Source organism: Dermacentor andersoni, chromosome 1 (genome assembly GCF_023375885.2).
Source record: "Dermacentor andersoni chromosome 1, qqDerAnde1_hic_scaffold, whole genome shotgun sequence".
In the NCBI taxonomy this organism is placed as follows: domain Eukaryota; kingdom Metazoa; phylum Arthropoda; class Arachnida; order Ixodida; family Ixodidae; genus Dermacentor; species Dermacentor andersoni.
The window spans coordinates 47,780,245-47,919,728 of NC_092814.1; the positions used below are offsets into that span (position 1 = coordinate 47,780,245).

Sequence of the window (139,484 nt, forward strand, 5' to 3'; positions counted from 1 at the left end):
GCCATATTCCCCCACTGACTTGTCTCCGGCCTGCTTCTTGCCTACCCTGGCATTGAAATCGCCCATCAGTATACTGTATTTTGTTTTGACTTTACCCATCGCCGATTCCACGTCTTCATAGAAGCTTTCGACTTCCTGGTCATCATGACTAGATGTAGGGGCGTATACCTGTACAACCTTCATTTTGTACCTCTTATTAAGTTTCACAACAAGACATGCCACCCTCTCGTTAATGCTATAGAATTCCTGTATGTTACCAGCTATGTTCTTATTAATCAGGAATCCGACTCCTAGTTCTCGTCTCTCTGCTAAGCCCCGGTAGCACAAGACGTGCCCGCTTTTTAGCACTGTATATGCTTCTTTTGGCCTCCTAACTTCACTGAGCCCTATTATATCCCATTTACTTCCCTCTAATTCCTCCAATAGCACTGCTAGACTCGCCTCACTAGATAACGTTCTAGCGTTAAACGTTGCCAGGTTCATATTCCAATGGCGGCCTGTCCGGAGCCAGGCATTCTTAGCACCCTCTGCAGCGTCGCAGGTCTGACCGCCGCCGTGGTCAGTTGCTTCGCAGCTGCTGGGGACTGAGGGCCGGGGTTTGATTGTTGTGTTCATATAGGAGGTTGTGGCCAAGTACTGCACCAAGGTGGCCAATCCTGCTCTGGTGAGAGAGTGCGTTACCGGTTCTGGTCGCCGGGATCAGGCCGCACTCCAGGCCTGTTTGTGCAATTTTCTCAACACACGGTTGTTGTTTTTTTTCTGGAATTTTCCGGTGGGAAATGTGCTTTCGGCTTTAGGTGTGACCTTGCACGCCCGCTATTCTGTTACGTTGATGGCGACCGTTGTCGTCAGGCTGCCGCCTCATATTGAGCTTCGCAGTCACCAGAGAGCACAGAAAGCTGTCTTCACAAACAGACCACCGGGATTCGAGCCCATCTCCCAAATGCACCATCTTGCATTTGGGAGATGGCCACGCTAACCATTACGCCACCACCTGCCTCCACCAATTTCTGTTTATCTGCCTTCCCACTTCACGTTTTTGCCGCAGACGCAGCCAGAACGGATGCAGAAACGAAAAAAAAAGTAAAGATTGCTTGAGCCGCTAGCTGATACATGACCTTGACTTTGGCAGGTTATTCTCATTGGAGGGCATATAGGCTTGCGGCTGCGTGCAGATTGTGGGTCGCCTTAGCTCTATTGTAAATTTGCTTTCACCGACTCTTTTCAGCTAGAACTGAAACGCCGGACAAAAATGACACCTACCGTTGAATATATTTTTTTCTTGTTTTCTAGGTTTTAACCAAAAACGCTCATTTACACAAACATTGATTTTTTAAAGAAATGGCATAAGGATACTATATTTCGAGGTCCTGTCGTTGTGTCAATACGGGCCGGCACCACGTATCGACGAAAGGGCATCACAGTGCCGATGCACGCAGCAGGTTACTGAATGAAGAAAACAGGAAACGACTGTTTTTCAGTTCTCGCAACATATTGTACACAGAACACAAGGCACCCACCACCATGACATCTTATTTTTGCCAACAGCGACACACAATGGCGGACTGATATACTTCCTAAAGGGGTTTCATTTTATTTTTTCATCGCAGAACCGCAAGCACAGGTTGCAGAGCGCGTATACCGAAGCCACGTGCTGTGGCCCCGCTCCTTTTCCTCTAACAATGTGGCCCCCGGTGGCTTCACACGCTCCCGTAGGTGGCGGATTGGACTGTCACTCCAGAAGTTTAAATACAAAACCTCTTTGCATAGAAACGACGGCATGGTTGTTAACATATTGTTGGCTTGGATATGTTTGGCACGAGGCCCAAGACCCTGTCTTCTAACGCGTTCTTATGTTTGCGTTCGCGTCTCTGTCTTGAAGGGACGCGCACCGTGTTAAGAACGGCCTGCTGAGGTGCAAGTTTTGCCAGCCAGGTGCGAGAGCGGCGTCGACTTTTCCTGGAAAGCCACCGTCACCCTCTAGTCACACGGCGTCACTAAGTCTACTGTGTGAAGAGAACTATACGCCGCGTCCTCGACCCTCCGTCGCGGGATTGCCGAGATGAGTTCGACGAACCAGGCTTTGTCACTGAACACGCCACCCGGTCTGCCGTGAGCAAGGGCGTTCCCGAGGGAACGTATTTGGAGGACCCTTCCCACGCACCGTTCCTGACGTAAGCCCCGAGTTCTGCGAAGACCGTCTGACCTAGGTGGGGTCCGTGAAACCGGTGCGGAAGCGTGTTCCGGACCGTGAAACCGGTGCGGAAACCCTGCCGCTCAAAGGTGGCTCGTCTACGATCGAACGGTTCTCTCACCTAGGGAAAGAGGGAGGACCGAGTGTTTATAAACCGCTGTTGTGCGGCTGCTCAGTGTACTTTCTCTCGCAGTCATGCTAGACTGATGAACTGCAACGTCCTTATGTAGATACTGTAAATAAACCCATATTCTTCGTTCTCGATGAGAAGCAGTCCGTCCCTTCAACAACGTCCTCAGCGTGGATAAGTTGGACGACGGCATGGGCCAGCTACCATCTAATTCATGCCCGACTCCAATCTTGACAACTGGTTACGAGCGGTGGGATTGACCTCCCGATCCTTACCACTGGCTGACAGCGGTGAGACGGACTTTGCGACGTGGTGCTGTAACTGCGGTGAGTGCTTGGTTCTTGCTTTGACTCTCTAGGCTCCATTTGGTGGTTGTTCTGTTTAGAACAGAAGGGAAGCTAGAATGTTGATTGTTAGCTAGGTTGTGTTTTCCTAGGTAGGTTTAGCGAGCGGGACGAAAGGCAGTAAAGCAGCAATCATGGAGTTAAGGACACTGCTGAGAGACGAATTGTTGGTGGGCCTAGATGTACGCAAGGAAATGCTAAAATCGGAATTATTGAAGCTAATTTCCGAACAGGCCGGTGAGGAAGAAATTGAAATGGGGTTGGCACTTCTGAAAAAGAGAGAAGAACGAGAGAGAGAGGAACGCGATAAAGATCGTGAGTTAAGAAAAATGCAACTTGAACTTGAAAGCAAACGTTTGGAGTTGTCTCAAGGAAGTGAAGGGGCTCTGGGATGATCAAGTGACGCAGAATCACACCGCATGGACAGGCTATTAAAGCCATTTGAGGTCGGGACCGACATAGGCTTGTTTCTAAGCAATTTCGAAAGGACCTGCGAGAAGATGAACTTCGGTCCGAGTACATGGCCACAGCGGTTGCTGTCTATGTTGCCGTGTGAGGCTGCAGAAGTAATCGCCAGACTCAGTGCACAGGATGCATATGATTATGCGAAAGTTAAGGCTAGTCTCCTGGAGAAATACCGCCTTTCAGCCGAAGCTTTTCGGCAAAGGTTTAGGAGCACAGGCAAGAAAGATAGCGAGGGGTATCCGGAGTTTGCATATAGCTTAAAGGCAAACCTGTTCGAGTGGCTAAAAAGCGCGGAAGCGTACGAGAGCAGAGACAGGATCATTGAATGCATGTGTCTAGAGCAGTTCTACAAGAGCATCCCACCATCTGTGAAGCTGTGGGTGCAAAACAGAGAAAATGTACACACTGTAAAAAGGGCGGCGGAATTAGCCGAAGAGTACACCCCGCGTAGAAAGATGAACGCCGAGGACGGTAATTGAAACAGTCGAAATGGACCGCGGAAACCATTTCCGTTCAAAAGGGGTTCGCAGACTAGACGATCGGGGCCTGTAGACGTGGAGAAAAAGCCCGCAGAAAAGAGCGAGGAGAAACCTAACGGGGAAACCGTACAAAAAGAGCAGAAACGAAAATTCGAATCTTTTAGACCGATCCGCTGCTATAAGTGCCACAAACTGGGACATATCGCTGTGAACTGCGTAAAGCGTAGCGTAGTTTTTTCCTACGTAGATGAAAAAGACGAGAATATGGAACTTTTAAGCCCATATCTTAACGACCTGCAAGTTAATGGCAAACCATGCCGGGTGCTAAGAGACGGTGCCGCCACGATGGACATTGTCCATCCGTCTTACGTGACGGTAGATTACTTCACTGGAGAAGTAGCATGGATCAAACAGGTTGTAGAAGAACACAGCGTGTGTCTGCCCATGGCTAAAGTCAAAATCAGTGGATCATTCGGGGAGCTAGTGACCGAGGCTGCAGTTTCCAAATTTTTGTCAGTGCAGTACCCTTACATTTTTTCAAATCGTTCGAATCGGTTACTGCGTGACAAAGGGCTTAAACTGGGAGAGGGCGTAGTACAGGCGTTGACGCGAGGCCATGCTCGTAAAATCGCGTCGCTTTCGGCTGAAAATGCACAAGCTGCTCCAGCGGAAGCAGCAAAAGAGATAACTTCAATACCCGAATCCGAGCTAAGCCCAAGGGGAAAAAACAGTTGAGGAAAGCCTGCCAGCTGACCAGCTCAATGAGAGCGTATCGCTAGGGTGTCAAAGTTCACCCCTGCAGGAAGAGCCCGCTGATGCACTCGCAAGCGAGACAGGGTCATTACTGTCACCGGCCTCAAAGAATATTGATCAGCTCTTACGTGTGGACAGAGAGTAACTGGCAGCCGAGCAAAATAATTATGACAGCTTAGCTAAATTACACCACACAGCTAAAGAAGGCATTGCTAGGCGCAACGTGACGATACAAGAGAGAGGAGGATTGTTGTATCGGCACTACAGTGATCGAAAGGGTAGGATTCTAGATCAGTTAGTCGTACCTACTAAGTACCGGGAGGACCTTTTGAGTCTCTGTCATGGAAATGGGTGGTCCGGCCACCTAGGTATAAACAAATCAATGGAAAGATTGCTTATGGAATACTACTGGCCTGGCTGTTTCAAAGACATAGAAAACGTTATAAGATCATGCGACGCCTGCCAGCGCTCCGGTAAACCAGGAGAGACATGGAAAGCTCCACCAAAGGTAGTGCCCTTAATAACAGAACCTTTCAGACGACTTGTGATAGACGCGGTAGGGCAGCTGCCAAAAACAAAATCTGGTTACAGGTACTTGTTTACCATGCTGTGTCCAGCTACAAAGTTTCCAGAAGCAATCCCTCTGAAAGAGCTCAGCTCCATCGAAGTAGTAGACGCGCTTTTGACAGTATTTGCACGAGTTGGGTTTCCAGCCGAAATTCAGGCGGATCAAGGGTCAGTATTCACCAGCGCACTGACTTTCACATTCTTGCAAAAGTGCGGGGTAAAGTTGATACACAGTTCCGTCTATCACCCTCAGTCAAACATTGTAGAAAGGTGGCATTCAGTGCTTAAGCGAGTTTTGCGTGCGCTCTGTTACGAGCACAAGGAGTAGTGGGAGAACTGTCTGCCGGCAACTTTGTTTGCTTTGCGAACGGTTCCACATGAAGCGACAGGGTTCTCGCCAGCAGAACTAGTGTGTGGGAGGACACTCCGTTCTCCACTGAGAATGTTAAGAGAGATGTGGGAGGAAAGAGGAGAGAGTCCAACAGTGGTTGAATACGTGCTAAATCTGTTGGAACAGCTAGCGCAACCCAAGAACTAGTCGAAAAGAACATGGGAGTAGCTCAAAAGAACGCCAAATTCTATTACGACAAGAATGCGAGGCTTCGTACGTTTAACGCCGGAGACCAGGTAATAATCCTCAAATCTTCAAGAAAGAACAAGCCTGAAGTTCACTGGGAAGGGCCCGTTAAAGTGTTGCACAAACTTTCAGATACTAACTATGCTCTGAAAATGCCCGGTCGCAGGAAGGAGGTGAGGATATATCACTGCAATTTGATGAAGCCGTATATAGAGCGGAATGGAGTCGTTAGCTATACCATCAAAGAGTAGGATGACACGAGTACCAAGTTTAAGGAGTGTAAGGCGACTTCCAACTCTGAAATCGGCCTAGAAGAAGTAGTAAAACATTCGGTAAGCTCGCACGCTCTTAGACCCGAGCAGCTAAATGAGCTAAAAGGGGTGTTAGGGGAATATCTCGACGGATTCAGCGATCGACCACGTAGAACCGAACTAATAACGCATGAACTAGAGCTGACATCAACCGAACCCGTAAGATCAACGCCTTACAGGGCGTCTCCAAGACAGAGAGAAATTATGGAGGCAGAGATACAGCGCATGCTAGAGTTCGGAGTTATTGAGCCCGCTGAGAGTGACTACACGTCACTGCTAATACTGGTAGAAACCCCTAACAAGGACCCTCGTCCGTGTGTTGACTACAGGAAGTTAAATGCCATCACTAGGGATCAGCTGTACCCGATACCCAACATTGAGGGACGAATTGAAAGAGTTAGCGCTGCTAAATACATTTCAACGATAGATCTCGTGCGCGGGTACTGGCAAGTTCCCCTTTCAGAAAGGTCAAGCGCTTATGCCGCATTCATCTCACCTGTAGGCACTTTTCGCCCTCTCGCACTCACCTTCGGGCTGAAGAACGCGCCGTTTAGCTTCTCTAAATTAATGGATATTGTCCTAAAAGACTTGCAGGAGTTCGCCTTGCCATATCTTGATGATGTAGCAATTTTGTCGGACAGCTGGGTACAACACGTATCGCACCTCAAACAGGTGTTCTCACGGTTGAGGGAAGCCGGCTTAACGATGAAAGCGGAAAAGTGTAGGTTTGGTTGTTCGCAGGTTACTTATCTGGGCCATGTTGTCGGCCAGGGCACGAGACGGCCGGCCGAGCTGAAAATAGCTACGATTGGAGAATTTTCCCTGCCGCGCACGAAAACAGACCTTCGTTCATTTTTGGGACTTGTGGGGTACTATCAACGGTACATTGCGAATTACTTGCAAATGGCAAGTCCATTAACGGACGCCCTCTGAAAGGGAGCACCGAGTAGCGTACACTGGGATAAGGACAAAGAGAACCCTTTCCAAAGTTTGAAAACGCTATTGGTTTCTCGCCCTGTGCTTTGCGCGCCAGACTACACAAAGGAATTCATAGTTATATGCGACGCAAGCGACAGAGGTATGGGCGTGGTACTTAGTCAGGTCGGCGATGATAACGAGGAGTATCCTATCCTCTATGCCAGCCGTAAACTAACTGTAAGAGAGGAAGCATACGGCGCTTCGGAGAAGGAATGCGCTTGTTTAGTTTGGGCCGCCCAGAAGTTGTCGTGTTACTTGTACGGAGCGAAGTTTGTCTTCGAGACCGACCACTGTCCTCTGACGTGGCTCAATCAAATGTCACACAAAAATGGCCGCTTGCTCCGATGGAGTCTCACTCTCCAAGAGTACAACTTCTTCGTTAGATATGAGAAGGGAAAGTTGCATAGCAATGCGGATGGTTTGAGCAGGCTAATTTGAATTCTGCGTTTAAAGGTCCCGCCTAAATTTTAGGATTATTATTGTTAATTTTGTTAAGCCAAGAAGATCCCCTCTCATTTAGCAGGATTCCCTCCATGATTGCTGAATTTGTCAGCACGAAATTGCTTCAAAAATTGGCATAGCGAAATGCAGCATTTTTTGTTTCTGCACTTATGTTTTCTTTGAAGCCTAGCAGGTCTAAAGTGAGATCCAAGGTACGTCCTCTCGGCGCAGAGCCGTGTTGTGGGGTTCATTTTGCAGTTGCCTGTCCTTGTTGAATGTTTTGGGGCGGTGACATCATTACACAAGGGGTTGCTGCGAGCCAAGGCATCACCCCTGGCCACCAGCCGTTCTCTTCCTGCCCAGCGGTTGTCAGCGCTGGACAGTCGAGATTTTCCGGGCCATGGCGGCGCTGTTAAGAACGGCCTGCTGAGGTTCAAGTTTTGCCAGCCAGGTGCGAGAGCGGCGTCAACTTTTCCTGGAGAGCCACCGTCACCCTCTAGCCACACGGCGTCACTAAGTCTGCTGTGTGCGGAGAACAATACGCCGTGTCCTCGACCCTTCGTCGCGGGATTGCCGAGATGAGTTCGACGAACCAGGTTTTGTGACTGAACACGCCACCGCCAACCCGGTCTGCCGTGAGCAAGGGCGTTCCCGAGGGAACGTATTTGGAGGCCCCTTCCCACGCACCGTTCCTTACGTAAGCCCCGAGTTCTGCGAAGACCGTCTGACCTCGGTGGGGACCGTGAAACCGGTGCGGAAGCGTGTTCCGGACCGTGAAACCGGTGCGGAAACCCTGCCGCTCAAAGGTGGCTCGTCTACGATCGAACGGTTCTCTCACCTAGGGATCGAGGGTGGACCGAGTGTTTAAAAAGCGCTGTTGTGCGGCTGCTCAGTGTACTTTCTCTCGCAGTCATGCTAGACTGATGAACTGCAACGTCCTTATGTAGATACTGTAAGTAAACCCATATTCCTCGTTCTCAATGAGAAGCAGTCCTTCCCTTCAACAACGTCCTCAGCGTGGATAAGTTGGACGACGGCATGGGCCAGCTACCATCTAATTCATGCGCGACTCCAATCTTGACAACTGGTTACGAACGGTGTGAATTGACCTCCCAATCCTTACAACCGTAACATGCTGCAATGGTGCTTGCGTTGAGCGTATGTAAGGCGAAAAACGCGGTTCTAAAATGTCTGTTCACTAACTTATGCAGTAAACCCATGTTTGTAGTATTCGCGCAGTACAGTAGTAGTATAGTAAGAGTCACGAGTATTACATCCGTAACCGCAAGCGTCACGTTAAGCTCGTAACTTGTCGGGACAGCGTAGTTGTAATTCACAGACCCTGCCACTAAGGAATACGTGGCTAGGCATGGCTGATGAATAAGTAATTGCGAAGATTGGTTTTCAGTAAAGGTTTGTTACCAAGAACGGAGGGAGCTTATACTGCCGCAAAGGACGGATGCTGGGCGGTGACCCCAATCATTTACTCGGCACATCAGACATCTACACTGGAATTCAAGAGGTTTCGCCAACTCTTGCTTATATTCTCTCGCCCCTAAGCTTCGACTTCGCCTGCCACCCGGGCCCCAGCTTTTCCTCTTTGTCCCCCGCTTCTTTCCCAATCTGCTGAGACGTGCTTCCACTGATGCTTGCTCCTCCTTTTTCTCAATAAATGAAGGCATTCATTCATGCATTCCTAAGTTACTGCAGAAAATAGCGTGTCTTTATCTCCATAACCAACCTGCCTCTCACCTGGACTCTCCCAATCGCAAAACAATGTTGCTGTGTTGCAAATGGCTGGGCGTCACATATACAATTTTCTTGGAATGGCACGGCGAGCAATTTTCGGTGGGTGACGAGACAGTGTATAGAACACCTTCTCAGCCATATCCACACTCAGTACTCTGCTTCGTGAGCTACTACTAGACGCTACGACGAAGTACAAAATGAAAGAAACCTAGCTGGGCTGGTCGCGGGCAGCTCTTTTTGGATTCGTGATGCGTCGCTTTAAAATATATATATTTCTTATCTAAGCCTAAATGACAGCGATATAGGCGAGGTGAGTTACGGTAGCTCGTTGGTTTGGACTAACGACGCTCTTCACGCAGCACTTTCGTCTTATGCGTGTTTGCGAACGGGAATGAAAGACAGGAGGGTAACACGCCTTCCTGAAATGAAACATTCGGAATAACCCTTTGTTTGGCGGTTGGACATATGTCGAGGGTCCCCGATACGAACCACCTGCAAGTCTGTATCACCTTGCAAAGGGGAATTCAGATGAAACGTTGTCAAACGGATAGGCTTTTAATTATCATTAGTATATCTTTATTGAAATTCCTTACCATGAGGTGAAAGCCAACTAATAAGCATTTAAATTTTCTGTGTTATTAAAGCATCCTGTTAATAAACGGTTACTGTGCTTTACAGCCCCCTAAATTAAAAAGTAAGTTATGAAAAATAAATTGGTGCGTTAAATGTGTAAACACAGACGCAAGAAAAGGCCTAGTCCGTTTCCCAGTATTCACTCAATGAAGATAGAGCACCTCTATACTCTCACGTTGTAGTAATGTCAAGAACAAAACACTTCCAAAAGAGTCAGTCACGAATGTAACTCATTATAAGGTGAGCTCGCGCTGGAAAAGAAAATTACACTCAAACATAACGATGGCTGCGCACAAAGTGCTTCCTCTGAGAAGAAGAAGAAGACGGACGAACCTGCTGCTGGCCTGTCTGAGTAGCTCTGCCTACATTTATCGTTACTTTCGTTATTTTCTGGTAATATTACTGGTCAGAACGGTTCAAGACGTCTGTCGACTCGAAAAGGTACCTTCCGTATCGGAGACCGACGGGTGCTGCGCCACCCACCACCTCACAAGGTGCTAGAAGGAACCAAGCTGGCACCGACCAGCACCCCGCCATGACCTCCCAAGGGCTGACACCGGGTCAGAAACGCCAGCTGGTTTGTACAAGCCAGCCTGACTGCAAGCTACAAGACACTGGTGCATCTGAAGACGAGTCAACTATCATCGAGGACGACAGCGTGGCGAACCCTTCAGACCTAGACATGGACGAGGGTGGTTTCCGAATTGTGCGCCATCGTAAAGACAGGGCGGAGGGCATTCCAGTGTTAATCACTGCAGCATCCGAAATAGATGATTTAAGGCAAGTAAACCCTATTGTCCTGTATTCTGAGCTTGAAATGATTCTCGGTGGAGCACCAGTGAAGAGCCACTTCACAGCACAGGGAGCATTGCTCTTAGATGTAGAGACAGAAGGACAAGCCAACGTCCTTCTAGAGACCAAGAATATCGGCGGCATAGACATATCTGCCCGTGTCCCACACAGATATATGAAAAACACGTGCATTGTTGGAGGAATCCCTAAATGGTACTCGGATGAAGAGCTGCTCACCTACCTGAGACCTCAGGGAGTATTCCATGCAAGAAGAATCATCCGTCCGGTCCAAACCTCGTCATCTGAATGGGAGTCAATGCGCACTAACTCGATGGTTCTCACATTTGCTCCAAATTCTGAACGCCCGGAGAAGATCAACCTTGGTTTCACCAGACACGAGCTTGTCGACTACGTGGAGACACCACCACGCTGTTTTAAGTGTCAGCGCTTCGGACATATCGCTAAGTACTGTCGTGGGGAACAGAGGTGCAAGCGCTGTGGGGGACCTCATGACTTTAAGACGTGTGCAAGTAAAGACAACTTTGTGTGTGCAAATTGCTGCGGTGAACATCCTGCTAGCTACGGTCGATGTCCTGCGCGGACAGCTGCTCAGCGAAGAAATAAGTTGTGTGTTCTGGGTCCAAAGAGTGCAAGCGCACCATCGAACACGAAGAAGACGTCCAGAGCGCCACAACTAACTGGTTTGGAAACAGAGTACGCATCTCATTTCCCGCGGCTCACACCGATAAACGAAGTTATTGAGCCAACGCAAACGGTCACAGCCGCTGAGAAACCTTTTCGAAAAGAGTCCGAAAAACGCACCTATGCGGCCGCAGTAAACCGACCTCAAGTACCACTTGGAAACAGTCAGCAGGAAAACTGCCAGCATGTGATACGCGCTTTGTTCACGGCACTACCTTCCCACGTCGCGAAGATGCCTGCTAGTTCAACGAAGGATATGCTGGAAGCAGTGCTGGCTCTTGAGTCAGTAATACTCTGCTCTACTTCCACATACCCTCAGTAGCATAATGGCAATTTCTCGCCCACTTGGTCCATTCCGTCGTCCAAAAGTGCCCTTAATAATGCAATGGAACTGCGCCGGTATTCTACAGCGTCTTTCTGAACTCAGCCTTTTCCTTCGAGACATACCTATAGCAATTCTAGCCCTCTTGGAGGCCGGTCTCCCAAATGGAAGGACGATCCCAGGGTACATCAGACATGGAAATCTGAGTACACCGTCATTTGCAAATGGAAGTGCGATGATATACATCAGTCGAGAAATACCTCACGTCACCTTACCAGTGCAAGACCTTTGTTCTACCTTCTTGGAAGTCGCCGCTGTGCAAGTGTGCCTAGGAAAACGAAAACTCAGTGTGGTATCGGTGTATATAAGTCCGCGCAGGAAGGTCTCCATGGAGGCGTTTATAAAGGACCTTTGCATTCCTTGCCCCTCTCCTAGAATAATCTGTGGCGACTTTAACGCACATCATTCGCTTTGGGGAGATAAGACTGCAGATTCCCGAGGCAAGGAACTTGTCGCAGCCGCGGATGCTGCTGACTTATGTATCGCGAACGATGGCAAACCGACTTTCTTCAGACCACCAGATTCATGGAGTGCCATAGACCTCGTGATCCATTCTACAGACCTTGTCATATCGTCAACAACGGCCCCAGACAGGATAGGCAGTGACCACTTTCCGATCTTCACCAACATCACCGGATTTCACACTGCTGGGCGACAATTCTGTGCTGTGACACGCTGGGACACATACAGAGAAACGTTGGATGAATCCCCTGGCGAGCTGTTCGCAGATATGCTGCGGAGAAAAAGAGTGGCTACCTCAATGTTTAAACCGCGCGATCATTTCCCTACTCCTGATTTGAAACTAAAGAACCTCTGCGCAGCGCGTAGGAGAGCGGAGCGAAAAACTAATGAGAAAAACGGGAAATTCATCTGCGAAAACTGAATACAACAGGATAAACGCTGTCATCCGTCGTCACACAAAAAGGTTAAGACGAGTTCAATGGGCTGCTTTCTGTGAGAGTTTATCGGCGTTTACTCCCATGACAAGAATATGGGGAGTAATGAATAGAGTATCCGGAAAGATTCGCCTACAGAGGCCGTTCGAAGCACTTGCTTTAAAGCAAGGAAAAGATTTGCAAACCCTTGCAGAAGATTTATACGTATACACATCTGACAGATCAGCAGGAGTATCGAACCCTCTGTTGTCTGAAGCATTCCATACCATGGATACGCCGTTCACCTTTCGTGAGTTGGATTTGGCGCTTAGCAAATTAAGAAGACGCTGAGCTGTGGGTCCCGATTCGATCAGCAATCAGATGCTGACAAATCCGCCATATGAACGAAAACGAGCCCTTCTGGACATATTTAATCACGTCTGGAGCACAGGAGAGATCCCAGAAGCGTGGAAGACAGCATGGGTGGTGCCAGTGCTGAAGTCCGGAAAGGATTCTGCAAACCTCACCTCATATCGGCCAGTATCGCTAACATCATGCGTATCAAAGTTGATGGAAAGACTAATATGTACGAGGTTAACATGGTATCTTGAGCAAGGAAATAGACTGCCATCATGTATGACCGGATTTCGTCCACGGTTGAATGCCCAGGACAGTGTCTTGGATCTACTAAGCCATATCGAGCACCATCGCGTAGACGGCCTTTCCACACTCGCCATCTTTATGGGCGTTACCAAGGCATACGACTGTGTGCTTCATACAGGCATCATCAACGGACTCCGAGCCATGGGCGTCTCGGGAAATGCTCTTCGATTCTTCCATGAATTTCTCAGTGATCGATGTGTCCAAGTTAAGCTCGGAAGTATAATGAGTGACAAGCGACGAATTTCCCTCGGCGTCCCACAAGGAAGTGTCCGATCTCCCTTGCTTTTTAACGTTGCCATGGCCAGCCTTCCAGATGCCCTGAAAGTAGGTCGGACGGCAGTTAAAATGTCCATCTACGAAGATGACATCTGCATTTGGATCTCGGGGTACCAACACAAACGTTTGGCCCGGATAGCCCAGGCCGCAATCTCCACTATCGATCGCCACATATCGACGCTTGGCCTATCTTTATCAGCAGAAAAATCTGCCTTCATGCTTTTCCCGGGAGTGAGACGCAAGTCAACACGTCTGACGCTGAATATCAGAGGGCACTCAATTCTTCGTGCAACTCATGTTCGATTCCTGGGCGTCACCATCGACAACAAGCTACTATGGCGTGGTGCGGTCGAAAGTGTTGTGGCTGCATCAGTGCAAAGAGTCAACGCACTTCGTCGATTGGCAGGTGTACGTTGGGGAAACAATCCTATATCTATGCTTAAACTGAACGCTGCACTGATAACAAGCCGCATTCTCTATCAGCTCCCTCTGATATCACCGTCATCGAGTGAATTCGAGCGCTTGGAGGCAGTGCACAGAAAGGGACTTCGCTTGGCGATGGGAGTTCCAACGGCGGCTTCAAACAAGAAAGTCACTAATGAGGCAGAGTCTCTTCCACTCCGCCTCTTGGCATCTCAGGCCTTGCTGACGCAGCTAATAAGGCTGGGCGAGTCACGCGCAGACACGGCGCTTCTCCGGCGGCTAAGAGCAAGAATTCGCTCACATTTCCATGCGGCGCTGAACACCTTCCGATCTTTAGGATTGGAATGGCCTAAACGAAGTCGCCTTGACCCGCCATGGTCTTTTTCGGACGTTACCTGCAGCCTCAATGTACCCCACCTACCGACGAAACGCACCATTTCAACTGCCGAAGCAAAGTTTATTGTGCTGGACCACTTAAGCACTGTGTTTCAAAGCCATCTACAAGTGTACACAGACGGTTCGGTGTGCGCACAAACAGATAGCTGTGCAGCGGCATTCTGCACACCATCCCTTGATATGTCATGGTCTGGCCGACTGGATCGCGTAGTTTCCTCTACAACAGTATAAAGCGCCGCAATCACCGCGGCTTTGCGGAAACTACGGGCCTTTTCTGCACGAGATGTCGTGGTGCTGACGGATTCCAAGTCAGCATTACAGAGATTACACCGGGGCCTACCTCTAGAGAAATTTACAAGGCAGTCTCTGGCACTGATTGACGACCTAACGAGCAAAGGATTTAACATAAGGTTTCAGTGGATTCCATCACACGTAGGAATTGATGGAAACAAGGAAGCTGACGCCCTTGCACGCCTAGCGCTGACAGGTGTCCCAAAAGTGAAAGCTCCAAAAGCTTTTCAAAACCCTAAGGGTGCAATCCGCCTTCACTTTAGAGAGATGCACAAGAATCCACACGAATCCTGTGTGACTCATGGATTTACACGCGAACAAGCGACGCTTTTATACCGCATCAGGACCGACTCCGCGTACACCCAGCTTGGTTATTCAAGACTGGGCTTCGCGCTTCCCGACTCTGTCTTTTCTGTGGTGACATTGGCAACATCGAACATTTCATTTGGCTATGCCCGCAGTTTGACACAGAAAGAAAAGCGATGGTCGACAACCTACAAAAGAGCGGTCTTACGCACAGGAGCTTTGAAGACGTTGTTTTCCCCGGAGGGCCCGCGGCATTCAGGAAGAGAGCGCAACGACTGCTGATAGCCTTCCTGCGAGACACAGGGCTCATCGACACCTGCTGACACACCCCTGATCTCAACTCGAAGGAGGATCAGGCGGAACAATTGCCGGCTATGTATGCCAGGCTAACCCCACCTGCTTCAACATCACCACCGCCACCACCTGCTTCCTCTGATTCCGATCTATGGATCAAGGCGTCGGTTCGTCAGATTGGAATGCTCGCACATTGCAGCGCAATCTCGGGTCGTCAAATGTGATGGAGAATGTACGCCAGTATTCGCTTCACGCGCGCAATCTGATAAGATAACGCTATTTTGCTATTGAATCCGTGACAACATACTGGATATTAGAAACACATGCAGGCGCATCTTGAGCTAACTGATAACACTGTAACTGTGGTTAGACGCTAAAAAAAGCCCCCCCCCCCCTAAAGAAAGGAATACAGTTGCTTTCAATATTAGCTGAAACATAGTGCTTGTGGTTTAAAAAGGGTCCCCAACACTGCACAGTGGCGCCCACATACAGGAAATTCACGAGCGAACCACTTTCCAATTACTGGTATTTATCAAACCAGCATATCGTGGTTCAATGTAGCCCTGTAGTCCAGGGGCCAGTTCCACCACGGGTGCTGTGTCGGAGCTGATATTTCATGTCAGCATTAATTGTCACAAAATCACAGTATTTTTTTCTTTAGATCTTATCATTAGACAGCTAAAATACATCCAGCGAAACCCTCACCTTAATATTTCAGTACTTTTCCTTCTAACGTACATATCCGTGCTGATCCATATGTTACAAAATAGTGAAAATGTACCCAATGCTTTCCTCCAGGAAGCTGTTTTTATTCCTTATGATGCCAGGAAACCGAGCCTGATGCCAACAACGCTCAGAAACCTAATCGGGAGCGCGCACAATGTTCCCACACACCTTGTGGGATGTAACGTGGCGCTGAGGTGCTTCTTGTATAATGTATGAGAATCGGTTGTAAAGACAGACGTGCAAGGTTGGGCCATGTGCTTAAGCTCATGAAGTTGATTTGTGCCAAGATAACCTATCCAAGTTTTCACACTTACTTTATAAGAAGTCTACAGCACCATCAATATGCCGGCTGCTTTTAACTGCACGAAACAAAACTATTGAAACGATACGAACAATGTTAACATCATTTTATCATTCGAGTGTTCAGATTGGTAACCTCTAGATGCGGAGTAAGTTGAGAAGTTGTTTGCGTAATTAACAAAGCTACGTTAATTAAATTTTCAGTAATGGCTCTTACGTGGCTAAAGAAAATGAGCAGTTTGGAGCCCGTCCTCGAGATTATGCAGCCAAGCGAAAAAATTTCGACTAAACATGCTTCTGTAAGAGCCATGCGAAGAAAAATTTTCCAAGTAAACACTCTTGGAAGACGTAACTGACGCAGAAAAAGAACATCTGTAAAGTCACAGAAAGAACAGCACTTCACGACGGGACACAAAGGAGGAACCACACACAAACTGCGCAAACTTTAAGCGCTGTTCTTTATGTGATAATGAAGCAATTAGCCGGTCAGTCATTCCTTCCAAACCTGTAAAGTCAACCTGACCACATCTAGCCTTTTGTGATGCTATCATCAATAGTATGACCCCGTGAACATGTTCCCCATGACCACATAGTCGCCTTCCATTTTTATTCATGCCGCTTTCTCGAAGGCAAGCATTTTAAAGTTTTAGTGTCAATACGGCAGTGAACGTGTGCCGCCGAAAGCTTGCTTGGTGGTAGAAGCGATGCGTGACGGAATGATGGTGGTGGTGGTAACAACTTTATTGAGACTCTGCTCAGTTGTGATCTGGCAGGCCCGAGTCCTAGAATGGCCCCTCACGAGGAGCGACCCTTTCGGCCCAGGCAACGAGGGCTTTTTGTACTTTTTCTTCCGGCGTTCTCAGCAGCTCTTCCCACGTCTGTTGTGAGGGAGCTGGCAGGAGCGACCTGGGAGGGGGTAAGCCCTCGCACCCCCAAAGAATGTGATTTTGGGTAGCCAATGTTTGATTTGTGCAGTTTTGACATATTGGGTTCCATTGCCCGTTGGTAATTATGGCTAGCCAATGTGGGCTGGGGAACGATTTAGTTTGGATTCGACGCAGGATCGACGCTTGCGCTCGCGTGAGGCTTGCGTTTGGAGGCGGGTAGATTCGCCTTTTTTGCTTGTAATAGTTTGTTATTTCGTGGTATGTCGTCGGTGCCTCATCCATGGGATCCGAGTCTGAGGGGCGCACCTCCCGGTTGATTAGACCTCGGGCTACCCAGTGCGCCTCCTCATTCCCTTGATTCCCCGAATGGGCAGGGACCCATACGAGTTCAACAGTGTTTTCATTATTAAAGTCCCGTAGGACTCGCGCTGCACAGACGCCTATGCTGCCTCTCGAAAAGTTGACTATTGCCCTTTTGGAGTCGCTTGTGATAGTTCGCACGGAGGGATTCATGATGGCCAAAGCAATGGCAGTCTCTTCCGCTTCCACGGTGGACGCTGTTTTTATGGTCGCGGCGTTGAGGATACTTCCCTCTCCGGTCACGACGCTCACTACGTAAGTTTAGTGATTTTGCTTTGCTGCATCGACATAAGCGGTGTGCTGGTTGCTTTGGTACCTTTCTTGAAGGGCCTTGGCTCTGGCAGACCGCCTCTTATCGTGTCTCCCAGAGAGCATGTTCTTAGGTAACGGTTTTATAACCAAACGGCATTTGACCGCACCGAGTAATGTTGTTCTTCCTGCTGAATTCATAACGGGATTCAGCCCGAGTTTGCTTAGAATAACCCTGCCAGTTGCGGTGTGGGAGAGTCGTTCACGTTGGGCTGTTTTATGGGCCTCCACGAGTTCGTCTAGGGTATTGTATATACCTAGCTCAAGTAATCGTTCAGTGTTCGCATACCTCGGGAGACCAAGGGCAGCTTTATGAGCTGTGCGAATGACGCTGTTAACCTTTTCTTTGTCAGAAAGGCGTAGGTGGTAGTAAGGGAAGGAATACACGACGCGACTGATCAGGAAAGCCTGCGTCAAATGGCAGATATCAGCCTCCTTCATACCGCGGTGTCGTGTGGCTACTCGTCGGATTAGGCCACATATTTGGCGGGCTGTCGTCCGTAATCGGACAATCGCCTCAGAATTATGGGTGTTATGTTGAATTAGCATGCCCAGGACTCTTATAGTCAGTACGGGCGGAACTGGGCCGTCTTCCATACTGACTCGTATAGGGGAGGTGGCGTCCCTTTCGGTGGCGTGTTTCGTTGATTTATCACGGATGACGAGAAGCTCCGATTTTGTCGGCGAGCACGCTAGACCATTCTGTCGCACAAAATTTTGTACGGTATCCGCGGCCGCTTGTAATGCTTTCGTGATTTCTCCATCGGAACCGCTATTTGTCCAGATGGTGATATCATCGGCATAGATGGAGTGTTTGATATGCGGGATCCGTTCCAGTAATGGAGGCAGGTTTCGCATGGTCACATTGAAAAGGAAGGGGGAGAGGACCGCACCCTGAGGGGTGCCCCTTGTACCTAATTGAAATTGTCCGCTTTTAATGTCCCCAAAATGTATTTCTGCAGTGCGATCCTTGAGAAAGCTTGTAATATAGCTATAAGTGCGCTTCCCGACATTCATTTGGGCTAGATTTGTGAGTATTGAAGCATGTGACACATTGTCGAACGCTTTACTCACGTCCAGCCCTAGAATTGTACGAGTGGCTCTTATAGGGCCCGGATGTAGGATACCTTGCTGAATTTGCCACATAATGTCTTGAGTGGACAGATTTGATATGAAGCCTATCAACGTATGGGGCAGCAGCCCATTGCTTTCAGTGTACTCGTTTAGCCTGTTAAGAATGACGTGTTCCATAACCTTCCCCAGGCAAGAGGTTAAGGAGATAGGGCGGAGATTCTCTAGCTCCAGCTTCTTGCCTGGTTTGGGTATGAAAATTACGTTTGCATGTTTCCAGCTGGTGGGTATAGTTCCCTCTTTCCAGTGGATGTTGAAAAGATTGGTGATTTCAGTAACCGACCGATCGTCTAGGTTCCGTAGCATTTTATTGGTGATGCGGTCCTCGCCAGCCGCCGCTGTTGTTTTGATGTTGTTTAGGACAGCACGTACTTCAAATTCCATAATTTCGCTGTCTAGTTCCCTGTTTTCCTTTCCGGTATAAGCTACGGGTAGAGGAATATCGGTGCTTGTATTAAAGTAGCGGTTTTTTAGAGCTTCAAAAAGGGCATCATTATCTCCCGGGAAAGAGTGTATGATCCTCTGAAGGTTCTTTTGTGATGCTGCTTTAGTCTGACTGGGGTCAAGTAGGTGTTTAAGCAGGAACCAGGTGTTTTTGCACCCTAGCTGGCCATTAAGGCGGTCGCATAGCTGGTGCCAGTGTTCCTGACTGAGCTGTCGTGAGTATTTCTCGATATCCCGTTCGAGTTGCGCGATGCGACTGCGTAGGCCACGGTTGTGTTTCTGCGCGAGCCAGCGCTTCTGCAAACTCTGCTGCGCAGACCACAGGTGGACCAATTTAGCATCTGGAGCCGGGCCGTCCTCCTCCTGGTCTACCTCCGTGGTCGAGTTAGCTGCGTCTTTGAGAAGAGTGGATATCGATTCTTCAAGGTTTGTAATGGTTGCGGGTTCGCGTCTATTGCGAACATACCGGAAAGTGTCCCATTTAGTGTGCTTAATTTTCACCTTATTTCGCTTGTAGCCTCTGGAGGGTACCGTAATGGAAAGAATGTAATGGTCGCTACCAACGTTTAGTTCGGTATTCTCCCAGATGGCATTGTCTATGTTCCTGGTGAAGGTCAAATCAGGCGAGGTGTTTTGACTCACGCTATTGCTTATGCGGGTTGGTCTTTCAGGGTCAACAAGAAGAGTAAAACCAAGGTCTTGAGCGGTCTCCCAGAGTTTAGTGCCCTTCTTTTGACATTTTTGGTAGCCCCAGGCCGAATGGCGCGCGTTAAAATCTCCCAGCAGCACGAGTTGTGCATGCTTTGCAGCTTTATATGCTTTGCCTATTAGTGTAGCTACTGCTAGGCTTTTATCCCTAGGGGGGCTATAAACATTCAGAATGTAGAGCGTTTGGTCCGATCGTCGTTTTGGCAGGATTTCAACGAAGGTGTATGACACCGCCGTGAATTCAAGGTTTAATTGGTTGGCGGTCAGATTTCTGTTCACCATGATCGCCGTGGCCGGAGAGATATCTGGAGCGGTAATTTCGTTGTAAGCCGCAAAACCTGATAATTTTGCCGCTATCCCAGTTTCCTGAAGGGCAACTATGTCAGGTTTGGTTTGGTGATTTTGAAGCGTGTATTCCAGAGACCTGCGTTTACGGCGGAAGCCCCTGCAATTCCACTGCCAGATTACGATTGGTGCTTTGGCCATCATGTTTGTTTTTGCGGTTCCATGCACGGTGAAACCGTGCTAGGTGTTTTTGTGAGCACTCCGGAAGCGCGTTGAGCCACAGAATCGCGTAGCCTGTTTGCTTCTGGCGTTGGTGCAGGCGGAGTTACCAACTGAGGCTGAAGGTAAGGTTGCGGTTCGGATTGGGGTTGTGCCGCAGTTAATCCAATGTGGGACATAACTGCAGTCATGGCGGAGCTAAGAGCGGCAACGCTCTCTACCAGCTGTTTGTTTTGGGCGGCTTGCTGAGCAACCATGCTCTCGATCACGCGTTCCAGTTTTGAAATTCGGGGGTCCGGCGCGGCGACACTCTCGACGGGTACTGCGGCGGGGCCTTCCGCCTTCCGTTTAGTGCGGCGCGCACCATCTACCTCCATGTCGTTTTCTGCATCCGCTCCACGCTTAACACAAGCCACGATCTCGCTCGCGTTTTTTGTGCTAGGGGCATTACTAGGAGTATGCCCGTTTTCTAATTGTCGAATTTTGTTATTAGCTGCAGCTAATTGTTGTTGGAGTAATTTCATTTGCTCCGCCAGCTCCCTTACCTGCGGGTTTTGGGGCAGCTTCTTCCGGGGCTTCGGCTGAGGCTTGGCTGTTCCCCAGGCGACTTGTGTGCTCTTGGAGCTCGAGCGGTCTCCAGGTGGCCGGGACGCCGACCGGTGCCTCACGTTAGCGCTCCGGCCGCGAAGAGGTGGAAAGGACTCGGTTCGGCTCTGGCCGCTCAGCTGACCCCGCTCCTGTGGTCTGGACGTTCTCGCCGACGCCTTCTTGCCGTTTTCGTCTCCTCCACATGGCGACGGCGTGGTGTTAGCATTGGCTGGCTTGGCGGGCTGCTTTTTTCGGATAAACCGATATTTGCAACTCCTGCTGCCGGTCGGGTGGCCTCCACCGCATACTACGCAAGAGGGAGAGCAGGTTGGCTTTTCTCCGTTGGGTGGCGAAGGGTGTTCTTCGCCGCACCGCCGGCATCTAGGTTCTGTCGGTCGGGATTGAGGGCACACGTCTGCTCGGTGCCCCAGCTTCCAACAGTTGAAGCAGGCCTCCGGCCGTTCTCGGAACGGGAAGACTTCAAACGTGAAGGCCAGGTAACGTACGAATCCTGACCTGACAATTGTGAACGCGCGGAGAATGGGCACGACTCGCCACTTCGTGACGGAATGATGGTGCAGATTTAGCGCGTCACTGGCATCAAGACAATGCGCTGCCGCCGAGGGAAGGAAGATAACGAAAGTGAACAGCTTGGTAGCTGCTTCCGGAGCCGTGCCGATGGTGGCGGTGCCATCAGGACAAAATCTGAGGCGGCGATATTGACGGCTGAGGCGGTTTTTTGTTTCTTTTATTCTTTTATGCCTTTTTTTTACAGCGAAGTCGTTAAGAGGAAGCTCGAAAAGGTAAGGGCGAAATTTCGCTGTAGCCCAAACGATGGCGAGGCATTCCTTTTCGGTTGTAGAATAATTCCCTTCAGCTTTTGACAGCGACCGGCTAGCGTAAGCTATCACGTGTTCATGTCCATCTTTTCTCTGGACTAGGACGGCACCGAGGCCTAGGCTACTGGCGTCAGTGTGGATTTCGGAACGGCGAGCTCGTCGAAGTGCGCAAGTACGGGCGGCGACTGCACGCGTCGTTTGAGTTCTTGAAATGCGTCGGCCTGCGGCGTTTCCCACTTGAACTCGACGTCACATTTAGTTAGCTGTGTCAGCGGCTCAGCGATGCCTGTAACGTCCTTGACAAAACGCCTGTAGTAGGCACACTTACCAAAGAATCTACGCACTGCCTTCTTGTCGATGGGCTGCGGAAACTTTGCGATGGCAGCTGTCTTCTGCGGGTCGGGGCGGACTCCAGACTTGCTGATGATGTGTGGCCTAGGAACATAAGCTCGAAGCGGCACTTTTCTGGCTTCAGAGTGAGCTCTGATGACTTGATGGCCTCTAGTACTGTCGCAAGCCGCCTAAGGTGATCGTTGAAATTTCCGGCGAAGACGACGACGTCATCCAAGTAAACAAGACAGGTCTGCCACTTCAATCCTGCTAACACCGTGTCCATGACGCGCTGGAACGTTGCAGGCGCCGAGCACAGTCCGAATGGCATGACCTTGAACTCGTAGAGGCCGTCTGGCGTGATGAAGGCGGTCTTTTCGCGATCTCTCTCGTCGACTTCTATTTGCCAGTAGCCAGACTTGAGATCCATCGACGAGAAGTATTTTGCGTTGCAGAGCCGATCTAATGCGTCGTCTATCCGTGGTAGGGGGTATACATCCTTCTTTGTGATCTTGTTCAGACGACGATAATCGACGCAGAAACGTAAGGTTCCGTCCTTTTTCGTCACCAAGACAACAGGGGATGCCCACAGACTTTTCGACGACTGGATGATGTCGTCGCGCAGCATTTCGTCGACTTGTTCTCTTATAGCTTCACGTTCTCCCGGCGAAACTCGGTAAGGGCTCTGGCGAAGTGGTCGAGCGCACTCCTCGGTGATTATGCGATGCTTAGCGACTGGTGTGTGTCGAATCCTCGATGACGTCGAAAAGCACCCTTTGTATCGTCGGAGCAGACTTCTGAGCTGTTGTTGCTTAATCCTGGGGAGACTTGGATTAATGTCGTAGTCTGGTTCGGGAACCATGGTCATCGGGGTAGATGCGGCGGAATCCGAGAGGACAAACGCATTACTGGTTTCCTGAACATCCTTGATGCACGCGATCGTCGTGCCCTTGTTGATGTGCTTGAACTCCTGGCTGAAGTTTGTCAGCAACACTTCAGTTTTCCCTCCATGCAGTCGAGCGATTCCTCTTGCGACGCAAATTTCGCGATCGAGCAGTAGACGTTGGTCGCCTTCGATGACGCCTTCTACGTCAGCAGATGCTTCGGTGCCGACCGAAATAACAATGCTGGAGCGAGGCGGGATGCTCACAGATCTTCGAGCACACTCAAGGCGCACTGACTAGGAAGGCTATCCGGCGGTATCGCTTGAACTTCTAACAGCGTCATTGACTTCGACTTCAGGTCGATGATTGCGCCGTGTTGATTCAGGAAGTCCATGCCGAGAATGACGTCTCGTGAACACTGTTGGAGAATAACGAAGGTGGCAGGGTAAGTCCGGTCGTGAATGGTAATTCTTACCGTGCACATTCCAGTCGGCGTTATGAGGTGTCCTCCAGCGGTCCGAATTTGAGGGCCTTCCCATGCAGTCTTAACTTTCTTCAACTGGGCGGCGATGTGTCCACTCATGACGGAGTAATCAGCTCCTGTGTCCACTAAGGCGGTAACTGCGTGGCCGTCGAGAAGCACGTCGAGGTCGCTGGTTCTTTGTCTGGCGTTACAGTTAGGTCTTGGCGTCGGATCACGGCTGCGTCGTGTTGAACTGAAGCTGGAACATCGCGTCGTCAAGTCGTCTTTCGTCGGTGTTATCTTGGCTTCCTGATTTCGTCGGGACGGCGGCGTGTCGTTATGTCGTCGAGATGGTCTCTTCGTCGTCTTCGTCGGCGGCGGAGAATCTTTGTCAGTTCGACGAACAGCAACCGCACCTCCATCGGTTGCTGCTTTTAGTTTTCCGGATATGGGCTCGCAGAGCGGCGCCGGGCTGGGCCGGTGTATGGTCGGCGCTGCGGCGACAGGTAGCGGCCTGGTGACGGCGAACGGGACGGTCGTCGAGGGCTCCACTGAGTGGCGGCGAGGTAGTCGGCGATATCGCGAGGTCGTTCGCCAATCTGAGGTCGCGGTGCGTTAACGGCGAACCCTCGGAGTCCCATCTCCCGGTATGGGCATCGGCGGTAGATGTGCCCGGCTTCTCCGCAGTGATAGCAAAGCGGATGGTGGTCGGGGGCGCGTCAAACCTCAGTCTTCTTTGGAATGCCGCGTGGGGTGACGGGTTGGCGTGCTGGCGGCGGGGGTGGACGACGGAACTGTGTCGTCACTGGGCCCTGCCGTGGGTGCGGAGGGGGAACGTGACGGCGGGCTACAGCGGCGTATGTCATCGCTTGCGGCTGAGGCTGCGGCGATTCAGGGACTACTACGAGTTGTTGTTGGAGCTCCTCACGTACGAAGTCGGCAATCGAAGCCACTTCAGGCTGTGATGACGGGAACAGCTTCTGTAGCTCCTCCCGCACGACCGCTCGGATAGTCTCGCGCAGGTCGTCGGTGGCCAGTGATTGAACTCCGGCGTAGCTTGTCGAATTCGTGCGGCGGTTGAATTGCTGGTTTCGCATTTCCAGTGTCTTCTCGATGCTAGTGGCCTCGCGAAGAAACTCGTCGACAGTCTTCGGTGGGCTTCGTACCGTAGCGAAAAGTTCCTCCTTTACACCACGCATCAGTAGCCAGACTTTCTTTTCCTCGGACATTTCCGTGTCGGCGTGGCCGAATAGGCGGCTCATTTCTTCTGTAAAAATCGCGGTTGTCTCATTAGGCAGCTGCACTCGGTTTTCTAGTAGTGCTCGGGCTCGTTCTCGGCGTACGACGCTTGTGAATGTCTGCAGGAAGCCGCTTCGGAAAAGGTCCCAGGTCGTTAAGGTGGCTTCTCTGTTCTCGAACCACGTCCTGGCAGCGTCTTCCAATGCGAAGAAGACATGTCGCAGTTTGTCGTCGCTGTTCCAGCTGTTAAATGCAGCGACCCTCTCATACGTCTCGAGCCAGGTTTCCGGGTCCTCGAATGTTGAACCGCGGAGCGTCGGAGGCTCCCTGGGCCGCTGCAGCACGATGGGGGACGCTGGGGCTGCCATTGGGGTGGACTTGGTGGCAATCTTCCTGCTCGTCTCAGGTAGAAGTCCGTGCTCTGGGGGCAGTCCTTGCAGTCGGCGGCTAGCACGCTGGTCTTGGGCGATGTTGGTTTTGTCCTCGGGCTTCGGGCTTGGATCGCGGATTTGCGGGGGCGTTCGGTACATGAACGCACAAGCACCTCCACCAGATGTCACGTGGTGGTGACGTTGAAGAACACAGTAGCAATACTGTGAAAGACAAAAGTAACTTTTATTGGGCGAACTTGTGCCCACAAAAACAGGCTATACACTTATACACAACGATAGCGGCGAACACGGTCGGCGATCGTCGAAAATCTGATCAACGGGTCAAGCACGTCGGCTTTTAAACATCAATCGTCGAATGTTCCAGACTAATCGCTGGGACCCGCGCGCCTTCCACAAAGTTCTACATTATTCGCTTCGCGCACACATGCAATCAGATTACGCAAGGTTCGGTCACAGACAGTGGATGGAACCGTCGATAATATTCCAGAAACTTCCGACACGTGCAAGCGCGTCCTGCGCCGTGCGATAACATTTGTTAGGCGGTGAAACGTGTCGCCCGATGAAGCCAAGTACACGTGTCAATATGGGAAATGCGTCAAAATTTTTGGCGTTACAGACACGACTTTGCTACCAAATTGCTGGGGTACTCGCCAAAGAATGCTGCGCATTAAAAGCAACTGCACCGAACGAGCGACGCCATATGTTGATCCTAAATGCTGACGGCTAGCCAAGCTAGCTTCTCTGTAGAGCGACCGGGGCAGACACAGCACGGGACATTTATTCAAATGGTTTTTTTACGGCCGCACCTACGGATTCAAACCACTTGGCTGTAGGGAACACATTAATAGTAGCTATTAATCCACACGCTGCACATCTTCTCCTAGTTGGTGCATTTCTTATTTGGATGAATCTTTAGAAATCATTAACGTTCGGGCAGCGACTCAGCTTAGCAGACTCTTTGTTCCGCACGAATGTTGCATAGGAATGGCACTGGCCACCGGGTGGCATAGTGGCCCAGGTGGACCTGATTCGCTCGGAGTATGTGCCATTAAGGACAGCCGAAAGTCGAAGAAAACGAACCTTCCAGAAGAACGCAATAAGAATAGCCATTTTGTTCTCCCAGGTTCCATGCTACAAAGCACGAAAGTTTTTTTTTTTTTTTTTTGCATAACACAAACCTATGCGCAAGCTTCTAGTTATGATGTCCAATGAATAAAATCTTCATAAATGCGATGACTTAACAAATGAACACGACACTGCTATGTTTTAGGAAGGAATAATACAAAATATATTTCAAGAGAACCACTGGAAAACCAGAACCGAAAGCAAATCATGAGTTTTGTGTTTCTGCCATCTGGTGGGAGACTATAAAACTAAGTCCTATGCGGCTTTTTAAAAAAACTGCGCCGCTGAAAAACCGGAACCGAAAGCAAATGGTTTTGTGTTTCTGCCATCTAGTGAGAGACTATAAAACTAGGTCCTATGCGGCTTAAGAAAAAGTGCGAAGCGGGAATCGAACCGCGGCCACCGCAACGCAGGACGAAAAGTGCGCGCGACTCTACCACTCAGCCACGGCTTCCGAGGCTTCGCCCAGCGGTACACTAATGTTTTTATAGATACCACGTGAATTTTCACGACAGTGTTACAAAAAACACTTTTGGGAACAGTGTTACGCCATGTGTGGAGTCAAGATAGGCATCAGTCGAAAGCTGAGTCTCCGGATTACATACCCTGCACTGGGTATTACGATAGACGCCGTAGTTTAATTACAGGCACCGTTCTTGCCTCGAAAATCGAGTACAAATTTTCGTCGTTTCCATAGGCTTCCATTGCTGCATCTTTAACCACTGTGGGAACAAAATTCTTACGTGCCATAGCATGATCACTGCATTTGGCTCGTGTGGATTGTCTTCCAGAACACGTCTGTCACCTGCCTTTTTCGATGATCGACCTGCAGCTTTTGTTATTCGCGAAAAACCCGCTCGTTCCATTGAAAACGCGCTAGCTTCGTGCCTGGGCCGCTTGGGGCGCTAGTTGGTACGTGTCCACTAAAGCTGGATATGTTCCCACGTCTAGCCGCCAACTATACCTTACATCAACCCTCCTCCAAGGGGGGGGCCCCCCTTGCTGCATCCTTACAGGGCAATAGGTGCGCCTTTGCCGAAATACACCGCACGCAGGAGCAGTCTGAATATCTGCGCAAGGTCGGCCCAACTATTAACGGTATCCGCAGTCGAATGAAGCAAGGCAGAGAACGAAACACGAAAGAGCTGAAGGACAATGGAAGTGAAGGAAGGTGTTTTAAGCAGGCCACATTCCGTACAGCGACCTGAGGTTTGACCTGCTTACTCTCTCCGGAGCGAAAGGTCATTGGCCTTGCAACCTAAGCCCGAAAGCATTATCAACCACCAAAAAGGGGCCGTCCTCGTTAGAGCCCCTCGAGCGTACCGGGCCGCGTGGCGAAAAAAGCGTCACTCTTATTACTCTTCCACCTCTCAACCTTTCCGCTCCTCCATCCTTTGCCCATTTTTTCCAACGTTTCCGTTTCTTTTCTCTTTCACGGTACCCCGTTCTCTTCTTACGTTCTCGGCGTCCGGTGCTCCGGGGACGATCTCGTCCCGGGAGAGATTGCCTCCAAGTCATAGAAATGCATGAGGACTGCTCGAGCTACTGTCGCAGGCAAAGCAAGGCGCGCTCGTATTTTCCCCGCCGCTGCGTAGAGGACCTCTAGAGAGGAATTTTCGCGATCCTGTCTCGTTCAGATTTGTTTCGTCCGGAGCTGCGTGCGAAGACGATGAAATAAACTGAGAAGAAAAAGAAAACTGAGAACGAAAGTCAAAAGTAAGAAAGGCGGCTGAAGACACGATTCTCCTTCGAGCAAATCTCAATCTCGGAAGGCTTTCGGAGCACTCGTCCCCCCTTCGCTGAGGAGGCGCATAGGCGGAGGGATTGTGTATTGACCGCCTGAATAATTATGCGATACATATCGTGCTCCACATACGCGCCGTCACCTTTTGTGAGCTTGACCTGATCACTTTCCCCAAGAAGGAGTAAATAAGCACGATCCTTTTTCTTACTCTTTTTGTGTGTGCGCAATGTCAAAAACGCTGCTTTTGATGTAGTATCACTTATATTGAAGATATTTTATCTTATTCAGCTCAAACTGCAGCTTTGTACGCCACATGCAGCTTTGCTTCAGCTTTATGGCTGACTTCATGAGCTCTACTAATGCTGGGCACTGAGAAAATGCAATCGGCAATGAGCTGATAGATGCAGACACATGGTGAGCAGCGCTGATAGTTTCGTGCAGACACGTTGCTAACAATCAAGCCATTCCGCAAACGTTCTGCTGGACGCAAATGACTATTTTTCCTCGTACTTTAGTAACACAATCTTAAAGTACAAGAAACTACTCGCTCAAAAAAAGACATCATCCTTGTGGGCCTTCACCTGCGTGAATGTGTGATTGAGTGAGTGATTAAGTTGTTAGAGTAATGTTGGGATTAGACTTTCAGGACACGCCTACATTTGATTGATTGATTGATTGATTGATTGATTGATTGATTGATTGATTGATTGATTGATTGATTGATTGATTGATTGATTGATTGATTTTACTGCTGGAAGGCAAATCATGAGATATGACAGGCCTTGTAGTGTAGGACTCCGGATTAATTTTGAACCCCTGAGGTTCTTTCACGTGAGCTCAAAGTTCGGCAAAGAAGCATGTTTGGCTCTCCGACCTCATCTCAATGCGGCTATCGGTGCCGGGAATCACACCCGCAAGCTCATGCTTAGCGACAAAACGTCATAGCCACTAAGCCACCACGGCATCTCATGCCAGAATTTCTTCTCCCGTGAGTCTCACGTAACGTGTAACGAAGCCATAAAATATACCATTCGAAAAATAACAATCAAAGTAGCATGACTCCGTATCACCAGGAAACAAGAGAATCAAATACGACCGCTTCGCAAATCTAAGTCCACGAGGAAAAAAATAACACACTGAAAGCTGTCGCACCGAAAGCCCTCACTTTCTCATGTGGCGTTGAAGGGCACCCGTTTCCTGTGTATACGTCAGGCACAGCCCCAGCAGATGGCCAATGTCCAATTCTACGAGGCAATATTTACACAGGGCACACAAGAGCCGGCCCGTCTCACACAACCAAGCGAGAGCGGGGCGCCGAGTTCGTGCGAAGCTCGCCGCAATCTTTGTTGTATGCACGGTTTGTATGACATAGCTAGGACGCAGCTTCTTCAAGTTTAGTGAAACGCTCCTTCACTGCTGAAGAGTCTGCTTGAGCTTTGACCGTCACAGGGACAGCGAGATTATCATGCACCAGAAAGGCAGCCTTCCCATTCTCATCGTTTATCATGTAATAATTTACCTACTAGAAGATGAGGGAGGCACAAATGTTCTACGTGGTTTGTGTTAATCGCAGAGACGCTGCACAAAACTGATTTGTCACTCCCTTTCTGAAAGTGCCACAGCCTCTGCTTTGAGTCGGCGACAAGCAACCCTTAAGAACTGTCCTTAAAATCACAGACTCGACAACCGTGCTAGGTATACCATTCGATCCACGCGGCCAGTCAAGCTAACGCCGCTCAAAGAACCACAAAGGACGCATCAGTTCAGTAAAGATATCCCCTCAATTATTCACTTTGTCGCGCATTGATCAGTAAGAATACTCCCGACCCAAAGAGAGAGAGAGAGAATATATATATATATATATATATATATATATATATATAAACGAGATACGAAAGGCAGGGCGGTTAACCGAAAGATAAATATCCAGTTTGCTACCCTGCCCTAGGGAAGAGATAAGGGGAGACAGAAAGATGAAGAAAAATGTACATACATAGAAAGAGAGAGAGATTGCAGAAAAAAAGGCAAATACACACGCGCGCGCGTGAGGGAACTCCGGAGTGTCACAGTCGTTCTAACAGGTCGCTTGACCGGAGGTACTTCAGTGGCGCCTTCATCGCCCTCTGGTGTGAAGTTTGCATCAGCCGGCACTCTAAGATCGTCTGCTCAGAAAGCGGCCGGTCGTCGAGGCGTGTGTCTGGGAGCTGTAGCGGGGACAATGACAGAGAATATGTTGAAATGTTTCCTCGCTGCCGCAACTCTCACAGGCACCACTGCTCAGCCATTCCAATGCGGCAAGCAAATGTATTCGTAAAGGACACTCCACGACCTAAGCGTTCCAAAACCGTACACAGGGTGTTTTCTTTTAGACGGTATAGATAAATTTTGTAATTAATAAGGAACTAACATAGGTAATTAATCAATTTTTCTTAATTAGCCTTCTGAAGCTCACGTTATTAGCCGCAAATTATGTCCGCCTCGCCTAGGAACTCGTCCCCAAAAAACGCCACGTTCGCTGCGCTTATAGCCTTCTTTTTTATTAAAAAAAAATCTGTATTGTGTAAAAAAGAATACCCTCTACATTATTAGGGCGCATTTATAATGCAGCGCGTCGAGTGCCCCAATAGCAAGCTTACCATGACATTTGTTCTCTGATGGTGTCCTCCAAGGACGCTCTTCTCAATGCAGGTTTCACTCAGGCGAAGGACTTTCAGTAAGAAATACTGCGGGGCTATATACAACGGGAAAATTTATTTATTTATTTATTCATTTATTTATTTATTTGTTCATTTATTTGTACCACTACAAGCATCCAAACACTCGAAGTAAGCCACCACCAGCCGCCCATAAAATACGCATTACTAACAAACGCGAGCACTCATCATACAAAAAGAAAAAAAAAGATAACGAAAGCAAACTTCATTGGTTATATCATGAGCGGTTGCGTCTTCGTGTAACCATTGATGTTATCTAATATTTGTCATGCGTCTAACGCCACACAGCATCATGTTAAAGAATATGGTCTTTTCGTTGGTCTATTCGCCGAAAAGACACGTGCTCTCGGTGGGTCACTATGTTACCAGATAAATCCCTATAGATGCGAAAGTGTCAAATGGCCCATTCAGCGAAGAAGCCGGCGTCTGTCACCTGCAGCAGCAAAACGACAGGTAAATCCCCATTGGCTGCGACGCCACGTCACGAGCGAGGCTCGACGGAGCAGAGCGGGCGAGAGGGAACACCTGCTGCCGCGCTAGCGTGAAGAGAGAAGGCATCACCACGACGCCACGTCACCCTCGCTCTCGGAACCCTGTGTTATCCGCAGGTTCCTCGTACGGGCAAGCTCTCGCCTGCGTTCTAATTGCGCCTCGGTAAGGCCCAATCAAAACGCGCCAATCAACTCAACGCGCACGCCTGCCCGCGAGGAGTTCATAACTCGAAGGACCGCTCCTCGGCGTTCAAGCGGACACAAATGCTTTCGCATTCGCAACTCACAAGAAGTGCTTAGGTGTCCTCCGATTTTTTTACGAGCATGACGAAACACTTCTGCAGTCGCATTGTAAGCGCATGCAAGAATACATATGTAGAGAAGGGAAAACATACCATAGAGCGTCTGTTCTACGCTCGTGTCTCCGTGGGCGCTTCAAAATACCATGCAGCCTACTGCAGCTCTTGAAGATCCGTGTTAGCCGTCGTTAACGGCGATAACTGTGCGAGCAGGAGGCCCGTTGCTGTCTGCTTTCTACGTTCACCGGTCGCAGGTGACTGGCAACATTACAGCACCGCTTCACTGTATACGCGACAGAATCGGCAGCGCAAGAGACGGCACGCGAAGCATTACCCACCAGCGAGGAAATAAGCAAGCGCATCTGACAGTGCCTGTCCGCTCGACCACCCAAATTCTATTTCTGTCGACGCCGCAGACTCAAGAAACCTACAGCGACATCGCTCCGCGTTGCAAACCAAAACTGTAAGGAGCGGTGCTCGAAGCTATCGCGCGGTACAAGGCGGCAACGAAGCTGTCACATGTGCACGGCACTGATTTTCATGGCCGGCGCAACTGATACTGAAGCAAGGTTTGGGTTCGGGCTAGTTGGTATTCCATGGTATCAATCGTCACTTACAGCGCATACATAGACGAGGGACAAAAAAGGACGACGAAGACAAGCGCTGACTTCCAACTGATTTTTATTTTGAGAAACGAACATATATACACTGAGACACCAAGACAAAAGCGCCCCCTACAAAGCATCAACCTGACATGAGTATGCATTCAAAATTCATGACCTAAGATGAACGAGAGCGCATGTGCGACCTCAGAAAAACCAGTTCTTTGTCTGTTAATGCAATTGATGGCTTGCTAACTGAGTCACCATCGGCAATCGCTGCTGCTTCAATGATAAGTCTCGTGCATTCATTAGAATGCCTAGCTAAGGTAGTGGTTTCTTCAAAAAGCGGGATACAGCCGCATTGTGCGCAATGAACACCTAGAAACCAGACAGGTAGATGTCTTAACGTTAGGTTACAAGAACACAGCAATAAAGTGCGCAAAGGGCGGGTAGAGTTTCTAGATGTTCATTGCGCACAATGCGGCTGTATCCCGCTTTTTGAAGAAACCACTAACTTAGCTAGGCATTCTAATGAATGCACGAGACTTATCTTTGAAGCAGCAGCGATTGCCGATGGTGACTCAGTTAGCAAGCCATCAATTGCATTAACAGACAAAGAATTGGTTTTTCTGAGGTCGCACATGCATTCTCGTTCATCTTAGGTCATGAATTTTGGATGCATACTCATGTCAGGTTGATGCTTTGTAGGGGGCGTTTCTGTCTTGCTGTCTCAGTATATATGTGTTTGTTTCTCAAAATAAAAATCAGGTGGAAGTCAGCGCTTGTCTTCGTCGTCCTTTTTTGTCCCTCATCTATGTATGCGCTGTAAATGACGATTGGCAACTGCTACCGCGGCGATTGGCATAAAAGCATTAGAGATTAAATGAAATATTTTAACTCAGGTGCGACTACGATTTCTGTCTTTAAAAGAAAGACATTCCGACTAACCAGCGCGAGAGGAGGCAGTGCGCTGCAGAGGTCGTCAGGAAGTGTCGGCCTGCTGGTCCTCGTTTAAGGCTGGAAGGCACAGGAAGGGAAAAGAACGTACACTAGCACCTAAGAGAAGGGAACCGAGGCCGCGAGCCTTCAAGGAACGCACGAAACAAGGCCTACGGTCACGCCGTGCAGGCGGGCTGCATCCACGCTCGAAAGGTCTGCGAAGAGGGCAACGAGATCGCTCGAGCTCTACGTGCTCTGGCTCGCGGAAGCCGAACTCGTGGACGAGGATCTAGCTCTTGCTAACGCATTCGCAAGTATCACCAGCGGTACACAAACACACCCAGGCCTACAGGTTAACGCCAGTGTTTGTTGTTGCGGTGAGTGAAAACAGCGGGCTTGGACGGCACGGAGATGTGCTTTGATCCTTACCCTCTGGCGCGTGCCCCAAGGGCGTTCTCCAATACACATATCCACATCACTGTTACGTGACTAGAATAAAATTTTATTTTGAATGCAAAAAGAACAAAATCAAATTAAGGGGTTTTACGTGCCCAAACGACGATCTGATTATGAGGCACGCCGTAGTGGGGGACTCCGAAAATTTGGACCACCTGCGGCTCTTTAACGTGCACCTAAATCTAAGTACACGGATGTTTTCACCCCCATCGAAATGCGGCCGCCGCGATTCGATCCCGCGACCTCGTGCTTAGCAATCCAACATAATAGCCACTTAGTGAGGCGGGTGATCATTTTGAATGTAGCAGTATGTTCGAGATCCACACATAATAAATCGGCTTTGTCGGCTTCAGAAGCTCAAACAGCTTTTGGACTCGCAATTTTCCTATCAGCTTTTGTTCTAAGCTTACATGAACGCATAAGCTTGATGTCACAATCGTTTTCTTTTCAACATTTATTTCCGTTTTTTATTATTCTGACGACCAAAATAAAATTTCTATTTCTATCAGTCACAAAAATTTGACATCTTGCTTCACACGCAACAAATTTGAATGAAATTTCAGTTCTTCTCCCCGTTTATTCCGTTTTATAATATCTTATGTGATGTGAACTCGCTGTGTTTAATATTTCAGTGCACTTGAATCTGTGCCAAATACACTAGTGTGCTGTACACAAACGCACGAGAAATGCGTTGTCTATATTTATGTCGCCGTTCTTTTTGTTATTCTTATTGCAACCCCTTTCTCTTCTTTTCTACATCCATTATATTTGTATTAATTGCATATTTGCGTATTTCTAGCCCTTTCCTATTTTGTATTGACTTTTTATATTACCCTCCTGTTATGCTCTCGGTTGAGAGTAGCAGTATTCAAAATAAATAAAACAAAATGCCAAGGGCACTTAGGTATCCCTACGTAGATGAATGCGAAAGTATTGCGACGTCTTCCCGATGACGACTCGTTTCACAAAACGCAGTGGTATGTCTTTCACATTGCCTTGTATCACTTATCGCATCGTGTGCCTCGGCCTCGTTCGCGTACTTGCGTGGACGTTCGAAGGAGCCGGGTGCTGCTGCTGACTGAGAAATCGAAGGTTCCTCCATCGGGGCGCATGACAAACTCACCGAAATCACCGCACCGACTGGCAGGGCCGCGATGCGTGGCGCTGTACAGGTTGTCCCACATAACTTGAGCCAGAGTTTTAAAAATGAAAGTCACTCCGGGCGCGAGTTGAACCGAATGCATAATGTTGGCACTGGCCTGGAGTTACTCAGGCTATTTTTTTTATTTTCCCGTTAACTAACGGGTTAGTTATGTTTAATTGCTAAACTTTTTAAGTATTGGCTACAGACCTCAAGTGTGACAAGCAAAGTTGCAGAGCACCTTGAGAAACATCTCAATAACGGCGGCCGCATTTCGATGGGGGCGAAATGCAAAAACACCCGTGTACTTTGATTTAGGTGCACGTTAAAGAACCCCAGGTGGTCGAAATTTCCGAAGTCCTCCACTACGGCGTGCCTCATAATCAGAAAGTGGTTTTGGCACGTAAAACTCCATAATTTTTTTAACATCTCAATAAATTGTTTCCAACACGATATATCTTACGTGGTCCTTTCTTCCGCGTTCCAAAAAAAACCTGCGAAATATGAAAAAAATACCACGTGACGGGGAGATTGCGCGCTGCTATTGTGCTGCTCTTAAGCATGCGATGGATGAACAAGGTCGGCTGCAGCGAGACTGGCCCACTGGCCCGCGACAGGGCGTTACGCCTGGTGTAAGTATCTGGGCATGCGGCTCTTATCGCATGACGGTGCAAATGCGTGCTGCTTGCCTAGCGTTGCCGAAGCGATAAAGCGTCTAAAGCCACGAAATAGAAAAGACGAAAGCAGCATTTTGATTTTGCTTGAAAGAAGGAAAGGGCGAAGCTAGGGGAAACGATGGAAGGCGACGACGGCTGCTGCAATTATGCATGTACATAACTGACCTTGTAGTAGTTCTCGAATTGAACTATGATGCTACAACCATAGAGAAAGAAATTGAATTTCTTTCTCTATGCTACAAATTTAAACCTTAGGGCTCGAATAACAGCGGATAAATTACACGGGGACAAAACTAACTAATGGTAAAAAAAAAAAACTATGCTATATTCAAGGAAGATTACGCATGTCTTCTTCAGGCGATGACTCTTTTCGCACTGGCCCCGCCTGCTCTCCTTCTCACACTTACCGTCTACCAGACGTTCTTTTTTGATCTCGCACCCCGCACGTGCGCATCGCTTCATGGTCGCAGTATCGGGTGGCCGCGTCTGGCTTCACATTTGCGCACCGTGACCAGGGCCGCTATTTTGTAGCGATGCCTTATGCCTTATTCTATGCTTTTCTTATCATCCACCACACACGGCCGCCTGATCCCGTTGATAATGTGGGCAGACCGTCGCTCTGACCACTGGCCAAGCGCGAAAAGCCTGAAAAAGCATAGAATCGGAAAACGCATCGCTACAAAATACCGGCCCTGCGCGTCAGTCCCTGAGAGAGTGTGCCCACAGACTGTTCAAGTTTACCGGATGTAGATCATACCTTATGTACCTCGTTTGAACCAATTCCAGCGAACTGCAATACATTCAGTTCTCCTCAGGCGCCCGTATCCCAGCGTGTCCTCCACAACAACGCTATTTGGCTGTGACCAACGTTGAGCAGCAGATATGGCTTACTCCAATGACGAAAGAGCGGATATGGTTTTTGCTTTAAGTGCGTCAAGTGGACATAGAAGGCGCGCAGTTGAGCTATTTCAACGCTGGCATCTGCGAGTACGGGCCCGAGCCCAATGACGATTGTGCGTGCATATGAAACGCTGAGACAGACTGGAACTTTTACGAAGAAACGACATAAATCAATCCCGGCCGAGGACGTGGAGACAGATATTCTGTCAAAGTTTTCTTCAGACCCACATTCAAGTGTTCGTAGTGCGGGTGCTGAAGCTGGAGTGTCAAAGTGTGAAGAGTATTTAAGAAGAGACAACTTCATCCGTACCACGTGCAGCTGCACCAGATGTTGGAGCCCAACGATTTCCAAAATCGAAAGGGCTTTGCAAACTGGATTATAATTAAGACGGAAGAAGACCCAGGCTTTGTCAGCAAGATACTGTATACCGATGAAGCTACCATCTCACGTAATGCCCAAGTGAACATCCACAACGCTCACTATTGGAGCGACGAAAACCCTCACTGGGTTTTGAAGACCCATCACCAATATCAGTGGGCGGGTAATGTGTGGTGGGGAATATACGGTGGCACTATCATTGGCCCCGTGTTTTTTTATAACACGCTTACAGGCGAAAGATACGTCAACGATATCCTTGATGGGGCGCTTGAGCATTTTCTTTGCGAAGTTCCATTGGCTGGGATAAAGGATATTTGGTATCAGCATGAGGGTGCTCCCGCGCACGGCAGCAGCAAAGCTTGCAAATGGCTGCACGAAGTATTTCCGCAGCAATGGATTGGACGGCATGGACCCATTGCTTGGCCGGCACGGTCGCCAGATTAAACTCCCCTCGGTTTCTTTCTCTGGGGCTACGTCAAGGATCAGGTATACCGGACACCAACCACAACATCAGAGAACCTAAAAGAAAAAAGAAATCTGCAACTCCATCCCTGATACCATGATCAAGAGCGCCTCGGAAAATGTGCCTATGAAATGCCAAATGAGCATTGCAGCAGATGGTGACCTCTTCGAACACGCATTATAATCAAAGGGCGCTTTTTGAATTGAATGCCACTGGATAATCATTGCGGACCTAACGCCGCCTCCCCACCCAACCCCATTACACTCCGTCGGCAGGCTGCCAGCTCTTGCCCACTTCAAGCATCAAAAAATAAAGCTATGTTCTGGTTCTCTTTCGTCTCCTTAAACGCTTTATCGCTTGGGCACCGCCCGGCCAGCAGCACGCATTTGCGCTGGCATGCGATAAAAGCCGCATGCCCAGGTACCTACACCAGGCATAACGCCCTGTCGCGGACCAACCTCGCTGCAGCCGACCTTGTTCATCCATCGCACGCTTGAGAGCAGCACAATAACAGTGCGCAATCACCCCATCACGTGATATTTTTTTCATATTTCGCGGGCTTTCTTTGGAACGCGCAAGAAAGGACCACATGAGATATATCGTGTTGGAAACAATTTATTGAGAGGTTTCTCAAAGTGCTCTACAACTTTGCGTATCACACTTGGGGTCTGCAGCCAATACTTAAAAAGTTGAATAATTAAACCTAACTAATCCTTTAGTTAACAGGAAAATAAAAAAAATAGCCTGAGTAACTCTAGGCCAGTGCCAACATTATGCATTCGATTCAACTCGCGTCCGGAGTGTCTTTCATTTTTAAAGCTTGGGCTCAATTTATGTAGGACCACCTGTATATAGACCGGCCACCTGCGCGGTCTGTCTCTGTGACCACGTGACTCTTTGTACCATATCTGTCGAAGGTGCGTCTATCGGAGTGCATGACAGAACTCGCCGAAATCACCGCACCGACGGGCAGTGGGCCAGTGCCATCAGCGCCTTCACAAAGGGAGGGGCATTATGGAAGCGCTGGCATAATTAAAGCCCCTCCATCCACGCGCAACCGACGCTCTGGTCGGCGGTGACGCGTCGCAACCGACGCTCTGGTCGGCGGTGACGCGTGGATGTAGGGGCTTTAGGCATAATGAGCGGCATTGGAGCTAGCTGTGAAAGAAGACGACGACGAACGAGCGAGAAGTGGCACGAGCGCGTCTCTGTGACCGCGCGACTTTTTGTACCATCTCCGGCCACGCCGCCGGATTTTCCGCTTCGTGGACCATAATGCTTTCGCATTAATAAAATGATTATGTGTATATCTTGGCGCCTCTCATTTATTTGACTCAAGAAACGGGAGTTCAACCAAAGCCAAAAATTATTTCTAAATGTTGTGCTTGTTGTCAAGTGCACAAGAAACTGTTTCATGCTGCAACCAGAAAGAAAAAGACGACGGTGGCGGTGGGCAGAACGTGAGGTGTGCGCGTGCTACCGCCATGCCTAAAGGAAATCCTGGAACGAAGCACGGTCGCTGGTTGACTGTGGAATTCGAGGAAAACCAGTGGTCGCAATCGGCACGGTGGACTGCTCGGTGCCTAGTGCAGTCCCCGCCCTGCGAGTCAGCGATGAGGATATGACTTCGCTCTTCAAGTGTGCCTGTCCGAAACCCGTCTCCGCCAGCGCCCGATTCAAGTCCGCCGAACCGGCGCACCGATGAGCCAAGACGCGTCGAATGACTTCCTCGGTGAGAACATGGCGCCATCGCGCTTTAAACAGTTAGACAGCGTCCAAGTGACCGGATTCTTTAAACACACCCACACACGCATATATATGTATATATATATATATATATATATATATATATATATATATATATATATATATATATGCGTGTGTGGGTGTGTTTTCCAAGCAGGCCAACAAGCACGCAGCTATTAGATTATATAAATAAATAAAAGCTTATTTAGTATGTGAAGTCTTATTCAGATAAAAGCGTAGCCTATTAAAGTGTGAGTGCACATAGTTTCTAGTGAGATATTAACTAGATGCATACACGCGAGGATAATGAAGAGAATTAAATAATTCTTGGGCGAGTAAATTCAAAAAGAAAAGAGAAAACAAAAGAAGGAAGGTGGGCTTTCGGAAATTGAGGACGGTGGTAGCTTTGTCTCATGAATAAAGTGATAAATGGCAATACAAGATGTCTCATTGAAGGCTCGTTCACACCGGCGACTGACAGCAGTCGTATAAGCAAGTTGGTCGCAAAGCCACCATTCGCAAATGGCCGCTTTTCTCGAAAAGCGAGTATTCTGGACCAGTCGCTCGCTGCTCGATTTTTCAGTTGCGCGACTGTGGTCGCAAAACTGCTAAACCAATCAGCGGAGCGCTGAAAGTTATGTTAGCGCGTGTTTTCCTACGCGTCCTCCTACGTTGCACCAAATACATAGCCCACGCCACCATGCCAGACTACAGTATAATGTAATTGGTGTCTTGCCTCGTGATGCTGGGGCGCAGCAGTTCCAGCAACGTGTCGAATGTGCGCGGTATAGCATTCGCAGGGAACTAAGCAGCAGCAAAAGAAAGCACAAAATTTATGCACCGATTCCCACGCAACGCGAACTAGAAATTACGAATTCTCAAGATATTACCCCTCGTCACGCGCGCGGAGTTCGAGCAGGAGGCGGCTTGCGTGGCCGGCCACTTATCGCGAACGGCGGGACGGGCGCACGCACTAGCATCGCTTTTCCATCGGAAGCTTCCGCGCTGCCACATGTGACACCACGGCAGAACACATCAGCACCGTGTCAACGTCTTGCTCTTCGCTCGAATCAAAATCCATGGCTGTTGCCGGAACGCGAAACCAGCGAAGTGCGTGCGAACTGCGTAGGTCCCTAGAGTTCTCGCTGAGAACGACGATCTCCGGGAGTGCGACTTGCAGGTCGCGCACGGCCGGGCTTGCCGGTGTGAGCACCGGTCGCCTTCGTTCGAATTTTTGATCGCCAGTTGCAAATGGTCGCGCGACCTCCTCAAGCCGTCGGTGTGATTGAGCCTTGGGAATAATAGTAAAATGGACGAGCTGGTAGCTGTTCACAATTGCAGGGGTAGCGCTAAACTGACACGGGACGAAAGAAAGACACAATACGACGGACAAAGGGCTGACTTTCAACTGACGGATATTATTCAACTGACCGTTTATAAACTCGTTATTAATAAAATCCGCGAGTTGAAAGTCAGCACTTTGTTCTTCGTATTACGTCTTTCTTTCGTCCCGTGTCAGTTTAGCGCTACCCCTGCAACCATGCATTGCCATTCCTTGTACCCAGCGAAGACGCACCAAGGGCCAGAATTAGCTAGGATCAAGGATATTTGGTATCACCATGAGGGTGCTCCCGCGCACGGCAGCGCTTTGTTCTTCGTATTACGTCGTTCTTTCGTCCCGTGTCAGTTTAGCGCTACCCCTGCAACCATGCATTGCCATTCCTTGTACCCAGCGAAGACGCACCAAGGGCCAGAATTACCGGTGACTTTAGAGGAAGCCCATGCTGGCGAAGCAGATCTTCTAAACAACGCTTTTTTTCATAACTACGGCATAATAGACAAGGGAAAATGTGTAATATACTCCGGTTACTGTGGGATGGACAAAAGGGGGCACCATCAGACCATACCTGAGTAAGTAGAAACGTAATGGGTGGAATACAGCAGCGCGGTTTTTGTAAGTGAAACTTCAGAAGGGTCCAAATAATTCCAGGAGAAACATGCATGATGAAAGTCTGGAACCGACAAGACAGCAGGCTGGCAAATCTTGAGACGGGGGCAAACCATTGTACCTATAGCCGTGATTGCATAGGCCGAGATCGGCAGAACAGAGATAAGTTTACTGTAAAAAATTACTAGAGGAAACTCTGGCGCTGCGATTGTTCAGCTACCATGGGAATAATGTACATTGCATGGATTGGTCTAATCTTCGTGCTTTTGGCATCATACGTTGTTGTGGTGTTATCTGTAACACTTTATCTTTCTAAATTTCCAGGAATTCGTTTCTTTTGTTTTGTTTTTTTTAAACGCGTGAAGGCAATGTATCAGCGCACATGCATAATCATTACGAGTGGCTGAATGCAGCATTCTGTTGAAAATTATCAATCTGCAAAGTTGTTTGAAGCCATGAAAGGACCAAGTTTAGGTCAATCCATGTATACACCACACCCGTCATTCCCATAATGGGTGAACAACGATACTTGCAACTCGCGTAGACAGAAGCGCCAGGTTTTCCTCCAATAATTTTTGCAGGAAGCTCTGGGACCGAGGGACGTTCGAGTGAGCGAATCGTGCCATATCATTTAAATACAGTCTACGGTGGCCCGGTACCCAAAGCAAGCGAACTTGCGTAGGCTATCAAGGAATCACAATGAACAGAACGCCAGCAAAGTGGTGAAATTCAAAGCCTATTGCTGGCGCACGTGAAAAGAGTCAGTCACATTAACCGATAATTATCCCAACAAGAAAAAAAGTTGATAGGACAATAGATTCTTGAAGGAATTAACATTGGCGTATAGAACAAGAAATGTCGCTGGAGTCGCCGTTATTAGGGATTTATAGTGGTTTATAGTGAATTAAATGGCGGAGTGGGATCAACCTTTCCTGCTATTTTTGGAGCAATTGTGTTCCAATGACAGAGCGAGGGCGCAAGTCACGTGTTCAAATGAGAGACCGAGAGAATATTTCCAGCCGCGACCACTTCTTGGAGCAGTCGAAGCTTCTCCGCAGAACCGGCGGGGTGGACCAAAACTCTGCGTGGCGTATTTCCCCCCTTCACACGTTCATTTTTTGTTCTTTTACTACTCACCGCGCTTGGTGAAGCTGTGGTAATCGTGGCTCTCGTAGTAATGGCGGACGCCATGGACGACTCGTCGCGGCGCGCGGTATTGCTTTTGCTGCTCGATAATGACAGCTCTGACTTTGATGGTTCTGATCGAATCGGACACCGACAGGGACGATGAAACCATGGGTTGCGAGCGCATTCGACAGGATGTTTCGTCTGCGCTGGCAGCGAACAGTGGAAGATGACCCCACGCTGGTTATCCAGGGTAACTCTGGATCCGAAAGAGCACTTTTCCGCTCTCACGCTATATATATGCTCTAGCGGCGTGGGTGGTGTTTTAATCGCAAATAAGGAGACATTTCTCGGTGCCGGAAAAGGGGGCTCGCGCGCGTAGTCGGTAGGGTGCTACGAATCTGCCATTGGAATTCACCGTAATAGAGATGGAATAGGTAAGAGTACTGCTGTTGGTTCTCCCAAGATCTCACCTCTGCTTCATGGAGGAACCAATAGCGGTGGCTGCGTGCTGCTGCTATCTTACTCACAACTTGAGTTACTGGGTAGTCCACGGTGGAATAGGTAGAGTGTCGGGCTACTGTGCTAAGGGCTTCGGTACCAACCGTCGGACCAACTTGGGTCACTGGACCTGTAAAAAAAGTTACGTGCCTGATTCAGGGCTCAAACCTCGGTTCCCCAGTATAGCAGCCCTATGCTCAAACCTATAGACCACAGTCGCATTTTATTTCTTTAATACATGGGAAACTACACCTGGAAACAGAACAAACAAATTCGAAATCAGTACATATTATACAAAATACGTAAACATCGGGCAAGCATATGCATGCATTCAGCATGTCCATCAAATCTTACGGCTGCTCCTGAGCAGTATACACACGTCTTACATGGGCTAGAGATTCCTAGAAGAAGGATTTCGTAGATTTTGGGCTTTCGGCATGCCTATAACATATCCTACTTTGCCAAAGGCTATGCAAGTCAAGGAGTACAGTAATATCACAAGACAGATCACAGGGATTCATAAATGGCAGATAGCGAATTGTGCACGGAGTCATGTCTGTATCTTTCATTAGTGTTCTCTGTAGGACGTCCCAAAAGAACACAGCATCCCGACTACCTACAACACAGTGATCAACTGTTTCTGGCCAAGCACACAGGCGAGGATCGCCAGGGGGTGCCGACGAGTGCACATGTGGAAGCTTTGGCTCCCGCTTTCGTGAATATTTTCCGTCGGAAAATCGTCACCATCCTTGCTGAAAACGGCACGAATCGACGGGTACGGTGCTCCGGAACATCACCATATCGACCTTTTTGCGCTGGGTGGACTTTTCGCCATTCTATGAGCACTTTTCTATCGCGACCACGCCAACACTAACGCCGAGTAGGCCTAGCCAGGAGCAGGGACCGACGCGAGGGCTCTCCCTCAGCGCTCCTATACCTCTGTTGCGGCATGGAAACCGACATGATAGTGAATTGAATTCCTGCAAAACGAGTTGGCATTATGTACCATTGGCCGAACCAAAACCCTAATTTTTTATCAAAATTAACGCTGGCTCCGTATACATTACAAAACCCCAGAGTTATGTTAAGGGTAACCTTTTTGTGGAGGCAGGAATAGACAACGCCATCGGCATATGCCAGCACATAAACCTCATTTTACGGCTGTCTGAAGCCGTGAAAGTTTTACTCTCATAGGATACGCCTGCATAATGGTTCTAAATATAAACAAATCAGTAGTGGGGACAAAGGACACCTTCGGAGCACAGGCGATAGATTAGCTGTGAGAGGTAACCACTAAGAATCAACTTTATAAAACCCTTAGCATAGCAAATTATTATCCCTTTTAAAATTCAGGATGTTAGCATGCTCTAACACTCGAAAAAGAAAGTGATGGTGCACTCTATCAAACGCTTTAGCCAAATCAATTTGTATCATGGTCACCGCGCTTAAGTCTTCTATTACGCATTTTAGTATCGATCGCGCAATATGAATGTTAGTTAGCTAATATTTTGGCAAATATTTCGTAACCAACATTGCAGAAAGCTATCGATGAATATCCTTCAACTAGCTCCAGTTTTCTAAGATAATTGCTCTTCAGTATAAGTACAGTATACCCTTCATAGAGTGACGCAGGCAGGCACCCTAGTGTGTGCGCTTCTCTGTGTACATTGACTAGAAAACGAGACAATGCAGAGGAAAAGTGCTGATAAAATTCAGCTGTTAGACCATCAGGGCCAGGTGCCTTGCTTTTAGTAAAGGAGCAGTGCTTGCTGCTACGTCCTGGGTCTAAATACTATCATCAACTTATTCCATTTCATCGTTATTTAACAGCGGCAAAAGCTAAATTAATTATTCAACTGAAGTGTCATCGCTCAAGAGCCCGCTTATTTATTTATTTATTTATTTATTTATTTATTTATTTATTTATTTATTTATTTATTTATTTATTTATTTATTTATTTATTTATTTATTACCCTGATTTATGACCTTCACTATCTCGAGTGAAGCTACCTCAGCAGGACCCTTTCACGAACCATCAGGCAGTGTTTGGGATATCATTAGCCTTAGTGAGGTTAGAACTACTGGTGAGGCTTATACAGTGCTGACAAGTGGTCATGTCCTCTGCTATAGAGGACTTCCAGATAAGAAGCAGTACGGAGTAGGATTCCTAATACATAAGGACAAAGCGGGCAACATTGACGAATTCTACAGCATTAATGAGAGGGTAGGAGTAGTCGTAATAAAGCTTAATAAGAGGCATAGATCAAAGGTGGTACAAGCTACGCTTCAACGTCCAGTCATGATGATGATGAAATAGATCACTTTTATTAAGATGTTGAATTAGCGATGAGAAAAGTGCAAGCTCGGTATACTGTAGTAATGGGCAACTTTAATGCAAAAGTGTGGGAAAGGCAGGCTGGTGAAGAAGCAATTGGCAACCACGGCGTCGATTCTAGGAACGTTAGAGGAGATATGCTGGTAGAATTTGCGGAAAGGAATAAGCTGCGAATAATGAACACCTTCTTCAGGAAGCGTAGGAACAAAAAGTGGACCTGGAAAAGCCCTAATGATGAAACAAGAAATCACATTGATTTCATAGTTCGAACGATCCAAGCATAGCGCAGGATGTAGAAGTGTTAGGCAGGGTAAAGTGCAGTGATCGTAGGTTAGTGAGGCCTAGGACTCGCCTCAATTTGAAGAGCGAAAGAGTAAAATTGGTCAAGAAGAAAGACGCCAGTCCAGACGCAGTAAAAATAAAAGCAGACCAATTCAGGCTGGTACTTGCAAACAAATGTGCAGCCTTAGAACAGAGAGATAAAGATGACATAAAGGTAATGAATGAAACCGTAACTAGGCTAGCTACAGGAGCAGCAGTTGAAGCGGAAGGTAAGGCACCAAGGCAACCAGTAGGTAACCTTTCCCAAGTAACAAAGGAATTAATCAATAAACGACAAAGAATGAAAGTGTCCAACTTAGGAGATCAGATAGAATCCGGGGAACTGTCAAAACTGATCAACAAGGAGAAAATAAGGGATATCAGAAATTATAACGCGAGAAAGACTGAGGAAGCAAGAAAAAAAATGGACGCAGCATGAAATCAGTGAGAAGAAAACTTTGCATAGGACAAACCAAGATGTATGTACTGAAAGATAAGTAGGGTAATATCATCAGCAATCTCGAAGATCTAGTAAAAGGAGCGGAAGAATTGTATGCTGACCTGTACAGTACCCAGAGAAGCTACGATACTTCCATTCGAAGTAGTAATGAACAAGTTACAGAGGCTCTTTCTATAACTAGTGATGAAGTTAGAAGGGCCTTGCAAGTATTGAACCGGAGGAAAGCGGCAGGAGAGGATGGAATAACAGTCGATTTAATCAAAGATGGAGGAGACATAATGCTTGAAAAACAGGCGGCCCTTTATACTATCTTTCAACTTCAAGGGTCCCAGAGAACTGGATGAGAGCCAACAATATACTAATGCGTAAAAAAGGAGAGGTTAAAGAACTAATAACTTATCGGCCCATTAGCTTACTTCCAGTATTATATAAAATATTCCACAAGATAATCTGCAATAGAATAGGAGCAACACTGGACCTCAGTCACCAAGGGATCAGGCTGGCTTCAGAAAGGGATACTCCACAATGGATCGCATCCATGTCATAAATCTGGTAATCGAGAAATCCGCAGAGTACAATCAGCCTCTCTAGATGGCATTTATACATTACCAAAAGGCATTTGATTCAGTAGAGATACCAGCAGTCATAGAGGCATTACGTAATCAAGGAGTACAGGACGCTTACGTAAATATCTTGGAAAATATCTACAGAGATTCCACAGCTACCTTAATCCTCCACAAGAAGAGTAGGAAGGTACCTATAAAGAAAGCGGACAGACAAGGAGACACAATCTCTCCAATGCTATTCATTGCGTGCTTGGAAGAAGTATTCAAGCTATTAAACTGGGAAGCCTTGGAAGTGAGGATCAACGGCGAATATCTCAGCAACCTTCGATTTGCAGATGACATTGTCCTGTTCAGCAATACTGGGGACGAGTTGCAACAAATCATTGAGAACGTTAACAGAGAAAATGCAAGAGTGGGATTGAAGATTAATATGCGAGATACAGAAATAATGATCAATAGCCGGTCAAGGAAAAAAGAGTTCAGGATCGCCAGTCAGCCTCTAGAGACTGTGAACGAGTACATTTACCTAGGTCAATAACTCACAGGGAACCCTGATCATGAGAAGGAAATATACAGAAGAATAAAAATGGTTTGGAAGCGTATACGGCAGCCATTGTCAGATCCTGAATGGAAGCTTACCATTATCACTAAAAAGAAAGGTGTACAATCAGTGCATTCTACCGGTGGGGGAATGCACTGATTGCACTACCGGTGGGGGAATATATGGGGCAGAAACTTTGACTGACAAAGAAGCTCGAAAACAAGTTAAGGACCGTGCAAAGAGCGATGGAACAAAAAATGCTAGGCGTAACGTTAAGAGACAGCAAGAGAGTGGTGTGGATCAGAGAGCAAACGGGGATAGCCAATATTCTAATTGACGTTAAGAGAAAAAAATGGAGCTGGGCAGGTCATGTAATCCGTACGTTAGACAACCGGTGGACCATTAGGGTTACAGAATGGGTGCCAAAAGAAGAAAAGAGCAGTCGAGGACGGCAGACGACTATCACCCCACCTATAGGTGGGGTGATGAAATTAAATTCGCAGGCGCTGATTGGAAACGGTTGACGCAGGACAGGGGTAATTGGAGATCACAAGGAGAGGCCTTCGTACTGCAGTGAACATAAAATAGGCTGATAATGATGATGATAATTCATTCATTCATTCATTCATTCATTCATAACCTTAAGGACCACTGAAGGGCATTGAGTAAGGAGGTAACAGTTTCTACAGAACGGATTTAAAGTTAGCATCAGATAAAGAGTACCAAAACAAAGGTTACAAAGCGTACAGTAGAACATTATTACACATTATCAAAGAGCGGGTTCAGGTTTCGACGTTTGACATGGATGCGATGTGGAGCCGTGTAAGGTAAAACTATTCCAATATGTTTTTATTCCAATCTCCTGACGTCAAATATGCGTAACCGCCGACGCAAGCATCGGGCGGTCACCCGCAGGGTTGTCTGAACAAACCAATCAAATGCTCCCCTCGTTCATAGGAGGTCACTTTTGTTTGCTTGAAAAACGAATAACATTGCCTGCACTGAGCGGCTTGTCTTATCTAATTGGCTCACAAGAGGCGAGGAGCATGTTCAAGTGGAGAGGGATTCGAAGGGGCCGAACCACTGCACTGAATATCGATAACCGGATGAAGAGGGTGGTGCTGGCGTCTGCGATTGGTCCGCTTTCTCTTACTTAGCTTGAGGTGGCTCATCGACAATCGCGGCGGCATGCAACGGAAGCTTAAGAATGGCACTAAAACGAATCCTCAGCAAAGAAGAGTCCGTAGAACGAGGTCGTAAACGTGCCGAAAGTTCTCGAAAACGTTACACGGCCACGCAAGAAGTTTTATTACACGCAATTAAACCCATGCTCTCCGGCAGGGGCGAGTAGCCAGTGCCATCTTTTATTCCTTTCGGAACGGGGCAGCCTGCGGCTATTCAGAAGAAAATTCAGTTTTGTTCGGCATATTAATGCATCTTTAACTCGTACTAGTCATTTTGACGCGGTAAGTTTTTGCGGTTTTGTGACGTCAAGTGAGAGGCAGGAGAAGTGGGCGCAGCCAGAAAACTTTTGACCAATAGCCGAGGGCTAATGGCAAAAAGGCGTCGAATCAGAAATAACTATTTTTGTTTTGTTCAGTCAAATTATGTCTAAAAAGTGTGTACACGTCATATCAGATCGGGAGCTATCGTGGTTTTCGTGACGTCGCGTGGCAGACAGGTGAACTGGGGGTGGTCCAAAAAAGTTTTTGATCAATCGCGGTGGGCTGATTACAGAACTGGAATAGAAAAGTTTGGAATAGTTTTACGTTATAGTGCCCGTGGTCAGGAAGACTGTTCCAATGTGCAATAGGGCGAGGCAGTGATGATGAGTTAAATGAGCAGCCTTGAGCTGCCTCTACTCGAGAAGCAGGCTTTGTTGAGCGAGATGGCTCGGCGTGTTTGTCGATCATTTGGCTTTTCGATAGTGAATAATGTACCAGTAAAAATGAACAAATAATATAATATAGTATTGATGGTTCTTTTTTTTCCTTTTTCTTTAATGGGAGGAATTGGATACCGCGAGAGGTAATAGGAATATTTTTTTTGCTAGTTCGTTGTAACATATCCCCAAAAATAGGATGCGTCACGACAAACAATAAAGCAGTGTTTTATAGTCTCAGGTTGGTTGCGAAGTCCGCATTCTGCATTCCAGGTCACGTATGCTCCTTCTCTCTTGCCAATGCCAGCTATAGCACTTTTAGATGATCGCCTCGTGTTGATAATGATGATGATTTCCACGCTATTGCACATACCCACAAGGGTGAGGGGGGGGAGTGAAGGGCGGGGGGGCAAGAAGTGGGCAGTGCATTTAAAATAAATAGAAAATAATGAAGAAATACAAGACAATATAACAGTTGCGCGCACCAGTTTACTTTGCGCCAGAGACGCAGGAATGAAATGGGCAAATTTATAGCATTTCGTTATCCGCTTCCCGAAAGCTTCGTTTCACATAGATTACATAGTGTGCGTTGGATCTGCCTAATTTTTGTTTTATTCCACTCCACCCCCTTCTTTATTTTTGTGCACTTTGACTACCCTCACCGATATACTCTGAGCGCCAGCTTATCCTTCTCTTCCCCCAGTGAGGATGGGGTAGAGTGAGCTGTGAGTGCGTAAACTCTGCTAAAGAAAGTAGTTGCTCTACTGACGAAGACTGCTTGTCGAAACTTTGATTCCAGCAACATCGTTTGTTCGACCACTGTTAACCGCTAATTAAGCATTAAATCAAGGGAAGTTTTCGTAATACTAAGACAATGGCTAGTAATCCTGATTGAGCTATGAATGTGCAGTCATAAAGGCAAGGAGGGTAAGGCTACTGAAGAAATTCAGGGAAGATATCCACGCCAGTTGCCTTCTCATTGAAGAAAGAACAATCTAGCCATTATGTTGACAGTCCAATATCAGTTACATGTCTGCTGGGCAACAGCATGACTTAGAAAGACTTATTCGAACTTAATTTTGATATTTGGAAAGACAACATCCGAAGGCGCGGCTCGACGTATTCGCAAATTTAACGGTTCGAATTGTGATGAGTAGAGATTTGGGCTTATTGGTGGTTCATGTTTAAAATAAGAACAGCGCGAAACAGGGACAAACGAAAAAGAACACACAAAGCGGCGCTGACTGAAAGTTGTTGGAAGTCAGCGCTGTGTCTTTCTTCGTTTGTCCCTGTCTCTAGCGCTATTCTTACATTAAAGTTCGAATTGCGCTTGCACAAAAGTTAAGTTGAGGGCTGTGTATAACGGTGACCACTATCGAAAGTGGAAAGATGCGGCTGGTGGTGGTTTATGAATATGTGTGCAGCGCAAGGAAGACAAGCCGGACAGTAGACGCACACAGCGCTGACTTCCAACACGTTTCATTCGAGAAAACAAATTTATAAGGTAGTATGTTCCCGTTAAAGAGGCCAACTTAACGGCAAATTTTCTAGGCGTCACAGTAATTCGCCCGGCATAAAACGCATAAGCTGCCACACGTGTTTTGACCACAACAGCTTCGGAACTCTAGATCATTCTCAGAGCAACTCGAGCCGAGCGTGACCGCACTCGAGGCGAACTTCGCAATATTAAGAGTGCGGTATCAAATATAGAGCAAGAATGCCCGGCCTTTGATGCAAAGTAGCTTCAAAAGAGCATCATTAAACTCATGGTTAATTATGCGTTTCAATGCACTTTCTTCCGATGCACAAAGCTTTTAATTCGGGCAGAAATCGTGTACAATGACTATATAAACCGCGGTGTCTTTCTGTTCATTTATTCGCGAAGTAGGTCAGATACACGACAAAACTGGGTTGAGAAGGACCGTCTGTTGGGCTAGTTGGTCTAACATTGTAAATTCTAAAAACAGCTCAATGTGTATGTGTGTGTATGTATGTATTTGTGTTATGTGTATGTGCATTTCTGCTCTGTTTTTGGAATTTAAAAAACTGAGTTGACTCAGACAAGAATGCTTCACATTAAAAAAACGGCGCGCATGCATGTCAATCACACCAGCATGTCTCTACCGTGGCGCTGCACCTTGCAGAGATTCATCAGACAGCATATGTAGACCCAAACTGTTCGTGGTCTTTTATCGGCAAGCTTGGGTATACACACGCAGTCTGGTTAATCTTTGTGATGCAGCACCGCGGTTGTGACATGCAGCATGGTGTGATTATGAGCATATAATATTTATTATGCGCGCAGTTGTTGTTTTCTATCGAGTAAAATTAGATGTAAGTCAACGCTGTGTGCGTCCATTCATGTACCTCTTGTCTTCCTCGCGCTCTACCTATAGTCGCGCCCGCAAGACAAAAAGCGCAGATGGCTCATTGATAATACATGTTGTAATCGCAAAGCTTTCAAAACGCTTGTGCTGTGAGAATGCGGAATTTACAGTCCATAGAGCAGGCAATTATGTTTTCTCATACAAAACATCGTTCGCAATAAATCAATCCGAGACATCCCCGTATAGAGCTTCTCTCTCACTGAGTATAAATTTACAGGAGGGGAGGGGGGGGGGCACTGAAATATAGTACACAGCCCAATTACAATCCCCTGCCTAGTGCCGAGCGACGGTGACTGAGCCGTCATAGCCTATAATATGCTCAATGTGACTGCGCCAGTCGAGCTTGCCGTCGTATATGACAGCCGAGTATTTGAGTGAATACATTTGAGGGATAACTTATTGGTGGCATTGCAAAGAAATAGAAACTAGCCCCGTCACTTTCCTTCAATATAACCCTTGCTTTCCTTTTCTTTTTTGCTTTCTTCCACGAATTCTCATTGTTTGCAGTTGCTCGAAAAAGGCGTTAAATGTCCGTGTAGTCATGTAGCAGCATGAAGTACGAAGAAAAGTAAATCTAACAATCCACATTGTTTGCAAAATTCTTGAACCTATCAACAAAGGTTTTTTTTTTATTTGCCCTATATTTATGCTCCCCATTTAGGTGTTTTTTTTTCTGTTATTGTACAGTTTAGCCTATTTCAGGCAGGTCAACTTTTATCAATAACAGAATTACATTACTTGTAATGTAATCTATACTATCATTTTCTATTACCTACCTGGTTCACAGCCATTTCCCGATAGCGGGAATGAGCCACAGGCTTCAAGGTCAACAAGAAGAGACTGTCATTGTTTAAACTATTATAAAAATTGCGAGCTAGCGACCATAAAGACCACTCGGGGCCGGTAAATCTCGAAGAGTCGAAAAGTCGAAGAGAAAAATTCCTCGATGATTACGACCCTTCCTAAAGCGAAATTTGAGCGCAGCTCTATACGTGCTTTTATTTCGCGATATATTGGCTAGCGCGGACAATCTGTTTCGTGCGGCGCGTTGCAAACGAAGGTAAGTGAGGTGCGACTGCCTCACTAATGTGCAGATCACGAGAGGCAGCGCGTGGGTGACGCATGGGAGCGATTCACAACAGACGCCGCAGACAGACCTCCTAGACGAGGCGCGCGTATCGTAGCCATCGTCACCGCACTACGCTTCTCACACTTTCGCCATACACTCCTCCTCCGCTTTGCTCCTCGCGTCTTTCATCCCCCGCCACGCCCCGCGTTCGCTCTTTCATCCTTTGCTATGCTCGTTCGCTCGGCTACGCCGACGCCAACGCTCGCCGCAGGAACGGGCGCCTGATAGCTGCGCTCTAAAATGCAGGGTAAGCGTGAGCCATGCGTCGAACGCTCGAGCGGCCTCCGTTGGGAGGCGACCTGGAGACCTGTATGGTGGCCAGCGCTCGATCGCGTGGTGCTCGCGGACGCGGGCAAGCGAGTGACCTGCCTTCGTTCCCGGAAGAGGAGGGCGAGGAGGTCGAAACCCGACAAAGCAGTACCCACAGCTTGGGACGGCCCGGGCTCTCTGGGTATTCCATGCGTGCAAGACGGCACCTTAAGCAACCTGTGGTAAGTTCTCTCCCACTTAATTTTCGACTTATGCCCCTCTTTTATTGCTATAGCAATTATATGGACACTCCAGGCGCATCTCTGACGTCACCGTGATGTTCCGTATAAAGTCCAAGGGCGATAACATCGTAGCCGCGCGCCGTATGTTGTATATGCGAGTGAAAACATGCTAGGGTGAGCCAACGATGGCGGTGCAATCTCGCGTGCACAAAGGAGAAAAGCCGGAGAGTAAGCGCGCCGTCTTCCGTCGCGCGAAAGGCATCGAGGGAGGGGGGGGGGGGGGGGGGTACTGTTGCGTATGGAGCGGTCGCGCGCAGCCGCGCGGGCCCTATCTTGTAAGCGATCTGCGATGGGGGCAGAGTGCACCGAGTTCTGATAGCTTCGTGCGCGCTATTTTCGCCGCTTAGTTCGCGTTGAAGCGAGAGGCAGCACGAAGTTCAATTCGCTCGCTGCTGCTGCCGCGCTTCCTCTCCCCACCGTCTGGCAGCGAGTTTCCGCTGTCATCAAGTGAGATGTGCTCATGCTTACTGGCGCGCGCGTGACACCATGCTTGTTAATTCAGTTAGTAAGCGTATGTTAATTTACAAGTTTATACGGCCGACAAAACTAATATCTTACTTCGTATATAGCTGTCTGCTAATTTTCTATCGCAATCGATTCTTCGCTTTCGGGCGAAACTGCGACATTTTTTTACTCGTGCCCCTCTTGTAAGTTTGACGCTTGATATTCGCTATCAGATACCGGGAGTCGTCATTCTGATGCCCAAAATGCGCGCGCGCCAAGCGCCAGAATATCTATTGTAACGCTTCGGATGTTTGACCATCGCATATCCCTGCAAGTAAATAAAGTTGACACTCACTCACTCACTCCCTGCAAGTACGGAACGGACGGACCACGAGACTCGCGGTAAAATGACGTGAACAAGCCTCTACAGTATAGACGAGCTTCATGTTTGTAAACAGGAAACCTATGGCGCTGCTGCGTAGGCGCATATGGGCAGAATAAAAAAGAAACTTTTTTTTCGATCTTTCCTCGAGCCACTTCATTCATGGCGGCAGTAGTCTGTGGCTTATATCTTATTTTCCTGTACGACCATAAAAATCTCAGGAGCAATAGAATCACCCGCGCTTATCAGAACCAGCAAATTCGGGGTAGGCAACGGTAGGTAGCTGTCTGTGTAACGTGAAGGCCTGGAGCAGGTCAGTAGGGTGACGCCATTCGGGTTGAACCATCCTCCCCAAAATGGGTATACGTACATAGGTTGTATGTACATCATGGACTGCCATTGACGCGCAACAATAAAGAGAAATGGCAACCATGGTCTGTTCGTGTCTATATATTTCAGCGCTTTAAAGTACTGATGATGTGTTCTAAACAACTAGCGCCTCGCCACCGTGCTGCATTATGTATACACTTAGTAGTTTTCGTAATATCACACTAATTAACACTTAAAGACAAAAACAACAGAGCCAGTATTCCATATAATGCAACTTCTTTTTCTTATGTTTCTTTTTGGGGGAGGGAAGGAGAGGGGGGTCTAACGACGTTCAGCGTCTGCATTACACTGTTGGCGCTCCGCCTCATAGGCAGCGTCTAATCGCTGTCCGGCAAAAGCTTTCGCGCGCTCTGTATCTTCGGCCCAGCGCATTCATTGTTCCATCCCCATTTTGATTAATTGTGCTTGACAAAAGACGAACACAATGCACGGAGGAAACACAACCGCACAATGACGAGCGCGATACCGTTAACTGACTTTATGGTAAAAAAAAAGGGGGGGGGCGGGGCCTGCCCACGCTTGGTCAGCGCATGATTTTGGTGATATTCACAAATCAACTGAAATCCTTGGCTCACGCGTGCATCTTTTCTTTTCGCAATAATGAAAGCTTCTCACGTATCTCTTGAGCGACGCGGTATTTCTTCTTTTGTAACGCTATAACGTCTGCTCTAGAACAGACGTACGCTTTTTGGCCTCGGCCTAAACTCCACAAAGACACTGATCGTTTGAGGCTAGTATTTTCAGCTCTGGCTCAAAATAGCGAGTAATTCCACCATCTGCGTGGGTAAGTAATGCGGCATGGCTGGCTACGGTGTTCGGCTGCTAAGCACGAGGTCACGGGATCGAATCCCGGTCACGGCGGCCTCATTTCGATGGGGGCGAAATGCGAAAACACCCGTGCACTTAAATTTAGGTGCACGTTAAAGAGCCCCTGGTAGTTGAATTATTCCGGAGTCCCCCCCTACGGCGTGCCTCATAATCAAAAATTATGGTTTTGGCACGTAAAACACCATAATTTAATGCGACATGGCTCGTTGCGTCGTACAATGTCGGGTGCACCTGTCTTAATCTCCTAAATAAGGCAAAGCTTGCACTTCACGTGACGCGGTGTCAGCTACGTCACCAGCCGCAGTCCTGTGCGTATTTTCCCCGATCATTTTCCGTATGGCTTCTCTTCAAGCTCGCTTGCAACCGCGTTTTATGTTAATTCTTCTAGCAGCTCTAAATAAAATTCCGGACTTAGGTGCCAAAAGCACGATCTTGTTATGAGGCACGCTGTAGTGGGGGACTCCGAGTAATTCTAACCATCTGCGGTTCTCTAACGCGCACCTAATTCTAAGTACACGGGCGTCTTTGCATTTCGCCGCCATCGAAATGCGGCCGCCGCTGCCGGGATTCGATCCCGCGACCTCAGAAGTGCAACGGGTCTACAATCTTTATTACTTTGCAGAGAATGATGCTTCGCTTTCCTCGCATGCATTAAACAATTTTGAGGAAGAAAATATATTTCTTTACTGACATTTGAGTAACACGACGGCAAAGGTAGCCGCTGATTACGTACCACACAGTTATTCAACAAGGACACATTTATTTGCATAATTTAGCACGATGAAGACAAAAGCACTAACGCCCGTGCGAGACGGGTAACAATATTTTCCACAACTTTAATGGTTGATTGCAACACCTCTGTACTCGACAACCGACGGCATTAAAAATTCGACAACCGACATCCCTTGGCTACGGCGCACCACATAACTGGCGCGTAAACACATTGAATAAGCGTTTAGGAAAGGACCCGGCGACTTTGACACATGCGTAAACAAAAATTAAGTCGCTTTCTGAACTCGAGTGGTATGTACAGGTTTATGTAATTGTAAATGGCGCTCATTTTATAACATGCAAAAGGAAACACGCTACAGCGTTCGGCACGTTTTTACATTACCCAGCGAATACATTGTTTTCTGTTTAAACGAATTTACTTTCAAAGCAACAGTATTGCCAGTTTTTGTTCGCGGTAACTGTTTGACACAATATTCGCTGCGCATTGTATATACATATATATATAAAGCAGGTGCCACAATAGACCTGCTTTCCGAAGTCGTCGGCTACAGGAATGGGCTGATGAGCGGAACATCAAGTTACGGTTAACTGCGCCCTATCATCCCGCAGCAAATAGGCTAGCTGAAAGGGCTATCAGCGACATCGAACAATAGATTAGCATGTATTCAGCATTCCCAGGTGGTTGGAAATGTTATCTGGAAGCGGCAGTAGCTCACCGCAACCACTCGTATACAACTGGCCTGGGATATGCACCCCTCTATCCGCTGCAACTGGGAGACCACCTTACCTGCCTGCGGATATAAGCCTCGGCATTGACAAGAAGATAAAGCTCACAGAAGCAGCAAGAACTGTAGATAGTAGATCAAGGTATCGTGAAAGAATGAAGAGAAATTTTGACAAGAGGCAAAATAGAAGGGTACCAACACTCGACGTCGACGATTTCGTACTGGTAAAAAGAGAGCCAAGCCTGAACGCGGCCTAAAACGGACCATTTCGCGTGATCAAGACGGCAAGTCAGCAAGGACACTTAAAGACCATATGGTACATTGGTCCCAATGACACCATGGCATCCGCTGTTATTGGAATATATTCAAGTATCATCCCAGGAGGGATGCAAACAATGCTGGGGGGAATGAAGCAGTCCTACGACGGCCTGCAAATAGAAGAAGTTGAAACGAGACAAGAGGCAGAGGGAGAAAAGAGAATAAAGAAGTGTGATAGAACAAAACGAAGTGTCTGTCTTGTGAAGCTGCTAAGTGCAGTTCTATCATATATATATATATATATATATATATATATATATATATTGTGGCGGTCCAATGTCTGTATAAGCGTGATATGGCTATCATTGTACATCGCAGTTCTGCAAAGTACGCCTGCTAGAGCATCTAAATGTGATATATGAGGTCACGACTTCGGTGAACTTCTTACAACATTTACGAGGGTCCAGAAAAAGTCAAACTCTCGTATTTGTGGTAGATTTCAGAGCAGCGTATAATACATCAATTTTGTCCGCTTTAGTTGTCTACAATAGGTGCTGTTTACAAAATTGTGATAGCGTTCTTTAATTGCTGAGTTACAGAGTTGTAAATTTCATGCTTAAGTTTTCCTAAATGTTTCTGTCTTAAACAACTCTTACTCAAAGTAAGAATTTGCTCCCTACAGTCGGCATAGTTTAACGTCTTTAATTTAACCGCAACAAACTTCATCGAATTCGGTGCAGTGGGTACCGAACATTACGATTTCTCCGTTACCATGTGTTCAGCTACCAAGGTAAAACCAACTCTTAAGCAAAAGCGAACATGTCCCTATTTTTTTTAATTAAGGGGTTTACGTGCCAAAACCACTTTCTGATTATGAGGCACGCCGTAGTGGGGGACTCCGGAAATTTGGACCACCTGGGGTTCTTTCTTGTGCACCTAAATCTAAGTACCACGGGTGTTTTCGCATTTCGCCCCCGTCGAAATGCGGCCGCCGTGGCCTGGATTCGATCCCGCGATCTTGTGCTTAGCAGCCCAACAAACGTGCCCTTACTACACACTAAACATTATTACACCCTTAAGGGTGTTTTAAGAGTGTTTTTGTCGCGCGGTAGCACCCTTACCGTCAGAGCCCTAAAAAAATTATAGAGAACAAGAGCGGATCTCTGACGAGATGTGCGATGACAAAAGACGTAGTTGAAAACTATGTAATCATTCTGACAGCCTTGGGCGCACAGAAATATCCGACAAGAGAATTTCACAGGGAGAGATAGGAAACTCTCCTGTCGGATATTTATATGCGCTCAAGGCTGTCAGAATGATTACATAGTTTTCAACTATACGTCTTTTGTTAACGCACGTCTCGTTAGAGCTCCGCTGTCGTCCTCTATAAATGTTTGTAAGGCCCTAACGATAACGGTGTTACAGAGCGACAAGAAAACACCCTTAAGGGTGTAAAAATGTTTAGAGTGTACATTAACCACTTAGTGGCCTTATCGTTGCGCATTATTCGAACGTACTTTTAATTTTAAAAAAACTTGAAACGCTTGCAGTGTTAAGTAGTCCGAGACGCAATAATTATGACCAAATTGTATTGCAGAAGAATTACGTTTCGTACACTCTTAAGCAAAATTATACCCTTTGGGTCGTAACTTGCCACACAACGATAATCGTCATCTGTCTTATCTGCATTTCCTTCCTGTAACGGTGCGAGCCCAATACTTCAAAGACACGAACGACATGCGCGTTATCAGGAAAGTATCGAGCGCAACGTTTTCAAGAAAGGAAACGCAAGTAAGACAGATGACGATTATCGTTGTATGGCAAGATACGACACAAAGGGTGTACATAAGAGTGTACGGTTTCATTCCTTGAGTCCGAACTTTTGGGGTCATGTTAGCCGTACAAAATTTTGTTGGCGCGAGAACGAAATGCTCACTTCATGTCGCAAGACTGAGTGGTTCACATTATTTTCTCTGGAATACTTGTTTGGTCGAGTGATTTGGCTGCTTGTTATTAAAAATAGGGGTAAAACATAGTGTCAAAGCCTTTGCAACTTTTGCTACAAATTCTTGCTGAGAATAGCACGATTATATTTCTTCAAAAGCAGTTTTACCTTTGGGAACGAAAACAAACTTGCACTTCTCGCCCACTCTTGCAGTCGCTGCTACACACACGAGTACGCAACACTTATTAGGCATGATTCTCGTACCTGCACGCCGACAAACACGTCTACATGCCTGGCGGGTAGAGAGAGCGGGCTTGCGGCACACACCGACGCGCTGAAATCCCAGGGGTGAATCTCCGCATGGCTGCCATTGGTTGTTTTTAAGCAGACGCTCTTTCGACGCTAGCGCCTAGGTCCCCTTCAGTTACGGCTCTAACAGGAGGGCGATACTTTAGCAAAATGGCGGCGCACACGATTGTTTACGTTGTCATGGCAACAGGAACAGCAGCCGCGCGGCGCCTCCTCTCCCTGGCGTTTTTTTTTTCTTTCTGTTTTTATTATGCCGACCCGCTCCGCTTCCTTTCCCCTTTCCCCCTAAAGTCAAGCCGCGCGCGCCGTTTACTTTTGTCTTTGCCTAAAGACGGCGCGTATCTTTTTCTTTTTTTCTTTTTTTTGGTATCGCGCGCGCGCACTAGGCTGCGCATTGGCATTGCTTGTGAGCTGGCGCGTGGTGCGCCGTGGGTGATGTGTTTGCACGCACGCAGTCCTGTCCATACTTCAATTATACTAGCATGTGCTGGTACATAAAAAAATTTAACTTCCAACACAGCGGATCTTTGGTCTCGTTTTATTGACTTCGTTTCCGAAAACAAATACTTTTCTTATAACGTGGTATGATACTAGCTCAGAAAATGAACAAAAGTGAAAGATACATGACATGTTCACATGTCAAAAGTTCAGAGAGAATGAAATTAAAAAGAACGCAAGAAAACGCGAAGGCCGTTTCACACACATCTAATATTAAAAAACATTTTTTTTATAATGCCCTAAATACCAAAGTGTAGACGAGTTTCTGATATATGCACTGAGATATTGCACAAAACTGGACGTGTATGGCATAGTCATGACAACTAAAAAAAGCGAAAATTCACTGATGATGATGAAACAATGACACGAAAAATATCTAAAAATAGAATGAAAAACAAAGATTGTTTTATTGACATTCATAGCGAAAAGAAACACACGAAAATAATTAGTTTTATGCTTGCACAAAAGTGTATGAAATGCGTGACATGTTCATTACTACTGATAAAATGAAAAAGCATACATGGCAGAAAAAAATAACATTATACTAAAAAGGAAATACACATTATTTTGCACTTGGCCCCCACTTGGGTAACGATGACAAGGGGCAGCAGAAAGTAGTCAACTTTTGCAGCAGCACATAGAAAACCTTGGCAGAAAGGCATATTCCTCCATCAAAGGCCAGGTGAAATAAGCCAACACAACTTTTATTTCAGCACGAATGCAATGCTTAACATAAAATTAGGTCACTGACAGCACTAAGTCATACCTTGTATACTGGGCACTCCTTTGTGTAATAAACATAACCTGTAAAAATCTTCATACAGGACACTTGCAATGCTCATGCTTTCAAGAAAAAAAAAGCGTATCATGCCTACACATGAAGGTTGTTCGCGTGGTTTTTTTCCCTCGGCAATAACTTAGATAATACATAAACATGAACAGTAATTTTCAGCTGTTAGTATGTTTACAGAATGGTCACACAGAGAAAAAGATTTGAGGGCGGAGTGGAAAGCTGGGCTATATTCTGAAGTTGCATATGAGACTTGGCACAGAAAAACACTAGTCAAATGGCAGGTGACAATGAGGAGAAACAACCCGTCGTGGTTGCTTAGTGGCTACGGTGTTGGGCTGCTAAGCACCAGGTCGCGGGATCGAATCCGGGCCACGGCTGCCACATTTCGATGGGGGTGAGATGCGAAAACACCTGTGTCCCATGCATTGGGAGCATGTTAAAGATTCCCTGGTGGTCCAAATGAATCCGGAGTCCCCCCACGGCATGCCTCATAATCAGATGGTGGTTTTGGGACGTAAAACCCCATCTGATTGTGAGCCTTGTCTACTGGTAAAAGCAAAGCGTAGCACAATCAAGGCACGACGACGTCCGGAGACTCATGGAACACACGCATGCATAAAGCCGTGCTCGTGTACATGCGCCGTCTTATGTCCTAGTGTCTTGCACTCCAGTTCACTCTTCCCAAGATGAATTGCCAATAAGCCTTTATCGCCATTCTCATTTTCTACTGGCCTTTGTCTTTCTGTGCGAAGCCACATCCACACAGACCAACTTGTGAAATGCGCAGAACACTCGCAACATAGGAAAATACTTTCTAGAAGGAACGAACTGCAGTGGCTCAAAAGTGAAGGTGTTCAGCTGCTCCTGGCACAATGCAATGTAAGCAGAATGGAAAACTAGATGCTTCTACATCAACTCGTCATGGTAGCCGAGTGGCTCTGGCATTGCGGTGCTGAGCGCAAAGTCGCTGGTTCAATTCCAGCCTCAGCGGCCGCATGTCCGTGCGGTCGTCAAGCACAAATGGTTGTGTGCTTAGGTTTAGGAGCACAGTATAGAACCCCAGGAGATCAAGATTACCCAGTTGTACACCATTACGGCATGTTCATAATGAGATCATGGTTTTGGTACATAAAACCCTAGCATTTAATAATTTATTTACTTCTGCATCGACTACAGATGCGTTTTAAGGAACCTCAGGGCAACAACATCAGAGCACAATTATCGGCTGCATGATTTCGCGTGAAGGTAACATATCAAACACAGAACAAGTGATCACATTAGCCACTGCAGGCAGTGTTGAATAGCTATAGCTGCTACAATAATTACCATGGCTGATGGCAAAGAGAAATAAGAAATTCTGATAATTTTAAATTCTGCATATTCTATAGTCTACTACAGGTAAGACCTGTTGCGATAACAACTGAATACAACTTCGAATATGAGCAGCCTCTGAAAATGGCGGAAGAACCACAGACCAAAAATATGAAAAAAAGAACAAAATCAACTGCAATTTCAGCAAAGCCCATGACATTATGATTGACGCTGCTGACCGAACAAGGGACGTAAAATGAGGATATCAATGACATAATAATGAGAAATTGTTCACTTTATCAGGTAGACACAGGAAATGTTTCAGAATATATATATCATTATAATTTCATTTTGCAGCTTTTGCAATTTTCTTTTAGCTGACGATTTTTTTCCCCGCTGCTTTCGTAGATCTCGATTTACGTGCCTTATATGAAGCAGCAGCCTTGCTCGCCAAAACTGTTGAATGAAGTCAGTGTGAGAGCTGAAGCAAAACAGTGCCTGGGAAACGCTGTCACAGTTTTTCCTCTAGCACATGTACAACACGTGGCAGATGAGCTAGAACACCAATGTTTTCCAGAAAATCTTTTTCTATGTTCTTAACCGCCCCAAAGAGACGCTCGGAAGGCTGTATTAGGCCGACAAAGAGTCCCCCTGGCTTACCATGAGCCTGAAGCATGGCCATAAACTGATGGGAACCTACTAACGCCGCCTCCTCACGTCTTAAAAAACGGCTGCAAACACACTCCGCAGGACGTTTTTTTAAGAAATTGTTGCACGAAGTGAGCCGTAAAGCAGTACAGTGCATTCTGCTCTTCGGCATCTAGGAGGTCACCACCTCATGTGTCGCAGGAACTTGGCACCTCTGCCTCTTCAGCAATGAGTGCTGGTGCGGCTGCACCACCATCCATTACCTTCAGCCAATAAATAGGTGTCTCCTACTTCACAGTTCCCACGAGACATCAGATTGCTTAGCTTCCCAAAAGAAATGTGTTCCAAAGCAGCAATGACCTGAAACACATTTGGATGTTCATTACAGCCAAGATTCCTTCTCACATTGCCAAAAAGATTCTCAAGAAGGTCCTGCTGCAAATGGCGTGTCAGGAGAAAAGTGAAGTGAAAATTTAGGAGAGGTCTTTCCACAGCAAGAGAACAGCCTGGATGGTGATGAGCCAGCCACGAATTGTGTGAGGCTGTCTGGGGCTGCCAAATCTCAAGCATTTGATCCATTTGACTGCCTCCTGCAAAAACTCCACACAGTGGCGTAGCTAGGTCGTCTGGCACCCGGGGCCCATAGGTCTTCTGTCACCCTCCCCCCCCCCCCCCCCCCCCAGGTGTAGCCGGCGGAGAGGGGTGTCTTCAGACGTATAAGACCCCCCCCCCTCCTTCCACTGGCCCCTTGCACCCGGGGCCCACGGCCCCCCGGCCCCCCCTGTTGCTACGCCACTGACTCCACATGACCAGAGTCAGCACTGATGGCGTAGTCCATCTTGCCAGGCCTGGTAGTGATGCTTTGCTGTTGACAGTCAAATAGCTTGTCAATTCTATCAATAAACTTTGCTGTAGACGTGGAAGTCCCATACATTTTCACCAGAGCAATCATGACTGTCAGTGCCACCGACACTGACTCGCTCAGTGCCTCAGTGGCAAACTTTACCTTCATACTGTTGAAAGGCCTCTTGTAAATATGGTCATCTGTCAGTTTCCTTGCCAATTTCATTCTAATTGGATCAGAGCTTCCGTATAACTCCCCTATGTGTATCCATTCAATGTCTGTGCCAATGACAAGTTTGTGAGGGGCACGCAGGTTATTTCTGGTGCACTTCATGAGTGTGGAGTGTCAAACAGAAAATAAACTTTGTGACCACCCACTTCGAAGAATGGTTCATATGGAGTTACGTTTAACTGCCCTTAAAGTGTGGCATTACTTGTCCCCTGATCGCACACCACTGCCACCAAACTCCAAACGAGCTTGCTTTCCGCCGGGTCCATGAAGTCTCCATCCGTGAAGTGCGCTGAACAGATTCTGTAAGTGTAGACCTTTGCCCTGGGCAAACCGATGAGGTCAGTCCTCCCAGAGTACTTTAGAAACGCTTGCATTCTGAAGAAAAGCAAGTGAAAACCATAAATTCCTACGTGATAAAGTGGGCAGTCCGATCATGCATAAGCGCACTCGTTTCGTCGTCTCGGCACAGTACAAGCACCTTGAGGCTCAAAAACGCGTTTTTAAACGGTGCCTAGTTCACAGCAGGAGACAAATGCAAAGCACAAAGCACGTGGTTATATAGAGACGCAAAGGTGAAATTATACAGTATGTCTCAAGTGGTTTATGTTCGCTGCTTGTTCGTATAACGATATTACTGCAACATCCTTGCGCTTCTCAAATCAGCCATATTTATAATTATTAATTGTTGCCTCACTCTAGAACGGCTATGTATGACTACGCACACTAATTAGCACAAATGAAAACCGGGAAGCCAACTGCGCGCTCACCTGTTGTCTTTAGGCACCCGGAAGAACCTTGCATGGCTCGTTTTTGAGGTATTCGTGCACCACTGCACAATGCACGAGCCGTGCTAGTAGTCGTGGAACGGGTGAAGCCCGTGAAGCATCGCGGAGCGCTAGCACGCAGTTAGCTAGAGCCACGAAATTAACGAAACCGGCCACGCCGGCCAACGCACGCAGCGCACGCTTCCAGATAACAGCAGATAACAAAATATGAAACTTCATGTAGCCGGCTAACTGGCGCCGGGCCGTCGCCGCGCACGCATCCCGATGACAGCAGATAGCGAAAATGAAACGTTGCGTCGCGGGCTAAGCTGGCGCCGGGTCGGCGGAGCCAGCGGCGCCGGCACCGCGGCGCGCGCGCGCGCGGTGACAGTCGAAGGTGAGGGAGTTACGAGGGAGTGATGAGGGAGGCCGAGGAGAGAGATGTAAGGAGGAAGGGCACGGCCTCCAGGATCGGCACGCGCGCGGATCTAGGAGGCCGTGCAAGGGAAGCGGATTTGCTTTTTCGCCCTCCTGATGGATGGCGCCAATTTACCCTGCCACCTACTGCCACCGAAGCGGCGGAGTTTCCGAGGTCGGCTGATATGTCCCGCCCGTACACACAAGGAAACGGCGTGCGTTTGCTGAGTGCAAAGGGGGGGTGAGGGGGGGGGGGACATTCAATGCAAACGCGATCGAAGCCACTTCGCGCCCAAAGGCGGCGATTCGTGCTGTCGGGCTGCTGAGCAAGATGACCAGTGATCACGTAAAGCAAGAACGCGCAGGCCATAGAATATCTCACTATAACAACTAGAGAGAAATATGGCGCCACCGTCTGTGGGAGTTTCTTAAGGGGCACCGTGCCGTCACAGGAATGACGGTATATGTGTATGCGAGGCTTGTGTTGGCTGGTGTTGTAAGAGGCTTTGTCTAAAACCTGGATATGGCTACACAAATAATGCGTTATTAAAGTAAAATCTTCATAAAATGTTTCCATTCACGCATATTACATCTTTACTCACCTACAATGCATGAACAAGCGAACAAAAGCAAGAACAGACGACGAACTGTTTCAAAGCGAGCGCAAATCTTGTCGTCTTTCTTACTTTAGCGGCCCGCTGATACGTTTTACGTATCATATAATTGTACATGCAATAACAAGTTGTCATAGTTAAACAAAACATGTTTTTGTGTAATAATAAAGCTAAAACAGCTTTTTACGTGCTGTTTTGGTAGAAAATTAATCATTGTGATGGACGGAGCGGTGCTTGCCTGGCTCTCCGAGAACGACGCCAATCCGAATTCACAATATACCGGCATTCCCATGCATGCCACGGCGCAGCAGCGTCAGATTTCCCTCTAGGTAATATAGTGAGAAACTCTATGGCGCAGGCTTTGTCTTATCTATGAGGCGTTTGCAAGTGTCGGCTCAACACAGGCTACGTTTACATGAACCCGATGCGAGCGGATCGAGTCAAGAAATCGAGCTGACCGAGCCCGACGTTACTGCGTGTACATGAACTCGCTTCTGACGAGTCTGGACAACGACGGCACACACCGTCGAGCCAAGACATCAACGCGTTCGAGCAGGGCTTCCAGCTCCCACTGCCGTCTGCAACAGCTCTATTTCATGGGTCTTATTGCTACGATGAGGTTGCACTTCACAGGGCTTGTCCTGGCCTTCTCCTGATACTGTACCCACTACCGGCGCGTAAATCGCGACCTCACAGTGGTCCCGGGCAAATATCGGCGCTGGCGGGCACGACCCTTCGGTGTTTGCAGGTTTACATGCACCTTGCAAACGGGTCGGCCTGGGTCAACCTACCCCGTGCAGTCGAGCTGAGTCAGCCCGACTCAACGATCGTTCAGTCTGGCAGGCTATCGTTTGCATCACGGTGGAAGGAAAAAGTTAGGAGAGAGCATTACGTCACGCAGCCAGCCTTGGCAAGCGAACCCTCCGTGAAGCCAGGCGGGCCAGGCCCTTTGCTCAGCGGTGGCCCAACACGTCACCTCTTGCGTCGAGATCACGGAGCATGAATCGCGATTTGCGGAGCCGCTTGGTTCCCAGTAGCTATGCCAGTAGTGTTTATTCGGTGCGCGCTTGTTCGACTGCCCTGGCGTGGCTCTCTGCATGCAGAGCGGGAACACTAATTCCCAACCGCTCGCGTTGGCGTACAGTCACGTGTTGGGCCGACAGGTTTCGCTTCAATCGCGTTGCGCGTAAAACCCCTTGATAATTTCAAAGTAGCGACACTCTCCTCCTCCCGGCGCTTTCCTCCTCAACTCTCCTCGCCTGCCGGCTGCGCACGGCACGCTTTTTTTCTGGGCTCACGCGGAAGCGCCGCAGCATTCTATGGAGGCGTGTTATTTTGAGCCAGTTGGGCGCCCCAGTGGTGTTCAAAATTTTGAGCAATGCTCATAACAGCATCGATAATGCTGAAGGCAACGTCTCTGAAGAGGTTGGTTTTTTTCTTAAAGCCGTATCAACGGGGCATACCGATGTAGAAAGAGCTTTGAGGCGAGTTCTACTCTCCAGATAATATTTCTGCCACATGATGAGATGCTTTACTTTGTGCGTCTGATCAAGTATTGCTTGTGGCGTTATCCCTTTGCGTGGGGCTTATTAAGCGTCAGATCTGTTTCTAGGTAGCGTTGTGAGCCACATAAAATATCACGTGACCGAAGGAAGGCCGAAAGCAAACCAAAGGATGTGCAGCCGCGTATGAGAGATGATTCCTGATTAGCAAAGTTAAATAATGATTGATTAGTGATTGGATTAAGATGAATTAAGGTGTATTAAGGAGAATTAAAGTCGATGAAAGTGGATTAGGGTGAATGAAGGTGGATTAACGTGCATTAGGGAGGCATATGGTGGATTAAAGTGAATGAAGACCGATTAGGGGGATTAAGGTGCATTAAGGAGGATTACGGTGGATTAAGGTATAGTAAGGTGGATTATGGTGGATGGAGGTTGATAAAGGTGCATTGAGAAGGATTGTGGTGGACTAGGGTGTATTGAAGTGAATGAAGAATTAAGGTGCATTAAGGAGGATTAGGTGAATTAAAGTTGATGAAGGTGGATTAGAGTGAATGAAGGACGATTAGGGTCGATTAAGGAGAATTAGGGTGCATTAAGGAGGATTAAAGTGGATTAAGGTTGATGAAGGTGGATTATGGTGAATTCAGATGGATTAAAGTACATTAAAGGGGATTAATCCCAATTAAGGTGCACGATGGATTGGTATGGATTAACGTTTATTACAGTGACTTTCCAACCTTAATCCTCCTTAATCCACCCTAATCCTCGATAATCCTTGTTCAGGCACCTTAATCCTTCTTAATACACGCTAATCTACCTTCATCATCATCATCAGCCTGGTTACGCCCACTACAGGGCAAAGGCCTCTTCCATACTTCTCCAACTACCCCTGTCATGTACTAATTTGTGGCCATGTTGTCCCTGCAAACTTCTTAATGTCATCCGCCCACCTAACTTTCTGCCGCCCCCTGCTACGCTTCCCTTCCCTTGGAATCCAGTGCGTAACCCTTAATGACCATCGGTTATCTTCCCTCCTCATTACATGTCCGGCCCATGTCCATTTCTTTTTCTTGATTTCAACTAAGATGTCATTAACTCGCGTTTGTTCTCTCACCCAATCTGCTCTTTTCTTATCCCATAACGTTACACCCATCATTCTTCTTTCCGTAGCTTGTTGCGTCGTCCTTAATTTAAGCAGAACTCTTTTCGTCAGCCTCCAGGTTTCTGCCCCATACGTGAGTACTGCAGTGGTAAGTTATACACTTTGTTACTACACTAAGTTATACACAGTGGTCAGTTATACACTTTTCTTTTGAGGGATAGTGGCAACCTGCTGTTCATGATTTTAGAATGCCTGTTAAACGCACCCCAGCCCATTCTTATTCTTCTGGTTATTTCAGTCTCATGATCCGGATCCGTGATCACTACCTGCCCTAAGTAGATGTATTCCCTTACCACTTCTAGTGCCTCGCTACCTATCGTAAACTACTGTTTTCTTCCGAGACTGTTAAACATTACTTTAGTTTTCTGCAGATTAATTTTCAGACCCACCCTTCTGCTTTGCCTCTCCGGGTCAGTGAGCATGCATTGCAAATGGTCTCCTGAGTTACTAGCAAGGCAATATCATCAGTGAATCTCAATTTGCTAAGGTATTCTCCATCAACTTTTATCCCCAATTCTTCCCACTCCAAGTCTCTGAATACCCCCTGAAAACACCCTGTGAATAGCATTGGAGAGATCGTATCTCCCTGTGTGACGCCTTTCTTTATAGGGATTTTGTTGCTTTCTTTATGGAGGACTACGGTGGCTGTGGAGCCGCTATAGATATATTTCAGTATTTTTACATATGGCTCATCTACACCCTGATTCTGTAATGCATCCATGACTGCTGAGGTTTCGACTGAATCAAACGCTTTTTCGTAATCAATGAAAGCTGTATATAAGGGTTGGTTATATTCCGCACATTTATCTATCACCTGATTGATAGTGTGAATATGGTCTATTGCTGAGTAGCCTTTACGGAATCCTGCCTGGTCCTTTGGTTGACAGAAGTCTAAGGTGTTCGTGGTTCTATTTGCGATTACCTTAGTAAATACTTTGTACGCAACGGACAGTAAGGTGATCGGTCTATAATTTTTCAAGTCTTTGGCATCCCCTTTCTTATGGATTAGGATTATGTTAGCGTTCTTCGAAGATTCCGGCACGCTCGAGGTTATGAGGCATTGTGTATATAGGGTGGGCAGTCTTTCTAGAACAATGTTCCCACCATCCTTCAACAAATATGCTGTTACCTGATCCTGCCCAGCTGCCTTCCCCCTTTGCATAGCTCCCAAGGCGTTCTTTACTTCTTCCGGCGTTACTTGTGGGATTTCAAATTCCTCGAGACTATTCTCTCTCACATTATCGTCGTGGGTGCTACTGGTACTGTATAAATCTCTATAGCACTCCTCAGCCACTTGAACTATCTCATCCATATTAGTAACGATATTGCCGGCTTTGTCTCTTAACGCATACATCTGATTCTTGTCTATTCCTAGTTTCCTCTTCGCTGCTTTTAGGCTTCCTCCGTTCCTGAGGGCATGTTCAATTCTATCCATATTATAGTTCCTTATGCCAGCTGTCTTACGCTTGTTGATTAACTTAGAAAGTTCTGCCAGTTCTATTCTAGCTGTAGGGTTAGAGGCTTTCATACATTGGCGTTTCTTGATCAGATCTTTCGTCTCCTGCGATAGCTTACTGGTATTCTGTCTAACGGAGTTACCACCGACTTCTATTGCACACTCCTTAATGATGCCCATAAGATTGTCGTTCATTGCTTCAACACTAAGGTCCTCTTCCTGAGTCAAAGCCGAATACCTGTTCTGTAGCTTGATCCGGAATTTCTCTAGTTTCCCTCTTACCGCTAACTCATTGATTGGCTTCTGATGTACCAGTTTCTTCCGTTCCCTCCTCAAGTCTAGGCTAATTCGAGTTCTTACCATCCTATGGTCACTGTAGCGCACCTTGCCGAGCACGTCCACATCTTGTATGATGCCAGGGTTAGCGCAGAGTATGAAGTCTATTTCATTCTAGTCTCGCCATTTGGGCTCCTCCACGTCCATTTTCGGCTAACCCGCTTGCGGAAGAAGGTATTCATTCCGCATATTATCTGACGCATAGTATTCATTCCGCATTATCCGCATATTATTCTGTTCTGCAAATTCTACTAATAACTCTCCTCTGCTATTCCTAGAGCCTATGCCATATTCCCCCACTGACTTGTCTCCAGCCTGCTTCTTGCCTACCTTGGCATTGAAGTCGCCCATCAGTATAGTGTATTTTGTTTTGACTTTACCCATCGCCGATTCCACGTCTTCATAGAAGCTTTCGACTTCCTGGTCATCATGACTGGATGTAGGGGCGTAGGCCTGTACTACCTTCAATTTGTACCTCTTATTAAGTTTCACAACAAGACCTGCCACCCTCTCGTTAATGCTATAGAATTCCTGTATGTGACCAGCTATGTCCTTATTAATCAGGAATCCGACTCCTAGTTCTCGTCACTCCGCTAAGCCCCGGTAGCACAGTACGTGCCAGCTTTTTAGCACTGTACATGCTTCTTATGTCCTCCTAACCTCACTGAGCCCTATTATATCCCATTTACTACCCTCTAATTCCTCCAATAACACTGCTAGACTCGCCTCACTAGATAACGTTCTAACGTTAAATGTTGCCAGGTTCAGATTCCAATGGCGGCCTGTCCGGAGCCAGGGATTCTTAGCACCCTCTGCTGCGTCACAGATCTGACCGCCGCCGTGGTCAGTTGCTTCGGGGCTGCTGGGGACTGAGGGCCGGGGTTGATTGTTGTATTCATATAGGTTGTGGCCAAGTACTGCACCAAGGTGGCCAATCCTGCTCTGGTGCGAGAGTGCGTTACCAGTTCTGGTCACCGGGGTCAGGCCGCACTCCAGACCTGTTTATGCAATTTTCTCAACACACGGTTTTTTTTTTTTTCGGTGGAAAATTGCGCGGCACCGGGACTCGAACCACGGTTTCGAACCACGGATTCGAACCACGCGAGGCGGAGAGTATCCGCCTCGCGTGCAATCTACCTTAGTCCACCCTAATTGTTCTTAATACTCTTTCATCAACCCTAATTCACTTTAATCCACCTTAATGCTTCTTCATCCAACTTAATCGTCTTTTGTACACCTTAATCCTCCTTCACGCACCTCAATCCACCTGAATTCTGCTTAGTACACCCTAATACACTCTAATCTACTTCCATCAACCCTAATCCATCCTAATCGGTCTTAACCCGCCTTTATCAACCCTAATCGACCTTAATCCGCCTTCATCCACCTTAATCCTCCCTAATCCCTGTTTATGCACCCTAATCCATCATAATGTATTTTAATTCTCTTTCATCAACCCTAATCCACCCTAATCCGTCTTAATACACTGTAATCCTCTCTAATCCACCTTAATTCAGTCACTAATGAGTCATTTATTAAGTTGGATAATCATTCTCTTATACAGGGGTGCACATGCTTTGGGTCGCGACTGGCCTTCCTTGGGTCACGTGATGTTTTCTGTTCACAACGCGACCGTGAAACATAGAGATCTAAAGGCTTTCGCCTTAAAACTTCAAAAAAAAACGCAATGTGGACTAGCTAGCGCACATCACGTACCACGGGTATACTTGCCACTAATTTTTTTCAGGGCTTGCACTCATTGTATCTGACTGACGCACAGATCGAAGTAAGCAAGAAATGATAGCTCATCTACAGGCCGCTATTTCAATTTTCAGTAAAACAGGCAACGGATCCTAACAATCGCGAAAAGTGCGACAGAGAAGCTGTATCTTCGCACATAATTGTTCACAGCAGAAAACAATCTACAGTGCTGCGTTTCCGACTGAATAACAGTTGGCGACGTGCGAGGTGATAGCGCCGCCGGAGAATATTAAGCATACTGAGAACAACTGCATTTTTATGCAACGTACAAATTGCCGCAACAAAAACGCTGGTGAGCAGACCGGAAGAATTAAAAAACAAATGCAGCATTACAGGATGCTTTGCCACGAGCAATAAGACGCGTCACCTCGCAAAAAACGCTGTTCTTTGTCGGAACAAAGTTCTTTCGGCCAATGTTATGACGCCACTGCTTCCTGCGCAATCCGTCATGCTTTCCTTGTGGTATCATAAAAACGGTATAACCATCTTCAGGCTTCTTGCTGCAGTTATATGCGCAACAGCACGGCGTAGCGCTAGCACATAAAGCAGGAAACATAGCGTACAACGTTCGCTACGCCAAACTGAAGCGCCGAGCTGAGGAGAAAAATGGCGCTAAATAAAAAGAAAAACACAAGATCCGCGCGTTTCCAAGGGCAACGCTAGGGAGACCAATCGTCGTGCAGAAAAACGGGGGCGAAACTGCCGAGTGGGGGACGCGCAAGGGGCGAGGAGGTAGCGCGGCGGCGGCAGCGTTCAAAGAGTGGCAGTACTTTCAAATTATCAAGGGACTTTAGTTGCGCGATGCTCCCTCCTATTTTCTAACGCGACAGCGTTAAGGAGCTTGTGTCGCAGAAAAGGCGGTGCCATCGGCGTCGGCGGCGTTGGCCGTGAGCGATAAATCCCGGGAGTCTTTTCATAAATAAAAAACAACTCGCAAGTTAGGCTGGATGGGAATGGAACCACGGTCTCCGAAGTGTGCGACGGAGACGCTACCACTCAGCCACGAGTTCGCTGATTCAAAGCGGTACAAAAGCGCCTCTAGTGAATGCGGTGTTGCCTTAGAAACGTGCCGTAGAAAGTTATACTGGGGTGTATATCGGTAATTATGAGCCTGTAACTTACAGAAGTCGCAGTTACACGAGTAGCGAAGTACGTACGCTACATTCCTTCTCCGCTCTGCGCACACGCAGAGCCATCTTGCGGCAAACACAGAAGACCCCCTCCTCGCAATGTGCGGCGCTGCCCCGACACGTGGCGCGCCACTCGCCCGCTTCTCCCCTTCGGGCCGTGCGGGGACCGGTGCGAGGATACCCCACTACCCTTGCGTTTAATAAGTTTTCTCGCTCTCTCCCCTTCCAACGTCCAGCGTGCGTCACTCAAACCCTCGTGTTTAGGCGACGCGGCTCCTCTTTCCGCTCACAGCGCGATTCCTAGATGCAGGGTCCGATGCGGGGCGCCTCTGACGTGATCGCTGTAAAGCCCCTCAATTTTGCAAAAGTAGCGCCATTCTTAGATCTTTCCGCCACCCCGCTCACCCTGGCGCCTCCTCCTCCACGCCTCCTGTCGCCCCAGCCTCCTCCGCCCCCGCATTGGCCAATCTGTGTCACGTGGAAGCAGGCGCCGCGCTTTTGTATGTTTTTTCTTTCCAGCGCGGAGCAAGCGCCGTGCTTTTGTATATTTTCTTCTTTTTAGCGCGCGCCGACCTCCATTGTCGGGCCTGCGCGACGAAAGTATGGCAGGCGGACTGACGGAGTACGTTAGCGTAATAGAATGTGTAGGGCCGAGAACTTAATTGCGATGCCATGCTGCTGCACCTTCGGTTGCCGCAACAGACACAGCGAGGGCAAAAAGCTTTTTGCTTTGCCGTCCGGCGGGCGCAACGCAAAAAGAAGTGTGGATTCGTAGGATCGGGCGGCCTGACTTCGAGGAAGTGGCAAAGAACGCACGGCTTAGTGAAGTAAGGGTCACGGCTACTCACAACCTCTTATTTCGAGCCTAGTTCACGCCTTCCGCTTCGAAAAAGTGTGTGTTCATGCTCTGCTTGGTTTTTAGCGCGTTGTTTGACTTTTTTTTTAATGTGCTCTCTTTGTTTCATGTCGTTTCGTCTTGCGGTGAAATGCACGAACCTGCAGCTGACCTGTGACATAAAAGCGACTTTATTCAGTGTGTGTTTTGAGCTCCACCAGAAGTTAGCACATTCTCGACGCTTTTGCAAGGCTCGATATGACTTACGATGCAGTCTTTTAGCTTCGAATGTACGCCCGCATGTATTGATTTGGTTTGTGGTGATTAACGTTTTTAACGTTCCGAAGCGACTAAAGCTAGGGTGCAGGTCGTAGTGGATGGCTCCGGATAAGTTTATCTATCTCGCCTGGGGATGTTTAACGTGCACTTTGATCGTAGAGTCGTACGTGGGCCGGTAAATTCCTCGTTGGCGTTTCATAATACTCGCGCGGGCGCGCTAGCGCTGCTTTAGAAGTTGGCGCCTCGGCGCGATTGTATTTCTTCAATAAATTTTATTTGCTAGTTATTTGCAAGCGGCAACGGGAACACCAAAGCTAGAACCAGGGCTCGATGGGGCTCGCCGAAGCCTGTGCATGTCAAGGGGGTATAAGATCGTGGACAGCCAATTTTGTACGCGAACACTCCCTGCGACGCCTGCAATATTGTAATGTCACGTGCTCTTCAGAGGCCTCCGTTAGCCATTACATGTGCCCTCCTCGAGCAGTACTTGTAAAAAAAACAATATATCGTCACGATTACCAAAGCACCCCGCAATGAAAAAAAAACGACCCTGTTGCCAGGCATTGCTGACCGCACACGGCCATTCCGGCTGTGTGCGGTCAGCAATCTCTCACGCGCCGGCCGAACAAAAGTATCCTGCAGGTACGTAAATGAACGTACGAAACCACGTACACATACTTTCACGCTGCCAACACCTGAAACTTTGGTAATTACGCGCGTGTTTGAGTACACCGCGTGCTTGCGTCGTGTTTCAGCAACACGAACTCTCAACGTCGCGCGCTTTACGCCTTAAGTGCGCCTTGAATAATGGTCCTTTTCTCTATTTCTTCCGCAATTCCAACACTAAATTCTAAAGGCCAGTTACCGACTGACGAAGAAAGATCTCGATTGAAAAAAAATGGCTGTGGCTTAGCTAAGGTTAAGCCCAGGATGCGAAGCATACTATCCTTTATTTTAGTTGTTGAACCACTGTTTAGCCTGGTGAACTGCTGTTGCTTGGCTATATTTGGTTCGGCTAGACGAAGAAACAACTCATGCGTTACTCTGCTTCACCTTCAAGAGTGGAACGCGACAGCGTTCCCGTCGACCCGCCAAGGGGTGTAAGACAATGGGCTACGGCGCAGCGACTACGCGCCCCGCATTGGACGCGGTGAGCGTCGAGCAACGCAGCGTTCGGCGCGGCAACGAAATGTGCGCCTGAGCAAGCGACGCCCGCCTGAGCCTTAAGCGCATGATATACTCCGGCGTAACGCGCGCGCGCGGCCACGCGCGGCGCGGTTAAGCGACGTCGGTGAAATGCGAGCACTCTACAGTCCGGCGTCACGGCGTGGCCGGCGTGCGCCGGTGCGCTTGGCGAACTCAACGCCGCCGGCGCGGACATAGAGCGTGTTCTATTCCACGCGGCTGCCGCTAGACCAGAATGCACTGCGCGCTGCAGCGGCCGCGAGCAGAGGCTGAATGGCGGCCTGCGGTGCGCGTACTGACAGTGCGGCTGTGGTTTTTTCAACATCCGTGTGTGATGACAGCGCGAGTGATGACGCCTGCTTGAAGCGATTCGCAACCATCCGTGTGTATACGATGTGAAACGCATGGAATACCGCGACACAGAGCGGAAGAACAACGCGTGCGAAGCTATACGAAAGCAGTGTGGTCTCGCCACAGGTAAGCTGCATTTCGCAGCTCCTGTACTAGCTGGTGATAGTCGCCGAGTTGAGGGCGCTTGTCGAATAGCTCTCGTATGTACATGGTTCGCTTCCATTTTTGACGTAGCCGATGTACTAGCAATATGAGTGCGATGTTCTGGCTGTCAGTCACGGCGGCCGCATTTCGATGGGGGCGAAATGCAAAAAACACCCCTGTGCTCAGATTTAGGTGCACGTTAAAGAACCCCAGGTGGTCGAAATTTCTGGAGTCCTCCACTACGGCGTGCCTCATGATCAGTAGTGGTTTTGGCACGGAAAACCCTATAATTTTGTTTCTGGCTGTCAGGACTAGTTAACGCCATGCCGCAAGAGTTTTCGTTTTAGGCGCACAAACAGCGCGCGGAAAGAGAAAAAGCGTGCGCGCTACCCGAACGGCGCGGGTATATGCAAGACGCGCATGCGCCATGGAAACAGCTATTCGTCGCGGCCGTGAAGTTGCCCTCCCGGACGCACAGATGGCGCCAGCCTCGAGCTGCGCGTTAGCTGCGCGCGCACGCCGAACTGTAGAGGAAGCAAATTTCTTGCACGCCTGGCGTCGCTAGCGCAGCGTATCCGACTTCGCCTGCCGCGGCCTGGCGCGCCGAGAACGCCGGACTATATCTTGGCCTTTAGAAACAGCTCGTTTCTAAGGCAACACCGCATTCACTAGAGGCGCTTTTGTACCGCTTTGAAGCACCATACTCGTGGCTCAGTGTGAATAAAGAAAAAAAAAAATACTCGTGGCTCAGTGGTAGCGTCTCCGTCTCACACTCCGGAGACCCTGGTTCGATTCCCACCCAGCCCATCTTGCAAGAGTTGAGCCAAAGCCACCTAAAAAAATCAGTCTCTGTAGTACGCCGCAACCTTCGCTTCTCATTCCAACGAGCAGCTCTGTCTCCAGGAGGCATCTCACCTCGTGAGTGTCTAGCAGAGGCAAGCGCAGCTGCTTGTATACCGCCGCGACGCCGCGAGCGACGGCGCGAGTTGGAGCCCCGTTTCTCCTCTGTCGTGACGTCACGGTGTCACGTGGTATTGAAGGCGACACCGCCGCGCCTGAGGAGCTGGGTTGAACTCTCGTAATATGCTTAGCATAAAAACTGCTCCGCAGGGCTCGAGCGAATTTTTCTGCGGATTTCCTCCCGTAGCGTGTTAGCCATCGTCTGCTACGGCAGGCCCACCACCGGCGGCGCCACCATCGAGGCCGCGCCGAGCGGAGGAGGAGGGAAGTGAATGGCGCTACTTTGGGAGATTGAGGGGCTTTAGATCGCTGCGCCGTAGCGCGTCTGGTGGGAAAGCGTCCCCTGCGATGTGTGCCGAGCTGCTTCCGAGGAGTCATGCGTCTGCGTGGTGCTCCCAAGCGAGATAGAGGACGATCCCATCGAGGCGTCAGCCCCATGATCGCGTCGGCCTTCATGGCGCGTCGCGGCCCGGTTGTCCGTGCCGATCACGACGTTTGGCTGGCGTAGATCGTTTCTCCTTCCGAGACACCGAGTTCTTTGGTTCGTTCCGCTTGCTCAGGCGCACGTTTCGTTGCCGCGCCGAAAAGCTGCGTTGCTCGGCGCTCACCGCGTGATTGGTGGATGCAAAGTCCAATGCGGGGCGCCTCGTAAGTGATCGCTGCGCCGTAGCGCATTGTCGTACACCCCTTGTCGGGTCGACGGGAACGCTGTCGCGTTCCACTCTTGAAAGCGAAGCTTAAGCGTCCTCCAATTTTTTCCTTCCTCGACGGTTTACATTAGCTCGACAGGCATATTACAGCCCGACAAGCTGAATCGACCGAATTCTGTGGGGCTCATTTAAACGCCCTGACAGTTGCTTCAGGACAAGGCGATTGTTCCGATACCACAACGAGGAGTGCTACTTCCTATGGCGCGGTGCTCCTATTCCCGTCTGCCCAATAAAATTCTCAACTAGCGTGTGATAAACTTTGGCCTGATGTCATATGTAGCACCTCCAATTCTACTCTTTTCCAAATATGCGGCGGTCTCGTTTATCATTTTATTAAAGTGTAGGACCTAGCCGCGCCAGCTGAATACCGATCAGTCCACCACCACCACCGGTGATGAAAACTTTAATTAAATACTTGGGAGTCGTATGTTTACATGCTAGTACTGAGCCGGCTCTTGGTCGCGTGAAGTGGCCAGCAGTTGGTGACGCTCGGCGACTTCCAAAGCCCAGCACACCAGCCGTTTCTGGACAGCTGGGTCGGAGCTGGACACCGCGACCTCCCATCGCTCTAGGTCGGTCAGTCAATCAGAAGGTGGCTGGAGCTCAGAGCATTTATAAAGGATGTGGTGGAAATCACGAAACATTCATTCATGCAGGCGCGAGCAAGACCGGGCGCGCGAAAGAGAAAATTTGGAGAAAAACGGGCACCAGAAAAAATTTGTTGTCAGTCTCTTTACGACAAGCTTGAAGTTCACGCGCTAACTCCTCGTGACTTCAATACAGTGGCGTAGCCAGATGGTAGCACACCGGGCACGTCCCCCCCGTTCCCTAAAATTTTTGTTTGTATGCGGCCTGATGCCTAAACTCTCCCCCTGCGCCCTCCCCGTCCCTGGTCAAGTACGTGCCCTCACCCCTCTCCCGAAAAAAGAAAATTCTGGTTACGCCAGTGCTCCATTAGATTTGGACAACGTTTGGACAATAAAAATGGCTGAAGCATGCAAAAGTACTTTGAAACCGGCGCTGTAAAATTCTAAAGAGAAGGCTTAATTCGCCCTTCACCTTCTCTTCTATTAACTAATCCTTCCACCCCAATCAATGTAAATCAAATCTCAGAAAAATTACTTAAAGTAAGCTAAATGTTGCTTTTTAGTGTGTCTTTAAGTCTGAGGTGCTGTTAAAAAAAAAGAAAGGATCGCCTGAGTGCTGAAACATCCATACGGCAGGAGTGGCTCTGGAAAGTAAATAAATTACTCTTATTACGTTGACGTTCCTGTTTTGACAAAGTATCCCGAACAGGCTCAATCAGAAATTAGTTTCCCGCCACAATGAGTCTAGTGAGAAACGTGTCTGAACAATTAATATTTATCGACGCTTTTATTATCAATAAATGCGAGAAACGTTCTCTTAGCTGCACTACTGGCTGCACAACCGATACTGCTTGCCTGCACGCGGCAGGGGACATACATTGTCGCTTTGAAAATTCCTTGCCCTTTTTTACGGCTTCACTGAATTCCGTTCATCCTTTGTGTGGCTCCTTGACGTCACGAGTTCACACATAGGCAAATGGCTGGGCTCCCTTAGATGCCACGGCTAATCAGTGCCAGCTCGCGACAGGAGGCGTGATTAGCGACCGCGGTGGCAGAGAAAGCAAACGGTAAAGAATACAGCAATACCGGTATCACACGATCACTTTCGATCGCGATCAAGCCCGATCCGGATCGAAATTTCCGACCGCGATTGGCTCCCTCGCGCAGCTTGCGCAAAGAAACCAATCGCTATAGGATCGCGATCAAAAGTGCGTCGTGTGACACCCGCATTACAAGGACGACATACAGCAACACTCATCACAACCGTCCGCTCGGACAAGGAAGCGCCTGCGTTTGGGTGTGAGAGGTGAGATGGCGTGAGGATTCGCGTTCGAGGAAAAACCGTGCATACATGTTATATGCGGGGTGTTTTTTGTTTTGAACCATACAGAATTGTTAATTACCTGTGGCAGATAGTCTAATTTTAGCCCAAAGAGGCGGACATCACTTGCGCGAGAAATCGAAATTAACAAGAAACACTGATATTAGTTTCTTAATTACTTACTTTGCGGCACATATCGTAATTTACGAGGCCTGTAACTTCGCAGAGCACAGCCACTTGAAACGAATTTTCAGGATGACACTAGTTTCGAGATATTCATTCCCAAATCATGATGATGATACAGCTAAACAGCATCATACGCAACGAACAAATTTTGCGTTGGCTTGATTCGTACTTGACGCATCGAAAACAATTTGTCAGCATAGGTGCTTCGAATTCGTCGCTAGCCTCTGTACTCTGCACAGGGCTCGGTTTTAGGGCCACTTCTTTTTCTTATCTACCTAAATGACCTGGCTTGCAAATTTTCCGTGCGGTGCCGCTTTTTTGCGGACGATTGTATTGTTTACTCGAGCATTCAATCTGTGGATGACCAATCTAGCTTAACTGACTATCTAATAGCAATACACGACTGGTGTATCCAGTGGCATATGACCCTAAACATCTCGAAATGCGCGCACATGGTTATTACACGTAAAAAAAATCCGCTAATTTGCACTTACATGGTAAATAATATGGACATTAAACAAGTAGAGGAATTCACATATCTTGGAATTACAATTGATTCCAAGATGAGCTTTACCGCTCACGTTAGGTATGTTTCTGCGGCAGCAATGAAAAAGTTATGGTTATTAAAGCACCGTTTAAAAAATTGCACTAGTGCTACCAAATTAACCGCATATAAGGCAATTATTAGGCCAACACTCGAGTATGCCGATATAGTCTGGGACCCTCACACAAAGGCTGGTATAGACATTATCGAAAGAGTACAAAAAAAAGCTCTTAGATTTATCTATAATGCTTACAATTGGCGCATTTCAGTCACCTCTTTAAGGTTGCGATCTGGGCTCCAGACACTAGAAACTCGTCGCAAAATGCACCGTCTACAAGCAATGTATAACATAGTTAACAACCACACTAAAATGAGATTTGACAACTACATGCAATTTAACAAATCGCGACTGACCAGAGGTAAGCACAATCAAACAATATTATTGCCGCGCGCTAGAACAAACGCATATCTTTATTCCTTCCTGCCCAAGGCAATTCGCGAATGGAACGCTCTTCCGCAAAGCGTGGTCAACTCAGCCACTCCAGATTCCTTCTTATCTGCAGTACAGACGTGCTTGTAATGTCACGCATTCACTGTACCTTTGCTTGTTACATATTCTGATGACTCATTTATTACGCCTTTCCTATTGGCAGCAATGTGACGGTATCATCGTATTTCTTTTGTGTATTTGCATGTGTTTACTTTGCCTATTAGGCTGTGTTTTTTTTTACTTTTTTTTTTGTATCCCCTTGAGGAAAAAGTTTGAACTCACGTGATGTTTGTACCACTCCTGCCTGGGCTTCCAAATGGAAGCTGGCAGTATTCTAAAATATTCTGAAATAAAATTAAGTTGGCGACGAAATACATGAGCGTTTCAGTTACTTTTGTGCTTCAAAACATTTGCGGAGGCTGTAAAGGGGGAGAGGCTGATACCCCCCTCGGTTTCCGAAGACCGAGCGGTGGGAGAGAGAGAGAGAGAGAGACGTGGAGCTGAAGCCCATCCTGCCACCCTGCTCCCGATAGCTCCTGGGTAGAATCACTGACGTTGGGTAGAATCAGTCAGATTACAGCACAAAAGCGCACTAAAACACGGTTCAGCGCTGGCCCTGTTAGTTATGGTGTCCAGGAATATTGAAGCGTTGCTCCATGCTTTTTTACCTTTTTACTGCTCACTGAGGAAGGCCTGCGCTGCCTACGCGCGCGTGTGCCAAACGTCGCGCCGCGTTCTTGCGCTCAAATTCAGCACCTCGTGATAAACAGGCAGGCAACCTCGTTCAGCCCAACGTGCGAGCGGGCCAGAGTGTGGCGCTGCTAGAGGTCGCAACAAAACAAACTAAAGCGGGGGTCACACTGAATGGCAGAGCCGCTGCATCGACGCAGAATTAGCTTCGCACCGGCACGAAGCAACCACCAGCGCAGTGCACAGGCGCCCGAAAGTGGCCGGGTCCACGGTGGCACCAGACACAGGAGAAAAAGATTCAAAGAACTCGTCGCCACGGTCGTCACCACGTTACTCTGTGTTCATTAGGCAATTCCAAAAGTTACTGCCTGCGTGGTGGAAGCAAAGAGAGGACATGTCGCGTAAAACTGTCGTGATGTGGACAGCATTAGGTATAGGCACTGTCGTCGTGGTTTCCTTCGCTACGACAGCACTTTTACGGAAGCGAAAGAGAGCGAAGGCGAAGCGAGTGATAGACACGGTAAGAGAGTTACTCATTCCAGGTGATTCATCGCTCCGCGTTCTCGCACACAAAAAAAAATTAGAAAGCCGGCACACCCGTTTAGCACTGTCCCGGGGGAATGACCGGTGCACGATACGTCCTTCACGAGGACCAAGAACACATGCATTTTATGTGCATTTCTTTTTGCAGTCCCCTAAGTCACTATTGCAGTTGCGATTGTTCCTGGTTGCAGTAAATCGCGTAGGATCGACCTGTAATTTGCCAGTAGAAAGGATCTATTTGGGAGCGAAATTGCGGGCATTGCCTCGTTTCTTCTTAGCGATTGTTTCGTTCACGACAGCACTGACAATTGTACTTTATTAGTTCTGATGAAGTTACCGGTGCCAGGGGGCCATCGAATAAATCACCTACTGACAAACCGATTTTCACTGAGCGCCGCGATCGTTGTGCGTGACTTGATGGATGAAAGTGTGAGCCGGCCGCAAGACCTTAAATAACACAGACCATTGTATACCTATTTCTGATTTTGCTTTTTAAATCAGTTCACAGCTTCAGGTTTTTGCTATGCGTTTAACAGCGGAATATCAGGGAAAGTAAAATGTGCGTGACGTGATTTATTTTTCCCAGATGACTCTTGAAGCGTGTGCAAGTGGATAAGGGCAACCTGTCTTTATTCTTATATTTTTGTATCTAGGTATTGGAGCTCCAGAAGCCCTGTGTTCGAATGAAAGACCCTGAGCGTGTTGAAGAACTTGTCTGCAAATTGATTAAAGGTGGCCCGAAGAAACTCCAGGTATAAGAACCTTTTCTTGTAGTCTACATCAAATTAATCAGTTAATGCTGTTACACACAAATATCTGCACACTTTGTTGCCATGAATTTTTAAAAATTTTTGCTTCTCGTGAAGCATATGCCTGGTTGAAGAGAAAAAATGCTGCACATAGTTAGGCTAATTTGATTTTCGGTGGCTCAGGTTGTTACAGATTTCGACAACACAATTTCGAGGTCACATTTCAATGGAAAACCTTGCTGTTCAACACATGGTAAGTGGCCAGTAGACTTCTACGTTAATGAAGAATCGTGTTTGTGTATTTACACTGTACCAGCAAACATGCAAATTAATGTAATTGAGTTGCACTATGAACAGGTGCCTGATATTTACATTTTCTGATGTGCAGGAGTTCTTGAATCCAGTCAAATCATCGCCAAGGAGTACCAACTAGAGGTAAGATGCAGGTAGCAAGTTTGAGCAAGTCGCCGTGCTGGTATTAATTTCATTCTTACAACATTTTTCTTGTTCCAGGCACAGAAATTGCACAACAAGTACTACCCAATCGAAATTGATCCTCATATTTCAACAGAGGAGAAAATACCGCAAATGGTGGAATGGTACTCGCGGTCACATGCCATTTTAGTCAGCTGTGGCATGAAAAAGCATGATTTTGCTAAGCTTGTGGCAGACTCATCGATTATGTTGAGGTTCGACATAATAACTCTTAAAGTCATGCTTGTACTCCTTTGGGATACATTTTGATTTTGAATTGCTTAATCTTGCAGGGATGGCTGCGAGTCATTTTTTGAGATGCTACACGAGCACCAGATACCCACTCTGGTATTTTCTGCTGGCCTTGGTGACATCTTGGAAGAAGCATTGAGGCACTTCCAGTGCCACTTTCCCAACCTGAAGTTCATCTCTAATTACATGCAGTTTGACGAAGAGGCAAGCTTTGACTTTTCATTCTAAAAAGCTTTTTTAGCTGCTTTAGAATGAGCCCTTTCGTTGGAAAAAAGAATGCTACAATATCAACTTCTTACATGAATTAGGTATTTGCATGGAAATGATCCTGAAAGAATGCATGAAAAGGTCATTGTGTGTCGTATATAGTCTTTCATTCTGCAATGTGACAAAGATACTACAGTGCTGCAGCTGACATTGCCTGCTGCTACTGACGGATAGTGTTGCAGTACCAGTGTGACGCAATTCTCTCTTAATTGTATAGGGTCCTGAATATTTAGCTGCGCCTGTTAAAAAAAAAAAAAAGATTTTGTGCTGACTGCTGCACTGTTCTAGCTCAAATTTTACGCGACGATCGCATTTTGGCGTCGACTTCGTCTAGTTAAATACTTGGCATGATTAATCGCCTATATTTTAAGACAAGAATGAGAAACTGTTTTTGTCTATGGAAAAAATGGCGTCTGAAAAGTTGGCCCTGGGATAGACTTGTGTTGCCACCTGCCGTGTCATTTACAGAAAGCAGCGTTTCAGGGAGGGCTGCCACATGTTGCCCGCTTATGGAACAGGCGACTACCCACCCTGAAACACTGCTTTCTGCAGATGGCGACACAAGTTCATGCTTGCGCTGTCACGGCAGCAGCTTGCATCCCCATGAGCGCAGGAAAATTTACACTTTTTTTGTTATAAACCAGGCAATCAGCTATGCCAAGTGCCAAAATGAAGTCGACACCAAAATGCAATCTTTCTGCAAAATTTGATCAAGAACAGGGCAGCGGTGAGCGTAAAATCTTTTTTGAACACGTGCAGCCAAATATTCAGGACCCTGCATATAATTTTCTTGTGCTTTTCACTTCAGTATGCATCACTAATACTAACAAGGCTTCCTGTGGCAGCAGAGAAGGGTCTCTACAGAGCATTACATTTATTAAGTGAAGTCACCAGAATTAGTGACAGGTAGGGTTTGAAACAAACAGCTTCTCCTGCCTTCACAGCCATGTACCAGAGATGCTGCAGCTCTTTTGTTCACAAATGCAGAGGATGTCTACAGTACTTTTGTCTGAGAAGCTTGAATCACATTAGCAAATGCGAAATTACCATAAAACTCCTTTTGTTTTGTGAGTTCTTAAAATTTTGTGAGCTCTTAGAGGGACACTAATTATGATGATGTACTTTGTAGCTTCCAAAATCCCAAGTCCACGTTCCCTGAACTGCATTTCACAGGTTCTGCATTTGTATAAGCACATCTCCCTCGAAAAATAGGGGTTGAAGTAAGCCGAATTTACTTCCCGCGTTCTCGATTACGCATTGATACAAGCCAACTATGAGCAAAGTGCAGGTGATGTTTATTGCAGTATGCTTTCAGTTTGACTAGGTCTTCATATTTTGGCATAGCTAGTTAACGTCACCCAAGAAGGACTTTGACAAGAAGACACCAGCACCAGAAGCACTTGGCACATTGCTTTTTCCTTAAGCAAAGGCCCTCCTGTGAGTCGGTGACAAGGTGTTGTTTTGACATGCCAAGACAAGTGCCAGTTTACAAATTATCTCATTCTAGCAGCTGTGAATGCAGGTGCCATTGTGCATTTCTCCATATTGGGGCTTGTCATATTGCTTTGAATTCGCCACGTGGGGTAGAGTCTGGGTGCCATCTAGGGTAAGAATCATACACCACAAGACACAGTACTGATAGGAGCTGCACAGTTTTGCATGATTCTGTTGACAAGGGACCAGGGGGGGTATTCTGTAAGTGTCCACCTTGTGGACATGTCCATTTCGTCTGCTGCTGAAGTTCTGATTGGCTGGGCTGGAGTACACGTGAGAAGGAGACAGGTGCCTCAGCCAATCAGCACTTCAGCAGCAGACAAAATGGGCACGTCCTCTAAATACTTACAGAATAGCCCACTGGACTCGTTCCACTACTTGTGTACTTGCATTTTTTTTAAGCCTTTAGATAAAGATATAGCATAAGTGCACTTTCTATGAAGATAGAAAGAAACATCGCAATTATTTTCAGCGCACTCAACAACTATGATGATACCAACTAAGTTCATGGTGTTAATTAGTCATGAGTTGCACCACTTTACTTTTACACCAATGGAGTCGCCAGCTTTCTTCTTTCATTCTTCAATTTATAAATGAAATAGAGCTCTTTACTGAGGAAGAATGGAGCATTATTCACCTATAGGCCTTGTGTGCTGATATGGGGGCATCACTGCTCTTTGATGCCGTGCATCACCTGCCAGGCGAGTTGTGTACATTTCATATGTTCCATGCACCACACGTCGTCTTGCAATCCTGTCTGCATGCACTGGTATGCATTTTATTGCATGCGATAAACATTTTCGTTCGGCAGCAGCAGCAGCAGATAATGATAACAGATGCTTGAAGTGTTAGCAAAACGTGCACAGTACAGTTTGCATCACAATGTATGCAGTGCTAGTTCTGTGCAATGCTATGCATTAAAATTGACAGGTTCCATTTATAGATTCTCAGATTCAAAAGCACCCAGAAAGCTTTGATGTCATAATCAATGTCTCTCTCGTAAAAGGGGCAAAGAGATATAGAAACATTTACTTCATGTACTCTATGTGTTTGCGTATTTCTCTGCTCGTCACAACTCATTCCTATTATTAGAAACTTGCGCACTGGACAGCTGTTATCCGTACAGCATTGCCACTGTAACAGAACTTGCATCTTGGGTAGCATTGAAGCGGTTTTCATCCACTATGACATCCATAGACACAACAGCACATGTAAGTGCCTTTTCTTTGCCATGCACTCCGTCATTTTCTGCCAGGCACCAAGCTAAATACTGCGTGATTGCGCGCCGTGAACAATGCTTTTCGCAGCCACTTGCCATAGATAGCACGATATGACCCACTCAAAACAGCAGCACACAAGGCCTATACAACATGATATGGTCTGCAACACAAATCCAAAATTGAAATTCACTTTAGTGTCCCTTGAAATGGTAAATTTTGCTATTGGAAAATTTCATTAAACTTATAGGTAGGCTACAATTTTGTACAAGAAATTTAGAACTACTGTGCTGGAATCAAAGGCTTCGCTGTACAGGTTGCATGTGTTATCTGTTCATCTAGAAAACTTTTTAAGTTTCTACTACATTTTTTTTCTTTTCTGGTTGTGGTACAAGCAATCTTCAGTTTATCACAAGGTGTCTTCCCTATCTTATCAGGTCAAGAACTGTGCACTGGCTTCCAGGTGGCTTTTGTCGCGATTTTCATCTCGTGCAGTAGTGTTGTCAACATACTATTGAGTGAACATGCAACTTATGCATCCTAAACTTTTATTCGACAATCACAGTACAGGCCAGCTTAACTTCACAGCCTGGACAAGAAATACTGAAATTCAGTAGCCACATATGTAGGTGTTCTTTTTATGAAATATTCATTCCTGACAATACTGCATAGCTTTAAAATATTTCAAACATTGTCGAGCACTGTTTGCACATGTCTTTGTTTCAAGCTTCGAGTACTGGCAGTCTATCCTTGCGCATATGATTTTCCAATTGCTCCCACTTATGCTGGGTGTCCCAGGTAACACGAGGCCAGTTTTAAAGAACCAATGAACACCAAAACCACCTTTGTTTTGTGTTCTCAAGTAATTAGCAGTGAAATAACTTTTCATTAACAACTTTGATGATTATTGTGCTTTTTTGGTGCAAGGGCCAATTTTGGCCAAAGACCATCATTAATAACTTTATGGCCACAGTGTCAATACCAGGTTTATAGAGCACATTCAAGAACATTACTTTCATTTGTTTGCGACCTGCTAACGTTTACGTAACTCTGTTTTCCATATTTAAAGAATGCTGCTGTGGCTCACAAGTGGCAGGCCTCCAGTAGCTCTCAGAAGTCTTCAGGGGGCTTTCTTTGAAGCAAGGAGAAAGAACTGTTCACACAGTAATGCATTGCAAACAACCAAAAGTGATGTTTTCAAATGGGCTTTTTAAACCTCACATTGGCATTGTAGCCATAAAGTTAATTTAAATTCTTGCTCATTAATCATTTCTGATTTGTTAATAATGACCCAAAATACTTGAAGCTTCTTGAGAAGGTTGCTAACAACTTGCGGAGATGTTTCATCTCTCCAGAAGGCTTTGTCTTTTGTTACTAGGTCAGTGTTAGCTGAGGCACAAAGTAATTTCTGCCACAGAAGAAATGTATTAACATATTTACCAATGTGAACACAATTTTCAAACATAGTATCTTGCAATTAATAGGCCAAAGGGCTGTAGTCCCTGATATTATATACAAGGTGTCCCAGCTTAGATGTAGCAAGCTTTTTTAAAAATTAAAGCCTTCTTGCAAATGAAATCAACTATCTGTTGTTGGCAGCCATTAAAAAAAAGAAAAAGGAAAGAGAAAAAACAGCATTTGTTGTATTTTCTTAATTTAAAAATTAGCACTTATTAACCAAGATCTGCAGGCTTGGAGTGACGCCTGTCACCGGCAAAAGACGCCGAGAGCAAGTAGGGCTGTACTAACCCAGGTACAACCAAATTAGGGTCCCACAAAGCTTCAACAAGACACTCCCTCACCAGAACAGGAATTGGCCTCCCTGGTGCAGTATTCGGCCACCCCCTCCCACATGACTCACTCAATTACCCAATGGCCCTCAGTCCGCAGCAGCTGCGGAACACGCAGAGGGTGCTAAGAATCTGTGGGTCCGGACAGGCCGCCAGTGGAAGTTGACCCTTGCAACGTTTAACACCCGAAGCCTCTCGAGTGAGGCTAGCTTAGCAGGACTCTTTAAACAACTATCAGACATTATTTGGGATATCATCGGCCTTAGTGAGATTCGAAGAACTGGCGAGGCTTATACATTGCTGAATAACAGACATGTCCTCTGCTATCGAGGTCTCCTAGATAAAAAGCAATATGAGATAGGATTCCTAATCCATAAGAACATAGCGGGCAACATCGATGAATTCTATTGCATTAATGAGAGGGTAGCTGTAGTTGTAATTGAACTTAATAAGAGGTATAGATTAAAGGTGGTAGTACAAGACTACACTCCAACATCCAATCACGATGATGAGAAAGTAGATCAGTTTTATGAAGATGTTGAATTAGCGATGAGAAAAGTGCAAACTCAGTATACTGTAGTAATGGGCAAAAAAGGAATAAGCTTCGAATAATGAACACCTTTTTCAAGAAACGTAGCAACAGAAAGTGGACCTGGAAAAGCCCTAATGGTGTAACAAGAAATGAAATTGACTCCATACTTTCTGCTGATCCCAGCATAGTGCAGGATGTAGAAGTGATAGGTAAGGCAAAGTGCAGTGATCATAGCTTAGTGAGGGCTAGGATTCACCTCAATTTAAAGAGAGAAAGAGCAAAATTGGTCAAGAAGAAACAGGCCAACTTAGAGGCAGTAAGGGTAAAAGCAGACAAATTCAGGCTGGTACTTACAAACAAATATGCAGCCTTAGAACAGAAAGATGATGACATAGAGCTAATGAATGAAACCGTAACAAAGGACCTAATAAAGAAGACAAAAAATGAAAGTGTCCAACTCAAGAGATAAGATAGAATTCTCGGAACTGTATAAGCTGATCAACAAGGCGAAAATAAGTGATATTCGAAACTATAACATGAGAAAGACTGAAGAAGCAGTAAAAAATGGACGCAGCCTGAAATCAGTGAGAAAGTAACTTGGCATAGGACAAACCAAGATGTATACACTGAAAGATAAGCAGGGTAATATCAGCAATCTCGAAGATATAGTAAAAGCAGTGGAAGAATTCTATACTGAACTGTACAGTACCCAGAGGAGTCAGGATACCTCAATTAGAAACAGTAATGAACAGGATACAGAAACTCCTCCTATAATTAGCAATGAGGTCAGAAGGGCCTTGGCAAGATATGAAACGAGGAAGAGTGGCAGGAGAAGATGAAATAACAGTCGATTCAATCAAAGATGGAGGAGTCATATTGCTTGGAAAACTGGCAGCTCTATATACGAAGTCTCTATCGACTCCAATGATCCCTGAAAACTGGAAGACTGCAAACACTATACTAATCCACAAAAAGGGAGACATTAAAGAATTGAAAAATTATAGGCCCATTAGCTTACTCCCACTATTATATAAAATATTTACCAAAATAACCTCCAATAGAATAAGGGCAACACTAAACTTTAGTCAACCAAGGGAACAGGCTGGCTTCAGGAAGGGGTACTCTACAATGGATCACATCCGTGTCATTAATCAGGTTATCGAGAAATCCGCAGAGTATAATAAGCCTCTCTATATAGCTTTCATAGATTACAGAAAGGCATTTGATTCAGTAGAGATACCAACAGTCATAGCGGCATTACGGAATCTAGGAGTACAGAATGCTTACGTAAATACCTTGGAAAATATCTACAGAGGTTCTACAGCTACCTTAATTCTGCACAAGAAAAGCAGGAAGATACCTATAAAGAAAGGGGTCTGACAGGGAGACACAATCTCTCCAATGCTATTCACTGCGTGCTTAGAAGTATTCAAGCTATTAAACTGGAAAGGTTTAGTAGCAAAGATCGACGGCAAATATCTAAGCAACCTTCAGTTTGCTGATGACATTGTTGTATTCAGCAACCATGCAGACGAGTTACAACAAATGATTGAGGACCTTAACAGAGAGAGTGTAAGAGTGGGGTTGAAGATTAATATGCAGAAGACAAAGATAATGATAAATAGCCAGGCAAAGGAACAAGAGTTCAGGATCGCCAGTCAGCCTCTAGAGTCTGTGAAGGAGTATGTTTACCTAGGTCAATTAATCACGGGGAACCCTGATCATGAGAAGGAAACTCACAGAAGAATAAAAATGGGTTGGATCGCATACGGCAGACATTGCCAGCTCCTGACTGGAAGCTTACCATTATCATTGAAAAGGAAGGTGTACAATCACTGAATTTTACCAGTGATGACATATGGGGCAGAGACTTGGAGACTGACAAAGAAGCTTGAGAACAAGGACCGCACAAAGAGCGATGAAACGAAGATTGCTAGGCGTAACGTTAAGAGACAGAAAAGAGAGCGGTTTGGATCAGAGAGCAAACGGGTATAGACGATATTCTAATTGACATCAAGATAAAAAAAATGGAGCTGGGCAGGTGATATAATGAGCAGATTAGGTAACCTTTGGACCATTAGGGTTACAGATTTGGTACCAAGAGAAGAGAAACACAATCGAGGACAACAGAAGACTAGGTGGAGCAATGAAATGAGGAAATTCGCGGGCGCTAGTTGGAATTGGTTGGCACAGGTCAAGGGTAATTGGAGATCGCAGGGAGAGGCCTTCGTCCTGCAGTGGACATAAAACAGGCTGCTGGTGATGATGATGAACTTCTTAATATGTTTACTGCCATAATGTCAACACAATATTTTTAGAGCACATTTGAAAATGATGCGTTCAATTGTTGTGACATGCAACCTTTTGCATATACTGTAAACTCTCGTTAACTCACTCTAATATCTCGAAATATCGGTGGTCGAAATTTTTTCCTGGCTCAGTGTCAACTCCATGAATTTTTCACCTCTTATCTCGAAATCGTTTTGCACCGTACTCCGGATATCTCGAAATCTCAACTGCAAAACCGTCAGGAAAAATTCACTACCCAAAGGTTTCCATACTTTGTGCACAACTGCGATATCTCCAAAAAATGACTGGATCGCAAGTTCATAGCGAATTCTTCATTCTACACCACTCTTACTATCTACCGTTCATGGCTGGCTGCGATCTCATTGATAATGCAGGCGGAGTGTCGAGTGTGATAAGCATGAGAAAGTACGCGTGACCTCTGCAACATGCATTGTCACGTATGTGTGGAGCATCGTCAGTTTGCTTTGCGATACGAGCCCTTTCGCAGAAATTCGCATGGCTAGGCTTTAGACACGTCAGTGCCTATGTGCAACAGTATTTGCTTGGCTCTGTACGTGGATTGCTGCTGATTCTAGATGCCCGATGTGCCTGGCGCTGAACCACACAATATGTCGCAAAAGTGGTCTATCGAAAATACCATTCCTGGCATATTGATTAAAACACGTTGGCGGGCTAGTTGGTTAGAATCCATGGTAGAGTGTATAAGCGCGACTGGACAAGGACGTAGAAAGAAACAGATACACAGACACAGCGCTGTGTCTGTGTATTTGTTTCTTTATGTCCTCGTTCAGTCGCACTTATACACTCTACCATGGCATATTGAGCTGTTGCAAGGCCTTTGGCGGCTATTGGTACTTACATCTAAAGGCTTTATGTAGTATATGCACATCCAGGGGCTTTTTGTATGTTATATATTTATTTATTTATTTATTTACTTCCTTATTTATTTATTGCACTTGAAAGAAAGCCTACAATTTTCTAAAGCTTTTTTTTTATGCATTACTAAATAGATTCCATCTGTAATGCAGCCCTTGCACCAATTTGGCAGGGTGTTTCATCTTGATGTAGCTACCAAGTTCTTGCTAGTGATGAGCCTCGAATCTAGCCTTAGTCGATGCATCTGACTGCCTGAGGTGGCAAGAAGCAGTCTGTGAAATGCATGTTATCAAGAATTGCAAGAGTCACTTTTGATTTGCCATTTCGAAGAAAGGCAGCATGTCGCATGTATGGGCCAATTTGGCTACTTTGCTGGGAGACAGTGTGCTTGAGAGCAACACTGCTGTGTTTTGAAAGCAACAAGCCCTCTCATCTATCTTAACAAAGTGCATGTTTTCCAATGTGCTCTAGAAATCTGTTATATTTATAGTCAGGAAGTTAGTAAGTAAAAAGCTTTATTAGATACTATGTATGTAATTAAAGATAACACAAATTACGGGGGCAGCTGCTAACAACACAGTTAATTTCATCCATATCGGATGAAACTGAATTTTTGTGATGAATTCTCAGGATGACACCAGTTTCGAGATATTCATTCCTGAACTTTGTGGAGAAATGCATTGGCGTTCCAGTTGCTTCAGGCATTGTTGTTCAGTTGCTTTCTCAACAAAACGTCATTTTCTGCATTGAAGAACAAAGGTAACTGGAATGCCAATGCATTTCTCCGCAAAGTCCGGGAATTGATGTCTCGAAACTGGTGTCATCGTAAGAATTCGTTACAAATGGATCCGCCTTGCGAACTCAACGGCTAGAATTTGTAAATTGCAGTATGGGCCATAAGGTAATTAGTTTAAAATTTAGTGATGTTTTTTCGTTAATCGATTACGTATCTCAGTTTTTTGTGGAAGTAATGTCGGCCTCTTTGTGTAGACCAGTTCATGAACTAGAATTGCGCTATCTGCCACAGGCAACCTTGAAAAATTTTTTAGTGTTCGCTCAAACACTTTGTATATGACTATTCCTTAGCGTATAATTGTACGCTAAGCTGAATTATGCAGCTGAACAGCTTAAGCTGTTCAGCTGTATCTATAACCGTTTGCAGTGGTAGGCCAACAGCGCAATTTGCGCCATTCTGCTACAATTCGACGTGCCTGCTCCTTGCTGCGCCCACTCAAGTGCCATTCGCGCCAACTGCGCAAAAGTGCGGTATTTTTGCGTTTTCACGGCAATGCGATGGTTTCAGTGGAGTTATGCAACCAGTCATTGACCGATTTTCCTGACTTTTTGCTATGACCACAGCTCCGAAACGGCATTGATCGAAGCCACCACAACCGCCATCTTGGTTATGTCGCCGTCTCTAACAGGCGCTCTCGCAAGCAGATCCGCTGGCAGCCGTAGCCACTACCGCGGCAACGCTAGGCCTAGCTACTTCAACATTCGGTACCAAGCTTCTTGCTGTTCGGTGCCGTGTTTTCCATTAATACAGTTCAGCGCTGTTAGCAATGGCGCCGACTACGCCTTTGTAATTCTCGCCAGTGGCTTCAAAGCTCGAAAACCACGACACGTTGCATAATGCCGGTTCCCGAAAGTCAGCTTCGCCTCAATAAAGCAGTGTTACGCGGTGAAACATACGCGAGTATTGCGGTGAAGCATACCAGAAGTGGGAAGAGGCAGTTGTCACGGCACACAGTATGTATTCCTTAATTATACACACGTGCACCCGCTGTCCCCTGTCACATTACGAGCATCGATACGCCTAATAATTGTGCTGGCAGACCTTCAGAGTTATTTCGGAGCCGATCGCCGGTTAGCCACTCGTACGAACATATTAGCGGTAAACTTTCCGCAACAGCTTGTGGAAAGCTTGCCGGTTGCGTCGGCCAACATCCAAGTTTCGCCATGGCGCACTGCCTTGGCCGTTAGGTTTAATCGGTAGTGCTTCGAAAGGTCGGTCGAGTATTGGCGAAGGTGATCTCTGTTTTATTTATTTATTTACTTATTTATTTATTTATTTTCGATACCCTCAATCGCCGAGGCATTGCAGAGGGGAGTGGGTGACAGCATATAAACAGAGAAAAGAACAGAATGAAACATGCAGCGTTATACAGTATTAGCGACCAATTGTAACAGTGAAATATAACAGAATGCTACTAAAATAAATATAACTTAACTGAAGTAAACATAGCATGTTATACAATACTAGTGCCAAATATGAGTGTAACAGAAATTTGGGAAAGGGAGAAAGAAATGTGAAAAAGCAAAAGAAATTGCAGGCATGGCGATACATGTAAAAAGAAAAAGAAAGGAGTTGGGAGGAGAGATACACGAGATGATCAAGCAGGGTTATCACAATGAAGGCGCGCAGATAAAGAATGGGAAAAAAGAGAATGATCAGAAATGGAAACAATATCGTCAGGTAGGTGGTTCCAATAGTTTGATGTGCGCTGTATGAAGGAAAAATAAAATGTATTTGTGTTACAAAAATGCCCTTAACTTTTTGTTTATGGTCAATCCGGGATGAGCAATAAGTGGGTAACTTGATAAGCTCAGTACGTGGCGAGGAATGATGGAAGACATTATGAAAGAGGCAAAGGCGGAAGTACTTACGACGCAGTGACAGAAATGGACTCGTATCTATTCGCAGAGGCCACACGATACACAGGAAGCCGACAAACCACCTCACAATGGAAGTGGGTGTACGGGATTGTACAAAGATTAGTGTCCACCGCCATCACAATCTTTGCAACACACCATATGGAGGCATCTCATCTTGGCGCCATTTATAGACGCGTTGTCTCTTGTCGAGCTTCTAGCATTGTTATTGAGCATAATACACATCTAGTGCGATAAAGCACATCAAAGCACATCTGTCATTTGGAATTCACATAAAACATTTTCCATCGCTTTTTGTCCTGTGCCTGATAGTGCAAATTGTTCTAGCTCATTTGTACTTTTATATCTGTCTTGCGTCACAGGCAAGACAAAGTTTTATTTAATTGTTTGCAAAATTAAGTTCCTTGGCTACCCAAATAAAAATGTTTGCAACATACCGTGCATTGTGTACCATCTGTGGGAAGGCAAGCTTAATTGGCCACTGCTTGCTTTGTGTCTTGCTTCACTGCTGAGCAGTGAAGCAATTGTTGTACAGCAATAGCAAGATTTGCCAAATGCCTACAGATTCTGTAGAACCTTGGGCAAGTTGGTGTAACATTCTTTTTTAACAGTGCAAAGGACAAGGACAAGATGAGTGCACATACACAGTGCTGTGTATATGCACTCGTCTCGTCCTTGTCCTTTGCGTTGTTGAAAAAGAGCCTACAGATTACTGCTGTACTGCTCAACGTGTTCCAGAAAGACAAATTTTTCTGCTCCGAAACTGCTACAAAATGCTGCTGTGGCTGCTCCTAAACTGCTCCAAAAATTGCTCCAAACCCTAACCTGGCTGGATCACCAGTGTGGTTGCAATAGCTTAAAAGACTTCCTTCACACATCGTACAACATAGCAGATACATGTTCTCTGATCAGGGTGGTCCACTGATAGTGTGCACATCTGAAGGTGTGGCTCATGCTTGTGGCACACTAACCATTCAAGCTAATGGGAACAGCCACTATGCACTACAAACTATGAAGAGCTTAAATAGTGCTGACTGAGACACAATGTCTGCCACAAAGCATGGTTCTTCGTGACTTGCCACAGAAGGCAATGTGCTTGTCACATCAGTGACCATTCAATGTACTATAGAATGCTGGTCAACAGCAGACTTTCAGTTTCTGGTGGTACAAAGTGACTGGCCACGGCACATGAGCAAACACATGCCCCTCTCTGACAGCACTTGGAAGCATGTGGCACTGTTCTACCAGCACTACCAATTCCATACCTCGCACCTGTGTAGTGCAACATTACTTCCACTAGCACTGTGACTGGCATAGCCTGAAGCAGGAGCCATGATCTCTGTGTCAGCCTTGAATGTGCCATACTACATGGCACACACAGGGCGGTAACATGCTTCTGCATGTATGTGTTTATCTGTGTGTGAGACCCTATATGTGCAGATGTTACTGTCCCGTAAAGGTTAATGGAAGTATGTTAGCGGTGTTCTTACTGCTCAGGGAACTTCCTGGCATAGTTTGATGGTTTGTTTCATGATGTTTGTTGGAATAGAAGTGACCACATTAAATTTAACCATGTTTAATTACTGGCAGTGGAATAAATGAAAGAGCTGTGTTCAGAATGTGGTCATGCTGTCTCTTTTCACTTGTCAATGTGGAATGCACAATCAGCTTATCAGGCTCTTCCTTCCTCTAGGGCAACATCGTTGGCTTTAAGGGTGAGCTGATTCACATGTACAACAAGAACCGGTCAAATGTGCATCCTGAATACTACCAGGCAGTGAAGGAGAGGACCAACATCCTTCTCTTAGGAGACTCTCTTGGTGACCTTGACATGCTTGCTGGTAACCAGCTACAGGAAGTGGTTCTTCGCATTGGCTTCCTTAACAGCAGGGTATGTAACTATTAATGCTACTGTTACTTTCCTAAACCTAGACCAACTCATACTTAATGGGCACCAAAGAAAGTTTAGTTGGATGTGGCATATGGGTAAGGTCCTTAGTTTTTAGGTACAACCTGATTTCTCCCTATTTTTGCCACCCTGAGCTGCTTTGATGAAAATTGAGTTGAACCAATCGTCTCCCCTAAATGTGTCTTCCAGTCAACATTGTTGTCATCTGGCATGTTTTATTTACTGCATACTGCAGTCCGAAGACCAAGCAGAAGGGGTGAAAAAAAATGAGCATAATGAACGAAACTGAACAAGTTATACAGCAGAATGTAGAAAACATTACCACTCAAAGACAAGCATAGATTAACAAACATGATTAAAAATACATTGGAGACAAAAAATTGCAAAACTCCATAAAAGCAGTTTTATGTGCACAAAGAAAAACCAAGTACAAGTTAGTTCATGAGTTGTCAAAATATAGACAAGAGTATGGTGCTATCAACAATGTAGTTTACATGAACTGATACATATATTTTCCGAAGTCAGGAAGGCTACATTCTGGAAGCAACATTTGAAGGTAGTGTGTTCCATTTGCTGATGGTACGCATAAAAAAAAGTGTTTGAAAAGGTTAGTGCGTGCGAATTATAGTGTCAGGTCGTTATTGTGACTATGTCTGGTCTGCCGGGAAAAAGTGGGAGAAAGGTATATACCAAGATTGGTATTAAACTGCCAATTGTGGAGCAAGAAAAGAAATTTGAGCCTTGCTATAGCTCTTTGCGGTTCCAAAAGTGGGATTATAGTGACACGTGTACTTATCTTTATCGGGCAACCACGTTTCGCCGCCTAACAAATGTAATCGCACAGCGTGGGAAGCGCCTGCATGTATCCGAAGTTTCTGGAAAGTTATCGATGCTTCTATCCGCTGTCTGTTGTCGCCGAACCTTATGTTATCCGATTTCATCACCTTACGCGAATGGTGTAGAACTTTGTGAAAGGCACGCGGGTCCGAACGATTAGTCTGGAACATTCGACAACTGTTCTTTAAAAGCCGACGATCGCCGACCGTGTTCGCCGACCGTGTTTGCCGCTATGGTTGTGCTATAAGTGTAGCCTGTTTTTGTGGGCACAGGTTCGCCCAATAAAAGCTAGTTTTGTATTCCACCGTATTGCTGCTTTCTTCACCGTCACTACCACGTGACAATAGATTAGTCTTACTTACTGCTCTCCTTTGAACCATTTCTAGCTTATAAACATCCTTTTTAATATACAGGTCCCAGGCCAAAGATGCATACTCTTGGCAAGGTCAAATAAAAGTATTATATGCAAGAAGTTTTATCTGGCATGGCGTGTTCTTTAGTTTGTATCTAAGAATTCTGAGTTTTCTAGAAGTAGATGAACAGACGTCGTCAATATGGCTACGCCATGATATAGTCAATTGGTAATCGTGGCACCCAACTATTTAAAACTGCCGACTTTGACCAAGGGATTATTATTTAATATATACCTAGATGTGAATGGACTAACTTTATTTGATAGTTCCATAAAGACCGATCTTCTAATGTTAATCCCATTGACCAGGTGTTACACCAATCATAGAGAGAACTTGAATTGTTCTGCAAACACTAGTGGTCCTTTGTACATTTAATTCGCTTGTAAAGAATGCAGTCATCTGCAAAAAGTTTTAAGTTTATGGCCGAGGTATCTGCTGATGAAATTATGTCATTGATGATATTAAAAACAAGGCAAGGCCGAGGACACTACTCTGGGGAACTCCTGTGGTTACAAGCAGAACTTAGAGCTGCAACCTTCGACTTGGACAAACTGTTTCTGGTTGGTGAGGTAGGAGCAATTCCAATTAATTAGATTATTGGGCAGACCAATGCTAGAAAGCTTCGTGAGTAGTTTACCAAGACAGACACAGTCGAAGGCTTTTCTAAAATATAAGAAGATAGCACCTATTTGGCCACCCTTGCTATTGCATAGTCATGAATACTGGTGACAGGTTGGGTGGTAGTCAACAGGCCTTTCCTAAAACTATTCTGGAAGGGAGTCAAAATATTTTTTTTTTTTCTAGAAAAAACATTATGCAATGTGTATTGATATGCTCTAAAAGTTTACAGAGACCGAAAGTTATCAATATAGGCCGGTAGTTTTCAACATTCAGGTGATCACCTTTTTTTCAGGACAGGAACTATGTGCACCCTAAGCCAATCATCAGGAAGAATTGAATCATTAAACGAAGAATGAAAAAGATGGGTGAAGGCGTGTGCAATAGGTTCAGCATACCGCTGCAGAAATACATTATGTAGACCGTCTGGACCGACAGAAGATTTAGTCTTAAGGTTCAGCAGCAAAGAAAAGACACCTTCGAGAGTTATGAAATTGGCAGATATGATAGGAACAGCATTATTACTCGTGTCAGTGTGGTGTTCCCGAGTGAATACTGAGTGGAAATAGCAATTGAATGGATTTGCTATTTTGGTAGCATTACTGACAATATGGCCGTCCACTGATATCTCGGTCAGTTTTTTGTGCTTGTCGCTGAAGTACCGCCAGAATTTATCAGGGTTATATTTCAAGTAGTGAGGGAGTGAGTAGTTGAGGTAGCTAATCTTGGCTTCGGTTATCCGAGCTGCAAGCTGTTTCCTCAATGAAGTAAGTCCACAGCGGGTTTTTTTTTTTTTCTTCTTCTTTCTGGCACATTTTAGCCTGCAGTGCAAATGTATTTATTATATCTCTAGTAACCCATGGTTTATTTCTATTTTTCCTGATATGTTTGCTCGGCACAAACTTATGCAGTAATGTATGGGAGTTCTCATTTCATTCCAAACAGTGGACACATTATCAGGAAGATTATCACATAAAAGCCACAGATGACCCAAAATGGCCTGGTCGTCAGCCTTCGAATAATCCTTAACAACATGTCTTGTTTCCTGCCTGTGCACCTTTTTTTCTCACGAATACAGAAGGATAAAAATACTGCTTTATGATCAGAGATGCCATCTTCAACGAAGCCTGCATAACTAGATAGATTAGAATTTAAAAACACTAAGTCGAGTGCAGAACGGTCATTGCCAGCCTCTCTGGTGCACTCGGTAACAGTCTGTACAAGATCACACATCAAAGCAATGTCAGCAAGCAGGTTCAGAATTATGTCAGAGCCAGAATCTTGAACGCGCCAGTGAACATTGGGTAAGTTAACATCGCCTGCAAGAACCAGACGATCATTTTTGAACAGGTACATGTGGTCATATAACTTAGATATTCGGGCCTTGCTAAAGGTGGTCTGCAGACGGCACAGACAGTGAAGGAATAACCCCAGCAGTTTATTTTAAGAAATAAACTTTCGTGGTCATGATATTGTTCTAGGAGCAGAGAACGAATGGCATCTGTAAGAACTATTGCTATACTACCTCCTCGCCGGTCACATCTGAAAATTCGGTAGGTTGGAGGAATTGGAACTGAATCCTTTATACCTTCGTGCAGCCAGGTTTGTGTAATTACTGTAATATGAGGATCGTTTGCAAGTAGGAGGCATTCGAGCTTATGAACTTTATTCGACAAACTTTGCACATTTATGTTAAGCACTCACTTCTTTGAAAGCAGTTTACCGAGAGCATCATTCTGAGCCTGTAGCTTGCGGATGAAGAGCCACACGTGCATTTTTTTGTTCATCCCACAAAAAAGAGTTTACCATCAGTTTTCATCTTGTCGTGGATAAAAGTGACCCGTTTCTTGCTGTCGCGTTTGGTTTTTGCACTTTCCCAAAGTAGGCTGCCCTTGTGCAGTGTGCACCGACTGTAATCATTTTGCACACAAATATTGGAGCCGTTCAGTTCATTTGAATTTCATAAGACCGCTTCTTTCTTTTCGTAATCTTGAAAGTAGGCAATGGCAGGCCTACTTGACCCTGGCGTTCAAGACAGTGAGTTCGGACAATAGACCTGCACTTCAGATGAAACGCAAACAAGACATCAGAACAGTATAATTTTGCCACTGCCTCATTTTGGTCACTTTGTCAACATAATTCAACATAAAAGATTCTTGGCAAGATCCCAATGACAACTACATAAAGTGTTCAAAGCAGGGCTTATTCATAACTGTTATCGAGTAGTGCCATGGTATGAGTAAAGCCACAACTACATGCACGCGATTTTCGAGTGGCGGCGACAAGCGACGACAATGGGTGACAAGTTTGACCATCATGAAATCTGCGCCAGTTTCTGGCTAGCCAGAAAAATTTGCCTGTCGCCCGGAAGTCCGCGCAGTGGCTTGGCGACAAGTAGCTGAAGCATTTTGATTTGAACTGACCAGATGGAGCCACAGCATCTAGCGCTGGTGATGTGAACCGTTCTTTTTTTTTTCCTCACTGGCTATAACAGCATCTTTAAATTATATGCAGTAGAACCTCACTGATACGTTCCTGTTATGTACGTTTTCCCTGGGCCAACGTTCGCAGTCGAGAACACAAAAATGTCCCAATAGAGTTGCGCTCATCCTTTTACCGGTTCATACGTTTTCGGAAAACGACGTTTCGGTACCAACGTTCAGTATGTCGCCAAACTGCGAGCGTACACGTTTTCTGGCCGCTAGGTCCCATGTAACCAAAGAAATGCGCGTACTCAGTTTCTCATTTCGGTACCGGCAAATCATCTCCAGTGTCGTTGCACGCAGCATTCACAGCTATCACCATCAATCCTATTGCCATATAAGCATCTTCGCCTATCTGTTTCACAATGCATGGTGCCATCGGAAGCGTAGTGCACGCTTTTAATAGGCGATAACCGAAACTCACCACCGTTCCCTGCTGCAGACTGCGATCGTCTACGTTTTCCAGCCGCTAAATCCCATGTGAACAAATAATCTCTGTGAAGTTGGAATGGCAGCGAAAGCTGACGATAGTCAAAACTCTCAGACGAAAAGCAAACTGCTTTCGTTGCCGTTCCATCTTCACAGAGTGGAATGGTCAGAGCAGGAACGTTCTTCGTTGGTATAGTCGTTCCGAGCCGGCGCTCCTCGTACGCATGTTGTTCTTTGGGTGTACGAACTATACGTGTCCGCCCCATCGATAACACAGCTGTTTTTAGCTCCGATACCACTCCTGCTTATATACAGCGATAACCTTGACGTCACGCTATTTTTCACGGCGAGCGTTCTAATCTGTTCAAGACTGACTTCTGCGCCGCCGCAAAGCACCCGTATGTGATCAACAATGAACAATTGTGTATAGGTTTGTTAGAAGTGGCTGAGTCCGTTTATGTTGCCGGATGCCGAAAAAACTACGGAAGGTTAGTCATATACAGGTCTCGCTGTAAAAAAGGCGCGAGGCGCACGCGATCAAGAACAGTCCATTTCACGTGAAAACGGCGGCGCACAGTTTCTTTTTCCGGTACCAGCAAATCTCCGCGCTCTACCCGGGTCGTCGCACGCCGCACTCATAGCTATCGCTGCCAAACCTATTGCGATAAGCATCTCCACCTGTTTTACAGCGCGTGGTGTGCAGTGCCATTGGTAGCGTACTGCACGCTTTTAGTAGGCGATAATTCAGATGCGCCGCCATTCCCTGCTGCAAGCGGCTCGATGTGGGCATCACGTTTAATTTCGGCGGCATCTAGCGTCGCGCACCAGCTCGATTTCGTTTTGGTTCCCGTCGCATCACCCTCTTAAAACAACACGCAATAGGAAAACAACAAAACGCGTCTCGGGCCGCCTGACCACGACCTGCTCGACGCGCGTTGGTGTCTTGTGCCGCAACGATCTGCGCGACGCTTCGCATTACGTAGATGTCAACAATAGTTCAGTTTGTCACAATTTTTTAAATAGGATCGTGCGTTTTCCCGGTTAGTACGTTTTTTTCTCGCGGTGTTTCCCATAACGTATGAACGAGGTTCTACTGTATAGTATAGACTGGTTAAAGCATTCGCATTGTGGTACGTCTGCATTTTTTAAGTAAATTAGCTCACATATAAAAATTAGCAACCATTTAAGAAATGCTACCTCAGCTACTTGCTTGGTGACTAAACCTTTTTGGGATCAGTAACCAGGTGTGTGGGCAAAAGTCAATGAGAAACAGATAAAAAAGAGAAATGACAGCTGAGAAATACTTGTTAGAATGCACATGACTTGCCCATAAAAATGAAATAGTACATTGTGCCCTACAAAAGACTGCTCGTAATTGTTAGCAATTTTCATCGGTAAAAATTATTTGGAAAAGCACAAATTCTGGATGTATATTGTAGAAAAGACCCATTTGGGTCTTTTATACAATAGTTGGGGGCTCTCTGTTTATTAATCCTAAAAGCAGCGACCAATTTTGATACCTGAAATTTTGATAAATGTGGAACCCAAAAACAAAGGGTCTTTTGTATGCAGTTTTACACGTACAGCCACCCTCAGAATATTTCGGAGCACAGAAAATGAGAATAAGTTAAATTGTCTCGCAGGTTCACTACATAGTGTGAAATGTACGTCAGGAGTGTGATGGTTTTAGTGAGAAGTATCTACTCTACTTTTTGGTTGAAGAACCTGTGCCTAGGCTGTGAGGAAATAGATTTTACTTGGATCCCGCGTGCCGAAAACTTTTGAGGGAGGGGGTACATATCTAAGCAGTCATCATAATTTCGCAGTCGGCACCATCACTTTTCCTTATGTGCAGATCCTATGCCACCTCATTTATTTTTTTTTAGTGGCACATGCATCCAGTGACACTCTTGTTTCATGCATAGCACTTCCGGTTCACCTCCGGAGACAACCAGGGACGAAATTCAAAATAAACCAGGAAGAAATAGAAAAACAATAGTCCAGTACGAAATTCATGGGTGTCATTATAGATATGATATCAGAGCATAAGTTTAGTTGCAAGTTGAGTTACTAAATTGTCTGGAATAATTAGAATGACTTAGAAATCACTGAAACGACTGGGGATGAAAGTCAAAATAAATCAGAAAATTTTTTTTAAAAGTAGTACAGTAGAATATTCATGGGTTTCATAGAGATATGATAGCAATGCATAAGTTTAGTTATAGGTTGAGTTACTGAAGTGTCTGGAATAATTAGAATTAATTAGAAATCACTGAAACGAGCAGGGACGAAATTCAAAATAAATCAGAAAAAATGTTAAAGAAATAGTCCAGTACGAAATTCATGGGTTTCATTATAGATATGATATCAGAGCATAAGTTAAGTTGAGTTACTGAAGTGTCTGGAATAATTAGAATTACTTAGAAATCACTGATTACCGCACACCAAAGCACAGAATCGTAATTTGAGAGACCCACCACGTGAGCATGACTTTGGCGAAATTCCTGGAAACCTGGAAGTAGAAAGCGGAAGTAATGATATCACTAAGGACGTCGCACACAAGAGGGTGCCATGATATTTAACTGGCTAATTAATGGAAAACATTTGCCTCCAAGTTTGGTTTGTGCGTTTTGTTTGTCTAAAGTTAACCTAAAGAACGCTAACGCCGAGGTGTGAGTGCCACTAAGAGACACCTAAGTCAAACATTAGGGTCGCCCACCACTTTTTTCATTCTAATTTCGGTTGTGAAAACCACAGTTGATGCAAAGTATTGTTTAAAATTTGCAGCTGGGTACTGGGAATTAATTTTCGAATCAGAATCAAGTCCAACTTGCAGTATTTTCTTAGTGCATTGGCATCAATTTACCAAATATCAGAACATTCTGCAACTGTTTCAATTGCAACCAAATGAATGGTGCACATTTTTTGCAAGTGCAACACTTGTATACGCACATTAGTGCATCACTGCCGCACAATCGACACCTATTTAAGGGAAGAAGTGTCTCAATAATCTATTTTAATTAATGATACAGCTAACTAGGTAAAATTTATTGTATAGAGTTTAATGACTCATTTCTTTTATGTTTATCGTTACTCAAAATCTTATTTAGTTGTCTTTCTGTGCCTCTTGAAAGGTGGAAGAAGTCTGGTGTCTTGTGCAAGTTTGGGTCTTCATATTCCCATACTCGGTATGAAATTTAGTTTGGAATACTTGGAACACGCTTTAGAAGAGTCAAGCAAAATAGAGTTGTGTTCGAATATAGTTGTCTTCAAGTGTTTAATGCCGGATGGCTAAAAAGTCATTGCACCTGGTATTTTCATCATCTAAACAACAAGAAGGGAGATACGAATGTAAAACTTAACAATTTATTTCAACACTGTGAACAACAAGACAACGCTCAGATTTCAAAAAGCCCTCTCTTAGCCTTGGCTCAGGCTTTACGGAGCTTCGAGAATACATTCACCATGGAACGGAGGTATTGGTTGTCAATTTTTTCCCATGCTGTCAGAAGGGAATGCTGTAGGCTATTTTAATTATTGTGGGGAGTTAGGCAGACATCGTTCTGAGCACAGGCAACACAGGAAGGTTGAGTAAGCCAGGTAGACAAGAAGGCGACTCTTGCGAACTGATGAAGTTCGGAAACTTATAGCCGCGCCATTGCTGAATCACCTTGACCCTGTGTGCAGACGCAGAATCTTGCTTGCCTATCTGCAGTCAGTCTTTGAAGTGAGGCTGGCTCCAGGGCAATAACGTCTCTTCAGAATGTTGTTCACGTAATTCACTTCCTGGTAGATAAAAACCAAGGGTCTCTTGCCAGTCAACCATGACCTACACCACATTCATTCACTTCTTTCTCCAATGGAATCTCACTTCTGTCATTTTGGAAGCTGAAACTTGTTCAGTGTGTAATTGTTTCTCGTCAGTGAACGGCACTGTACCTTGGCATTCCTGAGAGACGCTTGAGAAACGTATGACACTTGTTAGGGTGGTTTGACTTCATTAGATCATCCAAAGCATGCGTCTTCTGGAGTTTGATTGAACGCAAGTATAGATAGCATTTTGTGATGCTTCTAACTAAACCCTGAATCATTCCAAGTCTGCTAATTGATAATTCTGACCATCGTAGGAAATGATGCAGTACAAGGTTTTCCACTCCTAGCTCAATGCCAGACTGTATTAGTCTCCTCAATGAATCAGAAAGTAAATTGGATTGTCATGTGGAAAGCGCCAGTGATTTCCACAATATTTTTGTGCCAGCTCCTAAACATGGAGAGCAGAATGACCTTCGTCTGAATGCATTTAGAAACTGTTACCTTGAAACTGTGAAACTAAGCAATATCATATTTTACCAATTCAAGAAAAAAGATGTAAGGAACAAAAATGTAAAGTTGCAATATTATCCAACAACTACAACAAAAGTTACGCCTTGTAAAAATCAGGTGTAAGGACTCCTTGGTCACCTGGTATAAGCATACATTAATTACGAAATGGAGAAAATTATTAAATTTCATTTTGTTAATTATTGATTTGTTGACTTTGTGTTCATCAAAGCATATAGACCACCTATGCAAGCAGCATTTACGTAGATAGCCCAGCCTTTTTATTAAAGTGAACTTTGAAGGCCCTGTATAACTTTGGGATTGTGGAAGTATATAATTTCAGAAAATCAAACTGTTGAATTCAAAGGGACGACATGGAAAAATGCTGAGCGTATTGGTTCATTGCACTTCTAGGGATACCTAACATGTGACTTTTACCAAGATTCAGGATTTCTGTGCCCAGGAATTGGCATAGAAGTGAAAGAGGAGCAGACACAACACTGTGAAATTCCCACACCAACAGTGTCTACCCATGGCTAGTTATCGATTTATTACTAAAATAGTTAAACTGCATTTGAAGATAAAGGTCAACCTGGTCACTTTAGGAAACTCTTCAAAAACAGGATGTCACACTGAGGGACATTGGTGTTTTGTTTCAAGTACAGAATTTTAAAACAGGATGTTTGGTCGTCTTATTTTCTGCTAGCAAGCCATATTTTCCACGAACAATTGCAGAAGAAATCTAGCCTGATTAAGTGATGCTCTTCTGTGCCTTTTTGAAACCTGCAACTGAACAGGCTCTCTCTTATTTGTACTTGAGACAAATACAGGGTGACTGAAGAACACAAGGCTGTAATGCAAGAAATGACATAGAGTGAGGGGGGGGGGGGCTACGCTTTCTTTTCGTTTTTGTAAGTGAACACTCTTTCCTCTTTCTGCTACTATGAAAATAAATTCTAGAGCACAAAGAAATCCGTCAAGAAGTTCCCACTTGTGATTCTACTGCCTTAAAAAAAGCATTGTAAGCAGCTGCAGATGTTGCGTGACAGAACTGCTTGTGAAACAACTGTGTTGTTATCACTTTTAACACTGGCAATTTAGGATGCACCGTATTACATGCTCACATCTTGCAAGATAAACACATGATCTCTAATGTGTCGTTTACTCTTAAAAGAAAGACACATCAACGGCGATTGACAGCGAAGAAAGACGAGGTTTTCATGGATACATGAGTGTACCATGTGGTTTGCTTGTTTTCTTTTGTTTAGTTTTTTGCCTTTTTTTTTCTGCACTACCTTTTTCAGGATCGGCCCACATATTTAGACTGCACTGTCTCCGGGTTCAGTGCACGTTTTTCATTAAGTTACGCTTCCGGTTCTGCTTTTAGGCGTCTGTAGTTTGAACGAGAATAAAGTTTTTCATACCATACCATCTGGGCTTAATTTCGGCCTTCTTGCACTACGTATTTTTACTGTTCCATACATATTTCTACACTAACATGGCGAGTCTTTTTCGTCGTCCTACGTGCACTAGAAGGCCTCGGAGTACCTTATTTTGACAAACGTGTTCAGAAATAGGCAGCCAGATACCCAAAAACCCCAAATCGATCTCCAAGGAAGATTGTGTCTTCAACAATTTTGTATGTGATGTCCTTTTTGTTGTATTTTCGCCAGTTTTTGTGGACACCAAGAAACATGCAGACAAATATTCTAACAGAAGTGTAAAACTAAGCAGCCCTCTGGCTAGGCATGTGGTTTTTCAGAGGTGCAACGCTTGGGAAAGATTTTGCACAGAGCACTGTGCTTGCTTTGCAAGAAAGCAGACAAAACAAAGAAATAAAACTGTACATTGAGAGAGGAAAAAGATGGATCAATGAAAGGCAGGGACGTTGACCAGGACTGAGCCCGGTTGGCTACCCTGCACTGGGGGAAGATAGAAAGGACAGAAATATTAAGAGAAAAAGAGAAAGTCCGCTGTGACTATCAGCGACGTAAGTTTTCTGCTCTATACAACAGACAGTCCTCAGTCTGAATCATAGGCAGTCACTTTAAAAGTGCGGAAGATGACAGCATGTGACTGGCAGGTATCAAACCCACAACTTCTTTGTGTCGCACTAGACTATCATCAGTAGATGCACATATTTCACATGGGTGCTGTATTTCAATTAATATACTGGACCGTTCTCATGTTACCCTCATCAGCTTCTTTGCCTTTATCGTTCAAGATTTTGTGGATTGCTGCAGAAGCCACTTTTGTTCATTAAATTTCTATGTCATAGTATTTCCTTGATGCATTTTGTCAACATCACCATTTATGACCATGTAATGTCAAAACCATGAGAAGTGATGAACAAAGGGCATTACTCAGGGAGATCAGCTGAAATTCTAGTGAAGTCGTAAGTGGCCTTGTTGATTGGTTACGCTGTACCAACCGACTACCATTAGTCATTGAGTAGTGTTACCCTATGCTATGGTTTTTTGTTACTGTTATTAGGAGCAATTATTTCGCAGTTTATGCATAAATGCATGCTATGTTACTTTATTCAGCTCATAGCTTGTACTAATCTGTCACCTATTACTTCTGTTACAGATCGAAGAACGCCTTCCACAATATTTAAATAGTTTCGACATTGTACTTCTCGACGATCAAACAATGGATGTTGTAAATGGAATACTAAGAAAAATTATCTACTAGCGCAATAGCTCCGGAGAAGATCAAGAGAGCTGCAAAGGGCTGCTACTCTGTTCTCAGCGTGGTGTCAGGCAAAGGGAAAGTGCTTATGAAGAGGCTTCAACAGCAGAACATGAAACAAGTTTGAAAGATGCGTGCGACAATAATTCAACCAACACGGGCATCGTCATCTGTGGTAGCTGCTGCCAGCACAGTGCATGTGAACCATGCATTGCACCTGTGGTGAAAAGCTGTAAACATTAATGGTCACACTGTGTGGCAGAACTCTCTGCTGTAACTCTTCCACACCATGTTTCCGTTTCATAACTTGATTTGTCATCACATTTTTGCAAGCTGCCCTTGTGAATTTAAATGACAAGAGGTACAGTCTATGCTTGAACTCTTAACACCACATTTAATTTAGTTTCGTAATTTTTTTAGAACTTGCAAATTATTTGCTTAGTCTCTGTAAGCCTGATGAGACCTTTCCATCCCTCCTTTATTAGCTTTTTAAGTGCGTTGGCAGTCTAGTCCCACATTTTCTGAGCTTGCATCAAACTTTCTAATGGGCATCCTGTGAGCATGGTGTTGCTTCTGATCCTTTTTAAATCTCTTGGGCTACTTACATCTTTCAGTATTCATACCACATATTTCTTTGCTATAATGGTGCTCCTTTATGACATCCTATACTTTATATTATGTTGCAAGGCAGAAATCTGGTGGAGCTGCATTGTCCACTGTCTGCCACTACAGCAGGGAAACTTGTGGATGCAAGTGCTAGCAAGTCTTGGTGTGTGTTATTGTGCTTTTATAGTAGGCACGCACAAAGTTTGTCTGTCCTTTTTCATGCACAAGTGCTGGGTTTGATTAAGGTTGTTTTGGTGCAAGGTGGTATTTTGTGCACCATACATTTTAGAGAGTGTTAGAGAGTGTTTTACAAACTCGGAATATTTTTTATTCCACCGGTTTTTATTGTGTGGTCAAGTGTTTTAAATATTAAAATATCTAAAAGGAGCTTCATATCAGCTACAGCATTGACAGCTTTCTGTGTGCCTGAGCCTTGGTACTGTACATTCACATGTATGTGTTCATGTGCAGTCATTTACCTTTGGGTCGTAGTCTCTTGCAAGACCAGGTTCCTGCATGTTCTGCAGTGTGGCAACACTGCAGAACAATGAAAAGACCACCTGCGGAGACCTCGCTGAAAAAGCCAAAGTTGTCCTCTTTATAGATTATGAGCCGCATAGGATAAAGCCCAATCAATCGCACAGTGTACGACCATGGTTGTCTGACTTCACTGTGAAGAGTGGAAAGTATGGAAAGCAGGTTATTCACATTGTTCTACTGCACCTTCATGACCTGTCATGTCAAGCTTATGCTGGAGCACACTCCTAGAATGAAAAATGATATCAGTCTGTATTGGGCGATATGGAGCTACAGCCTTTTGCTGGTTATGTCTACCATGCACTTTTTGTTTAGTGCTATGGCAATACAACCTTGGACACACTTCAGCCTGCTTGGTGTCCAAGGCACATGCTGTATGACTGTAATGATGAGCCTGACAGCACATTATTTAGAAGCTGTTAATGTTGTACTGACTGCTGTTATTGAACCCTTCTCTCTCTCTCTCTCTCTCTCTCTCTCTCTCTCTCTCTCTCTCTCCCACTTTTTTTTTTTTCTGCATTGCAAAATGTTGCTTCATCTTTGTTCTGTGTTGCAGCACAGTCGACAGGTACCATTGGCACGCTACACTCAGACAAACGCACACCCTTTGGTGTGTATATCTGCCACACAACAATAATCGTCATCTGCCTTGCTTGCGTTTCCCTTCTTGAAAACGCCGTGTCCGCTACTTTCCTGTCGTGCATGCTATGTCATGCTGATAACGCACATGCCGTTCGTTATTAGAAAGTACCGGGCTCGGAGCGTTAAAAGAAAGGAAATGCGGACGAGACAGATGATGTTTATTGTTGTGTGGCAAGATACAACCCAAAAGGTGTAATTTTGTTTTAGAGTGTAATGTACTGCTTACTAGCATGTCCATTTCTGATTGCTCTTTTCTTGTCTTACACAACTGTGTTACATCGCCTTTGCGAATGTTTTAAAGGCTTTGACAACTGAAGTTAAGGTCAGTGTTTTTAAAGCTAATTGGAAAATGCCATACAAGTATGTAGCAATTTCAGTGAAATCTTTTGATGGAGTTCTTCAATCTGTCAAGCATTTTGAAAACTATGACCGAGTGTGACAGCAATGGAGCACCAAAATACTGTGACAAGCTGTGCCCACTGCATCTGGAGTGCAAATGAACCTGGCGACACTGGTCATGACATATGTGCCATGTCACACTGATCTCGTAGTTTTATCCAGCCGTCGCATGATGGCAATGCCACACATAAAGAAAGGAATAAAGTGGTAATAGAAGAGAAATATTTTTGTGGTTAAAAATGTAATGCGTATTACTACAGCTGAGCCACCTAGAATGTGCAACTAGGTGGCATTCAAATATTGAAAGCTTGCACTGAAAGTTTCATGCAAGCTTATAAAATTACCATTTTTGTTAACCATTTATGTTATGACAGGCTCTGTCAAAAATTGAAAGATGTTAATTTGAAACCCAAATTGCTGAGCCATACTGATTGTTTGTTGATTCATTTAGTTTTGCACCAATTGATTTGCACTGATGCTGCAAGTGCTGCACAATTTAGGCATTTGCCAAGTAATTCGTCTTGTGTGCTGAAGCAGCGACCTTTTTACTCTGTCCTCAATGAAGCTTTTTCAAGGCTTGGTCAAGCTTGTAGGCTCTGAAAGCTTGTTGCTTGTGAAAGGTGTGGCTTACCTGTTAAAATCTAATGTGAATTTAGGATAGCACAAGAACTAGTAACTTAGCACAAAAAAAATTTAGTGTTCCTTGCAGCGATACTACTCGAAGAACACAAGGTATATTAGCTCAATGCTTAAAAGCCACGCACTGCCTATAGATCATAATCTGTGTGCAGTTTTGCTTTGTACACACTGCTGAGGCTTGTGCCAAGTCAGCAGCTTTAAATTTGTATCTTAAGAATTTTATGTGACTTTTATGCTCGCGATGTTTTTTTAAAGGACAAAAGGTTCATTCACGTGTTGGTTTGTCTGCATATTTTAATTTTTCATTTGTTCCCAGTAGCAGCTTTACATTTATGTATGAGTAGTTATCCCAACAATGCGCACATGCATCTGTCCACACAAGGTTGAGGTTACCATACTTGTGAATACTGTCACAAGCAGATTTGAGTGCTGTGCTAGTTTGTTTTGCCTGCATGTCTCAATTTTTACATTTGTTCCCCGTAGCAGCTTTCAATTACTGTATGCATAACTATTACAACGCACAGGTGCATCTGCCCACACAAGGTTGAGATTAAGGCACTAGTGAATACTGTCATGCGCACATTTTAGTGCTGTGCTAGCTTGTTGGTTAGGTTGGTTGCATTGGCTGGGAAATGACTGATGTCACTTTCACTAATTCTTTTTGTCTAGCAGAACTTGTGCTGGGCTAGTTTGCACGTCTCAATTACAGTGTGAATAGTGCAGACACAGCTTCATTTGACTCTTTCTTTAAGTACACTAAATGTGCATGTGCTTGCGCCGTTCATGCTGTAATTTTTTTATTATTGCAAAAGCTTTGTTCCAAGAAATGTGCACTTCGAAAACAACAGACAATAAAGAATGGTCATAATGAATGAACAAAATGGGTGTATATTTTTGTGGAAAACGAAATGTTGCACTAAGATCACTACGTTGCCTTTATCGGTAACATTTTTGAAAACTGCAAGCCTGTTGCTAGTTCCGAACTATCGTGAACATACATGACCGTGGCTCGCATGACGCACGCACAAACTGCGCACAAGAAAATGCAGCAGCAGAACTCGCGATGCAACACGTTCACATCAAAATCAGCTTCATAAGACAGCAGTTGACATTCATTATTTAGCTTGGGCGCACGCCTCCTTTACTCTGCAGCGAGTCGTACACTTCGGCAATCTTTTTCTTGACTCCACGTTTTGCTTCGACGCTGTCGCACCTGTTCAAGACGCTAAGCAAGACGCTACAGTCGTACTTTTTCAGATATTTCAAACATGACCTGATGGTTCCCGTGAGCTTCAGAACTCTCAAAGTCGCCACTTGGTCTTTGATCTTTTTCACAAATGGAAGCGCGGACAAAGTCAAAGTGTGCGCGCCTCTCCGGGTCCGCAGCAAAAAGACACGTGTGTGTGGGTTGAAAAACTTGATGGCGAGGTTGAACTTCGTGACGCCGAGGCCAAAGTCCCCGTGCAAGGTGTGCACAGCTTTTCTCACGCACGCGTAAATGTCTTTTTCTGCAACGGGGAGCTCCAAAATATGTGGATTTTGCCAGTCTTTCCACAATATCTCAACCAAAACGTACCGATGTTTTAGGCGCACCATGATTGACAGCGATAGCAATGACGATCCGAACGCCGATGAGTTGAGTGCTTAGTGTGGACAAATACATATACGGCAAATAAGTGTTCTCGTTTTTAAAAAAATACGCTGACATGAAACTCAAGCTGCTAGGACATGAGTAAAGTCATATAAAGAACGTGTTCGATGCCCACCCGTATTCACCAGAGACTGATCGCATGTCTCGGGACACCCTGCTCGGGACTCTTTCGAGGCGCCAAAACTTAAATATACTGGGTCCTGCATACTTCGCTACACACGTAAGAAAAATGGTTCTGCGCCCACCGCTGCATTGTTCTTGCTCAAATCTTGCTGAAAGATCGCAATTTGGAGCCTACGTCGTTTAGTATAACACTTGGCACAGTTAATTAACTGACTTTTAAGAAAAAAGTGCACAGTTGTCTGATGCGAGCTTCTACCGTGTGTGTGTGTGTGTGTGCGACACAAGTTTATGCTTGTGTCGCTGCCTGCCGTAGAAGAAAGCAGAGTTTCGGGGAGGGCAGTCGTGTGTTCCAGTCTTGTGTGTGTGCGTCTGCGTGCGTGCGTGCGTGCGTGCGTGCGTATGTGTGTGTGTGTGTGTGTGTGTGTGTGTGTGTGTGTGTGTGTGTGTGTGTGTGTGTGTGTGTGTGTGTGTGTGTGTGTGTGTGTGTGTGTGTGCGTGCGTGCGTGCGTGCGTGCGTGCGTGCGTGCCTGTGTTACGGCGCGATCAGGGAAAAGCTGCAGGTGGCTAATATACCCAAGAACATGAGCCCCGAATTCAATCAGGGTCGAAGAGAGAGTAGAGCCAAGGCTTTACTCCAAGCCTTCGGTAGGGACAAGGAAGCGCTGTACGTAGACGCGGCAGAATACGAGGATCGACGTGCCTTTGGAGTGACCGTCCTGAATACCGAGAAACAATTGGTCAGTTCTTGTAGCATACGTGTAAAAAACCTCGAGGTAGCGGAAGAGGTGGCGATAGCCCTAGCCATCGTTAACCCCAGTTGTAGATACGTATCAGTGACTCGCAGACGGCGGTCAGAAACTATGCACAAGGCAGAATTTCGCCGAAGGCTGAGGCTATACTCAAAGCCAACGCGAACTATGTCACCTCCGAGGAGACGGAGGAACGACACATTATATGGTTCCCGGCTCACACGTCCCCCGACACCCCCGTACCCAACCTCAACGAGGAGGTCCACCGCGTAGCGCGAGGTCTCACGTTCCGCGCCCGCGAAGAAGGATCCTCTCTTGGGGTTGGAAATCCAACGGAGGCATGGACAGAGAGGGACAGAATGACCAGATACTGTGATATTACAAAATTTTATCAAAACTCAAGGCGGGTTTATCCGCCCCCTAACCCCAAACTCGACAGGGCCCAAGCGGTAGACTGGAGGCAGCTACAAACAAAGACCTTCCCCAACCCCGTCCATCTCAGGAGGATATATCCGGACATCTACTCAGATAACTGCAATCTATGCAGCAGGGCTCACGCATCTCTTAGACACATTCTCTGGGAATGTGAGTTTATATGCAAAGAAAATGCAGTTTCCCCAGATGAAGCTGCGGCGCGATGGACGGCCGCGTTGCGCAGCTCAAACCTCGAAAATCAACTATGGGCCATCCAGCAAGCCCGTGAGGCCGCGAGGAGACAGCATCTCCGGACCTCCTTGGGGGCGGCCTAGGCCCAGGCCACGAATTTGCCGGATTGTTAATAAAGTTGTTACCACCACCACCACCATGATATAGGTAAAATAAGTATTTTCGAGCATTGGTTATTGGAAAGATATATTCAAGAGAGCATTGGTGAATGCACATTTGCTGCCTTTTAAGCTTGTAATTCAATTTAAATCCTTCTCTGCACTGACTGCCTTTATTTGAAAATAACGTCTACTACATGTACTGATGCTCTCAAAAAACGCTTCTCACTTCTGACACCATTTTAGTGTTCCCGTAGACCGGGATGCGGTCTGATTGATTAGGTTGGAGTGACACGGCGGTACAGGTCTTCAAAACACCTGACTACAGGAAGATCACCGTATGAACTGCTGTTTGGCAGACCGATGAGAAATCTCCTGCCTTGCTACGCTGAAGCTGCTTCGGAAACGGAAGACGTAACAAAGTTGAAAACAACTGTGCTCGAGAAAAGGACATACAACAAACAACATGCTGATGCACGAAGGTACACTCAACCACATCGCTTCTGTGTCGGTCAACGAGTCTTGTGCAAGCAAGACAGACACGACAAGTTCACTCCGTACTATGATCCAGACCCTTATACCATTGTCAGTGTTCATGGATCACAAATCAAGGCATTGAGAAGAAATAGAGTAATAACGCGCAACTCAAGTTTTTTTCAAAGATGCCTCTGGCCTTAAACAAGCACCAGCCAAAACATCATTTGACTGTGATAACATCATATATACTCTACCCACCTCAGTGCCAGATCCTGCACCACCTGTATTGCACCAGAGTTCTTCAAGACAGCGCACCCATAGAGAAACAGAAAGCCTCCACGCCATCTTTCTGATTTCGCAACCTGACATTGTGACTGTTTGTTGGTAGGAGACATTCACGACATTTCAGCAGTGAACTGTTTTCCGTTTATGGTTTCCCTAATCACATTATGTCCGCATTTATTTCACTTTCACCAAGGAGGATAGTGTAGTGTCTATTAACAGCATTCAGCCAAATGTGAGTACTCGGTTGGCAAGGATTTTATTTACTAGTTGTAACGACGTGTCATTATTTCGCATTATTGACGGCGCCTCCAGGGCACCAAAGCGGCAACGGGAACACTTGTAATGTCACGGGCTCTCCAGAGGCCCCTGTTAGCCGTTACATGTGCCCTCCTGGAGCAGTACGTGTAAAAAAAAAAAGAAAGAAAAGAAACACTCTATTGTCGCGATTACCAAAGCACCTGGCTATGAAAAAAAGCGCCCCGCGCCTGCTGCAACGTACCGCGCCCGTGCGAGGAGAATTACGGAACATCAACGAAGACTCTCTCCACGGGCCTCTTGCATTTCGCCTCTATCCCGGCTGCTGCCGGACGCGTCCTGAATATTGGAGGCATGAGCAGCGGCTACTCGCACGTTTTGTGTGCAGGATTATAATGGCCGAGAAATGCCGCAAAGGACCGCAGGCACGCTGATGAGGATTAACATTTTTACTGCTTAACGTTAACATTTTTATGCGTCCGATTAAGTAAATGGGTATCAAATGCGTCATACGTATGCACTGTATGTGAACCTACGAAACCACGTACACATACTTTCACGCTGTCAAAACCTGTGGTAATTACGCGCGTGTTTGAGCACACCTAGTGCGTGCGTCGTGTTCCAGCAACACGCACTCTCAACGGCGCGGGGGGGGGGGGGGGGGGGGGGGGGGGGGCAGGCCGCCTGTCATCTGCTACCAAACCTCACCTTCGCCCGCCCTGCTTGTGCGTGGCCACCCTGCCATGCAATCTCACGTCAACAGTATCCGCTTCAAGGAGAAACATTTAATTCCATGCAATGCCACCTGTTAGACGTAGAAAGCACATAAGTACACTCACTTCCACTAAGGTGACGTAGAATACGAATAATCAGGGGCAGAACTATCTTTCGATGAACGGTATCTTTGGATACGCCAAATAACGTCGCTGTGCTGTACGTCGCTGTGCTGTATGTATTTGCTTATATACGTTAGTGTCACTTCCTCACTATCGTTTTGGAAGAGCGATACTTTCGAATGGACTATACAGGGTGTGTTTTTTTTTAGCTGTACCATTTCTTTTAAATTTAGAAAAACATAAATCATGGTCAGTGGCGTAGTAGGTCGTCTGGCACCCAGGGCCCATAGCTCTTCTGTCACTCTTGCTTGGTGAACTTCGGGCCCAGAGACCCGCATTCCCAGAGCATATGAGGCAAAGTAGCAACCTCACCACAGGCCACGCAAGAACAAGTCGGATAAATCTCAGGATATGTGCTGTTAAGGGACGCCGGATTTGGACGCCGGTTTGCAGGAGTTTGCAGTGTGATCGCCTGCGGCCTGCTTAGCTTGGAGTGAGGCGGCGGGAAAACCCTTCTAAGTAAAATAATTTAGTAAGTTCATTGTGCGTTATAGGAGCGTCTCTGTGTCCGGGGAGAGAGTCGCCCGATCCGAGGGCAGCGCGGTCGGTAAAGCCGCGCGCAGCCTCGTTCATGGGCTCAGAGGTTGAGGCGTTGAGGTTCAGAGGAACCCCCTCAATCGCCCCGACGTGGGCATGGAACCAAAGGATGAAGCAGGTACGTACCCAAGGGGGGGCCCGGCCCCCCCCCCCCCGAAATTAAGACGCATACACCTCCCCCCCCCCCCACTCCCCGCCCCCACGCCACCATTTCTCACACACATTCCTAAAGCGACACCAAATCAATGTTGAGACTTGACAGCCATTCGGCGGTCAACATTTTGCTGCCTTTTTCACTCCTTTTGGATGGCCGTAGTTATCGGCGTCTCCTGGGATGTGATGGCCAGTTTCCTCATCAATTCGGCGCCCGCGCGATTAACTCGAGATGCATTCAGTTGTTACCGTCTATTCAACGGTCACACCCATCGTTGTTGCTTCGTAAGTTCAACCTTCTTCGTTTAGACTTATCCACGGACCAGGAAAGGGATTCAGTTCGTGGTCAGCTGGTCTGTATGCACATGGAACGAGTTGCGGCCAGAGAAAATGCCAATTGCATTTAACTTTTCTTTTTGCTTCATTATTTCCTCGAGTGACGGCTCACCGCGACGCTGACAGATCCTCGGAACCATATACCAATGATATGGGTTAGATAAGGTGGAAAATAACATAATGCGAGGTAGCATCCATCATCAATCCCTGCAATAACCTTGAAACTCATAGGCAATATGACTGTCACCTGTTAACTCGTCTGGTTTTTCTCTAATTGTACAGCTCTTTTCGTGCAAAATTGCCAACTGGAAACAAGAGTCGCAAGGATTTGAGAAATTAAGCGATCTACTAAGGGAGAGAGCAATTGGCCTTAAGGCAACAGCCAAACAGGAAGGAAAAGCGAAAATTAACAAATATAACCGTTGTTTATGAAAATATTCATGGATCAACATCTTTTTATTTAAAAAGGAAGTAGAGAAAACGCCGCCGGAAGTGGAGGACAATTCCGTGTGTTCTGAATGACGCTTCTACAGTTATCATTCGAGCCGCCTAACGTTGCCACTTCTCTGCTGTGCTTATGTAGATGTTTTTCTAACCTTCCGCAGTGGCCGCGGTACGTGTAGAGTCGCAACTTCCTGCGCCATAAGCGGTTGTACGCGTCTGGCGGCCACGTATTGTTACGTAACTTCCCAAATAACAATACGAGTCGATTGTGGCACTTAACTTGTTAGAGCAGTAAACGAGGGATCCAAAAGAACTGTGATTGTTCCGCAAATATATATTACTGTATATTTCTTTCAGAGCTAATTCAAAAAACGCAACTATAGTCGAATACAATTTAAGAGGAAGCTTTAGCTCGGGCCCAACTCCGAGGCGGCCTATTCAAATACACGTAAAACGCGAAAACGTTTTTCTGAGATAACCCCTGGACCGATTTTAATGAAATTTGTTGCATTTGAGAGAGACAGTTAAAGTCTAGTGACTGTTGGAAGCGGAATTTCGATTTAGTACCTGAATTTTGTTAAAAAGATTTTCATATATTTGACAGATTGAAAAAGATAGAAGCACGAAGTTTACAAATTCATAGCTCTGCATAAAGAACAGATGTCGCGGTTCTGTAAACGGCATCCATTAGACCATTCAAAGCGGACAAATTCGATATATCATTTTACATCTTATGTGAATTTGTTACGTTGTTTACAAGGGTTCTGCAAAAGGTGTATTTCCATATTACTAAATTTTTTGAGGTTCCATATGTAACGTATCACTTTTGTCCGCTTTAAATGTACTATTAGATGCAATTCACAGAATTGTGATATCATTTTTCGTTGCCGAAGGACACAGTTGTAAACTTGACAGGCTCGTTTCCTGAAAATTTTCGATTTTTGATAATTTTAATAAAAATTTACGATATGAAGCAAAAACTCGAAACCAACAGCCACTAGAGTTAAAGTTTTTCTTTTAAATGCAACAAACCTCATCAAATTTTGTGCAGTTGTTGCTGAGAAAAACGAATTCTCCTTTTACATGTATTTAGATAAGAGCACCCGAGCTAAAGCTTCCTCTTAAGTCTGCAATGAAGCCCCGCCCACGCCCTCATAACCGCCAGCCACTGTTGCTCCTCGATGCTGCAAATAATTCGTACTTCAAACCTCATCTGTTACTCAAATAAGACGGTAACTACAAAAATAAAATTATTAGCGCGTAATCTTATACCTTTCCCCTCGCCTATTATAGCGGAATGGCGAATGCCTAATTCATTATTGAACTGAAATAACATGCTTGCTTCGCTACAGCTATTTGTTGTGAAGTTTAGCTTCAGTTCGCAGTGAAGTTTAATGAGTAAAACGGGTTCAGCAGTGAAATTAACTGCACAGCAGACTTTTGAAGAGTGAAATGCTCAGACTCGATACATTTTGTCCATGTCTGTTGCACACGTCATTGTTTCCGCCGATGAAAAAAACTTTTGAAGAACAGCAGACGCTCCGGAGGTATCAAGTACGACGCCATATTGAAAAGGTCGCATGACAACGATTTTGTTTGCGTCTGTCATTGGCTGGCGGAGTAACACCCTCCGCGCGGTCCGTGTGCCTTTGTTGCCAACTACTGTTTTTAAAGTTCTATTCTACTAAAGTAATCTTTATTTTACACTTTCGCTTCTTTACTTGTTCTTGGCAGTGTTCTTCCTGCGCTTCTTTTCTGCGCGAGTCCATTTATCGTAGTTCTTTGTTTGCCAAGTAAAGGAGAGGTGTATCGCACAGGCGTACCTGTGATATACACCTTATTTCATTTCTCTTTTGTGGATTTACGCGTTTTTATGGCGAATGGTGGGCGTTAATAACATTTGTACTAGTAAAGGTACCCCCTCATTTGCATAGAAATGTTACCTTGGGTTGCCCCCCCCCCCTTCAAAAAAAAAAAAAAATCCTGGGTACGTGTCTGGGATGGAGTGTATGGAGGTGTCGCCGTGTTTTGCGCCTTTCAGAATTTGAATTGCCTGCCGGGCTGCCCTGCCTTTCTGGAATGCACTGATGGCCACTTTTGAATCGCTATACACCCTTTCTCTCCGACCATCTTGCATGGCGAGTGCAATGGAGACTTGCTCATATGCTCATATGTCTCGTTTAGTAATGCCAGTGTGAACTGACTTAGAGCTATTGTTGATCGACGGGCCTTATTCGTAATTATCGGAATCGTGAGGCGTACTTGTGGCTGTCGTAGGCAACAGAGGGGTAACAATGGTCTTGCTGCTGGTGTAAAGCCCGACGGAGCGTAGCCTTGATGTGTCGCAACAAGATTGGCAAATGTGGCTTGAGGTTTTTGTGCTGGCAAAGCAGCAATATAGCGACTGGGTACGCGACACAGATGTCGTATGTGTGCTCTAAGGTTAATCGTTATACGTGTTGGAACCAAGCAGTCTCTAATCATGATTGTTGCGTGAGTCGAGGCGCATCGTGGTACTCCAAGACGTGTCCGTAGAGCCTGGCCTTGCAAACTTTCGAGGGTACGAGTATTTGTTTTACATGTCGCCAAAACCGGCATGCTGTACCGTAAAAAAAAAAAAAAAAAAAAAAAAAAACAGAAACAGTGCTCTGTACAGCTGCATCATGGACCGTACCGACGTGCCCCAAGTTTTTCCGCACAGGAACCTTACTATATGTACAACTGAAATTAGTCTCCGCTTCAGGTAGATGCAGTGGGGGGGGCTCCATGAAAGGTCACTGTCAATAATCACACCTAAGAAGCGGTGAGAGTTCTGGCCATTGGGAAAAACAGGGTACGGTGCCATGGGTTTGCGCGTAAGCGCGATTAACGCGCATTTTTCGATGGACACACTAAGGCCCTGTTTGCGAAGATACGAACAAGTTCGGGTGGCTGCCCGCTGAATTCTTGCGCAACACCGCGAAACTGGTACAAAACTAATACAATCGACACAAAACTGATAAATGGAACACAGTGAAATTCGTGCAATTATTACGTAGGATGTTGATAAAGATGCAGCCGACAATTCTGCGGTACTACACAACTGGTACGTGAGCTCGTGCTGCTGGTTACCGGAGCATTCTTTACCACTTACGCCCACCCAGTCAAAAAAAACAATTGAAACCATTTGGAAATATCAATGGGTCCAACTGGAAACGGCAATTTCTAATTGGGCCAAGTGTTATCACCAACAGGACCATTTGGACCAGTTAGAACGGCCAATTGGTTCATATAGAAACCCTCACTTCCAATTGGGCCAGATGGAGTCTCCAGCAGGACCATTTGGGTAAATCTGGATTGCCACATGGTCCAAATGGAGTTTTCAAAACCATTTGGACAAAATTTAAGTGAGAAAATGTTACTGTCTTTTGTGTACAAAATTTGCAGATTTCTCTTTCCCTTTTGAAATTTCTCTTTTGAGATTTGGACGTGAGATTCGAGATTGGATTCGTGAGATTGGAAGACACTATTTGGCATTTGGAGGGCAAGTAAATGTGGAACGACCGCAAAAAAAAAAGTGGTCGGTCTATTGATCATGTTACAGTAAAGAAAAAAAAAAACTTGCACTGTTTTATGTGTTTCTTAAACACACGACTCAAACAACTTTTAGGCATAAAACAATTTGTAATTTAGCAATATTGTTTAAATTTTTTATTTCACATCTATGAGATAATTCTTCCTTGGAATTAAATTTTCTCTCAGCGTCATTTTTCCTTGGCGACCGAACGGGAGAGCATAATCGACATCAACATTAGCAACATGTGCTCTGTGTGCTGATCGCCTTGCGTGCTTCGTGCGACCGTCTGACAGCACTATGATCACCCACGCGTACGTGCGGTACGAAATCGACAAACATTTAGCAATTGTGCCCGTGACAGACATAAAGAACTTCAAGCCTGACGACGACTTTTCGGCGGCTTTTTATATGGTCAAGTGGACGGACGCGGCCGGCACGTGTGCCCACTACCGTGCCAGAATTTTGCAGATCGGAGGTAAGTTTCCGCGTTTCCAAAGCTCTTGTAATTATATTGCATTACTGCACTACACGAGTGCACGGGTCACTCACACTCGTCTGAGTTAAATGATTGCACGCATATATGTATACGATTTTGTGTAATGTAGCAAATATGCATGATGCACTGAACTAATTTGGACAAAAAGGTTTCAAGTGTGTTGCATGAGTGTTTTTTTAAAAGCAAGGTTTCCCCGAGAGCGTCGTGACAGCACTGGTGAAACATACGTGGGGGAGAACATTGCTGACATTGACAGAACAGCGAAAAGCTATACTGATTAGAACAATTTTCTTCCATTTGCTGCTTGAACCTTAGCTACATAAACAGCAAATTGTGACTCTCTTAAACCTGGTTGGATTGCTGAACATTAAAGTTGAGGTGTCTTTTTATCCAATTTCAGCTTGCCTGTCTTGCCAGCTTTTGAGGGCAACAGGTTTTTCAGGAGTCCATACACAATGCTGTCTTTCTTTTTTATCCATTTCTGCAGGTTGTGCCGCGACTAGACCGGAAAGGTGCCATGAACAGTATCCAGCATTGCATTTTCCTTCGTAATAAAGCTTTAAATCCTACTTTTCACTTGTTGCCTCATTGTCACATGTAGTTATTATCTTAAGGAAGTAGTGGCTCCTTGTTGTGTGATATGATGTGAAGCAAGAAAAGCATTGGAAAGAGCATTAATGAAGAGATTCGCTTTTTGTGCTGTTCATATTGTTTTGCATCATATTAGATCACAATATGTATTAACCAACTTGCCGAGCAACATGTAACGTTGTGGTTCCTTATTGCTGTGCTAGTTTGCCAGATTCACACAGCGCAGGCTGTGCACAGCCAAAACCATTTGACCCGTCGAGCGGCTCCATTTGGACCATTTGGTTCCATGCCAATTAGCCCAATTGGTTCTATGCCAACTGCACCATGTGACCCAATTGGCAACAACCAATTGGTTCTATGCCGACTGCACCATTTGAACCAAATGGTATGCAACCATTTGGCCCAATTGTTCCAAGTGGCCCAATTGTGTACTAATACACAAATGGAACCAATTGGAAACAAGTGGAAATTTTCCAATTGGGTCCAATTGTTTTTTTTAACTGGGCAGTCAAGCCGGCGGAAATAGGGGTGGGGGGTCTTCAGACATCTAACAACTCTCCCCCCCCCACCTGGCACCTGGGGCCCACGGCGCCCCGTTACTACGCCATTGATCATGGTAACGTTATGTTTACCATTCGAGTGCACGGATTGGCAGCCTCTAGACAGAACAATTTCCGCAATCACGCGCGTAATTAGCGGACTTACGGTAATTAACTTTCTAATGATCAACAATAGGTGACTACAGCAAATGAGTACTTTGGGGCCCGTCCTCGACACTACCTATCCCAACGATTAAATTTTGAATAGCGGAATACACGTGAGAGCTACGCGAACAGCCGATTGCCTCCGCGACTAAAATAGTCCCACTCAAAAAAAAAAAAAAGTGCTTCTAAAATGCGTACTTCTCGGTATAAATAAAGACTTGTATTTTGATTAATGGTTCGGTAGAGCTCTCGTGATTGGAATGCTACAGCACATAGAGAAAAATAACCATGTGTCTTCTACAATGCTGCGCGTCGTCTGCTTTTTAGCTTCACTGCAAAAGACAAAAGTAGAAAGAGCAGCTCTGCACGGCTTTTGCGCTCGTTTACATGTACACATTTACTACTCGTTTTCCGAGCTTAAAATGGATGAGTTGCTATTTAAGAAGTACTTAAAAAAAAACAATGTATTTATCGAAACCATTGCAAACCTGGGCCGAGAAGACGATCGAGGCTGGAAAGGTACAAAAATGCTTCATTCATCGTTGTTGGTCATAAATAGCATATGATTTATTTTTGTTTGTTTTTTGTTTTCACAAACTTATTTTGAAGAATGTGATATGCTTTTTTTCCTTCCTTTTTACGTTTTTCTTTTTTTTGCAAACCTGCAGTCGCGCCAATTCGCCTAGCGTAGCGTCAGCGATGCTCGCCGTAATCTTTCGTCACCGGATCACGCCTCAGAATAGACGCACGCGGCACAAATGGTGCACCGGCGTGATAGACCACTACAAACAGTTTGGGAATTCACTCTAACGAGGGGCAGACGCACTCGACTGACGCAAATCGGCCCAGTTCGAAGCGCGGGCGGCCATCTTTTACATGAAGGGGGGGGGGGGGGGGGGGGTCACCGACCGTCCGGTTCTTGAGGTCAGTAACGTCAGTCTAGAGCGCTCGCCCATTGGTAGAGGCTCGTGTGCATCCGTCTTGGAGGAGCAAACGCCCCTTTTTTCTAAAGTTGTAGCCGAATATACTACACTCTATAAGAAGAGAGCAGATTGGGTGAGGGAATAAACGCGAGTAACATATCTTAGTTGAAATCAAGAAAAAGAAATGGGCATGGGCAGGGCATGTAATGAGGAGGGAAGATAACCGATGGTCATTAAGGGTTACGGACTGGATTCCAAGAGATGGGAAGCGTAGCAGGGGGCGGCAGAAAGTCAGGCGGGCGGATGAGATTAAGCATTTGCAGGGACAACATGGCCACAATTAGCACATGACCATCAGAAGGGTAGTTGAATAAGTATGAGAGAGGCCTTTGCCCTGCAGTGGGCGTAGCCAGGCTGATGATGATGATGATACTGCACTCTAGTTTCGCGCATGCACTTGGTTTTCGCCACTTCCTGTAGATGGCGCTGCGCGGAGCATGAGTCTAAAGCCCCTTAAACTTCGTAAAGTACCGACACTCTCCTCCTCCGCCTTCACTCCTCGTTTCTCCTCTTTTTCACGCTCCCTCCTCGACCGTGGCGCCGCCTACAGTGCTCGAGCGTAGCAACGGCACCAACATGCGCTCCTCGTCACTCCGTAGACGCTTCTCGAGCAAAATGGCGCTGATGCACGGCGCGAGGGCCCACGTGATGCTATTAGGCCAGTAGCGATGCGGCGTCGGCCTCGGCCAGAGCGCGCGAGGAGGAGGCGGCATTTTTCAAAGCGTGGCACTGCTCTACGAAGTTTAAGGGGTTTTACATGAGTCTCATGAGCCACGCGCTCGCGTGTTCCTTCTATCAGTGGACCGACCTGTACCCTTGCCTGTACATACAGGTAATGACAAATATACGTGCTACTTTACGTACCTGAAACTATTTTTCCACATAGTCCCCACACCGGTTTAGACATTTGTCCCATCGCAGCACTAAATCTGAGATGCCCCTGTGGCAGAATTCGTCCTGCTGACTGTGCAACCACCATCGGACTGCTGTCTTGGCCTCATCATTGCACGTGAATCGCTGTCCTGCCAGCAGCTGACAGCTGCAGCTAGACGCCACGAACGTCGCCTTTCACGTCAACGCTGGTTGGCCTGGTGTTCTTCGCTAGGTCCAACCACCAGCGCCGCCTCAATTTGGAGAACATTCCGAGCAATGGAAGTTGGTGGACGCTCTCCTGACCCGGGTTCCAGCGCGTGCCTCGCGTCTGGCAAAACCGCAGACGCCTTTGCATTGGACATAGCGCAGGCATTATTTCCCGGTTATGATACGCAGCCACCTGTGGTCTCCGCCCCATTTACGCTTACGCCGAGTGCAGGGGCACTCCCATCAGCTCACGCTATCGCTGGGATGCAGTCTCCATTCACGGTGGCTGAATTTCTCGCTGCAATAGACCAAGCCAAATTGAAGACTGCCCCGGGTCCTGACGGCGTGACCTATGAGGCGTTTAAAAACCTAGAAGGAGCCACCTTGAAAGATGTTCTTAGCTCGTTAAACGCTGCATGGCTGTCAGGAGAAGTACCGGAGCACTGGCTGCAAGCAGCTATAATCGCCATCCCAAAGCCCGGCAAACCTCATGACAACATATCAAATCTTCGACCAATTTCTCTTATGTGTACATTATGGAAATTGTTGGAACGCATGGTGGCTAACCGTCTCCAGTGGTGGCTAGACGTACATCACTGGTATCATCCGTCGCAAGTTGGCTTCCGCCCCCACCTTGGAGCAGAAGACGGCCTAGGTCACTTGTCCTCTATGGTTTTGATTGGTGGCCGATCTACCCGAGTGAGGTCCGTGCTCGGCATGGATGTGCACAAAGCATACGACCACGTCAGCCATGCTGCCCTCGTTGAAGTGCTACGCTGGATTCACTTACCCGCCCACATATGCAAGTTTATTCACACCTTTCTTACATCTCGTGAATTCGCCATACGCATCAACAAGGAGAATGTGGGATCCTTTCGGCCACATCGCGGTGTACCGCAAGGGTCAGTGCTGGCCCCTATACTTTTCAACATTAGCCTCCTACCCTTGGCATGGCGATTGGGCGACATTGCTGACCTGCACGCACTCATTTATGCGGATGACATCACAGTCTGGACTGTCCACCCGTCTCTCCAAATTCAAGCCACAAGGTTGCAGCTCGCTCTTACAATTACAGATCAATGGTGCTCTTTTCTGGGACTCACGTTGTCGCCTCAAAAGACGGCTCTGCTTCCGGTCGCGAATGCGCGCGGCCGCCGTGCGTTTAACACCACCCCTATCGTCCTTATCTTGCACGGAAACAGAATTCCAAACGTCAACTCACTCCGAGTCCTCGGCCTGGACTTGTACGATTCCGGCTCCGCCGGCCCCTGGATTCGCACAGCACGTCAGAAGACATCCTAAATGCTGCACCTCATCCGTAGGATTTCTCAAAAGTCAGGTGGTGCCACAACCAGCATTGCCCGCCTCCTCATACGTACTGTGCTACAGCCAAGATTGATATACCAAGCCCAGTTTCACCACATGACACGAGCAGAGTGGGACCGCTTGGAATCTATCAATCGAGCAGCAATGCGGGTTATTACGGGCCTCCCACAAATTACGCCCATTCACGCACTCCAGGCCGAAGCGCAATTAAATACGCTAGACGAACTGGTCCACCAGCGTCGCCAAGCTCGTTCCGCAAAGTGCCATAATATCCCTGAAGCTGCAGCTCTTGAGAAGTATATGGCAGACGGTTCAGTGATGCCCTGCGATTCTTGCTCGCCACGACCACCATGGCTTTATCAGCAAGTTACGGACAATCGGCCTCTGACTCGCATACACACACGATCCATTGGCCACCTTAGAGAGTCGAGTATAATAGCAAATAGCTCATCAGCTACGAGTGCAAGCTCTTCGTGCAGACATGTAGCGTATGTCGACGCTAGCGTGAGTGATGATCACGTCACCACGGCTATCGCTTGTCCTGAAGTATTGTCAGAAATCGCAACCTGCTCGTATGCTTGCTACCCTGCCTGGCCGTCGACACAGGCGGAGCTCTTGGCAATCCGAGACGCAATATCCATCCTCTGTCCGCTGCTTCCGCCGTCTAGTAGACACATTGATATCTTCACCGATTCCTCAGCTGCCATCCGTTGTCTGCGGCGTGTTCTGAATTCCGACGTTTTGGCACAGGACATTCAGGACACAGTGGAGAAATTATCCGTTACAGTACGTGTACAATGGATACGTCGCAATGCGCATCCCACACAAGCCTTAGTGGATGCAGCGAGCCATAACAAACCTTCGCGTCCACTTCAACTGGCCCCCACCTCTCCGGAGACAAGGCTCTTCGCAGAAAAAGAACACCTTCGGCGCGCCACGCGAGCACTTCTCCCACCGTGTGGCACCGACCTCCCTGGCGGCCTAGCGCGCTGGGAAGAGGTCTTGTTACGAAGGTTACGCCTCCGTGTCGCCCTCACCCCTGCGATAACCTGGTCGTGGTCGGCACAGTACCGTGCCTCCATCAGCGTTTCCTGCCCCTTCTGTCCCGCTCCTGTCTGCGAGGTGGACACTGGGCACCTCCTCTGGACTTGCCCTTCTCTACATGCCCTCCGCCAGAAACACCTGCTTCGATGTGGACCACCCCCAGGTCGGCCGCCAGATGTCGAAAGTTGGATCTTGGGGCCCCACCACCGGGCATTGCTGGACTTCCTCCGTGAATCCGGAGTGTATCTACATGTTTAAATATTTCTTTATGCCAGAAGGCACGCTGTCGCAATAAAAAAAAAAAAAAAGACTGCCTCAGCGGACCAAAAACGTGTAAACTACCAGCAGCGAGGTCTGGACTGTATGGTACGTGGTGGTACTGACTCTCCCAGTGAAATGACTGGAGCTTGTCGGCGATTCTGATTGCCACTTCGCTGCTCGTACGCCGTGTACAAGCTATGTACAAGCGCAGCACAACCGCCATCTTCAACTGACAGCATGCGCCATGGCCGCGCCGGTGTAAAAAAGGTCCACCGCTGGGAATGGATATGTTGACTTCGCATTTACAGCGGTAATCTGGATTTAAAAGAAAAGTGGGGGGGAGGGCAAATACTTTTTGATTCGCCCGCGTATGCAGCACCGGACATGTAACTCTTAGTGAAGCAGTGAATAGTGAGTATGTCGTCATCGAAGAGAATTACCTATAGTGTGTAGGTACATGAGTAAGCTTCTCGAAAGTTTCAAGCATATCTGTGTCATATCAAAGGTTAGAAACCATCTGTTGTGTGTTAGTGAGTGACAGTGCGCGAAGCCAGTGTCGTAGATAAACGGAGCGGTGCGGCGAAGACAACTTAAAATCGAGAGCGAATGGGTGGGCGCAGCCGACGACGAAGAAGCGACGCGCGCGATATCTGACGCGTCGTCGAAACAAAATACTAAGAAGAAAGGAACCATTAACGGCCGTACACGATGGGTGACGTAGAAGAAAATGAAGGAAGAAGAGATGAGGGAGAGACCCTAGAACGGCGTGGTGGTGTTCGGACGCAAGTGAGCGCCAAAGAAGTCAGCGTCCGCCGGGAGCGGGAGTATGCCGTCGGGCCGTGGGCCCGAGCTTGGGGCCGGCCGTTGGACCGGCAGAACCTGGTCTGCCTAGCCTCCGGAGCTAGGACAAGGTCCCACCGCGTGACTGGAGTGAGCTGTCGGGCCAAGGGCTCGAGCTTCCAGATTCCCACAGGCAGAACCTGGACTGCACAACCTCCTGAGCCAGTACAAGGTCCCATCGCGTGACAACCTGGAGTTCGCTCAAGGAGCGACCAGTGCCTTCCGTCGACGACGGCTCGGCGCTCTTCACCCACGAGAACATGTGCCAGAACTGCTGGTGAGCAGCATCCCGCTCTCAGTCTACTGTCCTTGTGTATTCGGACACACCTAAACACTAGGATTAGAATAGCGGTGACTGGTTAATGAGAACTGCGTTTGTTATAAGCAGTGTAGAGTGCTCTTTACCCTTTTGTTTTTTTCTATCCTTTGTTTATGTGTGTTTTCTTTCCACTTTCTATATGTAAATATACATTCTTCGTTCACTTCTTAAACGCTCTCTCCTTCATTTGAATAGAAAACATGGATAGCGATATTATTTTAAGTCGCATTCCATAAACGAACCGTGACACCATCTACGCCTTCTTTCTTGGTCTTCGAAAAAGAAAATCATAGAAGCTTATTCATACATTTCAATCATCCAAACAATGTACTAATGTATCACCGCTTTGTATTCTTTGCGTGAAGTACTTATCGCAAGAAACATGTAGCCGGTAGCAGCAAAATCACGCAGCAGTGGCAGAAAGCATGTGTGGCCGCCGACACACCAGCATGGCCGATTTGACACATTCCCAGGTAGCCGACAGCTTGCAGGAGTTCTATCTGCTGACGCATTACAAAAGCAGATTTGCGCGTCGCCATACTTCAGCTCAATCTGCACGAAATGACCAGTAAACCTTCATTCTCGACTACACAGGTTCGTTGCCATTTAAAGTTAGATATATGTGTTGGGCTGCTAAGCAGGAGGTTGCGGGATCGAATCCCGGCCACGGCGGCCGCATTTCGATGGGGGTGAAATGCGAAAACACCCGTGTACTTAGATTTAGGTACACGTTAAAGAACCCCGGGTGGTTCAAATTTCCGGAGCCCCCACTATTGCGTGCCTCAGAATCAGGCCGTGGTTTTGGCACATAAAACCCCATTATTTAAAAGTTAGATATAACGGTCTTACAGTATAACATATATACCTATAAGGCAGTGTTTATTCTAAACAGCTGCTAGCTCCAGAATTATATGACCAACTTAAATTCTGTATTATGTGCAATGTTATTAAATAATATAGAAAGAAAGGACAACAGCTCACTAGTGCAATGACTTCTAGCCAGGAAAAATGGTTGAGTCTGCCTGAAATCCCTTTTTAATATTGGACAGTCATTGCTGAAGCACCTGACAGTGCATATTTAATTGAAAGAAAATACAAACTGCAGTCTGTTTCCGATAAATAGATAGCCCGGTATGTCCACACACACACCATTCTTGGCAACGAAAAGGTTTTGCCAGAGGAGCTTCTGCGGTGTCAAAGGTAGTGGTCTTAATTGCTCATGTGATCCTTATCAAATGCTATACAGCACTATTGCAGTCTGCCTGCCAGCAGCTACTACATATCTTTAACTAATTAAGGGATATTTGTTTACCTTATAAAACGCTGCTTATATTTCGTTCGTTCGTCCGATCTTGGATTATGCATGTCGTTTGGGACCCTTGCCAGAAAATCTTTATTCACCGAATCGAGAAAACTAGAACAGAGCGGCAACGTTCGTTATGGGGCGGTACAAGCGAGGGGAGAGCTGTATTGAAATGAAAAGCAAGCTAGAATGGGAACCTCTCTCCTCTCGCCGAAAAAAACTGCTGTTATTTCAAATATAGAAGACTGGAATTAACAGAGACACTTATCTTGAACTACCACACTATATATCTAAAAGAACTGATCGTGACCTTAAAATTCGAGAATACCAGACTAGAATAAACCTTTATGCTAATTCATTTTTTTTTATCAAACTGTAACAGAGTGGGATCGATTGTCCCAAGTGTGCTGTATTAATGATGCTTTTTCCCAAGTTGTAAACACCCTACTTACATGCCCTTGGGCAAAGTGGGGTCATCATCATCAGCCTGTTTTATGTCCACTGCAGGATGAAGGCCTCTCCCTGCGATCTCCAATTACCTTTGTGTTGCGCCAACGAATTTCAACTAGCGCCCGCGAATTACCTCATTTCATCGCTCCGTCTAGTCTTTTGTTGTCCTCGATTGCGTTTTCCTTCTCTTGGTACCCATTCTGGAACCCTAATGGTTCAACGGTTATCTAACCGGCACATTACATCACCTGCCCAGCTCCATTTTTTTCCTTTTGATGTCAATTAGAATATTGTCTATACCTGTTTGCTCTCTGATCCAAACCGCTCTCTTTCCGTCTCTTTGCCTAGCAATCTTCACTCCATTGCTCTTTGCGCGGTCCTTAACTTGTTCTCAACCTTCTTTGTCAGTCTCCAAGTTTCTGCCGCATATGTTAGCACCGGTAAAATGCACTGATTGTACACCTTCCTTTTCAATGATAATGGTAAGCTTCCAGTCAGGAGCTGGCAATGTCTGCCGTATGTGATCCAACCCATTTTTATCCTTCTGTGAATTACCTTCTCATGACCAGGGTTCCGTGATTAATTGACCTAGGTAGATGTACTACTTCACAGACTCTAGAGGCCAACTGGCGAGCCTGAACTCTTGTTCCTTTCTTTGCCCAGCTCTTTATCATTATCTTTGTCTTCTGCATATTAATCTTCAACCTCACTCTTACACTCTCTCTGTTAAGGTCCTCAATCATTTGTTGTAACTCGTCTGCATTGTTGCATGAATAGAACAATGTCATCGGCAAACCAAAGGTTGCCGAGATATTCGTCGTTGATCTTTACTCGTAAGCCTTCCCAGTTTAATAGCTTGAATACTTCTAACCACGCAGTGAATAGCAATGAAGAGATTGTGTCTCCCTGTCTGACCCTTCTTTATAGGTATCTTCCTGCTTTTCTTGTGTAGAATTAAGGTAGCTGTAGAACCTCTGTAGATATTTTCCAAGGTATTTACGTAAGCGTTCTGTACTCCTTGATCTATGAAAACCATATAGAGAGGCTTATTGTACTCTGCGATTTCTCGATAACCTGATTGATGACGTGCATGTGATCCATTGTAGAGTATCCCTTCCTGAAGCCAGCCTGTTCCCTTGGTTGACTAAAGTCCAGTGTTGCCCTTATTCTATTGGAGATTATTTTGGTAAATATTCTATATAATACTGGGAGTAAACTAATGGGCCTATTAATTTTTTCACTTCTTTAACGTGTCCCTTATTGTGGATTAGTATAATGTTTGCACTCTTCCAGTTTTCTGGGACCCTTGCAGTCGATAGACACTTCGTATAAAGAGCCGCCAGTTTTTCAAGCATTACGTCTCCTCCATCTTTGATTAAATTGACTGTTATTCCATCTTCTCCTGCCGCTCTTCCTCATTTCATGTCTTGCAAGGCCCTTCTGACCTCATCGATAGTTATAGGAGTTCCTGTATCCTGTTCATTACTGTTTCTAATTGAGGTATCCCGACTCCTCTGGGTACTATACAGGTCAGTATAGAATTCTTCCGCTGCTTTTACCATATCTTCGAGATTGCTGATGATAGTAGAGAGGTTTAGCTTGTCCGGTATTCCGGTAAAACGCAGGCGGACGTAGTAGAGACATTAGAGACCTTTAGCTTGTACGCTATTCCGGTAAACGGGAGCGGTTTGGGCGGATTACCGGATGGTCGGGGCGTAAACGTGAGCGGTGAAGCCGCCTGGTGTTGTAGAGCTCAACCGGACAAACGCATGGCTAAAACTGCAGTAACTCACCATATCCTGCTTCGCCACTCGTGCAAATTTTTGGCAGCGGCGTAATTGTGAACACGATTACGCCACTGTCGAAAATTTACGCCAGCAGCTAAGCAGAATATAGTAATTAGCTCTGTGTTTGTGTGGTTGAGCTTTGCGACACCAGCTGGCGCCACCAATCTGGCCGCTCACCTTGACGCCCCCGCTAAACCGGAAAACCGCCCGCGCTTGCCCGAATACCGGACACGCTAAAAGTCTGTATTTAGCGCGTTCGGTACTCCGGCAAGCGCGGGCGGTTTGCCGGTTTAGCGGGGGCGTAAACGTAAGCGGCCAGATTAGTGGCGCAAAGCTCAACCACACAAACACAAACCTAATTACTATATTCTGCTTATCTACTGGTGTAAATAGAGACTTTTAGCCTGTCCGCTATTCCGGTAAACGGGAGCGGTTTGGGCGGGTTGCCGGATTTGCGGGGGCGTAGCTAGATCGCTGCAGCCGCCTGGTAGCGTAGAGTTCAACCAGACAAACACAGAGCTAAAACTGCAGTAACCCACTATATCTTCCCACGAAACACAGAACCTCTTAAAAACTTCTTGAAACGGCTACAAACGGCTATAGACGTCTTGGTCTATGACAAGACTGAAGATAGAATTTCTTCTAAACATAACCTCCGCACTTGGAATATGCTAGTATATATTCTATCTGCGGCAAAACCCACTACTGGTGTCACTAGAGTGTGTTTTGGTAAACACATTCAGAATGTCTAACTCAAGAACTTTTCTAGATCTTTTTGTCTAAAAGTGCATAAAATGCCAAACGACGTGTTAAAAGTGCGGTTACCGTCGGCCGTCGGCGTTAGCGAATAAAAGACGCCACAGACAAATCGAACTCGTTGGAAGCAACATAAGTTAATTGGCTTTGATATTAAATAATTTCACATCAGAACTTCAACAATCAAGGGCGTGTTATTGTTTTCCATACGGGGCGCGCACGCGACGCCAGGAAGCCATTCTATGCTCGCGCAGCAGCAGCAGGAGCGAAAAGCCGGCGTTGCACAGCGGTGTCACAGAGCCACCGCGCTGCGATCACTTCGGCGACACAATCCGAATTTGTCGGACATCTGATTCTGTGCTGGAAACACTGGGAGGCAGGAAGTTTGAAAAAACGGCCACTGCCGCCCCCAATGTTTCGGTCGTGGGTTCGTTATGCCGTGGTTATGCCACTTGTGCGTCATTCAAAGCCGTTCTGTACATTTATACTGGATATTAATTGGAGTCATTTAGCTGTGCTGATTCTGCTTGCCGTGTGTTTTGCATCAGTGCTTCGTGACATCGGCTGTATTGCGTGTTTTCGCCGACGGCTTACTACCACAATGGCGTGATCTGCGTTCGCCGCCTTCGTGTCTCGGTGCGTCTTTGTACGTCGCACGTTCGGATAACACTTTTTCCGGTAAGTGAAATACATTGCACTTCGTTTTTCGTCAACAATGTGAATATTTTTAGGTGTTACCCGCGACAATTCTTGATATATGGGCTCTTCTGCCCTGCGAGTTTTCATCATTACTTTTATACGAGGGTTCTTGTGTTCAGCCGTTCAGCACTACCGCGCTCCACGACTTTCGCAACACCAGTCAGAACTTTGCCCTGCTTGTTAGTCTTTGTGGTTAACGTAGCACGAACCAACCGAAAGGAGTGCATTCGAAGACGACGCGCTGGCTGTAATGCTGAACCAGACTGAACTCACCCTATTTTGTGTCCTTTTGTTCTTGCGTGTGCGCGCGTGTGTGTCAGTGACTATGCAGTTTGTAGCGTTCCCACTTTATAGCAAAACAAAAATATAACTGCAATGTTTACTTCATCTATACAATTCCAAATTAAATCGTCTGCTGATGTACAAATTTCACTTGTGTTCTAAATAAGCAGCAAAACCTTTAACCTAGTAGGTGCTTCATCTGGGAGTGAAAACACGACAGCTTGGCATGTATTAATGAATCACCGTGACTGGGTCACCTTATTTGTAATTGCAAATCTGCCTTTCAACTGACTTGATGCTATCTTATTTTGTTCCTTTCACTCTATAGACGGCTGGACATCCTTCTTGTACCTTGGCGCTAGCTGGATGACGGGACCTCATCATGATCAGTGTAAGCCAATGTACTGTACCCTCTCTGGTCCTCCCAGTGCTTTTTATATGGGTTAAGGCCAGGTAGCGCTTCGTGTTAAAATAGCTAGTTGGTGTCTCACAAACGGGCATCTTTTTTGCATTGGTCCATTATAAACTGCCACTACTATAACCGATTTCTCAGTGCCAGTGTACATACGCAGTTCTAGTAATAATTAGTTTCCCTAAGCCTTACAAAATGTACCTGTAGGTAGTCATTGCTATGTAAGAAATCAAAAATTAAGTCTGCTGTGTCATACAAGTATACCATACATAAGTAAAAATTTGCTACAGCAGTGTACATTACACCTTGCTTCCCTAATGCACAAATGTATTCAAGCCAGTATTTGATTAGATTGGTATTCTAAATGTTTTCTGTGTGATTTAGTTTCTTTACGGGAATTTACTGTACAGCATCAGCAAGCAGTCTAATTTAAGATAAAGGTGTGCTTTGCCGCTAGAATTGATAAAACATGGGCCGAGGCTTCCATACAAGGACAAACTTCAATTTCGCTCTACCACCATCAGCATTTGGCTGGCGCTTGCAAAATGAATCACATCAGGTAGCTTGTGCCAGACTGTTTTTAACCTTATTGTGAGGAGATCACAAAGTGATGTGTGGAGGCGCCTGCGTCTGAGATGTAGATTGTGCTGCAACATATGTGCATGTAGAACAGGCATGATGCTGAGGGTTCCAGCAGTTTGCTGAGGTGCTTTTAAAATTTTTTCATAACTGCAATTTTACCTGTGCTGTTTTTTATCACCTATTTCAATAATATCATTGGAGGTGTTATCAGAATTTAGCAATCTATTTGCCCTAGCCCATTAGCCTGCCACATTTGCCTTTTCACTAGGCGGGAAATTATTCAGCATGGACCATTACTTGAATACACCTTTTTGTGTGCAGTGGCTTCTCAATTGCGAGTCAACATAGATTCTCAGAATTACCTGAGGCTATAGATGCACTGATGAATTTGCTACCTATATGAATAATTTTGCACTTTCTTGCGCAAACAGCATGTTAACACTTCCAAGACAGTGGGCAATGTTATCGTTTGATCACATCATGAGATACTTTCAATTTTGTATGACGCATCATCCAAGGTGTTGCATCATTTGTGTGAGGTATTGCCCTAATCCAATTAGGGTCACATGAAAATATATCAACAAAAGTGATTGATCCAGCTAGGAGTGTTGCTTTGGAACAATACTTTATCACCAGTCCTCCTTTGCACGCTACCTGCTTACTGTGTACTGTGTCATGTTTAAGTTTGAAAGAAAGGCAACAGCTAGGCAGCGCAAAATGCCAAACTTGCTTTTAGTTCAACAATTTAAAACGCTATTTAACTTTTTAATTAAGTTAGTATCTCATTTACCTGCAGAGTGAATTACTGTTTTAAACTGATTATATTTTGCAGGAAGCTTCTCAGAATTGTGTGACAGGTTGATGAGTGACTTTTTAGCCACAAAACAGCATAAAATAATTTAAAGGCTGACTGCTATGCAACTTAATGACTATATGCCAGGAACAAGGTCTCCGACTTGTGGCGCTGGCTGACATTCCCAGGGTTCTACTAGAACACATAAATACCCGAGAAAGTGGATGGGAAAACGACGCCGCTGTAGCTCAATTGGTAGAGCATAGCACGCGAAATGCGAAGTTTGTGGGTTCGGTTACCACCTGCGGCAAGGTGTTTTTTCATCCACTTTAGTTTTCATTAATTTATCGTTTCTTTATTTCATTGATTAAGCACAAGTAATTTCCCCTATGTTGTCCTTGGTGTCAGTGTTTGTTGGCTTCTTATGATAGGAAATATACTAGTCATTTTAAACATCATCGCATACATACCTTAAGATACCCGTAATTTAAGAGAAAGGAGTGCTTAAATTTATGTTTATTGTGAGCCAAACTTCTTACTTAGCACATATTACTAATTGAAGTTCCAATTTCAATATTCCCATTTCCTCCCTCACCTTTTTTCCCCTCTTCTGTGCAGGTATTGCTTGCCTATGTCTACAAGAACCGTCACGCGTGGCCTGTGACAGCAAGCTTTTGTGGGCAGAAAGTGCTCTCCTACGAAGGCTGGCCTACTCTGGCAGCGGCGGCAATCATCTTCAAGATTTATCCATGATCACCTTTGCTGCTATTTGTCACTCTTGTTGATTACACTTTCTGCATCTTTTCTAATTTATTAGGTAATAAAGTATGAGTATGTGACATGGTGTGAAGTTGATGTCTTGCTGCATTTTCGCGTGCAATCATCTCTAATGCATGAAAAGCTCATACAGTTTATGAAAAAAAATAACAGCATATTATGATTTATCTTTCAGTTCTGGTAACATGCAATGTACAAGGAATTCACTAATGGATGGTATGCCGAAGAACGGGCCATTATTTCTGCGTGATGCTGTGCAAGCATGTGGCGTTACTTACAAGAGGCACCCACAAAGTAAGTTACAATTTACTTTTAAATGAAGCATGGACATCAGAAAAAATATATTTATATTGCTAGTTAGAGTGGTTCGCAGAGTGTTTTTCCAGATGTGTACTATCCATTATTTTTTAACTCATTGCAGCACAGTGTTCTGTTTCGTATACTGGTGTAAGGCTATTGTGCCCCCTGTAGCTGAAACCAGGATGTAATTTTTGCCTGAACTGCAGCATCACTGACAAAATTTTTCTTTGCTAGAAGCTATTTCAATTTGGTGGAGACCCAGCAGGGCAAAGTTTTGTCAATAATGACGTGTTTCACGCAAAGATGTTCTTGTTTAGGTCAATGGGTGAACATCGGACTGATATCAGCATACAATACAGATCTTGTTTTATTTGCAAAATAATTCTGACAGGCGGCATTCAAGTGATTGGTCTAATTAAAAAGCACTAATTGACCAATGAGACTGTACTACACCATTCCCATGGTTCACATCTGGAAAAACTACCCGTGCATCACTCTATCCGACAACATAAACTTTTTTTCTGATGTCCATGCCTCATTTAAAATAAATTGTAACTGTGGGCAAACGTTGTGCTACTGTAACAGCTGCCGCAAAAATTTGAGGGAATGTCTAATAAAAGTCTTCAGTTGTTCTTGCCAAGCTGTCCATTAGCCAACTTTTAGCGTAACGTTAGCAGGGCTTACTGAAGTACTTCTAGACGTCCATGGCTACAAAATGTCTTGATCAAGACAGCTACTAGGCTTTTGAATTAGCCGTTCAAGACATCTTTTAGACATCAAATAGCTGCTTGCGTGTTTCGTGGGTTGCTTCGCTAGTGGTGCAAATTTTTGGCAGCGGCGTAATTGTGAACACGATTACGCCACTGTCGAATATTTACACCAGCAGCTAAGCAGAATATAGTAATTAGCTCTGTGTTTGTGTGGTTGAGCTTTGCACCACCAGCTGGCGCCACCAATCTGGCCGCTCAAGTTTACGCCCCCGCTAAACCGGCAAACCGCCCGCACTTGCCGGAATACCGGACACGCTAAAAGTCTCTAATATTGGACAGTGGCGTAATCGTGTTCCCACTTGCGCCGCTGCCAAAAATTTGCACCAGTAGCGAAGCAGGATATAGTGGGTTACTGCAGTTTTAGCTCTGTCTGTCTGGTTGAACTCTACGCAACCAGGCGGCTGCACCGCTCTGGCCGCGCACGTTTACGGCCCCGCAAATCCGGCAATCCGCCCAAACCGCTCCCGTTTACCGGAATAGCGGACAGGCTATTCGTTGGGGCGTTCGGGCGGAGCCGTAAACGTGAGCGGTCTGCATGGTGCAGCCACCTGGTGGCGCAGTACTCAAACAGACAGAAACAGCTAGTATTGCATTAACCGAGCGTATTCTTCTTCGCTGCTGGTGTAAATTTTCGGCACAGGTGTAATCGTGTTGCTGCCAAAAATTTACACCCGCAACAAAGTAAAATACACTTGGTTACTGCAATATTACCTGTTTCTGTCTGTTTGAGCACTGCGCCACCAGGTGGCTGCACCATGCAGACCGCTCACATTTACGCCCCGTCCGCCTGCGTTCAAGCTAAACCTCTCTATTACCTTGCTTATCTTTCAGTGCATACATCTTGGTTTGTCCTATGCCAAGTTTCTTTCTCACCAATTTCAGGCTGCGTCCATTTTTTACTGCTTCTTGTCTCTCACGTTAGTTTCGAATATCCCTTATTTTCGCCTTGTTGATCAGTTTTCACAGTTTCGCGAATTCTATCCTATCTCTTGAGTTGGACACTAATTTCTTTTTTGTTTCTTTATTAGGTCCTTTGTTACTTGGGAGAGCTTGCCTACTGGTTGCCTTGCCTCCCACTTCAATTGCTGCCTCTGACACCAACCTAGTTACGGTTTCATTCATTAGCTCTATGTCATCATATTTGTTCTAAGGATGCATATATGTTTGCAAGTCACAGCCTGAATTTGTCTGCTTTTACCCTTACTGCCTCTAGGTTTACCTGTTTGCTCTTGACCAATTTAGCACTTTCTCTCTTCGAATTGAAATGAATCTTAGCCCTCGCTAACCTATGATCACTGCACTTTACCCTACTTATCACTTCTACATCCTGCACTATGCTGGGATCAGCAGAAAGTATGAAGTCAATTTCATTTCTTGTTTCACCATTAGGGCTTTTCCAGGTCCACTTTCTGTTTCTATGCTTCCTAAAACAGGTGTTCATTACTCGAAGCTTATGCCTTTCTTCGAATTTTTCAACAAGACACTCCCTCACCAGATCAGGAATAGGCCTCCCTGGTGCAGTATTCGGCCACCCCCTCACAAATGGCTAACTAAATTACCCAATGCCCTCAGTCCTCAGCAGCTGCGGAGCACCTGACCAAGGCGGCGGTCAGACCCGTAACGCAGCAGAGGGTGCCACGAATCTCTGAATCTGGACAGGCCGCCAATGGAAACTGACCCTTGCAACGTTTAACACCCGAACTCTATTGAGTGAGGCTAGCTTAGCAGGACTCTGAGGAATTATCATAGTTTGGGATATCATCGGCCTTAGTGAGATTACAAGAACTGGTGAGGCTTATACATTGCTGAATAATGGACATGTCCTCTGCTATAGAGGTCTCCTAGATAAAAAGCAATACGGGGCAGGATTCCTAATCCACAAGGACATAGCGGGCAATATTGACGAATTCTACAGCATTAATGAGAGGCTGTAGTCGTAATCGAACTTAATAAGAGGTATAGAAACATCCAGTCACGATGATGAGAAAGTAGATTAGTTTTATGAAGATGTTGAATTAGCGATGAGAAAAGTGCAAACTCAGTATACTGTAGTAATGGGCGACTTCAATGCAAGTGGGGAAAAAGCCTGGTTGGTGAACAAGCAATTGGTTACTACGGCGTCGATTCTAGGAACGCTAGTGGAGAGATGCTGGAAGAATTCACGAAGTGGGGTATCTCTGCATAAATGAAAAAAATTGCCAGCCTCATCTTAAGACGAACGATCATCCTGTCTGGCATATGACAAACCCACTTTCTGAAGTATAAATTTCATCACCACAGCTTTTATTGAACTAGATTTTCCACTAATTGTGGAACAGTGTCACGATTAGCATATCATGTAAATCACACACACAGACATATACCAACCTGACTACCGATACATCAAAGACGGCAAAGTTGTACAAGCAAGTTCTCACACCCTTCGGAAGTACTAGGGGTCTGTTTGCTGGCTCATGGCCTCAATCAAGTGTCGCAGCAGTTGCTACCGTGTTCAAGCGTGGTTGTGACTGGCTGTTAGGTCAGCTCCCACACAGGCAGCATTGCGGCACCACAGCATAAGCTCTCACCACTGCAGCCGTGCAAACTCCTAGCTGGACTCTTATGTGGAGCCGATATAATGAGGCAAGAAACAAACCACACAGCTGGCTTTTTAAAAAAAATTGCATATATCGGGTGTTAAAGGTAAATTT

General features: G+C 46.1%; 2 protein-coding genes and 2 long non-coding RNA genes across 5 annotated transcripts; 3 read left to right on the forward strand and 1 right to left on the reverse strand.

Annotated features, from left to right (window-relative positions):
* The first annotated feature begins 38,543 nt into the window (after positions 1–38,543).
* On the forward strand, positions 38,544–110,894 carry cN-IIIB (cytosolic 5'-nucleotidase IIIB). 2 transcript variants are annotated; one of them, XM_055061439.2, is made up of 9 exons: positions 38,544–38,787; positions 52,244–52,488; positions 81,510–81,608; positions 81,789–81,858; positions 81,994–82,040; positions 82,119–82,294; positions 82,373–82,535; positions 95,184–95,381; positions 107,089–110,894. In XM_055061439.2, the coding sequence occupies exons 2-9, from the start codon at positions 52,258–52,260 to the stop codon at positions 107,191–107,193; spliced, it is 1,089 nt and encodes a 362-aa protein (XP_054917414.1). In that variant the 5' UTR covers positions 38,544–38,787; positions 52,244–52,257; the 3' UTR covers positions 107,194–110,894. The 2 variants fall into 2 exon arrangements, with proteins under 2 accessions (XP_054917414.1, XP_050049541.1); XM_050193584.3 differs by lacking the exons at positions 38,544–38,787; positions 52,244–52,488 and adding an exon at positions 80,443–80,833.
* Pop5 (POP5 ribonuclease P/MRP subunit) lies at positions 110,882–111,650 on the reverse strand. Its single transcript, XM_050193583.3, has one exon. It carries the CDS (start codon positions 111,607–111,609, stop codon positions 111,133–111,135), a length of 477 nt encoding a protein of 158 aa, XP_050049540.1. The 5' UTR covers positions 111,610–111,650; the 3' UTR covers positions 110,882–111,132.
* Positions 111,651–119,962: 8,312 nt separating this feature from the next.
* On the forward strand, positions 119,963–121,311 carry LOC140215211 (uncharacterized). Its single transcript, XR_011892151.1, has 2 exons — positions 119,963–120,714; positions 121,223–121,311. It is a non-coding gene; the product is annotated as an uncharacterized lncRNA (long non-coding RNA).
* Positions 121,312–133,010: 11,699 nt separating this feature from the next.
* On the forward strand, positions 133,011–135,793 carry LOC140215212 (uncharacterized). The gene is made up of 2 exons (XR_011892152.1): positions 133,011–133,551; positions 135,566–135,793. It is a non-coding gene; the product is annotated as an uncharacterized lncRNA (long non-coding RNA).
* The last annotated feature ends 3,691 nt before the right edge of the window (positions 135,794–139,484 follow it).

Coding starts and splice junctions, on each gene's coding strand:
- cN-IIIB (XM_055061439.2), top strand. CDS start 52,258: ATGCGTCGAACGCTCGAGCGGCCTCCGTTGGGAGGCGACCTGGAGACC. Junction 52,489..81,509: donor GGCACCTTAAGCAACCTGTG/GTAAGTTCTCTC, acceptor TTTTGTATCTAG/GTATTGGAGCTCCAGAAGCC. Junction 82,536..95,183: donor ACATGCAGTTTGACGAAGAG/GCAAGCTTTGAC, acceptor TCCTTCCTCTAG/GGCAACATCGTTGGCTTTAA.
- Pop5 (XM_050193583.3), bottom strand. CDS start 111,609: ATGGTGCGCCTAAAACATCGGTACGTTTTGGTTGAGATATTGTGGAAA.